The sequence below is a fragment of the Poecile atricapillus genome, chromosome Z (genome assembly GCF_030490865.1).
Source record: "Poecile atricapillus isolate bPoeAtr1 chromosome Z, bPoeAtr1.hap1, whole genome shotgun sequence".
NCBI lineage: Eukaryota > Metazoa > Chordata > Aves > Passeriformes > Paridae > Poecile > Poecile atricapillus.
In genome coordinates, this window is record NC_081289.1 from 22,924,092 (window position 1) to 23,066,924 (window position 142,833).

Sequence of the window (142,833 nt, forward strand, 5' to 3'; positions counted from 1 at the left end):
TCTTCAGAATTCTCCAGTGTTTGTGAGTTGTTTAACAGTGTTGTTACCACCCTGACAGAGATCAGCTTCTGGGGGCTGTTGAAGAGCTGAAATATGTTTCTTGACTGTTCCCTACAGTGTAAAATAGAGGAAAGAGGAGAAATGAGTACTAAATGGATTCCTGGATGCAATAGACATGTGTTCTTGGATTCTAATATGCTGCTTCCTTAGGTTTCAGTCCTCTCTACTGAGCTCTATAATCTGTACATGGAGAAAAACAACCATATTTAAGTCAAGTTGCTTTGACTGCTCATGCTTGATGATCAAGCTAAGTGTGGGTGTTAGCATTTGCTGGACCAAGCTTTAGTGTTCAGCGCAGTCCAGACTGCAGATCTAAGGACAACATGACTGAAATCATTGGAACATACTGGCATGTGAAACTGGAGGACATTCTCTCAATGGAACTGTCTCTTCTGTGTTAAGTACCTGCTGAGAGACAGAGGTTTCTGATCTGATGATGTGAAAGCATGTTAATGTATTCCACTCAAGGATAGGAATTATCCTTTAGAAAGCAGTGCTGGCAGAGACAGCTGGCATCCATCTGGTTGCTGTGGCAGGAATCTGTATATTATCTACCCTGGCAGATCACATCCAATCCTTGTAATTGCATGCTTTATGAAAATTGCAGTTATCGAGAAAGTTTAGAATTAAGACTGTAAAACTCCTGATTTTCTCTGTAGTGAGCCATATAAAAAAACTTTGCCTTGACAAGTAGTGGTCTTTTGAGGTGTGTCTTGTTTGCATCCAGAGATGTCCATTCACTATTAAAACTATACTTCAGTCAAGTAACGATCACTGACAGGGCCCACATTAGGAGGTTATAACATCCACTTAAGTTCATGTGTCTCCTCTTGTTCTTTGATTGATGCTAGGACTCTTAGAGATGTCCATGCAGTAGGAAGAATAAAGACTTAAGTGAAATTAAACCCTCTGAATCTGGATCCTGGACCCATTATAGAGCTTTATGAGCAGTGAAGAAAGTGAGGAATACTTGTAATGCCCTTTTGGAGAGGACTCTAGAATTGAGACTGGGGTTCTTCATAAGACTATAAGACTTTGAATAGGAGAGGAGCTGTATGTCCATAAAATACCTTTTAAAATTCCATTTCCAAGCCTCAAGCTTTTGTTTTTCTGGGTTTCCCTGAGCACTTAGACAGTTAATGTGTTATAATTTTTACCTGTAATACTGTTCCATTTCTTCTGCTGCTTGATATGTTTTATTGGGATATCCATAGCACATAGGATAGCAATCACCTGCTCAATTTACATCTCCAGATTACATGTGCACGTGTGCCTGTATGCTTATGTCACATGATTTTACCCATAAAAAACCTGCTTTTCTACGCTCAACATTTCCTCAAAACTCCCCACTGTTATTGCTAAACTGGGGCCCTCAAAACCAAAGAAGTGAGAAGAAACAACCCAAAAACTGAAATATAGTAGTTGAGGCTCAGCATCTTTTCTGTTGCCCAGCTTTGACAAGGATTGAGCACACACAATACTTTCTTCTGTTGCTTTCCTATTTCTCATTTAGTTTAAATGTTCTTTCAGTAAAACTCTGTGGTGTTGCTTTATATTAATTGTATTAAATATATTAGCAATACAATCCAAATTAGCAGCTCCCTCCCTCTCCCTGCACATTAATCCTTTCAGGATTAAAATTCACATACAAGTTGCAACACTAGAGCAGAGAATTGCATTGGGTAATCGCCAGTGGATTGCACATTCCAACAACACAAACTGCAAAAAAAAGACATTTAAAACATATCTTAGTCATTCAGCAGCACACTTCCCTCCTCTCATCACTTCCCTTCGTTGTCCTCAGTTCCATCCCTTCCGCTGTTTCTGGTTTTTTGCCCTTATTTTGAGAGACTGTCTGAGGGCATCACTTTCCACCATCAGCCCTTTAGGCTGTGTGCAGGCAGCCAGATCTGCACCCAGCCTCTTTTGCCCACCGCCAGCTCCCACAGTGGGAACATCTGCTCTGGGCAAAGCTCGTACACACCAGCTGCTCCAAAGCATCACCACGAATGGTCATCCCCAACCACCATCACTCAATTCCTCCAGCCCCACCTCGCCCGGTGCAACAGTGCAGGCGGGCGAGGTGTCTTCCTGTTGGGTTTTGGGGGTGAAGCCACAGGCCCTTATCCTGTAAACATAGGTGGTGTTCAGTGGTGCTTGCGGGTTGTGGCGGAAAAGGGTGGAGCTGTGCAGTCACTGCTGGTTTGGGGGGGTTTGGGGCAGAGAGAGGGGAGGGAAATGCAGCCGAGGTGGTGACGGAATGGGTGTGATCCTGCTGGGGGCTGCGCCGGGGAGCTGCGTGCCTCAGGGCCTTCGCTCAGAGATGTTTGTGTGGGAACATAATGGGTAAGCATGAACTTTTGCCACTGTGACCCCTTCATCCTGGATGACTCATGGATGAGATGGGGCAGATACATCACTCCAGGACTCTGGGATTTCCTGCCCAGTCTGATTGAATGGAGATATCACAGCCAGTGGGTAGCTCCTACAAGGAGAGAGGTATTAGCCTGAGTTGTGGCTTTTGTGTAGAAAACCAAGAGTATGTTTTGCACAAGATTTTTGTTTTGATGTTGAGGTTTGTTGATCTGTGTATAGATTGTATCGCTCTTTTCATGCTGCTATTTGATGCATAATCAGTTTTATTGGAAATATAAGGTTAAAGCTGCTCTAATAACATAGGAAATAAAAAAGACATAGATAAAAGTTGGGGTTTTTTTCTTAAATATACATCAATTTTAGAGCGAAGAAGATAAAGTGTGAGATGTTTTCTTAAAAGTCACATTGGATATGACACCAGTGAGTTACCGGGTGTTCCTACATTTGGATACACCTGAACAAACCTTTCCATAAGACTATCACTGACTGGCAGATATCAGGGATATTGACAGCAAATGCTGCCCAGTTTCCAAAAACAGACCCCATGACATTACCATGGTATGACTTACAATGAACCCCATCAGACAGAACATCCTTTGTTATATTTAACTTATAACAGGCATCACTTCCCTTGGCAGTGTGGGTGTGAGGTTCAAATCGAGTGGGCAAATGGGCGTTGTTTGCCACCTGAGTCCTGTTGGGAGACAAATCTGTAGGGCTAGACAGCAACATGGCTCTCTATACCCTCTTTGCCTACAGGTGCTACAGGCTGACTGGTAACCTCCTTGCCCTCCACAGACCAAGGGGAAAAAGGACTGAATTATGCCTTCTCCAAAGGCAGTGCTTTCCCCCACTGGAGGTGTTCTAGAAGTCAGGGGACAACTTCACGCTCTTGCCACAGGCTCCATGCTAGGGATACAACCTGACATGGAGAAATCATCTTGTCCTCCCCTCCTCCCTTTAAATTCCCACTGAAATACTGGAGTTCATAGCTGTAAGACTCTCTGTATTTTTCCTTCACTGATCATTAATTTGTCAAAGTCAAAACAATACTAAATTAGAAAATAGATTCAGCACGGAGACTGCCAGCTTCCTTTAGCTTTATTTTGTTTACTTTTCATTTGTCTGCAGCCACTTCCTGGCTTTAGAAAATAGTGTTTTCTATGACTTGTAAAAAAAACTAGGTCAAATAATAAAAAAAATGTTAATGGCAAGATCATAATTTTATGGCAAGTGATTAGAAAGATGTAAACAGAATATTATGCCTTTAGGATGTGTACCAACCATCCAGAATGACTTTCACAGAAAAAGACATACCCAGAATTCTCAGGCAGCGAACTACAAAGGATAGTCAAATGGAAAATGAATCTGTTTGTGTATAGTTGCCCAAGAACCAAATATAATTTTCTATTAGATCTTTTAAAAATCACATTTTTTCATGCCTGTTTGCTCGCAGAGAGGACTCTTTAAATCAGTAGCAAATTGGTTAAGTGACAAACTTGATCAAAGCCTCATTATGCATGAAAATTTCATTTTGCTGGCTAGGGAATTGTGACAGGGAAGGTTTTGTGACTCTCTGTGTTTTCTTTGTGCTTCTCATGCAGCATAAAGGGAACTGCAAATTTCTAAAATCCCCATAGTGGGTATAGGGGAGCAGAGGATGCCAGCACCCTCGTGCATTTTCATCCAAGAGTGACAGCCCCTCTGACTCCAGCACTGTCCTCATTGCTGGGCCCACAGCAGGGTGAGTGTCAGGCCTGGGGTGGAGGGATTTAAGGGTGGGAGAACATGTTTTTGCCATGCTGACAGGTCATTTTCTTTGGAGCTGATGCTAGCTGGTCCACATGACAGCCACTCCCTGGCTTCTCCAGCCTGCATTGAAACCACAGACAGTCACAGTTCAACAACCCCAGAAAGATAACACATAAGCTTAAGATTCAGTCCCAACTCCCCAGGGAGAAGCAAGGCAACACATTGATGCCACCAGCTTGCCTGTGTCAATGCAAAGTGCACAACAATTTGGGCAATGTTAGCAGTAGGAAAGAGCCACCCTCCCCAGCAAATCCACAGAGCTTTGAGGTGCCTCCATCTCCCCCTTGGTCTATGGCCAATCAGAAAATCTGGCCCAGGGCCTAAAAACACTTTTAAACTTGTGTCTCCTTATCTCTCCTAAAGAACTAGAATACTCTTTCCTGCCTCCCAAGAATTATGCAGAAATAAATCTTCTTGGATCTGCAGAATGCTTTGCTGACACTAATTGTATTATAAGAAAGAAACATTTATTTTTAATGGAACAGGACAGTTATTTTCAAAGAGCATGTTTGAAGGTCTGTTACTAAGATGAAAAAAGTACTCAAATTCAGTAAGAGGAGCAACGTGACCTCTGCATACTTACCATTGCTTTAGCAAGACCAAATCCTTCTCACTTTACTTCAGCTCATGCTAATCTCTGTGAGGGCTGCCTTTGCCAGCACTGAAGCTTATGAAGATGAGACCAGTTACACTGCCTAGAATAAGCCAGATGCTGCTGCAAAACAGCTGGAAATTACTCATCTTCTCCCTCCATATCCATCCCCCCTCATCATGATACTGTCTGAAGTCTTCTGTCCCATCCTTCTGTTCCCTGCCCTCAGTTCCCAGCCCACTGTCACTTGTTGGGACAGATGCAGAAGAGGACATTTCCTCCCTTAGAACCTAGACACAAAGCTCAATACCTTTGTTCCATCAGGGTTTTCATCACCTGGCTTGATAAAAAATAAGGGTTTCACCTTTCATCCCTGTGTACCAGCTGGCACCTACAAGTATGCCTGGGGTATTCCAAGGAGATGAAGGAATTGCCCAGCTCTCTCTGGTTTTACACCAAGTGACACACATCCTCTGCTCTGTGGTACTGTGAGCTCTTGGACGTGAAATCTGCTTGATTCCTGCCAGCGTTCATGACAGAGAAAAAGAAAAATTAGAACTGGATGATCAAGAAAAGCAAGCATAGTGTGGGGCACATTCATTTTTAAATGGGTGAATTCTCCCAGGACACCAACTCTGCCAATTTTCAGCTCCATTGGAAATATGTAGATCAAATGTCCAACAGAGGGAAATGAATTGGCTGAGGTTGTAACTTTACACACACATTCTCTGGAGAAATACAATAGCTGGATTTCTAAGATTTCAACCTGACCGTTGCAATAACAGTACTCAAATGAGAAAACAGAAAGGAAGAAAGGTGCTTCTTGCCACAGCTTTATCTCATGTGATCTCTGGTTACTGCTGATGAAAGAGAAGAAACCTGCTTTGCTTTAGAAAGCAAAGCAGACCCTTTCTGTAGCACCACCAAGTGGTTGAGCATCACTGGGAAAAAATCTGTCTGCAAAACCAGCCCCAGCAGTGCCTCACAGCAACATTTTCCAACTACTTTACAGTCTTGTAAGTAGTAAATATTATTTTCTGTCTGTAAAGCTGGATGTAAACTGGGATTGGCATCACTGAAGCTGGCCAGAGTGTGCGTGAAGATGGTATTAGGTATGTTGAACTCAAAGTTGTCAGAAGACTGACAAAACCTTAATGCTTATCTGGTTTTTGTGTGAGTGAGCAGATGTCTTGAGCTGTGAAAACCAGGACTGGGATGTATTAGGAGTGCTACAGGCACAGAGTGAGAGACAGGTCTTTCTTTAAGAGGTTTTTTTTCCACTGGGAAATGGTATCAGGAATCAGTGGTGGGCAAGATCGTGCAGCACCTTTTTTTAGCAGTTTACCTTTCTTCTCCTGAAAAAAAAAAAAATCTATGTGAATTTATAAATCAGATTTGAAAAATTATGAAGGGTGTATGATCACAAATAGATAGGGGGGCTGATTCCTGCTGCCATGAAAGACCCCTGATATAAAATTGCCCTTTGCCAGTGATAAGTGATCAGAGAAACTCTTTCATATGTCTTAAGCTGTTGCTGCTCTACCTTTACGGTTGCTACTAAAGGAGGGTTCCTTTGCCTTGAGTCTTCATATGATGGAAAGAGGCCTATAACAGCTTAGTTGCTCAGGCTCACCCCCACTACAAAGAGACTTCCAGGGAAAGGGATCTCCTGGGATGTCCCTTGTAAAACCTGGCTCCCAACACAGTCCTTAGGAGCAAAGCGTCTGCCTTAGGAGCCCAAGCCACTGGCATTGTCCTGATCACAGTTTTTTTTTAAACCCGCAAATCTGGCTCATGGAAAGACTGAAACTACTGCTCCTGGGGCCAGATTATCAGGCTGTATCTGTGTAAAATAGATTTCAGCAGGTTTGAATGCAGGAGCAAAACTGTTGTCTCTCTGGTGATTAGCCCTAGAAAGGCATGTGGTGTAATTCTCCTCTCAGCTATCATGTCCCCCTTTAATTGCTGCGTTCATCAGTTGTGGGTGTCAGTAGGTCTCAGCCCATGATCCCCACTCATTTTCTGGCCAGAAAGCAGGACACTGAGGCTTGTGTTCATCACTGACCTTTTGCAGTGCCACAGCAGCATTAGCTGCTTCTATCTCCAGGAATGGCAGGGACCAAAGGTATCTCTGCCCTCCACGGGGGCTGCCCAAGTGAAAAGAACCCCAGGAGGAATAAAAAGCAACCTTCTTCTGTACCAGCTAATGCTTCTGTAATTAAAAAAGCAGGTGCTCAGTGGCCATTCAGTTTGCCTGCCTGCAAACTTGCAACCCAGCCAGAGATGCCTGAGGTGCCGCTGTTTGGAAAAGCAGCAGAAGGACTCAGCATTCCTAATGACAGAGATATGTTTTCAAAAATACATTTCTTAGCGTGACAGGATAAGATGAAAGGGACCTGAGGTGAAGCTTTGCACGGTTCCATTTCAAAAACAGCAGCTGGCAGTGGTATGTTATTGGACTCATCCTCCAGTACGATACTGCAGACAAATAATGGGAATATCGTTATTTGAAGAGAAGCACCAACAGACCAGGACTCATCATAAGCAGGCTTGTGAGAGCTCAGTGTGGTTTTCAGAGGAGGTGATTATGCATGGCTGCCAGTGTTCAGGAGCAGTGGCTGTTCAGCACTCCTGAAAAGAAGGGCAGATTGATCCTGAGGGAAGATAGAAAAATTGAGGCAAAACACATGGCAGAATCTAATTTCCGAGGGATTATTATAATCATTAATTACTCTTTGCATTTGTGCATGTGTGTCCATGATACACCTAACAGCAGCATTCATATATGAATGTATAAAAACGACAATATCTACATACCCATCTGTATGTATAAATGCACGCTCACATTGCTTTTACAGCTATAGTAGGGATCCTGTCAACACTAGCCATCAATATTAAAAGCCTTTTTATATTTATCTTGATGCTTGAGGATCTAAAAGTCAAAGTTCACAAGGAGTTGAAATATTGTTCCCATATAACTTTAAAAATATAATCACAGCAGAGCACAGCATTATGTTCAAGCTGAAGTCAAGCTGACAGTTTTAGTACAGAGCTGGACACCCCATTGTAGCTCAGGCCATCTGCATGCACACTACACTTAAAATGGAAAAAGGCCTCTGGGGAAAATAGACCAAATTCACTGTGTGTACAAGCAGGCATGATCCTTTGAGGTCTGTGGAATGCATTTGTTTACACCAGTAATGGATTTAATCCAGAGACTGTTGTTCCTTATGAGACCTCACTTTTCTTTGTTTTTATGCCAGTGTAATTCCACTTTGGTAGGAATAATACTAATTTATATAAGTGGTGAAAATTTTTATTTTTGCTTTTCAGCACAGATGGTGGATGACAACTTTCACAGCCTGTTTCCTTTCCTAGCCTACTGCAATTTTTCTGCAGGTGCTGTTTCTCTGATTTTTTACATGTACTTCAGATTTGCATAGTCTCAAACAGAAGGCAACCAGGTGTTCAGTGCCCACATCCAGTACCTGCTGCTTAGAGTGATTGGTTTTCCCCAGTGCATATCCTATTCCTGATGCTAATGATTGCCATGTTGCCTTCACCAGCATTTCCCTCCTGCCTCTGTCACAACCACCACCATTCCAGACAGGAAGGGCTGCCTCCCCCAGAAGTTTATTAATGCTGCTTGTTAATTGCCTGAAGACTGGAGACAGAGGGGTTTCACATGCATGAGGCATCTCTTCCTTGTGGGTTGGCTGGATAACCTGATTTTCCCTGGAGAAACAGCTTGCAGTTAATAACCTGGGCCGTGTCAATAAAAGTAGGCACAAAACAAAAGAATACAGGGAGCAGACAGCATTGTAGAGCATCAGAGCCAAAGTAAAGGGCTTGATATTTAGCAGCCAGGAGTGTAGACCAGAATGAAAATAATATGGACTCCCCCTATGATGCAGTTAGCAAAAGTACTCATCTCTCACTGCCTCTTTTACTGTCAGATTTTGTGTCTCTGGACTTTGCACCAAGTGCCACCAAAAGCAATTTCCTTTTCTAAAGTTTTTTAGCTTTTGCATTCCTGAGGATCAGTGGCAGAATAGGTGACCAGATCTGCACTGTTGACTTTTATACAGGGTACTTTAAAGAGACCAGGGCAGAAAAGGCTACCTAAGCATCACACCGAGGGTGTGGTAGGAGAGGTTAAAGTACAAGCTGCCTTTCCTAAAAGCCTGTCCTGTCACCAACTGATGTAATTTCCCCTGATAGCTCGAGCATTAGCCCTCTCCTCGGTTTAAAAATGAGTCCCCGAGGAGCCTAAATGAAAGATGCCGGTACAAAAGTGCAGGGCCTGACCTCTCGCAGCTGCAGCGGGGCTAATACTGATTCATTGTGCTGCTCCGTGTTACAGTCCAAGGGCAGAACAAGGGCCAGGGGAGGGCTACGGAGGCATTTCAGGCTCCTGCTTAGCTCATTCATAGACACCTGGTGTCCCGCCTCCTCCTCACGCTTCGGTGCATCCCACCCCTATTGTGTAGAAAATCCACTCCTTTAGAGATCTGAGCTGCTTGGGCTGGACAAAGACCAAAATTAAATCCACAGCTGCCCAGGAAGAGGCTTTCTCTGTCAGGGGTTATTATCGAGGATATGTGATGAGAGAGCAGAGCGGGGAACTCCCTTCGCCTCTGTCAGTTCCAGTTCCAGGTTTGGATGGGTGCGTTTGCACATGTTTTTCTTGCTTCACGTAAACGACGCAGGCCCCTCTGTAGCTGGTGTGGACTGTCGTGCCTCCACTGACCCAGTTTAGCTCCAGAGCTTTAGAAGAGGTATGTGACCTGCTGCACTCACCGCGTTTGGCTGGACAGCACTCCGTCTGCTGCCTGCAGGAAACACTCAGTGTCATGGAGCAGTGAGGCCAAAATACCCTCATGGCAGCTCCTTCACCCTCAATGAAGTTGCATCAAGGGTAAATTTGAATTGACAAAAGCCGGCTCCTATTCTCACTTACACTAGACAGAACCTGGAATGGCACCATTAGTGCCCAGGGAGTTATTTTGAATCTACGAGGGCACAAGCATGAGCAGAATCTGGCACCGAGTTTAAAGGAGCAAAACAAAGAGAGGTTTATGTCAAACTGGAACAGCAGCAGGTGGCACATATAGGCTATACAGTCCCAAGTTCTGAAATTAAAAGAAATATAATAAAAAACCTTTGTGGTTACTAAATATGTTTTATTCTTGAATCCCCTGTAGAACTGATCCGTCCCACAGCTTATAAAAATAGATGCAACAGGTGTTAGTTTGAAGACTTCTGTGCTTCATATTAAGGGCACTCATGAAAAGTTTATGTTCAGTGAAAGTTGGAGGAGAATTACTGTGGAGGAGAATTACTGTGGAGGGGGATTACTGTGGAAAAAATTCTGCCCTGCTACACTGAGAACATCTGGAGCCATTGACCAGGGGAATTTAAATCTACATCTCAAAAGCTTTGCATATCTGATCACCCTTCCTGCTATCTCTGTCTAAATAGCCTCATGCTGGCAACCTGACCTATTTAGTTGGTGGCGGCTCCTTCTGTTTTCTCCATCTCATTTCCTTCTGTTCTCTATGTCTCATTTCTTTCAGGGTAATGAGGATGAGTGTTGTTACCTGATTTTTCTCTTGATTTCCCTCTTTAATCTGATGTGTTTCCTGTGTTTTCTTTGGGCACATCAACCTACATTGCAGACCTGTAATACAGCCAACGATAAGGTGCTGCCTTGGGACTGACTAGCTAGGCTGCAGCATGGGGCTGTGAACATTATGCAAAGAACAAGGCGTGGAGCTGAGAGTGGGATTTCACTGCTGCTGTGAGGAATTGGGTGACTGAATCCCATTAAGGTTGCAGTGAGGTTTGGCAACCTTGCTCTTCCTGGCCACCTTTGAAGAAGGCTCAGCAGAAAGCTGAAGCCTAAATCTTGCATGAAGCAAGAGACAAGGTTACTCCCACAGGAGTAGTGTTCATTGCTATTGCAGTAGCTGAGCTGCATGCTGTGGAAGGATCCCCTGGCACAACTCTTGTTATCCTATATAAGGATATGAGGGAATGTAAGGAAAAATTAGAGCATTTTAGGCGAAGATATTTTCAAAATGTTAAAGATCTGTTCAAATCTGTACAAGCAAATAGCTAGAAAGGTAACTGGACTTGGGAAGGCTAGTATCAATACAAGACTTTGTATTGATATTTATACAGAAAGTTTGGTAGACAGAAGCTAGCTTCCCTAGGTATTGCTAGGGCAGCAGTCAGGAAATTCTGCCCCACTTTGAGAACACTATGGCATTTGGGAAGCAAGAGGGAGTTAATCAACAAGTCCAGCTCAAAGACAGGCGCTGCCACACCTGTTCTACCCAACATCTTCAGCAATAGTTCTTGACTTATTATGGAATTGTTTTACCTTTAAAGTCCATTTACATGTCAGAGTGATGAGAGAGGGCTCTGATCTCAACAAAACAAGCTGCAGAATTAGGGGCTTCAGCGATAGACCTTGTCCTAAGGGTGCCACAGTTTTCCTTTGCCATCTGCTGCAAAGGCAGTGCAGGAGGGTGAGCAGGCACTGATGAAGCTCTGCACTCTGGTGTAACCAGGGCCCTGGGAAGGTGTCCCACACAGCTTTTTACTCACAGGCATTTAACATCTTGACACAATAACAGCATCGTAACAATGTGCTGCTTTCTTCTTGTTTGTAAGTATGCAAGAGTTGCTTTGGTTAGTAAAAACCCTACTTTAAAATGGTTTCATTTTGACTTTGAAAAGAGTAAGTGGAGTTGAACTGCCTTGAAATACAGCATTTGTTTTTGTCAAATGCTCCTATTGAAAGGAGCAGGAGAAGGCTGGGAAAGAGCAAACAGACCCCACAGATCCCTACCAAGAGTTATTATAAGGCAGGGCAGTATTAAGATTCTCCACAAGCCCAGGACTCATATTAAAGAAAACATTTTAAATAAACTTACTCATAGAACCTACATTAGAGATATACCAAAACACCGAACCTTTTCCTTGATAACTGCACAAGAGATGCAAAAATACAGCCAGACAGAGGTTTCATTGTCAGAAATGTGCAAATAAGATCAAAACGAACAAGAAGAATTTCAGCTACACCTAAAATGTTGCTGTTATTTTTGAAAGGAGGTTAATTGGTGGTCTTCAGCCTTTCACTGCACTTTGGATCTTTCCCCAGAGGGAATTTTCTTTAACTGCAAGGATTCACTCTACCACATATACTGGAAACAATGTGAGAAAAGGATTTCTTCCAGCGGTAAAAACATTTCAGCAAGCACACTGATGAGGAATGTCTGGGATTCAAATACAGGGAAACCCATAGCTGATAGCCTGGAACTGAGGGAGATGTAACAAGGCAACTTAAAAAGAAAAAAGAAAGTTAATTACAAACATGTGTAAAGAATAAGGCAAAAAAAAGAAAACAGAGAAAGAATGGCTGGGATCCCATGGCAAAGTGACCGGTGGTGAGCTGTCATGCCCAAAGCCACAGGATGAGGCCCACAGCATTTATTGCTCACTGGAAGTAATTTTTCAAGTCAAGGAGCAATACTTCTCCAACATAAATGAAAAATTCCAGTCAGCAGAGGGTAACTGAAGCCCTCTTAAAACAAAAGTATCATTGAAGAGAGACTAATAAATCACCCAGTGACTAGATTTTTTCATTTGTACTGAAGACCTCCACTCTCAAATCTGGTCCCTGTGTCAAGCCCTTCCCTGTGATATTAACAAAGCACTTCAGGATGTGTTTATCTTTACTCAGTACAAACTTCAGAGGGACCTAAGCACTTTGAATTGGAAGTCAGCACTTTGGCTAGGAGTTTTGACTTGCTGCTGGGAGACTTAGCTGCTAGCCTGAGCCCTCAAGCCTCTCTTTGCCTGTATGAACCCATAGTAATTCCCTGCTTCTGCTTTCTGAAATGCAGACTGGCAGAGAGGGAAAGAAAGAAAGAATCTCCTCTGGGTTTGTCTGCACAAATCTGTAGTTAACCTCACTCCTAAAGCACAGGCTTTTGCCCAAATGCTTTAGAGATAAAGCAAGTTTGGGCTCACACTCAAGGTACAGTGTAGCTGCACCCTCCAAAACTCTCTTCCCTTTTTCAGGCAGCAGTACTGAGGTGAGCAGGATTCACCTGGTGATGGACATTTTCATGTTGTGATCTTGATTTCTTTTTGCAGGAATCAAGTGCTGATCTCTAGATTCAGCCATCATCCCAATACAAATTTACCTCCAGATTTTGTCCAGGAAATGTTAAAATCAGTGCTGCCTCTAAATAGTTCAGGCAAAAATACAAACACTGAACTTCACTCACTACACTACATCTTTTCTCAATTCTCTTTTGCCAATGCAAGAAAGCACACTTAGTCCTGAATGTGGATTGTGCTGTGAAGTCTGTAAGAACTTAGACTTATTTCACTGTTCTTCAGGAGGAGGAGAACTTTTTGTTAAGGTGACATGAAAAAAATTTGAAAGGAAAAATAAACAGCATTCCAAAAACTCTTTTTAATAGATGTGCTTCTTTTTATAGTTCAAATACTTTCACAAACAGGGATTTTGCTCTGTGCAACCATTTGAAACAGAAGCTCTGTTTCTGAATTAATTTTATAGGTAAAGTAGTAAATTATACCAGTTCTAATGAATGTGAAACATTAAACCTAAGGAAACTGAAGAGCTTTGTGAAGGCAAGTGCAAGCAAATCAGGATCTGAACAAAGGACAAAGTGGTAGTGCTCTTGGATAGATTCAGCCTTTACTCCATCTATTTGAGGTTTGGGGCAGACCTGGCTCATAAGCAAGAGAATCAGTACATGTGCTGCATGGGGCAGGTCCCAAAGATGTCATATGAGACCCGTAATTCTCTGCTAAAAGTACTTGCAGATCATCCACAACAACAGCAAAATTACATGTCAGTAGTAATTGCCCAAACCAGAAGAGAATGAAGCTCCTCACCCTACCCTTGGCTGTTCCTGTGGACTTTGGGGAAAATACATTAATTCTAACATGTTCTAACATGGGATTCCTGTTTTGGATTTATGGAGCTACCAGCACTTCTGGAGCACTTAGTTGCAAAGCTTAAAGTCCTTGATCTTACTCCTTGACCTGAATCAAAAACTATTTTTGAGGGTTATATTTAACAAATAACACCACTATCTATTGCCAACTTCATTATAAGTATTCCTTACATACTAAAAGAATGCAGAGAAGAAAGAGAAGATTCTTTGCCTTGGGAAGATTTATAAACTAATAAAGCTCCCCAAACACTGGAAAATATATAACAGGAGGCTGGAAAGCAGCAGGTATCTATTCTGTTTGGTACTTCTTCACCTTCCCCTCTCCCTGTGCCACACACACACTACTCCAATGGCCATAGAAGTCAACAGAGAAGGATCTATCTATGTCCATAGGCCCTGAATCATGTCCCAGGAAAAATTCTACAAAAGAGACAGGAGAGGACGCAGAAACACCTGAAAGTTATAAAAATGTCACAGGTGCCATGGTTGCCACCAGCCACGTGGACTGGTGTCTGTCTCTGCTGTGTGCCTCACTGCTTTAGCACACCTCCTCTGTCCCTCTCTGTTCTTTGGTTGCTCAGCTCCTTTGGTCAGACCTTTGGTCTGCTGTCTGACTGCACAGTGGATGGAAGGAGCAGTGACACAAAGGACAACTGGAGCCTGCACCCTCACTTCCTACAGCACCACAGCTTCTTTTTACCCCATGTTGTTACCAGCTAACCCAAATGTCCTTGTGTGATAATATACTCTGAAAGGTCTACAATGTCTCTCAGCCTGACTTAATCAAAGGAGGTTCTTCTGAACACAAAGGAGACCAGGAGGAGTCAGCCTGCTATCTCTATGGCTGCTGTGGCTTTAAAACTACAGTGACTTAGGGGGTATGGGGCTTTCTCCAGTAGGGTCCCCAAACTGCAGTCACTGAGAGGCTGTGACATTCTTTTGGGATACTGTAATGCAGTTTGATCACTGAATGCATTCAGCTACAGAGGTATTTTGCACGGCTCTAAGAGGTTATTATCACCTCAGTTAATTATACATAAGGATTCAGACTCTGGCAAACCTTAATTATCCTTCCATCAATCTCAAGGTCACAAAAGCTTAGTAGGGCTATTATTAGCAATACAAATATCTCCTTTCTGAATGGAAAAGCTGCTCCTTTTCATGCATATCTTATTTTAAAATGCTAAACACATTAGATAGAACCAAGAAACCACCTTGAGAATGTGCAATCCTCAATGGATGTGCTAAGACCAATACCATCTTTAGACGTGAATGTACAATATTAAAGATCTGGTATAGGGATGAGGCAAAAATTATCAGAATGGGGTGCTTGAAACCCATGTTTAATCCTAAAAAATATGCCCTTGGGAGAGTGGTTTGGTGCCTGGAGCATTCCAGTGGACAGGTGCCTAAATAAATCTTCTCATCCAGCACCTGTTTGAACCTCTGGGCTCTGGTGTTATATGCATGATGTAGAAATAACAACAGTTTCATTCACTCAGGGCACACATTCAGATCAATCAATGTCCCTTTTGTTTCTATCTGAGGGCTGTGATGGCATCTCTGAAGGCATCAGCTGAACATGTACCAGGTAGCTGCTCTGTCTGAAACTCTAGGCAGCTGGAAACAACAGCACGGAGAAGGCTGTCCCTCAGTGAAGAGCCTACTGCTGAGCATTAGGCTATCTACATTGTTAATCTTTTTGAACAGAAATAGTTAATAAACATGCCCTGAGGCCCATCCTGCTTGCCCAGCACCACAAACCATATTTCTTTAATCCATATACCACATAAGCCAGTACTAGCTCCTCTGACAATGTTCTTACAGTGCTTTGTCTAAACTCTGAGAAGGGATCTTGAAAAAGGAGAGCCTCGCTTCAGGATGGGAAGATTTGTTAGCTATTAGGTATTCTGGTAAGTAATTTGATGCACTCATAGGAAAGGAGAGAATTTTTTTTAACTTGAGGTGTTGGAAATTATTGTTGGGTATATTACACATTTACAATGTGGCTTTGGGTGAAGTGCTTTGGCCTAAATCTTGTACCAGGAAAGAAAAGGGGAATGTAGCTACCGACTTGAGTGGGATCTGGATCAGGACCCTTGTCACTCTGTAAAAATTTTCCAGTGGGATGGAAATTTTCTTTTGACCATACCGTTTCAATTTACGGACTTTGCACACTGGCTGAACAGACTAGAGGTAGTCTGCTGCCCTTCCCAGGTCTCTGGCTCACAGGCACACCACCTTGCAGGTTGGACCTCACTCCCTTGCAAAAGCATTTTGAGTTTCCAGGGCAGGGAACTATTTGGTTCAGTAAGGTTTTTTTGGCCTGAGTGACACCAAAGCGTGAACTATTCAAACACACTCTGGCAACTGCAAAGTTTTTGTTTTACCTGCCACTGACAAGGATATGAATTCCTATGTTTAGATCACATCTCTTGCAGTGCTCTCTCTAAACAAGCAGCTCTTCAGTGGCTCTCATCTTAAGGCATGGTTTTGCTTGTGACTTCAGATTTTTACTGTAAATCAATTAAAATCTAAGCATAATAGTCTGTATCCCCGTACTATGTATATACAGTTGAAAAATTTGGTGAAAAGGGAGAAATGAGGGCAAAAGAAAAAATTGTCAGAACTTCAGAAGTCAGAGCAATAAAAAAATTCAGAAGTTTCAAGGTAACCCTGATTATTTCTCCACTTGTTATGTTTTCCATCCTTACTCATAACTCTAGGATTCTATCCCAACCCCAACCTAAGCAGTATTGACAGGAAAGGATTATGCACTGGAATTTGACATATTTACATCTAGAGAGTGCCAAAGCAAAATCTTTCTGAGTGGAACAAAGCCGCCCTTATTTGAACTAGCTTCTTCCTCTAGAATTGCAGATGAACACCAGGGTGAGGCACAGGAGGAGTTAATTGTGTAATAAGTGTTTCCTCAAAACTATATATATATTTTTTTTTTTCAAAACAGGATACACAGTAAAATGAGAAATTGTTTCTTTGGCTTTTGTTTCTCTCACAGTGAAACAGGAATCACTTGAGAAGAGCTTTGTCCCCTTGATGCTAAGCAGAGCATCTAGTAGCATCATCTTGGAAAAGATTTTGAGATGTACTATTTGCAAATCTGTGGCAACCAAGGGAACACCTGCTCCATAAGCAAAAAAAATCAGAGTTCAGGGATGTCTTTGTCTGAGGTCTAGCAGGCTACAACTGTGATGCTGTCTTAACTCTGAATAGCTCTGGGGTTTAGTATTTGCATTATAAATGCAGGAATTATCGAGCTCTGCTCACATAAAAATATTTCCAAGTTCTTTCACTTTCCAAGTGCATGAGCAAGCACTGACTCTGGAGAAATTACATTATATTGGAAGCTTGCAATGGATTGTACACTAGAGACTCTGGAGAGGTTTTCCTGTGTGAGCAAGGACAAAATACACTTTTTGTTTGGGTGTCCAAGGCAGAATTTCCCTTTGAGTATCCCTGGTCAGCGTTAGACTAAATGGGTTCTTGGCAAGGGAATCACTTTTTTTTGCTGTTTGACCTCATGCCAAGATTTACAAATAGCTGTTCAAAAAGTCCTGAATGTAAATATTCTGAACAAGCATGTCTGACATTGGTGAATATCTGCACTTGGCTAGTGGAGGATGACAATGACCAAAATGCATGCAGGAAGGCCAGGGTAGCAGTAATGTACGAGTACTCAGAGGAGCAACAGGGATTAGCATCTCACAGTGCTAAGAATCACATAGCGCTGATATTAAACCCAAAAGAGCTACAGCTTCCCCCTCCCTAAACAGGTATAAACCAAGCAAGTGATGACACGACAAATGGGCCAGGGACCAGTTATTAGCAAAATGGCAAAACTGGGCAGAATAAGCGGCAGTTGCTTCTAGAATCAGCTCTGCAGTGGATGAAGGATTTTTCGGGGCGGTGGAGAGCATTAAACAGGGCACACGGGCCGGTGCCGCGGCGGGACCCGGGGAGGGGAAGCGGGGGGAACCTGGCGCCTGTCCTTTGCCAGCTGGATGTGCCAGGCCGGACATGTTCCCGGCCCCTGTCCCCGGAGTGAATCCCTGCGGCCCGGGCGGACGGGCGGACGGACGGACGGACGGGCTGGCGCAGAGCCCGTGCCGCTGCCGCGCCGCCGCCACCGGGGGGCGCCCGGCGCCGCCGCCTCCCCGCTCCGCGCCCTCAGCCCCGGGGAGCGGAGAGCGCTCGTCCTCCCCTGCCAGCCTGCCTCGCCCTCCGCTTGTCCGCGTCTCAACAGCCCCGTTTGCTCCGGCTCTCCTCCTGCAACATCTCGCCTCCCATCGTCGCCATCGTTCTCCTGGGGAGTCGCTCCAGCCCAGCCGCTCCTTTCCTGCAGGGCTCCAAACTGCACCGAGAGCACCCTTGGCAAGCGGAAGGGCCACGCTGGATGTTTTCTGGCTGCTGGGGTGTTTGTACATCTCAGACAGGCTTTTTTCCCGCAGTCATTTAATCTCTCTGCAGCTTTGTTTAAGGTACCAGCTGAGCTATGTCAAAAAAAGGTAGTAAAAACACTAAATCACTAATCCATGCTTTAATGAAACTTCCAACGCATACATTTAGACCACCAGATGCCCTTCTCAGTAATTTAGCTCAAGGCAGTGGTTGAATTCCCGCTGGGAGAAGTTCCTGCAGCAGCCCAAGATTTATCTCCATCACATTTGCCAGCGTAGCCCTTTCAAGAGCGATCCACAGTGCCTCAGTGAAATGGTTTCTCCATTTATGAGAGCCGAAAATGAAAGCAAGAGTTAATGAACAGGCCCGATCAATACCCCATCAATCAGGTAAGACAATTTATGTTGAAATTTATTACTGTAACAGCATGTTACTGATGAACTCCCAGTAGTATAAAGGAACACTGGCAACAGGCTCTGTCTTGCTAAAGACCTTCTCCACTGCTTCATTACAAAGTTGAAGAATGACAGTAAAGAGCAGCATTACGTCTGTGAGCATTTATGAGGAAATTAGGAAATGTTTTTATTGGATGAAAATGTCAAACAAGACATAAAAGCTGAGCCACCAGCCTGCCAAGGGATCCTTGTCTCTGTGCCTGCCTCCAGACATGTTATTATTTACAGAGAATTATTATTCTCATTTAGTGAAATAAATAATTTCAATAGCTTGCCATAAAAATTCAGTTACTAGAAGTGTAATTAGTAATTCTTTGCTTAATTTTTGATGTCAAATACAGCCCAGCTGCACTGCTGGCTTTAACAGCCCAAGTTCCAACATCATGCAGCTACTATGAAGTCACTGCATGCTGTCAGCCAGCTTGCTGCCAACAGGTTATCTCAAATATCTTTACACAGAAGAGCTTGGGTGCTCACCTGCTTTGTCAAGCACGTGTAGTTTAATTAAAGAGTTATGACCCATTTCTGTGACTTTGGCCTCAAGAATTGCCAGGATTTGATGATGCCCATACTCCTGAAATTACCCTTTCCCAAACTTTTGAAAGGCAGATATCCATCATGAGAATAGTATCAGTTGATGGGCCTAACAATCCAGCATTCCAAGCTAAGCAAAAGGAGCAGCCACTGTGGAAATATCACACAAGTTCTTTCTGCACATTATTTCTGTCCTACAAGCTTTGGGCACTGAGGAAGTCTTACAGAGGCCTTGCTGGCAGTGTCTGGCACAGAACTCACTCATGGCACAGATCAGGTATTTCACACTTTATGATCACCTTCTCGGCCTCCAGAGTCTGCTGGTCAACAGCAACACCTTGATGCGACTCAAACCCTGCTTCCAAGACTTGGTTTGTAACCACAGCAGGCAAAAGTGCCTCGACATTTCCCCATGGAAGCTGAGAGCAAGTACAGGGCTGCAGCACATCTGCTGCGTTTCCCCAAGCCCTTCCCTGTACCCCACTGGAAGCACCCTGGGAAATACAACAATAAGCAAGGAGCAATCAAAAAAAAGGTGCAAAGAATATTCCAAATGTTTATTATGTATTAAAAATACTGCAAATAAGCCATACAGTTCATTTCACAGTAACCTAAACAACATTGTTCAAGAACTTGAGAAGTCAACAAAGAACAGTGCAGTTCCAACAGTGACAACAGTTACCTTAATGCCATGGCTCCCTCTTTCTCTGACAGCAATTCTTTCCCATTTACAGCGGGAACAACACTGGATATGGTTCAGTATCCTATTTACCTAGGAGAACTCCTTTTCACTTGTGCTGTTCCCGTTTCTGGGAGATGCTATTTCTAGTAATTTTTCATCTAACACAGTTGAGGATCTGTCTAGTCCAGGCTGAAGTGGGCATGATGCCCATGGCCTATTTCCAAGGTATCCGTGTGCAGACTTCTTTACCAATTATTTGGATAAAGTTGAAAAGTAAACTCGAAAAGGAGAGATATTAGAAATCCTTTCCAAAAAGATAGAAAACCAAAGAAGCTTCACAAGAAAGCAGTTTTTAGAAGACCATCTACAGAATTATGACACTTTCTCCTCACTCTCCTAGAAGGTTCCTTTGCTACCAATGCCCCAGCCAGACACCTGGTGACAAAAATAGTGACAAGAATCAGGTGCCAAGTCCTGAATACGTAACTAGAGTTCAGGTCACTGTCAGCTGTGTGAAAACTTGGAAATGTATATGCCATAGAAGCAATTCTGCTGATTTCATGGTGATTTTCCCTCTTGTGTGTTTTGGAGTGTATTATTGCTGTTGTTAGCATGCTTGTTATACATGGAACACAACAGGTACAATTTTGGTCCTTCTCTTTCCTCAAATTTGTGATGATTTTTACAGAAAAACTCCTTATCAAAGACCACTTTCCAAGGAAGACACAGCCTAATCATGTAAACAGTCTAAAAATATGGCAAAAATATTACTGTACCCTCTTGAAATTAATCCAGTCCTTCAGATGTCCCTTCTAAGCACTGATCTTCTGCACCAGCAGCTGAAGATGCTGGCAAAGAAGCATGTGATCATGATGAATGAATCTCCTAGGCCTTAGCCCCAGGCAGTGCCACTTACCTCAGACCTTGTTAGTTCCTTGGTACAGATTAAGGTCTCAGAAATACACTACAGCTCAGCTGACCCTTGGTAAACTGACCACACATCTGAGTCCCAAACTGCAGAAACAGATGAGGTGCTCCACACTTGCACCACTCAAGTTCCCTGCAGTAAACAGTTTAAGATAGTTTGTTTCTTAAACCCAAATATACCAGTAAAATCCTCGGTGAGTGCAGCAGTATGCTTTGGGTACCAGAACAGCTGTAGCCCTTCTCCCTTCTGTGTGGGATTTCTAGTGTCAGTGTGAAACACCTTCATGCCATTAAATATGTGCCCATGCTAACGAGGCTGTAGTGCCTCAGTTACACCACTACACTTAACAGTGGTACAACTTCATAGAGAAGATGAGCCCTTAAGAAACTCAACCCCCAACTAAACTTGTGTTTTCTTAAAACAAAACTTAAGGGAAAGAAAAATCCAAACAACAAAAACTCCAAAAACACTACACGGAAATGAAAAAAAGGAAATAAGCAGAACTGTCTCTATTATTAAAGTATTCTTATTCTCTTTGGAGGTATCAAATTGCTTTAAAAAGAGTAAAAAACGGGGCATACAAAAGCTATTTTCCTTAACCCATTATTTGCCCAAGGAGCACCACTGCCTAAACTTTTTCATGTATTTTTTCTACTTTCACAAACAACCTTTCCAGATCATTCCTCAGGTCATCTATTGAGCTCTTCACAGACTCCAAGTTGTTCTCATTATTTTCAATTTTCACCGAATAGGCAACTAAACTATCCACTGCAGTTCTTATCATTTTCAAATCAGAATCAACCTGGCTAACAGAAGATCTCAGTTCATCTACAGAGCCTTCCATAGAAGAAAATTTTTCAAGGTAGCCTTGAGAATGTGCTTGACCTGCCTGATGATTGCCTTGATCCAACAAAGTACTGATTTGCTTCTGGATATCCTGGAGAGCACCAGAGGATGGCAAGCCACTGATGCTTCTCCTTAAGTTTTCCATGTCGTTGTACAGTGAAGTCTGTGCTTCACCAAGGTTTTTCAGAGCATCTGTGACTGAAGTTACATCTGCATTTGAGAGTCCCTGAAGAGTGGTAATGCTTTGTTCTAGGGTATTGAGCTTATTCTCATACTCTGCCTCCTTAGAAAGGAAAGATTCCAACTTTTCACTGTTTTGAGCAGCAACAGACGCTAGAGACTCTAGGCTGTCTTCTATGTGCCTCAATCGAGATTCCAGTCCTCCATTGCTCTTCCCAAAGGTTTCTAATGCTTTCCTGAAGAGTTCATTATCTTCCCATTTGTTGAGGTTGGCTTTAACTTGCAGTAAATCTTCATCAAGTCTTTTAATGTCACTAGGGAGCTGCATAATAGAACCCTCAGCTCTCAAAACTTTCTCTTGTAAAGCTTTTAATGAAAGGTGTTCAGTGTCCGCAGCCTCTTTGAACTTCTCATGTTCTTGTTTGAGGTTGACTAACTCTTTCACTTCAGTGTACACATCAGACTCCATGGAGTCTATTGTACTCTTCAAGGTCTCTATGTCCTTTTCTTTCATTTTCATGGATGCTTGCATTTCATCAAAAGCATCTTTTAGCACCTTAATTTCATGTTTATACACATCTGCCTGTTCTAGTGAACCAACCTTTGCTTTCATATTATTGATTTCATCTTGGCTCCTTTGCTGGACTTCAGTGAATACAGCAATGTTATCATTTATAGACTTGGTCAGCTCTGTTAGTCTCTCTTCCACAGTGTTTTCCAGAGATGTGAAGTCTCGTTCCCTTGCATCCTTCACCATGTGAATGCCATCAGACAAGTCTTTCAAAATTTCATTTTGCAGCTTCTGAAGCACTTCACTGATCCGGTTTATTTCACTCTCCCCTTGTTTAACAGCCTTCTCGCTCACCTCCTGCTTCTGCTGAACAATTTTCATCATGGATTCAAATTCTCCAATTGTGGTTTGAAGAGAACGTACCTAGGCCAGAAACACACATGGTTAATACCAGTTATTTCATCCTTTTTTGTCCAAGATCCTTATAGCCCTTGTTACCAGACGAAACGATTACCTTGCAATCCTTCATGTCCCATACCTGAAGTGACCCAGTGGCATACAGATATAGGAGGCATAAAAGCCCCAGCATCCTGAGCCTTCCAGCTCTATAGTACCTACACCTTCTGTTAAGTGTCCTTGGCCTCACTGACCTGCCACTCATGATCCAGGAAATCTGTGGCAGTGAAAAAGGATCCCTGGTTTCCAGAATTTGCATGCACACCCCCAAACCATCCCTCCCCTATAGGATTCCTGGTTCTAAAGACCACAAGTCTTTAGAAAAAGGAGGGACGGGGGGAAAACCAATCCAAAATAATATCTGGCATCAAGTTCTGAATATAGAAAAGCTGGGATTAGATTTTATCAGTCAAGAATACCGAAGAGCAATTCCTGACCATGGAAAGGAAGTTTCACAGTAGACAACAAAGAGCAACAGGAAAAATTAGGGGGAGAGTAGAGCTGGGATGGGCCAAGGAATGGAAATAGTAATCATGACATTTTGCTGCTCCTAGGGACCAAGAGAAACACAAGAGATTGGGGTTTTTTTGTTAACTATTTTTTTAAAATTAGAAAAAATAAGTAAGTCTTTAATGTTCTAAATAGTTAGCAGCTTGTTTTTCCCACTCCTGCATACACCCACACAGTCACAGTGAGCAGAGCGCATGTATGGACACACAGAGAACAAAAGCACAGCAGCTGCCAAGGGCCTGCCTTGCATCTAGCTCAGGTTAACAGAAAGTTCCTACCACTGCATCAGGTACGCTATTAAACCTCCCAATTACAAAAACTATCTTTACAACTGGTTTTAGTAGCAGCCAGAGGGAAAAGGTCAAGGGGTGAGGGGCTGTCACATTCGTTTACTCTCACATTTATAGGTAAGATCCAGGCCAGGGAAGCACACATTACTTAATTTTGAGGCCAAGCAGAGCATCAGTCTTAAGACTGTGGAGAAATCTTTTTGTGCATGTGTGGGTTGTACTTTCTTAAACTTAGTAAAGCAATGTAAGAACTCCCACTGGCTGCAAGAGGAATCCATCACACAGAAAATACCTCAAGGCTTTGGCAGGATGGCAAGTGCTGAGTAATGCATGTTGCCTTGCCTCACACTACTCCCTGTGTCTGAGGGGTACATTAATCAGCCATGCCACATGGGCTGCCATGTTTACTGATTAGATACACAGCTGGAGGGGTGGTTTTTTCTATAAATAGAAAGAAATATATTTTATATGGTTTTAGAATACAGAGTTGCTTTTTTTTTTATTCTTTTCAACTGAAGCAGGCCCCAGCAGTTCCCTGACTGACTCTGAACCTAGACATTATTTTCAAAATACCAAACAGTCATCCTAATTAGAAATTAAGCTATTTCTATGTATTTTTGAAGATCCCTGGCCAAATCCTCCTTAGTTTTGAAAGTCTACACGGTACAAGGATTGTAGAGTTTGGCCATGAGACTTGCCCTTGCTTTGACAGATCCCTGCAGTTTGAAGAATACCCATTAAGATTACTTCTTCTCTTCCTCTTCAGCAGAAAGGTTTCTAATGTCTTTACTTTCCCTACACTTGTATTCTCTAGTTTCCCATTGGAAATTAGAAATGACCTAAGGGGAAGGGGTGGAGAAGGTAATACTGCCATACACATTGCAGCTGGGCACCCGTCATTAGACTGACTTACCCTCATTTTCATTACATCTTAGCTGTCATTCATTCTGATTATTTCCACAGAGAGCAGAGAGCTTTTTCTGTATCACTATAAATGGAGGTCAGAAATCTAACAGGACAACACAGGAAAATTCTCCTCCCCCTCCTTTTACAGTGACACATTTCAACCAAATCACCAAATTCATATTTGCAAGTAACTATCTTTTTAGTCTAAGCAATCAGAAATAGCCAGAACTCTCCAGAGGGTTGAGCCTCTGCAACTGTATGACTCATAGAGATGGATCCCACCTCACTCCACTGCATTCAGGCAATGCTCATGGTGGAAGTTGAAGCTATTCCCCATCTGGGCCAGCCACTTGAAGATCAGAGAGCTCTGATATAATAAAATGGACTGGGGTCTTCAAATTATACCAGCTTCTAATCTGATTTGTCCTAACCAAAAGCCACCAAGACTCAAAGCAATACCCTTGCACAAATGACCTTGGCCTCTCTGAGAACGGTGCTATGCAAAAGACTAAACCTCCACATCATTTCCTTTCTCTTCGATGTGTAAAGCAGATGGGTTTATATAATGCTTACTCCTGACAGAAGCTCTGCAGTCAGACGAAGGGCAAAGCAACACAGCAGCCTCTGCTGATGGCACTCTACGAGTACAGCACAGGATCCTGCACCTTTGTAAAGCAATGAAATACAGCCTGCTCTCCTCTCCCTCAAGTACCTTTCTGTGCCACCAAACCACAGCAACTGAAATTTCCAAGAGTTACATCGAAACCCTGTGATCTTTCCCCCACCTTTAACAGCCATCTGCTATCACAGCAAGTAAGTTTCAGTTGTCTTTGAAACCAATTATTTATAAACTTCTGTTATATACTCCTCTCCTAGAATACATAACACATACTTCCGATTTTCTGCAATGACATGGAGATGGGAGGCAGTAAATTGTCCCCATCCTTTGATTAGAAGGGCTTATACATTGCATGTACATCTGAGTTCTATACTCATGTACTGTAGTTTTACATCTTGCCATTGCAATTTCTTCCTTCTTACAAGCAGTCCACAAAAATGGCTTAAAACCCAGTAAAAAGCAACAACCTTTGCCAGTTCAAATCACTGTCCTGTCATCACTGAGTAAACCCCTCAGGATTTAAAATTAGCTTCAGACACAGCCCTATAGCCCTGAAGTTTATAACTCTTCTCCCTCACATACATGAATTTTCCTTTTCCTCCTTGTTGTATGGGACAGGAAACACCAAGAGTGACAATATAATCTCCACACATTCAGGCCACTGTGTTTCTGGAAGCACCACTGAACAGCCAGGAGATCTCTGCCAGTGCCTGTCCCCCACTGCCAGCCCAGGTCCAAGCTCGTGGGGAATACAGGGAATCCAAATGGTCTGCCATGCAGAAAGCAGTCAAGCTGAGACAAGAATTTCCTTTTTTTTGATCTGACTCAGTCATAACTTTACATACTGTCTTCCAACCAATTAACCTACTCCTGGGAAACGAGTTGAATTGTATGTTGATGATATGCAATCACAGATGCCATTTTTAAAGGTTTCAGGCACCCTAGGATGTATCCAAGTGGATACTGCTATTTGTAAAACTATAGCTGGGAGGCTAATAAGGGCCAGAGTTAAAAAAAAAAAAGAAAAAAAAAAAGAGAGAAATGAGCATTTGTTTCATTTCATTTGAGCCACATCCTGTGCCAGCAACTTCACCGTTTTTCCATGATCCTGGACCACCTTAGGCACTGCCTTGGACACTGCGAGCCTCACTCCCTTGGCCAGAGAGTGCGGCAGGAACGTGGGAGGCAGGGTACTGCAGCACTGTTTCTGGCACAGGCACTGTTGTTCGGCGAAGCTCACATGGGTTTTGTTTTGTAGAGCGTGGGGACGCTGAGGCAGGATCCTGCCCCATTCTGACGGCGCTGCCACCCCATGTCCCTTGGCGTGCACACCTGCCTACTCAGGCAGCGACGAGCGGCTCGTTCGCCCCGCTAGGTTTAGTGATTTGAAGATGCAGAAGCAGGGGCAGCAGCTCCTTCGGAAAGCAGGGCGCGGGCTGCTTTCCATAAAATGGCTTCAGGCACAGGCCCTGGAAAAGCCAGCTGGGGGCTGCGGCCACCGCCGCGGGGTCCCGGCCCGCCCCGTCCCGCCCAGCTCTACGCTGCCTGGCAGGGATTTCTCGCAGCTCTGGGGCCACGTTTGCAGGCACGGGGAATACCGCGGCCCTGACTCCATCCGCCCCTATGATGCCATGAAAGCATCTCTGAGGGAGCGCGGAAGAGGAGGGGAAGCCAACGGGACACGTTCGCTTTTCCGCAAGCCAGGCCACCCGAGAGCTGCACAGCTCCTTATTTAAGGGGCGAACCCCCGCGCCCGCCCCCCTGCACGGGCGGCTGCTGCCCCCCGGCCCGCCGAGCAGCACCGAGCGCCCCGACGGTCCCCAGCCCGCCCGGCGCCGCGCTACCTTCTGCACCACGGTGTCCAGGGTGGCGGCCAGCTCCTGCCGCTGCCGGCCCGAGGCCTCCACCTCCCGGGCGCTCCGCCCGACCTCCTCCTGCAGCTGCAGCATGTACCAGCCGGCGGGCAGCGCGGCGCCCAGCACCACCGCGGCGCTCAGCAGCATCGCCCAGCTACGGCGGGGGCCGGCGCCGGAGCGGCCCCCCCCGCCGGCCCTGCCGCCCCGGCCGTGCCCCGCCGCCGCCGGCTTCTTTACCGGCAGCTCCTCGGCGCCGCCGGGCTGCGCGCCCTTCTCGTTGGCGGCGGGCGGGCTGCCCCCCTTAGTGCCCCGGTGCTTGGCGGCCGACATGGCGGGACGCCGCCGCCGTACGCAGAGCGGGAGCAGCGGGAGTAGGCGAAGGAGAGAGACAGAGAGGATGGAGGGAAGGCGGAGGCGCCGGCCCGGGCCGCGCCACACTCCCCGCCCCGCCCCGGCGCCCGCCCCGGGGAGCCGCCACGCACACGGGGATGGGCCGCGGCCCTGCCGGGGGGCAGACGTGGCGCGCAGGGCCCAGCCCCATCCCCAGGGGAGCGATGGGACCGGGAAGCGGCGAGCGGGGCCGGGAGGGGAGGAAGCGTCGGCCCAGCTCCGCGATTAGAGACCTTCTCCCGACCCTGTGTGGGGGTCTCGGAGCGGGGAGCGCTCTCCAGCCTCCGGCGCCGGGCGTCCCCCGATCCAGACAAGTCCCTTTGCCAGGTTTTGGCCCCGCGCCTAAAGTTTTCGTTGTTTCTGGATTCTGCCTCACGCACCTTCTGTTTTGCTTGGTTGTGATTTAGGCTGGAATAGCTGCAGCAAGCTCCGGAATGACTGAGAGAAAGTTATTTTCTCCATCGGCAACCCCTCTCCCCAACCCATTTCTAGTGCCTGCAGAGCAGAGATTTGGCATCGGGCTGGTCCCTGGGGACCCAGCAGCTGCTGCCCTGGCTGGCAGGAGCGCTCCAGGCCCCAGGCAAGCCCCTCTCAGGTCACGGACGGCTTTGTCCGAGATGGAGAGGCCAGGAGCTCAGCACCGAGTCTGCCCACAGAGCCTTTCCGCTCCGAGCATGCTTCTTTGCCTCCCCATGCCGACAGGAGCCTGCTGCCTTCATCTTCCCCACGGAGCGAATCCTGGCACAGGACGGGAAAGGAAAGGCTGTGGAGGCCTTCCTTCCCCTGTGCCGCGGGCTCCAGCTGGAGATTGAGGCACTGAATGTATCTGTTTCTCCATTTGATTACAGAAAGAAATTTTGGCTTGGAAGACCTTGTCTTTTTGGTTTTCCTTTGATTACAGTATATTCTTCCTTTACAAATATATATACATAAAAAATAAATTTTATGTTGAGTATTACCTAGAAACAGTGAATCGTAAAGTCAGCAGGATCACAGCCTCTGATGTCAGCCTGTCAAATACAGTTCCACCTCTGCCAAGGCTTAGGATGAACTGAACTGTTAAGTCTGTACATGATGTTCTAGTAACTACTAGAATAGGTGATAAGAGGAGAATTTATAGTGAATTGTCTCAGGCATTTTGTTAGCACAATTCTAGCAAACGCACAGACCTGAGAAGATGTTGGAGTGACTGCAGGTTATGGGCACCACAACAGAACTTATTGACCCTAACAAGTAACAGCTTGCATAGGGTCAGGAGGTTGTCTTAAATATATCCCAGAGGTGGCTGAAGATGGTATGAGGGGGCTTGCACTAAAGCATATGAGGAAATCACAGAATAATCTGTTTTCCTCAATACAATGACAGTAGAAATCTTCAGCAGCAAACAAAGCACCCTGGGAAAGCTACAAAAGCAGTTTCCACTGTGAGCATTTAGCCACAGCCTCACACTTTATGAGAAAGGGATATCAGGTTTCTGTTTAGGAAGGGCCTAGAAAGGCTAGGATTTGTAGCAGTACCCTAAGACCCAGGATTTTAGCTCTGAAGCTGTTTATTTCAGAGTTTACTATAAGAACTGAGCCATATGGACTTCACCAGAGAGAATAATCAAGAGGATCATCAATGTTAAGTATCAAGGGATGTAAATCTGTTTCAGGGGGTAAGGCAGTAAGGTAACTGTCACTATTTCTCCTTCTCTCGCTTGGTACTGACAAGGAAAATGTTAGCAATGTACTACCTAAAGATATTTCTCACCATGGAACCAATTCAAGGTATTTCTGACCAAGAATACCATTCTACAAATAGCTTTTTGTTGTATTTGACACTGGTGGGTCAAACTCCATTTCCTTTGTACAGAAAGACCAGCTACTAGTGCTGAGGGGACTAATTAGGAATTTGCTGAGGTGGTAAAGTTGCTAGACAATGCAGACTGGTGTGTTGGGGAAGCTACTGATGTATCATTTTCTCTCAGAAGTGTCAATGTCCTGCTTTGCCTTTGTGTGAATTTGAAGACAAATACTTCAGTGGGGAGAAGTAGCAACCCTGTTAGCCTCTCACAAGACTTATTTCCCCTTGGAATACAGGAAACTTCACAGAAGAACAAGCTGAGAAAGCATCCTTCCACCTGCCTTGTAGTCTTTCTGTCTTGACCTTGAGCCTATTATCAAATCTGGGCCTGATGATCTCAGTCAACCCAGAGTCTTAACATCCATCTGCTAGCACTAAAGCCAGTCTGCCTGGCTCAGTTATTAGGATTAGGGAAAAATGTCTTGTGACTTTATGTTCTCAACTGAGTTGTCATGGGCCCTGGCATAAACTATAGCATGCCTTGCCCTTTCCCTCTCCTCCCACGCTAACCATGAGTTAGCCACATACTGAGACATTTCTGACCTGTGGGGCCAAATGCAGCTGCACATCCTATCCATTCCATAGCTGCCTTGCTGTTTGCTGGACAAAGCAGAGCACTAATTGAAGGCTTTACTGTCTTTGACAGTTTTACTGGTAACAGTAAGGAAGGTTATGAGCCAACTTGTTGCAAAGAGTGAGCACAAACTAGTCCTTCATTTCAATTAACAGTGCTTCTGTAGTGAAAGGCCAAGAGTTAAAGTCAATTAGAGACACTAGTCAAAATTCCAAATGTGTACCTTTATTGTGGTTTAACTCCATCCAGGAAATAAGCACCACAGTTGCTCTCTCTCACCCCACATGTCCCCAGTGGGATGAGGGAGAGAATCAGAAGGGTAGAAGTGAGAAAACTTGTGGGTTGAGATAAAAGAAGTTTAATAATGGAAAAAAAATAGAATAATATTAAATTGTAATAAAAATGAAAATAACGAAGAGATAAATAAAAGCCAATAAAGACAAGTGATGCAAATGAAAACAATTTCTCACCAGAAACTGACTGGTGGCCAGCCAGTCCCCAGGCTGTGCCCCTGCGCCAACCTTTCCACAGTTTTATTGCTGACCACAATGCCATATGGTATGGAATATCCCTTGGGTCAGTGTGGTCAGCTGTCCTGGCTGTGTCCTCTCCCAACTTCTTGTGCACCCTCCTTCTGGCTGCTGAGGTGGGGTGAGAGGCAGAAAAGGCCTTGACCCAGTGTAAGCACCTAAAGTATCCCAGTGTTATCAACACTGTTTTCAAAACAAATCCAAAACACAGCCCCTTGGAAGCTACTAGGAAGAAAATTAACTCTGTCCCTGCCAAATACAGGACATACATGCATGAGCTTTATAGGACACAAGGACATTGATCTTGTTAATTGAGCAGAACAAATGTAAAGGCTGTACAATCATTTTTCTGGCTGACATTGGGGACACCAGAAAATGAGAAATGAGCAGCATTTCTCTGAGGAGAAGATCTCTCTAGTAAGTAATCTACTTCAAGATCCATATAGTGGCCTACATCTTCAGTGCCTCTGGATCAGAAAGAATTGATACCACAAAGAAGGTGAAGTGCTGAGTACTGCAGTGTCTTATTCTTGGCTTTTGGACCAAAATCTCAAAGCATGTCCTTGGTGCCTCAGCTATACATACAGATGTACATCTCTGATATGGTAGGTAGGTAGGTAGGTAGATAGATAGATAGATAGATAGATAGATAGATAGATAGATTAGATAGATTAGATAGATAGAGCAAGCTATTCACTTAAGGATGGGCTCCAAAACAGCTGTTGTGCTTATGAGAGATGGACACTGCTATAACTGGGGGAAAAAAAATTGTTTTAAAGCCATCCCTTTCTGGAATACCATCCCTTACTCCATGATTTAGGTGGCATCCCTGAGATACTTTTCCCCCTGAAGTTATCTTTCATACCAGTATTTAGAAGCTACTTCACTTGGTGAGGCTGGCCCTGTGCAAGCCAGGCCACTGAGCAGCACAGGTTTCCACAGCTACCAGTCCACAGAGACATAAAATGGACCCTGAATCACTGGCCCTGGTGTTTTTGCAATCTTTGTGCAGTTTTAGTGTGTTAATAAAAAGTGTCAGCAGTCATCACAGCAAAGACTTGTGTTTTTCCCATATTTCAGATTGTGTCTAACCAAAAATGGATGTAAAAAACAATAAATAAATGATGTCCTTGGAAGTTGCAACAGTTCTGTACAAAGCAGTCCATCTGCGTACCATCACAGTCTTCTCCAAAATCCTTTGGAGCCTCTTTTAGACTTGTCATTGCCATGTGACATGCACAAAGTGGGGCAAAGTAGTGCAAATACAGTTATTTAAAACATCGTCTTCTTTGTAGAAGCTATCGGATTAGACTGTTGGACTTAATCCCATTTAATATCTCTGAAGGCCGGGCTGACAGGTGCTCTGCATCGCTGCAAGCAAGCGCTCCCTCTCCAGCCGAGCACTTGGCACTCGCGTAGCCAAACTCGGTTCCCCGCTTCGAGACCCTGATTTTATAGCAGAGGTTACTGGGACCTACAGAGGGCTTTGGTCTACCCGACTACAACACCTATTCTGTGTAGCTCACCACGTGTGCTAAAGGCTATCAGCAGAAGGGGAGCTCTGTCTTCATGATCGGCAAGGCCGGCGTTAGCGAGCTCTTGCCTCAGAGATGACTGCCGGTGTTTTGCCCTCCGTGCTTCCTGGTGGGTGAGGCACCGGTGGCACGTAGCTCCTGTGACAGAAGTGGTGATGACCCTGACAGGTACTGCTGGCCCAGCGGGTGCGTGAAGCTGCCAGTGCATGAGGTCAATACAGCAATAAGCAAAGCATTTGTAATGATAGTGCTGTACGGCCCCATGCTGCGTTCCTCAGTGGGCGCTCAGCAGGCCTCCGGACACCAGAGCCATGAGCGAGACGGGTGATTAAACTCAGCAAGGTCCCGAGTGGCTGCCCTGAAGCTGCGGTGGCGGGGTGGCGGTGGGGGGCCTCATTACCCCCCCAATCGACAGAGTAAGGAAACCAGAGCAGGAACAGTTAAAGCTCCCTTTGCAGCGCAGTGCACAAATGAGGGCACACACGGCCTGAGGAGCTATCCCGTCCCCTGTGGAACACAGCCCCTTTCCCCCCAACACCCGGGCTCGGCGGGGTCGGTGCTCCCGTCCCTGAGGCAGCCCGGGGGCGGGGCGGGGGCGGTGCCGGCCCGGACGGACGGGCCCTTCCGTAAACACCACCCGGCCCGGCCTCCGGCCTACCCCCCGCACGCCGGCACGGCCCATTGCCAGCGCGGGGGAGTCCGCCGAAGTATCCTCCCGTGTCGCCTCATATTTTTCCACGCTTAGTGCCCGGTCGCAGGCAGAATGAAGAGATACAGGCAGTTTCTACGGACATAAGCGGAGGCTGGCCCAAGCGCCTCGGATAACTCGCCGCTGGCAGGCAGGAAAGGATGACGCACCTCCCCCCTTCCACGGCCAGGGATGGACGTGCCCGAGGAAGACACTAATAGTCCGGGCTGGGTCTTTAAATCTGAGGGGGGGCTGTGTGCGCCCCGGCGAGCGCCGCGCAGGACGCCCGGGGCAGCGGTGAGTGACCGGTTGGCGACAGCGGGGTAGGGCAGGGCTGCTCTGGCCGGCCGGCGGAGCTGACACGCGGCGGGGTGTCCGGGCACACTAGGCAATGAGCCGCGGGGTGAGTCCGGGTCAGCGCTGGCTCGGGGGCTGCCACCCTCCTGTGCGGTGTGGGTGGCAGGGAGGTGGTGGGCTGGCCCGTCGCTCTGCTGCCCCGGTGGGGCACTCGCTGCAGCAGGTGGGTTTCGCAGTTCCTGCGCTGAGTCTGTAGTTTTCCCCTTGCCCCGTGTCTCCTGGGCTTTCGCCATCCCTTCGTGTCCGCCGGGACGATCCGCCCCGACGGCCGCAGCCCCTGGTCCCCCCCTGCAGCCCCGGTCAGCAGGACGGGGGCACCCCGCGACCTCTCCGGGGCACGGGGGCTGGGGCCCTTAGGGGCGGGTGCCCGGACTCGCCTTCTCTGGGGCTGAGGGGGAGCGTTCCCTCCTTGCTTCTCCCCCGGACTCCCTCCCCCCGGGCCTGTCCTTGGAAACGCTGTTTGTTTTGGTCGGCGAGTGCCAAACTCCTGCCTTTGCTAACTGTTAAAAACATGGGGCCGGGGGTGGAGACAGGCAGCGAAACAGATGGAGGAAGAGGAGGAGCCGCCGGCTCCCCTCGCGGTCGCTCCCCCTGCGGGGGAGGGGAGCGGGCAGGACGTCCCCGGGCTCCCCTCGGGAGCCGCGGTCCCTCGTCCCGTCACCGACCTGTCCGGGCGGAGGTGACTCCCGCGGGCAACGCTCGGGACACTCGGCCACATCTCACTCTCGCCGATACAGTTTTTTAAGCCTTCACGAAGTGTCTCTTCAAAGGGAAAGAGCTGTGGAAGTAGAAAGCTAAAGGGGAGAAGTGACGGCTGTAAGCTGTGAAAAATGAGGCGGGAGGAAATGCAAGTAACTCTTAACAAAGGTTCTTTTCTGTTCTCATGTCTTGGGTGCTGACAGAGGTGGAGTCAGTGAAAGGGAAACTCGAGACCAAATGAGATTCAGTCGGTGCCAGCTTGAAGATAGTAAGAATGTGAGCCCAGCAGAATAAACAGAGTTAAGACCTTCATAGTGGTAGAACTGGACAGAGCACTTATAAGTTTCTGTGTCCATGTGCACTTCGGCTGAACAAAGCAGGGCTGTGGAAAACCTTTCCTTGAAGATGGTATCTGAGGAAGAAACCAAACGAATGGTGAAACCATCTTCCTCCCTCCTCCCCCCACGTGTTTCGTAAAATAACTTCTAAAGCAAATCTTCCTGAATAAAAAGTGTGCTTGTGTCTTCTAAAACTAACCTGATACTGCAGTCTAGATAAGTTCTAAATGAAGAATCGAGTTGGGTGATGCAGTAACCAATTAGGAGCAAGATGCCTCTAAGCATTTTGTATTCCTTTTCTTTTTACTAAAAAGAATTTATTAATTTATTGTTAAATTAGCTGGAATCTCGGTACATGTGGAACTTGGGGTTGGTACATGTAGGTACTTTTAGCTTGGTCTCCCGAAGAGTTTATCCTTAAAAAACCTTACAGTATGGTACTGATTGAAAGAAAGCAAATGGTGTGATGAAGCCCACTGTGAAGGTGTCTAACCTAATATAAATGTAAAGGTAGGTAGTCTTTAATGCAGCAGAGTAAAGCAGGTTGTAAGCTCAGGCTGACCCTTTAATACAATAGGTGGGATATTAATATGTATATTAAAACAACAGCCTAATATGTAATAATTAATGAACAAAAAAATAGAACAAGATGGTGTTGTTTATCCAAGATGGTGAGTTACAAAGAGAACTTGAAAGGCTGAAGGGCTTTTTGAAATATTTTTATGTGACCCTTATACTAATTGAAACTTAAAGTTCCAAATTAACTTGGCCATTAGTTATTAATGAGAACTTCTGTGCTATATACAAAACGTAAGGAAAATCAGCTCTTCCAGTGTATGCTATAAACCAAAGACTAAGTGAGTCAGTTGTCTATTGTTGTAACTAATTAGAAATGCCATTTTTGGTTTGAACTTACCTTTCATATGCTCAATGATTGTATTTTTGCCTAAGTGTTTTAGATGGCCCTGAGGTTCTGCTTGTGTATTCATGTATGTTCAGTTTGATGTGTTTATCTTTTAAACTTAGAATTTAGCAATAATGTTCTGAATCTGCAGAGTACACCCATTCTTGCTTCCTGCTGTGTTTGAAGCATTCTACTAGGAGATGTATTTAGTGTGGCAAAAGATTACAGTGGTTTTTTTGTGTATCACCTTCCACTGCAGTGTTGAAACTTCTTACTTAAATTAAGTCTTCTGAAGCACTCTACTGACAGCTCTGCTGTCTGCATGTGTGCATATATTGTAGGAGCAGATCTTGATTCATCAAAATGCCATGGGCCTCTTTGAAATGCAACTATTTGTTGCCAAAAGATCCTTTGCTAGGACTAGTGCTTAAGGACTTAATGTATATAGACTCCTAATTCTACCTTTTCTACTTGATCTTCCTGGAAATCAAGATGGGGTGGAAAATGGCAGTGCTGACTCTTCTTCATAGCTGATTTAGTGCTTCTCTCAGAAGCACCTTGCAAAGCTGAATATTTATTAACATTGTCATACCTAGAGGCAAGAGGAAATTCATGAAATGATGATGTGTAAATTGTGTGAGAGTATTTGGGGTTTTAATGGTCATTTACCTTCTTCCATGTTCTTAACACCTGAACTGCCCTGAAGTGCTCATACTCGGCAAGTGATTTGCAAGACTTTGGGCCCCTACACTGCAGATGACGTTAATCAAATATTTTGATGAACCACGTGCTTCAACGTTAATCTTTTGGAGTTTAGTTATTTGTATGGAAATAAAGGGGTGTTATATAAGATTAAAGCCTGGAAATAGTGTTCTTAATTGATCAAAAAATTAGTTGGAAGGTTGTAAAAACTCTGCAGGCTCTGGACAGTGTTACTGTATTTACGTGAGCAGTTCAACATGAAGAACCTCAAGTATGTTCTATAACTAGTTTGTCACAACTGGTTTCTGGTCAGCACTAACTTTGAGTTAGTAACACAGATTTTAACTGAAGAAATAATTTGTTTCTTCTCTAGCATTAACTAGTGATCCATTTCTTAACTTGAAACTAAAATACAATTTCCAAGCCAAAATATCTCTGTGTTTTGGGGTTTTTAGGTTCTCTTGCAACTCTGTCTTGCTTAGCCAATATTGTTTTAAATATTTGCTTGTTAGAAAGCACAGAATTGCTATTCTAGTAAGAGTTATGATGCTTAGGATCACAGGTAATGCTGCAAGTTCTGAATGCATGACCTCTATGTTCTAGTCAAGTGTCTCTTACTGGCTCCTCCAGTACAGTGCTAAATGGATAGCTGTGTTCTTGCTAATGTGTTCTTTTCACAAAAAATCCCAGTGCAAAGTATGACATAAATAAGGTGCTCAAGTGCATCCTCTTTCCTCTTGGGAGAGGAAGAAGAGTAAACATACACTTAAGAAATGTTAATCATCTTAATTAACAGAGGAGTGCTCATTGGTGTAGTAGCTCATCAAATTATAAAGGCCTATTCAGGATGAGTTGGTACCCAAGCTGTAACTAGGTGCCAGCATTAAGAAATATTAATTTTCACTACCTTCTGTCTATCCCAGGACCCCACAATATGTTGATTAAATAAGTACAGACAAAGATCATCCTTTTATTGCCAAAAGTGTCTTTTTTTCCAAGTTCAGCAGTTGCAAAGTGTGGTATCCCCGCCTACTGAAGTTGATGTGGTTTAATAATAAATGAAGTTATATATTGGTTAAATTTGCTGATGGAAACCATTGCTGGTTATGCCTCTTCATAAAGTCCACTACAGAATGCTTCATGGCCATAATCAGAGATGGACAGCTACTTTTGGTATCTGGGCCAAATTCCTTTGGTAGTAATTACAGCTGACTTCCAGCTCCTCATTTTAATATTATTAACATATTTTTCACTTCCTGTCATGCAGTTGTTAATCATCTGTATCACACTGTGCAGCTGTCCACATTTTCTGCAACTGCAGATTATCTGCCTGGGAGGCAGTTTCTTTACATAGGCAGAAAGACTATGAAGCACAACGCTTCTCAGAGGAGGTTGTCCGTGCTAAATAGAATGTTAGAGGCTCAGAGTTGCCATTTCACTTAAACTAGAAAACCTATCCACCTTTACTCCTAGGAGCAGTGTTTTTTGGGTCTGGACCATTGTTGATCTGATTTGAGCACAGACCCAGCTAAAGCAGCAGGCCATACTTTCAGCTACCCCTTGTTAGAAATGTTACATTCTGAATTACTTGCCTCTTCTCCCCCTGCAGCTTCTGTGTTTGCATCACAGTCGTTACACTGAGTACAGCTTGTTAGTGGAAGGAAACTCATTGCTAAACGCCACTTCATGATGAAGTCAGATGGGGGATGGTAACATCACAAGATGCTTTTATGTACATTGAAAACTACCAAAAGTCTTGTAACAAGCAGCTTCAGGGGTTCCTGTGGGTAGTCTTTCATTTTTTAAAATATAACCAGTTTGGGAATGTCTCCAGCATAATTGTTAAAGTATGAAACAGCTGAAGGTACAAACCTCATTGATAACTACATAATTCTGCATGTCAAGCCAGATAATTTCCTTTACTTTTCCTGTTTAGGAAAGGCAGCTGCTTGATCTTCATTCACAATATAATGATCAGTATCATGTTTGAGAAGCAAACAAAAGTAACTGCTGGTTTGTGTCTGTGAATGTGAATGGGAATTGTGTTTGTCTTCCCAGTTCTTGTTTACTGTGTAGATAAGGTAAAGGGAATCAGAATGCCTCTCAATGATGACCAGAACAGTGACTCAGATTCTTCACGCCTCTCGGAAAGCACAGCCTCTTCCAGCGACTCGGAATATTCCAGGCAGAGCTTTAACAGTGATTCTTCAAGCAAACCCAGCTCCCCAGCGTGTAAGCCTATTTCAGCCTTACCTGCATTGTGCATGGACCAATAAGGCTAACTTACCTTGTTTCTCTTTGCTGTCGTGGGTAGAACCTGGGATTCTGAATCTGTTTAAGAGTATTATGAGAGAGGCATGGCTTTCTCTCTGCTGTGAAGCAGTGCATCTCCTGTGTGTGGAACACCACCAGCAGCTGTATCCATGGGCACTCCTTCCCTTCAGAAAGTGTAAGAAAAGTGTGTCACCATGGTCTTCCTAACCTTGACATTGGTAGCAGTCTCCCACTCAATCAGATATGCCTTGTGCAAAGGGTGGGTTTCTTCTGTTTGATCCCTGCACTTAAAAATTAATTCTGTAACTTACAGATCTCTAATACCATATCAAGTTACATGTAATTAATCTTGAATTCACATTTTTCTTTCATAAATATTAGAATCAAACAGAAAACACACATTTGCACAAGGAAGATAATTTGAGTAATGATAAGGAAAGCCTTGGTTAAGATGTGGTTCATGTGTGTCTGTAAGCATTTGCAGACCGTGCTTCTTACATCTACGTAAATAGTCTTACATTATAACAAGCTTGTTAGTAGAGCTGCGGTTGGCACCTGGGTCTTTATCTTTCTTTGTTACCAGTCTTCCAAATACTAAATTAAATTACAGAATTTGAGGATTTAAAAATTTGGGGAATTTGCTCTTGTTTTCCAATGTAGAGTTTGCTTTGTCATTGCTGCTAACTCCTGAAAAAATGAGTATAATTTACATTCCACAGCAGATGAAAGATCTGCTGATCTTAAGTGGGGATGTTTGCAAGTCAATAACTTCAGAACCTTTTCAACAGGCAATACAGCCATCATGTGCTCATAATTATTGTGGACATCTGGTATCTCTCACTGCCCATGCTTTTGGTTGGGTGGCTTTGACAGAACAGTTAGTAGGAAATCTGTGGAATGCCAGATCCCGTTTTAAAGGAAAGAAGATATCTTAGTTCAGATGTGGAAATATGAACATCTCCTCAAAATGTTTTGAGGCTTATGTGGTATTTCCCCACAAACACACACACCCCTGATAAGCTGGGAGTTTCCTGAGTTAGTGTTTTAGGAAGATATAAAGACTTGGTGATCTTGGGTTGCTTCTTCCAGAGTACAGGAGTCCAATTAGCAAGCAGTAAAATTTCTAGGTTTTAGTATATTCCATTGCACTTACCAGCTATAGATATTTGGCTTGAATTGATCTTGTTTGTTCCAGCAGCAAGCCCTCCTAAGGTTATCACATTTGATGAACTGATGGCAGCTACAAGAAATCTGTCAAACTGGACTCTAGCTCATGAAATTGCTGTAAATGCAAATTTTTGCATAAAACATGAAGACTACCCACAAAACAGGTAAGAGCCTGAATTTTGCAAAAAGCAGTGCTGGTGTTGGAAAGAGAGGAGAAATGAATGGAGCAGTCCAGACCATGTGTTGCGAGCTGATGATCACCACCCAAGAACAATGTGGTTGCAGGGCATAATATCTGGGGAGGTGTGTTTCCCAACAAATGATCAGTTTCATCTAAAACAGTTACAAGGATGAAAGCTAGTTGAGAGTTTTTTCCATAACTAATTGACTTATTCCACAGCTTTGCAGGCACAGTGAAACAAATTGTACACAAGGCATTTTGGGATCATTTGGAATCAGAACTGAATGAAGATCCTCCAGAATATGAACATGCTATCAAGCTCTTTGAGGAAATTAAGGAGGTAATGTTCTTCCTTCTTTGTATTGTTTTGTCATCTTTGCTCTAAGAGTCCCTTAGTTCACTGAAGGGTCTCCTTAACTTAGTTGAACCAACATCTTCTAGTTCTTCCTTTTATAGTATGAAGTCATGATTATTCAGAACTGAAAATAGATGTCTATTTGTAGTATATTTATATCAACCAGGAATATGGCCACAAACAAACAGGGGCATGTTCACTCAACTTTCACTGCACAGTTACTGGATGAAAGTCATCTCTTTTCCCAAAGCTTCACATCTCTACTAGCCTGTTTCCAGAATCACACAATGAGCTTAGGGCATGAACAAGAGCATAAACATGACTGCACATGCCCACTTAGACCTCACTGTTTGATTATTGCACAGGTGAGCATACAAACCTTCAATCCTGGCACAATACTAAGTCTTTCAGAATTTTAAGTTAGTAAATGTTTGTTTTACAGGGTAGCCTCCCAGCTTTTGAACAAGTCTAGTTGTTGACTTGCTTTTTGTTTTTTTACCTTTGAGAATTTTTGCAGAACTGTACTGTTTTTTTTCAAAGTCCTTTTTTCTCCACTACCTTTGATAATGTTCAGTCTTAAAACGTCTGCTTATAATCTGTCAGCTATATGCACCTGTTATGAATATTAAAATTTCACTGAAATGTGTTTACTAAGTGCTTTGGTTTTTATTAATAAGTTTTTCCTATTTTTCCCCCTCTAATTTAGATTCTACTTTCCTTCCTGACTCCTGGAGCAAACAGGATTCACAATCAAATTTGTGAAGTCCTAGATACGGATCTCATAAGACAGCAGGCAGAACACAATGCTGTTGATATTCCTGGGCTAGCTAACTATATCATCAACACTATGGGAAAGTTATGTGCTCCAATAAGAGACAACGACATAAAACAGTTAAAAGCCACTGACAATATTGTAGAGTTACTGAGGTTGGTATTTGAGTGTGGTTTTTGGAGGAAAAAAGCTCCTCTCTGAAAGGGTAGTAAACAGTGGAAGGCAGGGTGGTTGGGTAAAGGAAGTCTAAAATTGTGTCAGTTTGCATAACACCTGTTCTCAAACTATAGGAAAACTTCCTGAAGCGTTAAAGGGGAAGAGCTCTGACACATTGACCAGATTGTCTATCTTTGTAATGAAATGGGTAGGATACCTAGATGAAACCAGGCAGCTCTGAATATCTAAGCCAACAACTCTTGCAATAATCTCTGTTTCAGAAACTCTTTTTTTGTTCATTCTTAGAAAATGTAAGCAGCACACTTGTACTGTTTCTCCTTGAAGTGTTAATTGCATGCTTCTTCTGGAAGGCCAAACTTTGGATTTAAAAGCTCTTTAGTTAAGATCTTATTAATTGAACTTTAGTAAAAATTTGCATAACAGGGCAGAAAACAGTGCTCCTTAGGTACACTGAAATATTAAGAATAAATGGTAGTTGTTCCACTGTATATATAGGGATCAAAGCAACTGGGTCAGAAGGTTTGTTTCTCTTAAAGCAATCAGTGACCAAAATGTTAAAATCTGTTAATTTAGGCTAAAACACACCAATTAATGTAGTTTTTGAAAAACTTACAAGGCTGTAGCATTTAGTGATGCTACATTAGTCCTGTTCTCCTTAACTTAGACCAAGCCTTAAATATACTACTACTTCAAGAATTCCAGATGACAGAGTTGAAGAATTCCACTCTGAAATGCCAATGAAGGAGTTCACTTCTCCCAGAATTGAAATTAAAGTGATAATGTACATGTGCTTAGCATGTGCTGGTGAAAATCAATAGACTAAATTAAAGTGTGAAATTTTAAATTCCTCTTTTCAGACAAATATTCCGTGTTTTGGACCTGATGAAAATGGATATGGCAAATTACAGAATTAAAAGCCTTAGACCATACCTCTGGCATAACTTGGTGGACTACGAAAGAACAAAATTCCAGGAAATTCTTGAAGAAACACCGAGTATGTATCATGCTATATTTAAGTTAAACTTTTCTTTGAAAAGAAGACTGTTTAAATATATGCTGTGAAAACTCTATAAGTTGCAGTTAACTTAGAAGAAAACTTCAATTTCTTGTCTGTATCTGAGTAATGGGAAAAATTTTTCATAAGGAAGCTATCACTGGATGATTGCTTAACTTGCTGTCAAGTTTGTCTGTCTGCAACCTGGGGGAGTTACTGACAAACTTACATTTGCCAAATCAGTTGGTGTCTGAAAAACAAGCGGTGACTCTTGCTGTCTGGATGCAGAAGCCCTACATAAGATGAGACTTTTCTCTTTTGTGTGCAGCAGTTCTGTTAGTGTGAAGTAAACATGCAAAACCAGTTTGTGTCCCTGAAAGGTGGAAGGGGTAAGATCAATTTTTTAATAAACAAAAGGCAGGCTCTGAACAAAATTTCTTAGATGATGCAAAGTCAACTTGATCCACTATTGCATGTTTTGTGCAATTTGGTTAAACGGTGCTCAGAAATAGATCCTCCAAGAAGAGTAGGTAAGCTTGCTAACATCTGGAGCAGGGGCTTCTAAAATGGGAGCCCTGAGCCACTGGTAGGACCTGCGGTGTTCATACATGCAGCCTGAGAAAATCTCTACCACAACAAATCAAATGTTTTAATCTTCCTTCACCTCTACTTTTCACTCTTATGCCCTATCTGATAAGTGGCCTCTGCGAAAAAGGGAAAACAATCCTTTGGGAACTCCAAATTTTGAGTTCCCAAATAGAGACTTCCATTATCTAAAAATCTTGACTGAAGTCTTAACAAATTGTGGCTGGGTTTGTACAAACCAGGTAAAAAGGTGACCAGTGGAAGAAAGTGAGTGAGAGAATTATCGTGTATGAAGACTGAGCTGTCCACTATGTTTAAGTCTTCAGAAGTTGAATTCTCTTATATATACAGCTCATGTTTTTCTCAAGGTAGTGCTTTATTTTGATGAAAGCATGCAGTAAATCTGTGCTATTTGCAATGCTTAGGTGCCCTGAATCTCACAACAGAATGGATAAAGGAATCAATAGAAGATGAATTGTCATCTATTTCTGATGAGTCTTCATCATCCCCTGGTGCTGATTGTAGTTCAAAACCAATTATTAGTCCTACACTGGTGCTAAACAATGGCTACTTGAAATTGTTACAGTGGGATTATTGCAAAACAATTCCAGAGGTAAGAAATATATTTTGATGTCTTCAGATTACCAGCTATATGAAATCATTGGTGTGATATAATAATCCTGCTACTGATAACAGTAAGTGAATATTGTCTTGCACTCCTTAAATTTCTGCACAGTGAATTTGAAATTTGGAGATTATATTCTAGTCCAGTTTTTGAAATTCAAGATGGGCAAGTCTTCAACCAGAAAAGAACAAGGTAAAGGTTGTTCTCCCTCTTTCCAATCATAGCTCACCAGCTCCACCCCAAGAGCAATCTTTACAGTGGTCAGGTACAAGGCTGGCCCTTGTATTGACAGTACTTGGCTTTTTCTATCTATAAAAGAACTGACTGTAGCACCCTGTTTTCCTAACAGCACCAGGAATTGGTGGGATTGCTCTGTAAAACAGAATCAGTAAAAACTTGAGGCCTCTAAAGTAGGTATTTACCCTTTCTCAGTGCATGTAAACTATTACTTCAAGACTCAATGTTCAGTTTTTCCTTCAAGTTCCTGATTACTGACCTCTGCAACTTCCCATAAAGCCAGTGTGAAATTTGCCATCAGTAAGGGCTAAAATTTGCATTTCAAGGAAGGGCCTTAGCTACATGTAGGGTGGCCTGGCAGAGAATTTGCTAAATACATGGGGATGCTCTTGGTGTTCTCAGTCAGTGGACAGACGTGAAACCACTTTCTTACTTTGCTGTGACCAGTGTTGAGTAAGAACTACATACAGATGTCCTCTGGTGGATCTTGCTTGCCATATTATTAAATTTGAAATTGCTACCAAGTACAGTTGGATGTTAATGCCCCTGTGCTGCTCAGGATGAACTCTTTGTAACCTAAAATTAACTCCAGCTACATCTTGCTGTAGGGATTACTTATGTTCTTGGTATGATCAGCTGGCTTTTTGCCTGGAATGGGTTATGTATCACTTGTAGAACCTGATCTGGTGGTTGAATTGGTGGTTGTCAAGCACAGTTATTCATTATTATCCATCAGTTACAAATCTTGGCAATTTTTCAAAAGACACCCAAATACAGAAGACTATTATGTCTGTAACTTGGTTATTACAATGTCCTCTGGATCCTCTGAGCATTCCATGTCATGGGCTGAATTGGTTGCAGATTTGTCAGCAGTGATGAGGAATAAGGTGCTATGTCCTCAGTTGCCTCATTACTTTTCTTCCCACCACAGGTTTACTTCTGGTACTTGTACATAATGCCACTTCATGCTATACTACATATTTAGGGTATTTCAGTTGCTGTATTCTCTGGGTTTATGTATTTGTGATTAAAAATAGTAGTGCTTCATGACTATATCCTGGATCTGTCCTTCTCCTGTCTCTCTCCCTCCTTATTCCTAAATTAGTATTGTTGTTTCAATTCTAGACTCTAATAACAGATGAAGTTCGTCTTCAGGAGTTGAGAGAAAAGCTCAATCAATTAAAAGTCATAGCTTGTGTTTCTCTCATAACAAATAACATGGTGGGTGCAGCAATTGTAGATGTGCCTGATTTTGCTGACCAGCTGAAAAGGATCTCCTTTCCTCTTCTTGAAGGCATGAACAAGACGTAAGGCCTTTTCTTTGCTCCTTTTTTTAACTTCTATTTTTTTTACAGGAAACAGTTGGAAAAAAATCTGCTGTCATAGCTGGTGCTTGTTATTAATAGGAAGATACCAAATTTTAGTAATTTATATATTCCCTTTATGATACAAGGCCACTATATGTTAGACACGTGTTTTCAAAGGTAGATTTTAATGAAATCCTGGTTTTGATGTTAATGTACAGATTTTGGAACCTAGTAGTAAAGTTCATTCATATACTCCTAATACTGGAGAGACTGTGGCAATGCATTCATTAAATCCTCTTGGGAGTTGTTGCAAACTTGTTGTAGGTAGTTCAAGTTACTTAGCCGCCTATTTCTTTGTCTGCTTGTACTACAAGCAAGTCTGATGTATGTCCCTGTCTTTTTAAAGAGTTTTCCACTCTGTTTTTCCTCATTAAATGCTATGCACATGATCCAGAAAAACACCTAGGCACAATGATAAAGTGAAGTGGTGTCACTGCTGAACACTTGAAATTACTTTTTCCATTTGAATCACATATAGGTCCTTATTTTATCTTGCACGTAGAGATTTTCCTGTATATCTAGATTTACATAAATCTGCAGCAAAAGATGAAAGCTTTTCAAAATTCTCATTGCAGAGACCAGGTTGAAAATAAAAGGGAGAGGAGACAAATGAGGGCACTTTACAACGTATGCTATAGAAACTGCAGAATTTAATGCTTTTCTGTTTCTTCCAGAAGTTTTGACCTGAAGGAGGCTCTGAATGCTATTGGTGTCCAGATTTGCAGCACAGTGAATAAGTCTCTAAGTGAAAGAGGTCTTCCCACTCTTAGTGAAGAAATGCAGAGTAATTTAATGGGTCAAATCGCTCATATTGTTGAGAAGAATAATCCTGTCTGTTCCTTGATTGGTTAGTAAGATACTACCTAATAGTCATGTTGTATGTGTCTGTTTATAAACTTACTACCAGCAAGCTTAATCAGCTGTCTAATTACCTTCTAAAAGCATTTTCTTGCTGCAGTAAAATACTGGCTCAACTAAGACTGCAGAAATGTTGTTTACTTAGAGATGGTGTTCTTGGTATGCTGCAGAGCGTGGTTAGTCACAGCTAGAAAGAATTGTAAAAGTGCATGTAGGGACAAGCCTAGGCAGCCTAGTATTTTGGAGAAGAATTGAGAAAAAAATAAGTGTTATTTAGTCTTCTTTCTGTCCATTCTGGGTTAAAACCTAGTGGGTTTGTTCTTTTTCCTTTGTGTCTACTTCATGTTAATTAATGTAACTTGTTGCAGTAGGTTTATGCTGTGTCCACCTTGCAGTAGCTAAATCTAAGAAGCTTGCAGTATTGTTCCCCACCCCAGCACGATCCTGGGAAAGACGTGTTGCTTACACTGTTGGATTTTTAGCCGTGCTGATGTGCAGGGTGCTTACAAAGTGACTATGGCATCATCATCTTGGGTTTACACTTGTTCTGAGCATACTTTATATTCCATTTCAGACAAACGAATCCAGCTCTTCATGAGAAGCTTGCTTGCTCTTCCGAGTTTTCAGAAGTGTATGCCTACTATGCCAGGAGGCCTTTCTGTGATTCAGACAGAGATGGAGTTTCTGGGATCTCAGTATGCAAGCATTGTAAACTTCAATAAAAAAGTGTATGGACCATTCTATGCAAACATACTTAGAAAACTGCTTTTTCCTGAGGCAGCAATGGAGAAAACAGAAGCAGAAACATCTAGCAGTTAAAATGTGGACCCTTTTTTTAATCTTCCAAGACAGTGGAGAAGTCACATCTCTAAGAACAGCCTACTCTAGTGACTGTTGATGGGAAAAAGTCTTGTAAAATGTATACAGATAGTTTCTGAAATTCACTGTAAAGAAATTAATGTCAAGGTCATATATATATATATATTTTAATAGAAAAATACTTGTTTAATGGATTGTCACTTGTAATAGCCAGTGAATTAATTTCCATAGCAAGCATTTATTATGACTCACAGTGGGAAAGAGCTGGCAATGTACTTACTGTTTTGCCACCATCAAAACAATGTTTCAGCTGAAATATATTTACATGCAATGCATATTAGGAAATGACAAAACAACTGTAAATAAAATGTACTATGCTTACATTGTATTTTTGTAGAGTAACATCTCAGATGACAATTATGTTTCTGACAATACTTTGAAGAAGAAAGTTACAGCATAACTGATTTAGTAACCAAACCCAGGTTCATACTAGGCCAAGTTCAGGTACTCCTGCAATTGCTGGACCCAGAACTTTGCCTCTGTTACATTAAGGAATGCCAGTGTTATAAGCTGTTTGAAGGATATCAGTTACAGAAGTGGCATTCACTGCTTACAAGCAGGAATCATTCAGAACTTCTCAACTCTTAATTAAGATTTATGATAAACACCTAAGAAACATGATGGGGGGTGGAGTAAATTTCTGTATATAGTCTTTATAAGCATTTTGTTTATTCAGTGGAGGTCATACAGATCTTTAATACATGTATGTACTGATCTTTGATCTTAATGAATGGGTATTAAGTATTTTTAAATTAGGTCCTCCAAACCTTTATTCCCAAAACCACTTAAGACTGACCTTACAGTGTACCACAGAAGAACTACCCCTTTCATGCCCTTATCCAACAGAATGTAAGAATGTACAGAACAGAAGAACAGAATGTAATATTTTTCACAAGATATTCTTAGGCCTGAAAGCAAGAACCCAAGTAATTAGTAATTTTAAAAAATATTATTAGATTCACTTCTTCACGGAGTGTGTGAGAAATGCTCCCATTTTCCTCAAATTTCTTTGGACTGGGCCGCAATACTTAGTTCCCATTTAAGGCATTGGGAGTCCTGCATACTGAAAATGAAATAGACTGAAATTGAGAAATGTGGAAGTGAACTTGTTTAAATTTACACAGGCTGTATTTTGCATATTTCAGATTACTGGGATTAGGTAGTGCTGGAATACATATTATGGACATGTTGTTGTCTATGAAATTGAATAATTTACTTGAAAATTATATTTTAATATATTACCATATAATACTCCTTTTAAGATGCCATATATGGAAGACCTCAGTGTGGTACAAGTTAGAGCTTGTTTTTAATATTTTATATTATAATCTATTTTTTATGAAGAGACAAAACCTGTAAAAGTGTAATGTCTCACACTAATTGTTTATGCACATTATTGTGTCTATTATAAAGGTCTGATAAAACCTGGGCATTTATTAGCACTGTGGTTTTGTAGTCCATTTCTACAGGAATGTATACTCTTTATAGCAAAGGAAATTACTTCAGTTGCTCTTCAGTGTCCAAGGACTTTGGTCACATGTACATGTTAAGGTACATGTATGTGTTACTTTGGTTCATGTACATGTTACTTTATTCAAAATGCCTTTTTAGAGTAATTTCTCTAGTGCACTTCTGTTCTATCCCTTGTAAAAACATTGCACAAAAAATAGATGAACACATATTTTAAAGGGAACTGTTTTCTGGAAAACCTGAGAGAATGGAACTCTTAGACTATAACTGTGCCACTAGGTAAGCCAGGCTTGCTCACGTGAATACAAAATTTTGGTAGGTAATTCAAAATCATTAAGAGAATGCTTTTCAGAAGCAGCTAGGGGGAATGAATCTTAGTGATTTGCTACAACTTTAGATATACCTACATGATTTTGAGCTTCAGCCAAAAGAGGATTTTATGAACATGTGAAGGTGATTGCTAATGTGATTATGAACTTTTTATTTTAGTATTTTATATGCATTCTATTTTACAAACAAGTATCAAATTATAGCTCTTTAATGAACTGGGGAAACTGTCATACTAGTTTTTACCAGTAAGTACTCAAAAGATAGCATTTATTGGGGGGTTTGGTAATTAAGGTGACTTGTAAAGGGCATTTTATAGCATGGCCTGTGTTTCAAGTGATGGTTTAATGTGTTTTAATTTAATGTTTCAAACATGGACATTGCATCTGTTTAATGTCATGTGTTGCATGCTGTTTATGCTACTGTGGCTGCAAAGAACTTGCCTCTACTCTACAGTTGTCCTTGTGAAACAAGATGCCATTCTGTAGTAGCTTTGTTAAAAAACGAGTATTTCAGGGTTTGTATGCATTAAATTTTGTTTGTGATACCATCAGTGGTGAAAAGTCATTTATACAAACGTTATTAAATGCAGCAGATTGTTAAATGCCAAAGATAAATGACTCCACTAATATTCTGTTGTCACCATTTTTTCTGTTACTTCTCAGGAGCAGCTCCAGTGTAGACTAGTGACTTTAACCCAGCTGTACAAATAATATTCAAAACAGTTGCCTGCTTAAATCTGACTCCTTGAACCACGATGTATTGGGTTTGCACGGTGGAGTTGGAGGTGTAGCGGACTGCAGGGGTGGCTTCTGTGAGAAGCTGCTCCAAGCTTCCCCCCGTGTCCGACAGGGGCCTTGCATGGATTAAACATGGATTGCCACGTATTAAACCAAGTCTCCACTGACTGTGCGCTTTAGGCAGGAAACCAAATGGCAGGAGTCTGAAATGTAACTCCTCTTTAGGGTAGGGGCCTTAGTGCCCAGGATGGGTGGAGCCCGGACCCAACCCCATGAACGCTACTCATGTGGAACCCGAGCCAGAGCAGACGCGTATGTGTGCTATTTTCACTCCCTGCTCTTAGAACTTGTTTACCAGTTATTACATTTACATATATATATATTTATATATATGTATTTCTCAAAACCTTACTACCACAGGAATCGGCAGAGATCACTAGTGCTTCTTGTTTCATCTTGAACTGGGGCAGATGAGTAGCTCCGCATCTGACTGCAATTTTGGTGTCATCATAGCACAGGCCCTTGAAAAGGAGAACAAATAAATTTAGAGGTGATTCAGCAAGAGGATGAAAGAAGAATAAACGCTACAAGCTGATGCCCTACGTTGCTTTACATGCTAAAAACTGCAGGAAAGACGTTTCAAGCCCAACTCCTCCCGTGACCCTGCCGCCTCCCGGGATTCAGGCGGGACCCCCAGGCGCCGCCAGGTCCGCAGTGCCTCGGGAGGGGCCTGGCACCGTGAGGGGCGGGCTGAGGGCACCGTGAGGGGCGGGCTGCAGTGCCTCGGGAGGGGCCTGGCACCGTGAGGGGCGGGCTGAGAGCACCGTGAGGGGCGGGCTGCAGTGCCCCGGGAGGGGCCTGGCACCGTGAGGGGCGGGCTGAGGGCACCGTGAGGGGCGGGCTGCAGTGCCTCGGGAGGGGCCTGGCACCGTGAGGGGCGGGCTGAGAGCACCGTGAGGGGCGGGCTGCAGGGCCGTGGCCGTGCTCAGCGCTCGGCGGCGCCCGGGCTGTGCGGGGCCGGAACCTTCGGGCGCCGCGCCGGAGCGCGGGGGGACGCGGTGCGCTGCAGCGCCGCGGTGCGCGGGTGGCGATGGAGGCGCTGGGGCTGGGTGCTCTCACCCCGGAGCAGGCGGCGGCCCCGGTCAACACAGTGGAGGTCAGCGGGGCGAGGGGCGAGCGGCCGGGCGCGCCTCGGGCTCTCCCGGAACGCGGCCGGGCTGAGCTGAGCTGGGCTGGGCTGGGCTAGGCTGGAAGGAGTCGCCTGCCGGCGCACACGTGGAGTCCCCCGGCCTGTGCTGCACCGCTCGGTGTGTGCGGGGGGAGGCTTTGTGTGTTCCGAGCTGCCCCCGCGCAGCTCCTCAGGAACCCGGGCTCGGCCTCCTGAGGTGCCGTCCTGTCCCCCGTCTCTGCCCATCCTGTGTCCCCACGCAGTCACAGGGCGGTCTGGGGTAGAAGGGATCTTACAGCTCTTGTCCTTCCATCCCTCTGCCATGGCAGGGACACCTCCCGCTACACCAGGCTGCCCAGTGCCCCTTCCAGCCTGGCCTTGAAATATTTATTTAAGATTAAAATCATTAGCCTCATCCCTAGGTCATCAGTTTAATTGCGTTACTATTTAACAGATTAAACCCCCTTTTTTAGACATGACATTAAATCATAAAAGCATGAAATCAACTTCTCTTCAGCTTTCCAGACTGTAAATACTACTGCATATAGACCACAAGGGACCGGTAGTAAAAGCCACACCATACTGCATGTGTCTCTTTTTACTGCATTAGCTTTGCCATTATCAGATGTTAAATTGGAATCACAAGCAAGATTAGTAGATTAACAAACAACAGGCTGAAAGCCAAGAGCACCATCAGTGTTTCTGTGGATATAAGAAAGCTAACAACTTTCTACAGGTTCTTTTTGGTTATTAATTTTGTAGTATTTTTAAATAGTAGTAGATGGAGAAGCATATGGGGTCTAGGAACACTCCTCCTAAATAAAAGGATTTTGTCTCCAGCCAAGCTTCTGCCCTGCCATGGTGGGAAAAAAGTGGGGCTGATGTAAAGAGATCTTCCCTGTGATCATCAAAGATTAGAAATTGGGGAAAGTTTGTGGGAACCTTGATATACTTAGCACTTGTCAGTACTTTTGCTCAATCTTTGTAGGCTTTAGGGTCCTGGTAAGTGTTACAGAGACTTGTGTCTACAAGTGCTGGTCCCAGGTCTGAGATTTTTGTGTATATTTTGTAAAGTAAAAGTTGTAGGAAATCTTCCCTTTCTAGGAATATAATCTAGAGTGTTAACAGAACAAAACCAAAAAAAGGTTAGTAGATCTTAAATGAGGACATGGTGTTAAGGAATTTCTAAGAAAAATATATTTTCACATCAGTTGCTCTTAGGAAAGACAGTGTGCCATTGCATCCTTAGTAAATACTGCACTTATGGTTTGCTCAAATGATCCAGGTTATTTTTATCCATCTCTGTTTGCTTTAGAGAGTATGTTTTTTTCTTTTTTTCTCTAAATAGATGTGATTTTAAATAATATTACTGATCAAAAAATAACAAACATGCAGACAAAAAGGCTCAGGCATGTTAGATATTTGTCTGTTCCTTGGAAAGGTGATTCAAACTGGTTTTTGTTTTCAGGAAAAATGGAGACTTCTTCCAGCATTTCTGAAGGTTAGTGCTGTACGCTCATTTCATGGTGTGAATACTTCATCTTCTTTCTCTACATTCCCTTCTCTAGCTTTTACTGTTTCCCAGAATACCTGTCCTCACTTTCATGTGGATTTTGCCTTTCTTTTTAATTCCTTGCAGTTATAAATAGATTCATTCCATAGATTGTTTTCTTGATTATTCTTGTTATTTCTTGATTCAGATTATTTTGTGGAGACATTCTCCTAGAGGTTTGCCTTTTGGTGTGGCTATTCTCAATCCATACTGTATATATGTAATGTTTTCAGATGATTTTCCTGTTTTACTGGCTCTCAGAGACCCTATCCATGCTCTTTATATGACAGCTCCAGTGTAAGCCTGGAAATGTATAGAACCAGAGAGTGAGCATCCAGCCACTTCGCAGGAGTTTGTCAGATGAAAGAATTTAGCACAGTTATCCAAAACGAGTTATAAATGCTTATAGCTTAATTTCTGCCTTGTGTGATTAACGTTATTGAAGCTGATTTTGCTCGCTGTGTCCATGTATTTTTCAGGTGAAAGGACTGGTGAAGCAGCACATAGACTCATTCAACTATTTCATCAATGTTGAGGTAGGTTCTCCTGGTGGGTGGGGAGTGGCTCTTAGTACTCAGGAAAGGCTGTGGTTGCATTTTGTTCTTTTTCTCCTCCAGATAAAGAAAATCATGAAGGCCAATGAAAAAGTGACAAGTGATGCCGACCCAATGTGGTACCTGAAGTAAGCATGAGATGATTTCCATATCGGTAGCAGCATGAGTGCTATCTCATGTGTTTGTTATCAGCTACAAATGTTTATAAGTCCTTGTGTAGGTCTAAATCAAGAGGATGTTTTCCATGACTTATCTCTTACTTTATGCAATAAAAGATGGGAAGATTAAAAGGTTTACTGCACATGCAGGCTATATTTTAACTAATTTGACCACAACTCAAATTAGTTACTTTGGGCAGAATCATTGCTTATTATTAACCAACCTGTGTTCATCAAAGTAATTTAATTTCTCAGTGTGTGTAAAATTTTGCTTCCTTTAGGTTGCATGAAAAATATTTACCTCATTGCTTATTTTGAAACTGTATTACAGGTACCTCAATATCTATGTGGGTACTCCAGATGTGGAAGAAAGCTTCAATGTGACACGACCTGTATCACCTCATGAGGTATTAATGTTTGCATCTGTTCTGTTGGGTTGTTTTTTTTATCTTGGGAATATCTTGGATAATAGCTGCGTGTAATTTTGAGTACATGCATGCTACATTAGGTAGTGCAATGCATTCCACTATCTCTGTAAAAAGAAGCCTCAGAGCTTTAAGCATCATGGAATAAAGCTTTTTAATTTTATTTTAATTTTATTTTTTTTCTGTATTCAGTGTTTTTTGCTAGCTGAATTTGAGTAGGTTTCCTTGAAAGTAGTGAAAGTTCTTCTCTTGCTTAATCCTGTGGCTCTCCTTATGACAGAGCTGAACATGCTATAATGCATAAAGTTCTTTGATATTTTTATTAACTTCTTTTTAATATTAGCCTTGCTGCTGTCTGCACCATACGTCATTTCAGTCTCTGTTTCCCTTCCAGTCTTTGGGAACTTGTATTTGATTTTTTGCTCATATTTTTAAAGTCTGATTCAGAAAGCAAACATGGAAACTTTAAGCAGAAACAGATAGAAACTGTTGAAATTAGAAGAAGTTGCAGAAGAACGTCAGCCTTCTGAAGAGTATATTTAATTTCATGATGGTGCTGTAGGCATGTAGGTTAACAGATGGACTGTGTACTTCTGGAATAAAGATGCATGTTGGAGGACATGCTGCTGTGACTGAAATCAGAAGGTCTCTTGGTTTTGACCAACAGGATATAAGGTGGCTTCCATATGTATGAGAAAGCCATAAGCTAACATAAGCTTTGAACTTTATAGGATTGCTTTCAGGTATCTAGAGCCATTCAGTTCTCTTCAAAGTGCTCAAGAACACAGTATTTCTCTCATGCTACCCTACTTTGAGATTTATACCACTGCAACAGAGGGAGCGACCTCTTTTTGGTCTCTGAAGGGGGAACTGAACTTGGAACTTGTAGTCATTTACTTACATGCAGGCTGTTGTCAACCTCATAACTCAGTTCATGTATCAGTTGCTTTTTTCCTTGCTTATCCATTTGATATTGAAATGTCTTTTTCATCATTTAATCTAGGCAATAATGAAATGCATTATGTGCTTTGAAAAAATTCTATAAGAATCAGCTGTCCAGTGACTGCCACTTGGACGTAGCCACTTTCTGTCTTGAGTGACCTGACTCAAATCTCATTTGGTTTGATGGAAAGCTTTGAAATAAAGCAAATAACTCAGCCAGATGTAATACATGATAATTGCTGCACCTCACAAATGTGTAGATAATACTCAATCAGTAGATGTGAACATGCACAAAATGCAACAGGAAGCACTTCTTTCGTATGAATGAAATAATGAAATTGCATGCAAAAAATTGTTTGTGGCCAAGAACTCATACTCAAGAATTCAGGTATTAATATGCTTGCTTACTGTATAATTCAAGTGACTATACATGCAGAAAGTGGCAAAATAAATGCTTATAGAGCATACTGACCTTGAGTTTAGAATAAGATACTCTTGTATCTCAAGTATATTCTTGTTGATGCTTAATGTTAGTGCATTATTTCTCTTTATTTTCAGTGTGTTGTACACACATGGAGGCCTCAGTTATTCCCTTAAATAGGATGGTGCTCAGGTCAAGCCTGGGTGCCTTCAGGAAAAAAAAAAGGGTTGGATAGTTAGGAGTCTGCTGTTATATTTCTCTGTTGAAGGCTTATAAAATTCCTTCCCAAAATCACCTAAAATCATTAGATTTTTATGAGGGTCGGAGTGTATATCAAGTCATGCCTTTCTTTTACTTTCAGGTGTTTATAGTAAGTTACCTCAAGGAAGGTGATAAAAAATTACACATGCCGGAATATTACACTGTTATTTGTATTTTTTATCTGTGTCTTGTGTTAAAAAAAGCACACACAGAGAATCCCAAGGCATTTTTTTCCCCAAGTAGTATTAAAGAGTCCATCTAACTCTCTTTTTGGGAGAGTCCTTATGGGAGTTTATTGAACTCATACAGATGATGATATTCACACAGAAGAATTTAAAGTAATTAGAATATGGAAATATTCTCAGTTACTTTTAAATTGGATGTAGTTTCTGGGAGCAAAATGGCACCTAGTTTCTTGCAAAGCATGGCTTGAAAGCTGCTGGTGTATATCAGTATTTTATTATTAGAGAATAGGTTAACTTTGTAGTGTGGAGAGGAGAAGCATCCAGTTTGTGATGATTCTTGAGGCATATTTTTCCATAGAGCTGCATCTTCAATACACAGTATAATCTTAATTGCCTTTCATTTGCGCATAAGCAATACACTGAAAGACTGCAGAATCATAGATGTGCAGGTCTGACTACTGTTAAACCTGTGATCCTGGAGATGAAAGGTAAAAGCATGCACAGTGAGGTCACGAATGACCTGCTGTGAGTTGCTCTGTTGTGTTCAGCAGATGCAGTAAGGCCTGTCTTGCATGAAAAGGCACAGTACCTTGAGGGCTGGCAACATCTTAGAGGGAGGCTGGGGAGAGCAGACCAGAAAGATTGGATTAGAAATGTTTGAACCATGAGATATCTAATGTCCTAGATGTGTTTATTTTGCTTCTTTCAATCTCCAAGCAATTTGCAGAAAAATTCAGGGAATCCTTGCAAGAAGTGATTCTCTAGTGAGCCTTCGGTAAGTCATCTTTAGAAATGGTACCATACAGTGAGGTTTGCTCATTCTGCTGATAAGGTAGCTTGGTGTCTCTCTCAATCTTGCGCCTTTCCGTGCTGTCAGACTTCATATGGCAGCACAAGTCTTCAGCTGTTGAGAGTCTGCATATACAAATGTCCCTGAGCTGAGCACTGCTCAGACACACTCTGGTCTTTATGCCAGCTCTGCTGATTAGAACTGTTTGTTTAATTAGACCTGTCTGTTTAATTAGAGATTTTAGAAGCTAAGCTCTGCAGTGCTGTCTTCTGAAGGCACAGATCTGCTGTCTGCTTTTGAAAATCAGAGCAATTGTGTTTGGATTTTCTTGGTCTTTATTTTAAAGCAGGAGAGTCTGTCCAACATACTTCAGCTATCATGAAGATGTTGCTGAAGCTTTGCTTTGCTTGATTTCTTTGTGAGGATTTACAGGATAGGGCAATACAGGCTGTTTTAAGAGAGGTTCTTCAACTTGAAGTCAACACCTGACCATGTGCCTGTTGTCCTTTCAGTGCCGCCTGAGGGACATGACCTATTCTGCGCCGATTACCGTGGATATTGAATATACACGGGGCAGCCAGAGGATCATCCGCAATGCGTTACCCATTGGCAGGTGAGACACCACGTGCTGAGCTTCTGCTGGCATTTTTCCTTTGCTGCCATGCTGGGAAGAGTTTTTACTGCAAAACACATGTAGTCCAACCTTGCTTCCTTGTTAAAAGAAACAATGAGCAGGCAAATCTTCATAAACAGCTGTACATGAATTTTAGGGTCTAAGATAGTGTTTTGCAAAAGCTTCTGATAATGTCTCCTTCCAGAGAAGGATAGATATAAGGATGAATATTGTCTCTGATTCTGTTGGTATAAAACCACAGAAGTAAATGCATGCATGGAGCTGCAAGTTGCATTATTGTAAAATGAAACCAGGCATATTTGCTTTGTAGCCAAATTACTTAGTCTTTCATACATCGTATGTAGAGTAGCATCTGTGGAAGGTGCATGGTAAGACCAGTAAAGCAAGGATTAGTTCTGCTGCACAAGTTAAGGTTTCATTTAAAATTGCTTAAATTACATTATTGGACTAGCTTTAAAAGCATACATGCAAAAAGTTTTTTGCTGTTAAAAACTGTTCATATCCAGTTATGATTTCCATGGGAAATAACATTCCTCATCTGTCCGTATTATATATATTTCCTTTGGCCAGTGCTCTTGTTTGACATGCAGTTTGAACTGGGACAGGTGTTTCACTGGAGTTTGCAGTAATAGCATTGAAGTATTCCATTTTACGTTATGCCAACTGCTTCCTGTTTCTGATATAAACTGCTAATGCATTAAGCTTATATTGTGTGTGATAAAAGATTCTGCTTGTCATATGAAGCTTTTTGTCTCTAGAACGCACTTTTTCAGTGAAATATAGTGACAAGATAGCTTTTTTTAATCTGCAGAAGTACAGAATATGAGTTCATCAGTTTTCTTTTAAGATACAACAATATGAGAACAGCAAAGAAATAAAAATAATTTATAATATTTGAATACAGGAAATATAGTCTAATCTTGTTTTTTATTGAAGTGAAATTGAATGAATAGTCTTAGAGGTTGAAAATATTTGTTTAATAGAACTCATAAATAATTATTGTCAACGTGTGTTTTAGAAAACACTTGGAACACAGTTCTTACAAAGGCTGTCCACCAAGGAGTGAAATTCTATAAGCTGGATCAAAAATCAACTTTTTGGTGGAAGAGGCTAAAGGACATGGAGGTCTTTTGGTAGATGTAGTGGTAAACTTTTTATCTTTTGTGAAATACAGCTTTCTCTTTGGAAGCAAACTGTGCTCTCTTTCCAAAGTTTTAATGAGAAATCTGAGAGTGAAAAGGTATGATATGAAGCTGACTATAAAAGTACACTTTTCAATAATAACTGCAAAGTCATTGCTGGTTTGTTGTTGAATATTCAAATTGTAAAAGTGACCATTCCATGATTTACCATGGGGTGACAGAATAATTCAGGTTGAAAGAGTACAGTCTCCTGCTCAGCCTCTTGCACAGCCTCCCGCTCAAAATGCATCAGCTCAGTGCTTCATCCTGTCAGGTCCTGAAGACCTCCATGAGTGGAGACTGCCCAACTTCCCTGTGCAGCTCTTCCACTGTTTGACTGTCCTCATGGTGAATCTTTAGTTTCTCTTTTATTTACTTAATTAAGCACTGAATTTGTTTTTAATTTCTTGGAATATCTTTCCACCACATGTTGCTTCACAAAATGTTTGCTTGCAGGCTTCTCTGCTAGGACACCAGGGAAATCAGAGCTACTACTGGGGCAGCTTCTTGCTTAGGTTATGAATTAGAGGCACTATCTCTCTGCAGCCAGAAGGTGTCATTCCTGTGTGGGAAATGAGATAGGAACTAACTTTATCTAATGAAAACTGGTAACAGTGGATCTGCAGTGACATGTCCTTCTCTGCAGACCGTTTTGGGGACCAGGAGTCTCTGCACTAATCACTGGCCTTGGTGACCCTGCTTGTCATGATGCCTGATAGCTGCATAACAATTTAATAGGAAGTTTTTGGTTTCTGCTTGTAGGTGTACAGTTTCAGGTCTCTTTTCAGTTACATGTTCAATGAAATAAGGTGGACTTAAATGAAAACTTGTTGGTTACAGCATGTATGAGTTCTGATTACCTTAAATGTGTCTCTCCAGTTTGTTCAGCATAGTTTTTTGTTCTGAATTTGACTATTCATATTTTTCTCTCTGAGTCTGAAGTAAAATTGTAACTGGTTTTCTTGTAGAATGCCTATAATGCTGCGTAGCTCCAATTGTGTACTTACTGGGAAAACTCCTGCAGAATTTGCCAAACTAAATGAGTGTCCATTAGATCCAGGTACATTTTCACTCATGTTCTTTTATTTTCCCCTGTCTGTGCTTTGAGTTTTAAGTCTTCTTCAGCAAAGAAATACCCCTCTGGTGTGTTTCCTGCCACCATTAAGTCTTTGTGGAAACTTCTCAAGTGTGTGCTTGCAACTAAAAGAAATTGTCAGGCTTTTGGTTGAGAACATGAATAGCTGGTATTTGCAGACTGAGTTTTCAACCACAAAAAACAACACACCAAAATTTTGAATATATTATTTTGGATTTTGTATATAGTGTTGTACAGTGATGTGTTGTATGAGAAAAAAAATTGAGTTAATTCATTGAAAATTAAACAGATTAGGGAAGAGTGGAGCATGATATCCTCCAGGGTGGGAACTCTCATTTGTCATTGCCCTTTGTAAAGCAAGAATAAAGTGTTAAAAATTACATGGCATTATTTGATATGTAGGGAGGAGTTGGAGGGTTGTAACAAGCAACTTCTTTGGTTTTTGTCTGTCAAGTTTGTTCATTACTCTTTTAAGGGAGAATTTACTCTCCCATTGTGTACTTATGATTTACTTTCTAATAAGTTATATTCAAAGGCATATTGGATGAGACAAATAAGGTGCAAGGGTACTGACATGTAAAATATTTTTTTCTGTTAACTAGGTGGCTATTTCATTGTTAAAGGTGTAGAGAAAGTCATTCTTATTCAAGAGCAGTTATCCAAAAACAGAATTATTGTTGAAGCTGACAGAAAAGGCACAGTTGGCGCTTCTGTTACCAGGTATAGTAAATTCCTAGCGTTACATAAAGGAGATAAACCCAAAGCTTTAGAACTTCATTGTTGTGGTTGAAATGGCTGTGGAGGTTTCTTCCTAGTATAGTTTAACCAGAAAAAGCTGTAGACATTCAGTGCTCCTGTTTTGCTACTGTCATTTTGTATGCTAAAACTTCAATCCCTAAATAGTGTAGTATTCCCACAAAAATTAGTGAGAGTGGCTCATGTATTTCAGGATTCATCCCAGATTAGGAAAAGCAAGCTCTAATGTAACAAAGTGCACTTTGCACTTCCTAATTGATGGTGTTTGGTCTCAGTTTGCATCAAGTAACATGAAGTTACTGCAGTGGAAATTGGATGTAACCTTTTGTCTGCCTCTCTATATAAAATTGGCATAAAAACTTTTAAAGTTAAAGGCAGCTGAGGAGGAAAGAAATATTTTTGTACAATGCAAATTACTGAAAATGGTAAAGTAGTCTAAATTTGGCCTTTCCTCCTTGATCAAGTTTTGTTTCAATTTTGTTCAGCTTTTGGTTGGTTGTTTTTTATTTTTTAAGCTGCATGCTGGTCTGTTTTATGGTGCTTGTGACTGTTCAGTGTGAGGGCTGTTTTTTCTTCTCCAGAGGCCTCTCACGTCTCTCCTAGCTACTCTGTGGTCTCTCAGTAAGTCTGGATGAAGTTAATGTACCACCAAGTACTGTTATGTTATTACCACTGTTGCTGCAGTACTTGTTCACAGTTTGACCTTGCTGGTTATATCAAAATTGATTGTCAAAGCGTGTAAAGATGATTTTTAAAAGTACTGACTTGTACTTGATTAAGTCAAATATTCCAAATAGTCCTCAGCACAGGTGATAATTCCCTATTACCTTGAAGTTACAGGCTGATCCGTGACTGGTTTGATGGAATTTTTAAAAGAGGAGAAAATGGGATTAATTCAGCTGAAAGATTGTTCAAGCTTGCTAAATTCTATAGAAAAGATTCTAGGAGTCAGTGGAAACACTGTTGGACATGGTATTCTTTTTATTTTAACTTCAGTTCCACTCATGAGAAGAAGAGCAGAACAAATATGGTTGTGAAACAAGGAAGATTTTACCTGAGGCACAACACTTTGTCAGAAGATATTCCCATTGCTATCATATTTAAGGTAATACATCTATTTGTTTGGAAAAAAAAAAAAAAAGAGAGAAAAATGCTGTGCTGTAGCTCTAGAATGAAGATTGACAGCAGCTCTCAAGTTAATATGTACAGAAGGACTTGGCAGGGCTTAGAAACGGCGAGCTTTTTTCCCCTGGGAAGTCATCTTTATTGTACAGCAAAAAGGAGAATAAGTGATTTTCTGCAAGGAGAGCATTGCTGGGCCAAGAGAAATATCTGCCACCCCCTTACTCTGCCCTCTGAGGTTGCTACAAGTCAGAAGGATTTTGCTTTGTTACGAGCTATGTTACAAGTTGTGTTAAGGGTCGTTGTTTCTGGGTTTCTGTCTGTGGAGTCAAATGCATGGACTAAAGCCAGGAGAGGTGGTGGATGGACATGCTCTGTCCAGCTGCTGGAAACGACAGTAGGGCATGGCCAGGCCTTAGGCTGGGACCTGTCCTGCCAACAGCTGGGAGTTCCTTCCTGTCCTGTAATGCTTTGCTGCTGCCTGTGAATTTACAGGCTGTTACGTTGTGTGTGCAGGAGGAAGTTGGGCTGCATTCTTGGAGGCACAAAAAAGCCTCTGACTGGATGGATCTAGGCAAAACTCTCTTTTTGTGTTCTCTGTAGCGGGTTACAGCACGGAAAGTTTGGAGAGGTGGTCACAGGAAATGATGTGCCAGGAGAGGGCAGCACAAGGTTGCAGCATCCGAGCTGGTCGTGCCCGAAGCGCAAATGTTATTTATGGGTTTTTCCGTATTACCACAGTGCTTGGTGTGCCTTGGCACTAGAAAATAGTTTAATCATTGGGTTTAGACTTGAGAGGTAAATAAATGGATATTAGCTCTGATTAAGAAAATCTCTTCAAATAAGGGAGGAGATCATCTGTTTTTAGTGACCAGAGTTAACCGAGTTTGAGAAGGTATTTATGGACAGAAATGCACATAAAAGTGCCAGGATTAAGTTCACAATTCTTGTGTTGCAGGAAAGTGTTAATATGGCTCTTAATCCATTTGCTCCAGTACCAAACTGCTGGATTCCACCTTACCTTACCTTATAGACTTTTATTATGTTTTGTCACCCTGTGCTGGTACAGATAAATACCTGCTCATGTAAACTAACTGCTATGGGTTGTTGTCTGAGGAGTTGGTTGTTGGCTTGTTTTTCTAAGCAAAGCTGTACTGACTACTTTATTACCTTATGGCAATGTTTGCTATAATTATGCCTCTCATCATGAGTGTCTTTTATATTTTAGATAATATTTCTTAATTTTTCATTTATTAATTGAATAAGGGGTTGCAGCTGTTAGAAGTTCTAAGCTGTAGTGCTTTTAAATTCTTTATTTTGATTTAATACGGTAGAAAATTAGCTACACCCACTTTAACTATTCTGAATGTTCCATTCTAGCAGTTCTCATGAGTGGTCATTTCCTTTAACGACATGAAATTCAGGGATCTTCTGTCTGCTTCTGACGAGTCTCCAGCTGGAAATGAAAGCAGTCACCAGTCTGCGATTTTCCTTTCTTGGGCATTGCTCTAATGTGCTGTTGCTTTGTTCTATTTAACTGCTAGGAGCAAGATTACAAATGCAATAGCCCTCAGCCTGGACAATCCCAAACTTAGGAATGCCTGTCTAACTTCAGCTCTCTCACACAGCAGTATTATACAGAGGAGACTTGTTGGAAAAGCAAGGAGAATAATTCCTTTCTGCCAGCACTCAGGCCTTGGGCATGAAGTATGTGTCTTCCTTGTTACTAGTAGCTGTTCTGCTTCTTGTGATGTAGAGATCCACATCTGCAAGGGACTAAATAAAGCTGTATAGACAATCTAAGGTCTGAAGTTTTGACTGCCTTTGAATCCTTAACTTGTACTGAAACAGCCTGATGTATAATTTCTAATTAAAAGCTAAAATGAGAAAGCAATGGCAAAAATCCATTGCTCTGCATTTCCTCTCAGACCGGCATCTAGGCTACAACCAAGTTCCAAAGACCTCTGTGTTTTGACTAAGAAACAAAAAAAATAGGAATTGGTAGAAGGCTGCCATTCAATGCATTGGCCAGCTAGAGGGGGCAGTTTGTCAGGGACTATCTGCGAGACGGGGAGCAATTTTGGATTGTCTTTCTAGTCTCAATAGCTTTAATTGACCTGACATTTTGTATGTGACTTAAGAAATAGATCAGGTGCAGAAAATCATTGTAGCTTTACAGAAGAGAAAGCAAGTATTGCAGATCTATAATCTAATGTGTATTTAAAGCTAATGCATCTGTAAGGTGGAGGTGTACTAATATATCCTCTAGATATCTTTGTCAAAAGCAAGGACTGTGAAATAGAGAACATTACAAACACCACCAACTGACAGAGCTGAGGTCACTCTTATGTTTCAGGTATAAGGTCATGGACAGAGCTGCATGCTAGGGGAAGACCTGAACACAGAGTTCTCCATCCTTGCTTTTGGTGAGGAGTGAAGCCCAGGCACCTGGGCTTTGGGGAGCCATGGGAGTAAAGTAGATCTAAAGGTCCCTTGATCTGGTTAGATTAGATAGGGACTGGATTGTGTGGGTCACCCTAAAGGAGGCATCTGCATTCAGTTCATCCTTCTCCATAACTGCAAGCCAGAATCACCTTGTCCTGTTGCTTTGTTTTTTCTGCCATCCAGACCTGTAGGGATCTTTGGGATAGGCGTGCTCTGATGTTTTACAGCCAGTTGTGCCAAACACATGCAAGCTGTGGTTTTGTGAAATTTAGCACATTGACCACAACTAACTGCAATTTGATAGGCTACAAAAGGGATGTGCCTGGCACTATTCTAGGGCAGACTTGGGGTATCTGCTCTTTAGATGTGGGGGAGCTAGAGCTTTGTAGCTGTGGTAGCTTAAATAGTTTTTCCTGACTTTTTTTCTTATGAGTGACAAAGCATTTGTGCCGTCCCTATATAGGGAAATGCAACTTGACTTTCGAAGAAGTGACATAAAACACAATCTTGCCCCTTAAGTATGTGTTTGTTGCAGTTTTTAAAGGGCTGTTAACTGCCTTTTAATGGGAAACAAGCACAGCTAATTTGCTTCCTGCTTACTTTGTAACACTTCTTCATTAGTTAATACACATATGCAACCACAGGGGTGTTTATAGTGTCTTGAGCTGCCTTGCGGCCCCAAGAGACCTTTGTTTTAGCTGTGTTGGCTGTGGGCATCTCATAGGGCTATGTGAACTGTGCACAGTGCTCTTGAATATGTCAGGCTAGGAGGTGCACATGCTTTACCTGGGGGGCTTGGACAGTTACAGGTAGCAGTGAGCATTGGAGGAGGTGTGGGATGTTTGTGTGCTATGTAAGGGTGTTTCTATCCTGAGAATCATCCGAGTTGGAGGTAAGATGGTGCTGGCTGCTTTTGCAGGATGCTCCCTACATTGCAGGGAGTTAGAACTGCTCAAAGGTAAGAGCTCTTTTTCTTTTGACTTTGTGATCTCAGTTTGGTAGGTATGAATGAGCCCTGGGAGCTGAAGTAAATGAAGGTTGCATGCTGCATCAAAACTAGTTAGGGAAGGAAGAGGATTATAAGTAACCTACAGGGACTTAGAAGTTGAATTTTATGACCTGAATCACTAGATGAGGTATCTTTAGTTTTTGTGGGAGCTATAAGAAACTGTTCTAGGACCTGCGGCAAAAGATTTGAACAGCAAGCTGAATTTCATTTTTATAAACCTGGTTTATCCTTGGAGCTGTTAAGGTGCAGCTCCAGAGGAACAGCTGGATGGTGGTCTGACTGGATCTGCAGGATTATGGGTTCCCATGGCTGTTGTTTCATAGCTCGTATCTTTTGAATTATGAAAGCTCTAGACCAATTCTGTCTGTGATGTCAACCTTGAACTACCCTGACATCTTTTTAATCCAGTCATCTGCCTGTCTCTGTGCTGTAATTTGGCCTGATGGACTGCAGAACTACATTCTAGGGAAGTGCCATGGAAACGCCTAGACATCATCATTAAGACATGAGCTGGGGGAGGAAGAGCTGGGCTCACACTCTCATCTGTACGTGTGTGTGTGCACACAAAGATGGACACAAACACATTTGGGCAGAGGAAGTTCCCCAGTCCTAAGAAGGAGTTGATTCCACTTGGACCACTTTCTCCCACTTGGACTCAGGATGATCTGAAATTCTGAATGCTTGCTTTGCCTTGTCTCTTTTATGTCCATTGACTGCTACCCTTCAACTGTGGTCTTCAGCAGCCTGCTAGTGTCTCCTTCCTCATCCTTTCACTGCCACTGTCAAATTATGCTTTTACAAAGTCTCCTTTCCCCCTCCCCATAAAATTATCCCTTTGTGACCTTGCCTTCCAATCAAAAAGAAACAAGACATCTTACTATTGCTTTGCTTTTTAAGCGTTGGGCCCATTCCTGTATGGCACGTCCTCCCTGTTTCTGTAACACAAGTAACAACCAAGGAATATTTTGTTACTGTCCTAATGATTTTACAGGCTAACTCCGGAGTACTTCTCTTGGTTGGTTTGGTTTATTAGTTGTTTGTTTGGTTTTCCTTGGAAGGATAACATCAGGGCCAAATTTACTGAAAACCAAAGCATTAAGATTACAAATCTGTCTGATCGCAGCATGGGCCTGCTGCTTGTCCTCTCAGTGTTGCATGTAGGTGGATTTGTGTATGCAACTCTGATCAGAATTGTTGAGAGTATAGAGGAGAATAAATAGGTTTACTTTTAGGCTGTTGTATTAGCACATCTTTTTCAGTCATTTGCCTGAATTTTAGTCATTACCCATAAATTAATTTCCTTCAATTTGCACATATTTAACAACATAACATATGTTGTTTGGTGACAGAGCTTAGTCTTTCCCACTCAGAAACTGAGAATTCTCAAGTGATTTTGCTGGTACTAGCTCCAGCTAAAAAATCTATGCAGGCATAGATTTGTCTTACTCTCATCCTTTTGCTGTAACACTTTTGATTAAAGAATTCGTCAAGGCAGAAGAAATCATCAACCCTCTTTAATTTACTATGGCTTTCAGTTTTTAATGGATGAAAAAACGTAATAAAAATTCAGATTGACTTTTTCCCCCCCCCAGTTTTTATATGACCCTTAAGATTTGGTTGCCATCCTAGAATTAACTTGACAAGCAGAAATGGGGTGATATCAGCTTGCAGCTGATGTGCTTTAGATAAATGTATTTGTGGTATACGTGCCTAGAATGGCACAACAATTTTATTCTTCTAAAAAGTTCTAGATTAAGTACAACAGTTGTATGAATCTAGTTGTTCCTGAACTAGTTTCCTGGTCAGTTATTAAATCCTAGACACATGGAAACTTACTGTTGTGAAGCTTTCATGCTTTTACTTACCTTGTGAGTCTGGCTCTTAGGTCAGGAGGGGTTTTGTTAACTTCTCTGCTGAGGTGTTTTTAACTACTGTGTGACCTTATTTAAAAGGGTGAGGAAGTGTAATAATATTTGAGAAACAGAGATCTCAACCACAATAATATCATATGGCTAACTTCTGGTTCTGAAAAGAGCCTTGAGATCAGAGGGGTGACTACTTAATGGGATCAAACTATGATGAAACACTCTTACCTGGTGAAGTAACTATATCTCGAGTTGGCACTCAAGTCTGTCTGAGATGGTGAAATTGCGATCTGGGCTTTGCATTATTAACAGAGGAGAGTCCTCACACTGTTCCAGGTGTGTAATATTTTTCAGCACTTTTAATTTCTAATAAACCACAAGGTGAAAAGACAAGAGTTTGAGTTTAAAGGAACTTCAACCACTTCTTTGTTCAAAAAGAAAGAAATGAAAGAAAAAAAGAAACTGAATACTTCACAATTAGAGCAACAGTTTTACAAGGAAATGGCGTTAGCTAGGTGTTAAGCAAAGTGACACTCCATGAAGGCAATAAGAAGGGAAGGTATTTCTGCATTTTTGAGGAAAATGTGACTTTTTGGGGTACTGCCAGTTTTTAATGAGAACCAGAATACTAGTGTCTACATAGGCCATTATTTACAATGGTCTTTGTGGCAGGCACTTTGGAGAATAATGTGAATGCAAACGTAACTTCCTCACAAAGTTCTGAGAAACATATTATAACTCAGCCAGAAGAGGTTTAGTGAGATTATTCCATTTCTTGATATGGCAGAGCTCCAGGCAAATGTGTGAAGGGGGGGAGCTTTAGCACCATCTGGAATCCACAAAAGCCTTCACTGCTGGGTGCCACCTTGAAACACTTACTGATACAGAGATTTTTCTAAACCTGTTAAGCGCTTTCTTAGTTTATTAAGCTTTTTCTGCAGTATAAAGTCTAACAAGGTGTCCATGGATCAGTGAAATAATAGAATGTCTTTCAAGTGGAATTGTGTAGTGAAGTCATCTTCTAAATGCAGAGAGCTGCAAAGGGGGTAAATTGTAAACATTTCTCAAATATGATGGGCAACATCACAGTCAACAGAGTTTGCAAATTTGCTTGGGGTAAGAGACTGTGAGTACCATTTAAGAAATTTCACCTTCCTTTCTTTATTGTAGAATCTGTCTTGGTTTTCATTGTTAAACATTTTGATTTGTTTTTACTCATTTTTTTTTTTCCATAAGAAAAAACCCCACAGAATTTAACTCCTGTCAGTGAAGAAAAGGAAAAAAAAAAACCCAAAACAGCTCTCCAAAAAGTGTTGTGTGTTCCTGCTGCTTATCAAGATTTCCATTTAACGTTCTTCCATAGCTGGAATATGTGCTGCCAGTGCCAGATGGCACAGTTTCTTAGAGAAGAACTAGCTCTTGCTTAGTAGTAATGCAGACAAACAATACCAAATTAGCATAAGCAAATGTCAGTGAGTTAACATAAAGCCTGTGTTATTTCTGTCTTTTCTTCTCTTCCTAGGCCATGGGTGTTGAGAGTGACCAGGAGATTGTACAGATGATTGGCACAGAGGAACATGTGATGGCTGCATTTGCTCCTAGCCTGGAAGAATGCCAAAAAGCTCAGATTTTTACACAGATGCAGGTGTGTCTTTTCACATGGCCAGAGACCATAAAAATCAAGACAGTGGGTATTGACCACTTTGCTGTGTCAGCAGTGGACATAGACTTTGTGTTTTAAGGTTTGTTTTGGGGGTTTATTTCAAGCTGGGGCTTTTTAAAGCATCAGGACTTGTCAAACGTGAGACTTTTTCTCATAACCTAACTGGAGAATAAAAAAATCAAAGTCAAGCAATGCTTTGTTTTCAGAAGCCCAAGGTTGTGTTTTAATGACATAATCCTGTATATAAAATCAGGGATTGAAGACTTTTTTTGAAAAGGAGTTGCATACCCCATTTTGCAGATGCCCTGTTGATGTGGGTATGACCATTTCACCAGGAGTAGATGTGCTCCCATTCTAATCTCTGGTATGAAGCCTACAGTAGCAGCTACCCTCTGTCCTGCTAAAGACTCTGCAGAATTCTCTTGGTTCATGTACTTTTTTTAGTTAGCCACAACTTAGGCAGTTTTGCTGGGAGGAAATGAGAATATATTATTCTGCTAGAAGAAGCCTTTGGAGATTAATCTTATTTCTGCTATTTCATTGTAAACTTTGTCAAATCATTCTCTGTGTGATGTTTAGTGTTTTAAAGTGAATACCTTTCTGGTTTTCATATTTGGAGGCTTTTGAGGGTTCCAGCTAGCTTAAAGAGCTCCTAATTCTGAGTCAGATGAGTAAGATGGTGAGCTGGAGCAACACAGAGGAATGTGAAGTATCCAGGAAGTTGGAAAAACAGAAATGCAGAAGTTATTCTGTGCAAGAAATGTCAAATGAAGTTAATAGAGAGATAGCTCTTTGTGGGAAAGGGTAGCAGATGGAAAGGATAACCTGCCATTTAGTGGAGAGGGTGATTCTTTCACATACCTTCATGGCTTCATTTCCAGGCAGGAACTTCTTGTGTGGACTTGGATAGCTTCCTGACAAATCTAACTAGGAATTCTGCAGATTGATTGACAACTGGTAGGAGAGTAAGAGTCCACTGCAAGGCACTCCTGGAGACAGACATGGATGCCACACAGTAGCTTTTGGGGATATTAAACAGTGAGTGTCACCTCATGGTTTAATATCTGAATGAAATAGAGCAAGTACACAAAAGAACTGAAGGTGAAAATTCTAAATAAATGAACTAGATATCTTTGGAATTTATAGAATCCTTTTTTCTATATATCTGCCATATACTTTCTTTCAGTATCATAGTAAAGAATTTTCACCCCTTTCCGTTCCAAATGTTACCAACCTGTGATAAACATGTTGTATGCATAGTCAGTTGTGTCAATTTTCAGGATTTTTTTTCTTAGTATCACTTACATCTTTGTTATTTTGCAGTTTCTTTGGTGTTTGTATCATCCATGGCTGGTGAGATTGCACTGGTTGAGGAATACACACATAACTCCACATATGTGTATATTTGTATAGGTTGAAACTCTGATATTAACTCAGGTTAATTCCCTCCTTCACAGGCATTGAAGTACATTGGAAACAAAGTACGAAGGCAAAGGATGTGGGGAGGCCCAAAGAAAACAAAGATGGAAGAAGCCCGAGAGCTGCTGGCATCAACCATTCTGACCCATGTGCTTGTATGTGACGTTCTGGGAGTTTATTAAACAGGAATAATCTTGTATGGTTATTTATGGTGTGAGCTTTGTTGGCAGGGAAAAATGTCTTTGATGGCTTTGTAGCTGAGATAAAGTAAATCAACCTCAAAATAAAGGGGAAGACTTGGATTGAGTCAAAAGAAATCTTTGTGAAATACTGTACCGTTGAACTAATCAAACTATACTTTTCTGCATAGCCAGGCAGTATCAGGTGTTAATTCAGAACTTTCATCTCATGACCTATACCTTTATTCTGATTTACTTTCGTTTGCTATCTGCTTCAAAGTAACTAATATATATTTTTTTACATTTTTAAGGAAAGTGAAACACTGAAACCCCTTTTGTAGCTCAGTCAGCCCAGATTACCAGTGATTTAAATGGATGTGTTTGTCTGAATGAGAACTAAGTTGCTGATCCTGAAACACTGGTGTGTTTTTGTTTTGATTAGTTTTTTTGGGTTTTTTGTTCACAGGTGAAGGAATTCAATTTTCGTGCTAAGTGCATATACACAGCAGTGATGGTACGCAGAGTGATTTTGGCTCAAGGAGAAAATAAAGTAGATGACAGAGACTATTATGGAAATAAACGTTTGGAGCTGGCAGGGCAGGTGAGTTTTTACTTCAGAGACAAATGTTTCTGGGTTTTGTAACTGTCTCCTATGAAAAAATGTAGAATAAGGAGTATCCCTGTCTTCTCAACTGAAGTGTTTTCCCTCTCAATTTATTTTTATTGGCTTTTCTGTGTTGACTCATAGATCTCTTCCATGACTGAGACTAATACATTATATCCTCACTTCTGTATTGCCTCTTTATACCAGACAAAGGGACAGAGAAGTGCAAATACAGCATCAGTTCCAGTTGTGGCATAACACTGTTAGTGTCGAGAAGGCAGCAGTAAGAGCTGTCCCCCAGTGTTCCCCTCTAAGCAGCTGGGTAAAGGAATAAACTGGGACAAAGAAGGTTCCTGCATGTCAGGTTCAGGCTGTCCCACTGTGAAGAGTCCAGCTTGTGTAACAGCTCACAGAACAGCCGCTCAAGCCTCCCATAATTTGTTGTCATCTGCCTGTCTGGCCTCTAGAGTAGCATGAGTTAACAAAATGAATGTCTCAAAGTTAACTTGAGCAACTAATGAAAGTCAATTTTATGGAGTTCTCTGCTTGCAGAATCTTGACACTGGAGGCAGAGGCAGTATCAAAGGGCTGTAAAAGAGGGAATGGTTTGAGGTATCTGCCTGGAAGCATCCTTTTGCAGAGAGTGGCAGTTCACAGCTGTTGGCCAAACTGCATCCTCCTAATGCAAGAGGAATTGGCCTGTCGGGTGAAAGAACTGCTTGGCTAATATGGATTGGATTTTTCCTTGCCTTGTGTGCTTATTTGGTTAAACAGTTTATATTAAAATGGCTTTGCTGTGTTCAGTACTAATGTAAGTTGGAGTTTCAGTAGTTGGTGTCACCTGTGGTTATTGGTCATGTGTCAGAAATTCAAACAAGTACACAAAATACACTGAATGGCAGAAACTGCATCTCTGCTGCTCACAGCATTTGTGTTGGGATTTCTGTCTCCACACACAAAACAGTGTTTGTTCCTTTTTGTTCCTGTCCAGTGGACATTCTCATTTTATTACACTTTTTAAGATGTGTGCTTGCATATTGTTTCATACTCCTCCTTTCCACCCTGCCCTCTATGTACATATGTGAACACATACACACACAGTGCTATTATTTTAGAGTAAAAAACACAGGCTTTGCTTCTTAGTTTCTGAAATTTCTGAAGTTTAGTCTAGTCCTTAGTTTCTGAAGAAACTAAGAGGGTACTCTTGAACACATTTGAGGCAAAAATGCAATGAAAAAAATGTTTTTAATTTGTTAGTATAAGAAAATTCTCTCTTCAAATTAATATCTTCACTGTTCATCAAATTTTTACCCTGGTGCTGAGACAGAATGTGTTTCTAAAGTGTAAGGAGTAGTAAATGTACAGTAGTGCAATGCTCTAATGGGATAAATATTTTAAGCTGTGATTGATTTCTGCTGTAATATTGCTGTAGTTCAGTATGGATTATAATCAGTAAAATTAGTTTTTGCTTGGTCATCAGATTGTTCTTATTTAACTTTGAAGGATTAGTTTGTTTTTTCCCAATAGTTTTAAAAGCAGAAAGTAGAACAGGTAAAGAATTTTCTACAAGCTGTAAGAATAAAGCCTCTGCTCACACAGATGTTAACAACCAAAGTTGTTTTAAATTATGTGGGAAAAGGTTTTAAATGTAGAGGATCATCACAACAAAGCCAATTCATATTTTTTCTACATCAAGGAGAACTAGGTATGGGGGTTTTAACACTTGTTTAAGAATAGTTCTTTCTCTCTTGTGGTATTTTAAATGGTCATTTCAAGCTGAATGGTTGAATTCCCCTCTGCCATTTTTTTTGGTGAAATACTATTTTTGTTGGATTGCAGACTAAATAGTGTAGAGTTTTTCCAGTTTCTAGATATTTGTGTTTAGCTAAAATTTGTGTGGATAAAGTGGTTGGTGGTAGTTTGTTTTCATTTTTGTTTTTTTAATGCCAGCATGTTCCTGGAATAAAAATCCTGTTGATTTAAAATCTGAATAAATGAAAAAAAAAAAAAGAAAAGATTCCCATGTGAGGAGAAAAACACAGTGGTCTAAACAGTGTAAAGACATAAATGGCATTGTGTTTATAAAAATGTGTGAAAACAATAGCTGCTAATTTCACACCCCATGGGACAAGAGAGTACGAAATGTGCTTTAGCTTTAGATAACAGAGTTGTATCCACTAGCCAAGCTGGTTTACAGAGCTTTCTCTTAGTCTGTCTGCCACTAGAGGCTCGGTAGGCCAGGTGCCAGCTGAGGTGTTAGCAAAACCTACCGATTTCAGGCTTAATCTTTTCACCTACCTTTTCTCTTCCCTTAATGTGTTCATTATTTGCTAAGCATTACTCTGTTCTTTGTCCTCTTTTTTTTTTTTTTTTTTTGTTTTTTTTTTTTTGTTTCTAATGCAGCTTGCTTTGTATGGGTGAGATATGGAACAGCACCAAAATCCGGCACCCTGGAAAGCAAGGGATTTCTACCCTGTGACAAAAGAATACCGCCTTGACTTCAGAGATTGCCTAATCCCAGCTGTTCTGATAATATAATTAAGGCTGCCTAATGTCTTTAATTTTGCAACCAGTTTGTGTGAAAGGGAGAATTTGGCACTCTAAAGGCTTAAACGCTAAATAGCAATCTCAAGGCGCCTAATTAGAATTCTCTGACATTAAGCTAATTGCTGAAACTGTATTTCAGCAGCTTAACTTCTTTATTAATTTTTCTTAGGATTTTCAATGAAAATCAATTGATGAGCTGTCAGTATTTTTTTTTCCTTAAATATAATTTGCTCCTTAGTGCTCCTCTCTGAAGAAGGCTGAAAGGCTCTGGACTAACTATGAAATCCATTGAATATTATCAGTGGCATTCCATCCTTTTTCTTTAATCTCTTGCTCTTGACCTAAATAATGTGGTTATTGTGAGATTCTTCTTTGCCAGATAGTCAGAGCTCTTAGAGTCTGTGAGTGAAATTAGCGAAGTGTGAGGCTTTCCAGACTGGCAAACAGTAACAAGTTGGTGTACTTGGGGTGTAACTGACTTTATTAGTTAGAGAAGAGGAAGGATGGTATGGCTTTACAAACCCCATGCATGGCATATGGAATTCAGAGATTCTTGCAGCTTTTTGATCAAGGAATCAAATATGAAAATGTATTCTGAGTATTTAATGTATTTAAAGTGTTTAGTTAAGTGTTTAAATTCTGCTCAAAGCTCTTGAGATCAAATGTTTACTGTAGTTAATTTCAAAAAAGTTTAGTTCTTAACATGATTGTCATATCAGCCATCTTAAAATGACACATTTCCTCCACTTTACTTTTCCCCTACTTTTGAAATTCTTCCCTTATAATCTTATTTTTGGGGGCTCCAGTGGGTTCTCCTTCCTAAGACAATGCTTCATAAAAGTTCCTTTAATTTCTTGTGGAAATCTAATTTCAACTAAAAGTGAAATCACGGGTGAGTTGGAGGTGACTTGCAGGTGACTGGATTTCTTGTGACAGTGGTGAGAGGGTAGAATTTTGTGTCTGTTAATGGTATTACAAACATCAGGTAGGGAAAAAGGGTCTGCATCACCTTCCTCTCATTCCAAGGTCAGGTCTAAAAAACCTGTCTGTCCAGACTGGCAATAGAATTCCACTTTTGTCAAGGGTTAGCATACAGTGTGTGTTGTCACCAGCTTTACAGTGTCATTTGCCAAATGCTTTGGTCAGCCCAGCTGGAGCACAGAGGTAGAGGAAAGGAGATGAAAACTATTGGTCCATCCTAGGAGAGAGGAATGAGTGTGGTTTACTTTCTTCTTTCCAGAAGGTGGGGACTATGTCTCATGGAGACAGTTAAAATACAGTTTAATTCTGCATATACAAAAATTGTATGGTACAAATTACTCCAGAGTGTCTTAGCTTGTGATGGATGAGCACATAGCTTGTTCTACAATGAGTGCTTTGTAGACTGGGAACTACCATTTCTGGCAGCTGCATTTTTGGTTCTTCTGAAACTTGAAGCTGTTTTAGACTCAAGTCCCAGGACTGGATTGTCAGGCTTTAGAGTTTACATTGCTTACTTGCAAAGCTACTCATTGTGAGCATGAGGTGCGGGTTTAAATGTTTTGGAAAACTGTTGCTGTTGCAAGAAGAGGCTGAGCACACTGAAGAAACAAAGCAGATTGGAGAAAAAAGTCAGATTACAACTTTGGTAGATTTTTTTCTTTTTATGGCTTTTTAAAGAAATAATTAATATACAAGAAATAATTGTCTTTAAAATGCAACACTTTTGACCAGTTCTGTTGCTGGGTTCATTTTGGGTTGATTGTTTGGGGTTTTTTTTTTAATTCAGCTGAGTTATGTAGCTTTATTGCCTAAACTGAAGACTTTTTGGGTTGTTGGTTTTTATTTTTTAAGGGAGAGATTTGAAGAGTATTGCACTTTCCAGATAGTAGCAGTTCTAGAAAACAGTGACAGATGTTGAACCAGGTGACCTCTGTGGGTGTAATTAGTTTTCCACAGATTGTGATTGGCAGAAAGTAGCAGGATAAAAGTGTGTATGAGTAAGGAAGCTGCCTATGAAACCTGAGGTATGTATTAGAGTAAAAACCAGTGTTGCCTCCAAATCTTGTGTGTAATTCAGGGTTGTACATTTAGGGTATTATATCTCTAAAAGAGTTTGTAACTTTAGGGAGGAAGAAGTAAATTAGCTGCATTATAATGTAGCAGATTAGGGAAAATAGTTGGATAGCATAGAGAAGTATGGCTACAATAAAATACTGTGAAGGAAGGATTAAAGCAAAGCAAAAAGGAGTAAGTGCATAAACTTAGACCATTGTACTTAATTTCTATTATGAGATAAGTTCTCTAATACTGTAACAAGGCAAAAAACTTGGGTTAAAATTATCATTTGTGAAACAGAAAAGTTATTTCTACCTGTTAACTGACAATTAGAAAGGTAGAAATATTAAACTTGTGTCTCCCCTCTCCTTCCCCATTTCCTAGACTTGAAGAAGTATAATTTTTCCCTTAACTGTTTTGTATTTCCAGCTTCTTTCTCTTCTGTTTGAAGATTTGTTCAAAAAATTTAACTCAGAGCTGAAGAAGATTGCTGACCAGGTCATCCCCAAGCAGCGTGCAGCTCAGTTTGATGTCGTGAAGCACATGCGGCAGGACCAGATCACCAACGGCATGGTCAATGCCATCTCCACAGTAAGTATTTCTGTTCTCATTCTAGGATGCAAAGCTTTTCCACCACAGTGAATGATGGAAGTGAATACATTTATTTTTGGTGAACCTTCTGGTTTTGGTTTAAAAAGCAGATCTATTTCATGTTCTTTTATAGATTAAAATTGCAAAATTCCGTCACGGGCAGGGTGTTTGGAATTCAGTGAAGAATCAATAATGATCAAGCATCTTTTATTTCAAACTGATGTTTTAGTTTTTGAGAAGGAATGGTAGAAACAGGCAAATTTAAAATAAAAGTGGTCATGGTTGTATTTATCCAACTGACTGTCTTCTAGGTTCTACTTGACTCTGTGGTTTTTTATTATCTGGATTTAGCTGGGGTCAGGTTACATCATTTGTACAAAAGATTTTTGAAAAACAGCAGGAAAACATCATGAACAAGAGGGGAAAAAAATCCCCTCAACCTCAATTTTGAGCTCTTTGAGGGCAATGCCTTTTTATTTTGAAGCTGCTGGAATGAACAAATTTGCAGCATAGAAGTTAGTACTTCTGTGCTAATGGTGCTGATCTATCTAACAGGGAAATCTGTTGCATGCCATAATATCCATGCCATGTTATCCTTTTTAAAAAAAAACCCTTATAATTGCCCTTTAAATTTTGTCTTGGTTGGGTTTTAGTCTGTTTCCATCTTCTGCTGGAACAGATACTCTCATTCACACCAGTGGACAAGAACAATAATAGATACTAACTTTTTCTTTCACCTCAGACATCTGCAAGAGCAATTTGTGAGATTGCTCCTGAAATCCAGCTAGTAGCTTGTAAAAGACTTTGAAATGCATGATTGTTAAAAGAAATTAGATTAGACTTAAGTATTGTAGGAGCTGGTAAAAATTGTGAAACTTAATTTTTAATCTCTGGTGCTCTTGAGAGGGCTTTTCTGCCTAGCATGAAACTGAGGTTTTTCTTTGGTTGTTGTAAACAAATTAACTCCACATACTGCATCCAAAACCGCCAACAGCCTGTAACTTACAAATCCCAGTGTTAAAGCTTATCACTGTTTAATTTTATGAGTGCCCCAAATGTAGTTAAATCTCTACAGTGCACATAACCAAAACAATTGACAGATTTGTTGCTCTAAATGCTAGTGCTTTCTTCTAGCTTGTGCCAGTTTTTCCATTTGGACTGACAGAGATAAATCTGCAAATATTCAGTCCATATTCAGTGAAGTCTTCGTTCTTCCTCTGTCTTTGGACTTTTTTTTACTGCCACATAAGCAGTTAAACACCATCTGCTCTTAAGCATTGAAAAATAATTTCTCAGGAACAATGCCCAGTGCACACCATTCAAGAGATTAAGCAAATACCATAAAAACCATTCTTGGAAATGACAATCTCCAATCTCACCAGAATGCTTCAATGATAGTCTCAAAGAGCATGAAATAACTGAGCAGATTCATAATTACACCAGTAGCATGCAAAAGAATTCATAGCCCTACTGCATCAGCTGTACAGTGGTACTCAGTGATATTTGCTACGGGTCCTCTCCTTACCCTGGAAAAGCCCAGGAAAGAAGGTAGGACAGGCAGTAGTGCCACAAGTCTCATGGACATTCCAGCATCCTAAGAACCACCTGATGCCACTGAGGGGGAAAATTCCCATTCATAAGAGTTCTCAATAGGATGTTCTCAATGGGGGTGGTTTCACAACTGCCCTGGCCCCTTTTGGATTTCTTTTTTTGTGGACAACTTTTGAAAGATCTAGTCTGTCCCTTCCAAAGCATAAAGAATATTTTGTATGACTTCTTCAGGCAGTATTTTTATTTTTTCCTAGTCTTTTTGATTTTAGACTCTTCTGGGCAGCAAAGGAGAAACCACATATTTGTTTAACGTACAGACGCAATACTTTCTAGTGTGAAGAAAAACTACTGATTTATTGTATTGTTCCACTTACAGTCTCATAACTCCCAGTCTTTAGAGAATGAAATGGTCAGTGAGAGAACCCTTCCCAAAGATGCTGAACAAATGAAAAGATTTCTTTTGACTGACTTGCCATTGGGCATGATGTCTTCCCATTTGCTATTACAAATTTGAGATACTTGATAGTCTCCAGTGGAAGCAAATAACAGAGTCATTTGTATGGGTGGTGTTTTCTTCCTGTTGATTACTGAATGGGATTGTGCTGTTAAAAGTGTAAATAAAAAACCCAAGAAAATCTCACCAAAGCCTCTAAAAGGGCTTTGGTGTAGTACAGCAAGCGAGCTTCATATTATTTGTTATTACTGGTGAGCTGAGTTTGGCCAAAATGGTTCAAGAATTAGCAGAATTCTTAGCAGTTCTTGGGACAATGTTATCTTTAGACTGACCAGTAACATGGTGCCTGGAGTAAATAGTATTTCAGACAGAAAATTTCTGTATCCATTGACTCAAGTTCAGAGAACTGGATATGGAATCAATGTCACAAAGGCAAAAATTGTAGCACCAAATTTCAAGATAGCCGTAGGGATTATTCATCTGCTCAGCATAGAATATGTGTCCTGGAATATGCTCTGAGCTCCTCTGTTCTCCTGATTAAAACCACAAGTGATAGTGCCAGTGACAGTCCTGAAACACAAACACTCTGAGATGTGCATGGATCTTGCATTTCATATTTGGTGTAATCCAAATGGAGGTTGGGTAGACCTACTCCTCCCACACCCACACACCCACCCAACCACCCACCCACCCACATACACTCTCTTTTCTGGGAAAACACATCAATGAGTCTTTTTCCTCTGGATTCCAAAAACACTAGGCTTCAAAAAAGTAGAGGGCTTTGATGTCAGACTTCTCCAGCATAAATTTCTGTTTTCTACAAAAGTAACTAATCATGGAAAAGGCAAAACTGAAAGCTCGTGGGATCTATTGTAAAAGTGTTAATATCACTCCAAAGGCCTTCCTTTCTTTTTTAAATACTAAAAAAAAGATCTGTAAAACAAAACCGAAATAATTTGATTTGGCTGAATTTGAGTAATGATTTACCTGTGAGGGACAGATGAAAAAGAATATTTGTGTGATTGAATATGTAATAGCAAAAGTATCCTCTCATGTGAAAGAGCAGTCCTTTTGTTTCAACTTCTATTTAATACTTAGCACAGAAATGCTATAATTAGGAGTTTATAGGCAGATAGTTAAAAACTTTATTTCTATAAATGGGCAACATTTGTTTTGCAAAGCTCCTCAGATACCATTCTGTCTAGACACTGGGCAAAGTTAAGACACAGACAAGCTACACAAATTCTTTTGAAACATAAATTTTATTCTACAGGGAAATTGGTCTCTAAAGAGATTCAAGATGGATCGCCAAGGTGTGACACAAGTCTTGTCCCGCTTGTCCTACATATCTGCTCTGGGAATGATGACCAGGATCTCTTCTCAGTTTGAAAAGACAAGGAAAGTGAGTGGTCCTCGATCACTACAGCCATCTCAATGGGGGATGCTCTGCCCTTCTGACACTCCTGAAGGAGAGGTGAGGAGTTTCTATTTTGCTTTCTGTGTTTCTTGTCCTGAGGAATAGAGACACTTGAATTTGAAGCAAGTAGTCCTCATCAGAGGAATAGTTCTGATGAGGAGGTTTCTGGAGAAATAAACTATTCTCAGCCTGATAACACAACTTGCTTCTTACATGCCACCTGTTTACATCCTGGTCCTCCTTACTATATTGCCTTTTTTCTCCTGCATAGACTGTCTGGAAGCAGTTCTGAAAGTATTTGGCTATATGAGAATGACATGAATAGGTCCTATTTTTGCAGTGGAACTACTTGTTCTCTTCTGATGAGAGCAGAAAAAGAGGAGTCCTAAACCCCTCTCCCTTTGTTGTGTAATAAACATTCTGTTTTGAAGTTGCAGCATCAACCTGCAATGTTTCTGGAAATATGTACCAGTATTTCTTTAGCCGTTAGCTTGAGGAAGAAAACCATCTTTGTACATATTTAAACCAAAAAATTGATTCTGACAGTTTTTTTTGTTTTGCTTTGCTTTGCTTTCCTTTTATTTCTTTTTTTTTTTTTTTCTGAATAGAAGATACTCTTGGGGGAGGAACTCTGAACAATTCAATATGAGCTAGTCTCATTAAGTAGTTGAAATAAAGTTACACTGTATAAGAAGATACTTTTTCATTTAAAAATGTTAATGTTTTTGTTTTACAGGATACGTGGAAAATTGATAAATGGACTGATTTTGTATTTCCATTATGTTGCTGAGTAGCTGAGGAGAGAAATATAGGGTTATACATGGTTGGTTAATTTAAAATATATTTTAGTGCCTGGATTTTTTATTAGCTTGTAAATGCTAAAACATTACATTTCAATGTGATATAGAAAAGCTAACCATTTTTTTCCTCCAAAATTTCAGGGTCATTAATTTGTTTAATTTCTTTCACTTTGTACTTTGCCATCTTTTTGTTTTTGTCGGTCATAAGTACAGTTTGGAGAGGAAAATGCGAGTACGGTATTAACACATAGAAAGAGAAGGAATAAAATTAGTGGGTTTTGGTTTTGTTTTTTCCTAGGCCTGTGGTTTGGTTAAAAACCTTGCCCTCATGACTCATATTACTACGGATATGGAAGATGGCCCAATTATTAAATTAGCCAGTAATCTTGGAGTTGAAGATGTCAACTTGCTCTGCGGTGAAGAACTTTCATACCCAAACGTGTTCCTGGTTTTTCTTAATGGTACGTTACTTTTCAGCAGTCTTGACTCTGATTTGTTGCTGATGGAGAGTTAGGCTTCAGAAACCCTCCAGTAGTTCTTGGAGCACAGTCAACTGCAGATGCTGCTTTCCATGTGCAAATAATTTCCTCTGTAAATATTTTGATAGGGTTGGGCAAAGTAGATGGGCCAGATGATGACACTTAGTTGCATGAAGTTGTGTCTTCAGAACTCTGACTGCAGATGTGTGTAGTTGGGAAATTGAAGCTTTCTCAAATTTCAGCCCTGTTTTTAAGCCCACTTGCATAAAGAGGCACAAAAATATGCACATTCAGCTAGAGGTCTGTTTGTTTTTTCAGATATTGTCAAAGGAGGTACTACTTGTAAAGTACTTTTAAAAGAAAATAACTTCAATTTGTAATATTGTAATAAATTTACAAATTCAGATCTTCCTTTACAGAAAGTATTTAGTTTTCTGTAATCTTTATATATTTTATATATATATATATATTCATGCATTTTAAAGTGCCTTTAAAAACAAAAAGGAAACATCAAAATATTGTTTGGGAAGTTCAGCAGTGCTATTCTCTTTAAAAACTATCTTTGAAGGAGCATCTTGCTTTGTGTGTGATTAGAAAAATTAGGCCATGGAAAACAAGCCTCTCTTGTTAAAGGGATGGATTGGCACACGTGCTTTGCATCTGCACGTTCATATTTCTTTTACAACTGATCTGTTAACATTTCTAAAACAACAGGTACTATGGTATCAGATTTCAAAATACTGACATTTTTATAACTATAACTCTGACTTCAAAGTAGCCTTTTGTCAGCAGCATCCGCTTCCAGGGACCAGTGTGTAACGTCTGCCACCATGAATAAGTTCTTAATTTACCCTTGAATTAAACAGCAGTTGTTCTTCAACCCTGTCTTTTCCCAGTAACATTAGAGCAAGACTTGACCGAACTGCATTCCTTTGCTTTGCTTTTCTGTAGCAGTGTGTTGAAGATAAGGTTCAGTGAAACCACATGCACTCTCTTCTGTCTTGTTTTATGGTCCAAAGACGAGTGCAGAGCCAAAATATTGGACTGTTCCTTCACAAGCTCAGTTTGCAATACGGAAAAAGATAGTACGTTCCCAAATGTGGATGAATTAGTACTAAGTGAGGCAAGCCAAGTTGCTGTTCAGTCCAGTGGTTTGTGGGTTTAATCCATAAAAAATTCAAACTTGTGGACTTGGTCCTGATTTAAACTTATGACTTAAGAGGGCAGATAATCTGTTAAGTACAAGATCTTATAAATTCCCTAAACTATCATCCTTGGTCTTCTCCTTTAAAATTTGTAAAATGTGACCATAGATGTTTATTTTATATATTAAGATTGCTTTTGGCAGGTGACTCTTTAAATGAATTTTGCTCTCTTGTTTGTTCATCATGCATCAGAAGATATAAGTAGGAGCTGAAGTGCCCTGCCAGGATAGCTGAGTTGAGCTAAGTACCTGAAAGAGAAATTCTGGAGCTGATGTGAGTGATCACATATATCAAAATATCAGGACTTTAAAATTTCTGACAAGGCAGCAGGGCCGTTCCTTAGTCTGTTCTTGGAAACCTTGAATCCATTTCAGTACAGGTGAAATTGCAGACTTCAGAGTTGCCAACTTGTGCACCAACTGATGAATGGGCACCTGAGCAGAAACATGCTTGAAGAAAGCTGGAAGAAACATATCATTTGGTTTCTCAGGCTCTTTGGAAGCGTCCAGGTAGATGACTTGTGAAATTCTGACAATTTTGAATCAAAAGGAAAAAAGAGCCAATTCTTACTCACCTTAGTGAAGGGAGATTTTACAAGAACTCATTATTTGCAAGAAGCAGGAAGTACTATGCATGCCACACATGATCAGAATTTGTAAATTGTTTTGGATGTGCTAAGGATGCACCAGGTATTTATTCTCTCTCTGAACAGGTAACATTCTTGGAGTCATACGTGATCACCAGAAATTAGTCAACACCTTTCGGATCTTGCGTCGAGCGGGTTATATCAATGAATTCGTTTCCATCTCTACAAATCTGTCTGACAGATGTGTCTACATTTCCTCTGATGGAGGAAGATTGTGCAGGTAAACTTCTTATCAGAATTACCTCACTACTGAACTGGCTATAAACACTGTTCTATGCTGGGCTAAGACTTTCATGGGAACAGATTTAAACAAATTTAAACAAGTTTAGTACGACTTGAGCATCTCTTTTCTCCTTAAATAGCCGTCATTCAAAACAGGCAGAGGTTGGAAGAGACAGAACGGGTTAATGAATATATACATATTTTAGCATTAACTGGCTGTGTGCATATTCTGTGTGCACTTGAAAAAAGCAGCAGTCACAACTACTGGTGGTATTTCACATTATTCATTAATTGAATCTCAGAGTTGAATGTAGTTTGTGGCATGTCAGAGGCTCCAAAATAGTAAATGTACAAACCATCAATTAATCATACCTGGTCAAGAGATCCAGAGTAGTGGCATATTCAGTGAAATCACTTTTCCAGTCAGGGCTAATATGTGTAGTTGGGGAGATGGGAGTAAAGCTTTAAACTTTTAAAATAAAAGCAAGGGAAATCATGTGGATTTGCAAGGCTTTACCAAGTTTGCTTTGTAGCACCCCTCACCCTGCAATTGTTCAGATATCCCTATTAACCATTTAAAAGTGCTTATTAGTCTTCTAACAGTTATTTAGACTTCAGAGGGGACTCCACAAGTATCTTGTAGCTATTTGCTGCTCTTTTTCAAAGCAACTTGTCCAAATAGCAACAGCCCTTGACGTTGCCTTCTTGCATGCCATCTTTTGTGTCAGTGTTTTTGTGTGGTAGGGAAGCCTTCAGAGATCCATGTGCTGTTGAAATTTATGGATTCGTCAGAGATCACCCACAGTAAATGCCTGTACTTTACAGCATGTAGGCAATTGCAAAATGCAACTTTGCATGTGGACACGTGAGCACAAACTGTTCACTTAGGTTCCTATAAAATCCTTGCAGTAACCACGGTACTAAATGCTGTTCTTAGCTTTGTAGTTGGGGAAATCTCAAATCTTTTAAAGCCAACATCAAAATCTGTAGGAAAAACTTAAAAAAATTTAGTTGAATGATTTAAAGGGGAAAAAATGGCTTTCACCTCAAAATATAAGTCTTGATTTTTTTGATACACATTTTAAATGAATAGTTACTGATTTTATTTATGTGGTTTTATCTGTTAAAGGCAAATACATTTTAAGAACAGTTTATAGAATAAGTTGTGCATAGGCAGGGTTCTTAGTGTAAGTATAAATTAAGTTACCTGTTTAAGTATTTGCTATGGCAATCTTTTTTTTGATATATATATATATATATATATATATATTTCAGGCCTTACATAATTGTCAAGAAGCAGAAACCTGCAGTTACAAACAAGCATATGGAAGAACTGGCTCAAGGATACAGGTACGCAATTCAAGTAGACCATACTAATTTTCACCAAGTAAATACTGTGAAGGTGCTTCAGTCAGTCAGTATTTCACAGTCTTGGTTTAGCTAATTAGAGAAGTCTGCTCTCCTATATAAATTCATAATCTCTGTACTGGAGATTTTCTGTTTAAAGTCAAATTAAGGCTGGTGTTCTTATTTTGTTACTGCTGTGAGCTTTGGTGAGTATACAGAACAAATACATCTCACAGCTTCATCTTTCTGCAAGTGGAAGGTTTGAGGCAGTATCATCCTTCTCCTGATTGAAAAATCAAATACCTCACAGGAGTATCAACTTAACCACCCTAAACTAGGCACATTCAGAGTTTTTTAAAAAGTTTTCAAAGTTTCTGCAAATTCTTAGTTTATATATTTTTTAAAAATGCCACACTCACACAAAGGCATTTAAATTTAGCTCTAATTAAATTTCACAAAACTATCACAAAAACGTACATGATTATCCGTATATTTGCTTACATTTACAGTGATGATGAGTACATATGGGAAGATTTTATTTAGTTGTTCAAGTAAGTAACATTCATCTGTCAGACTGTGAAGCAGTGAGTGGGCAACAGGATTATTTAAAAAAACATTTTTTATCAGTATGTAATATGCACTGAACTTTACATGTAAAAGTATTTATCTGGTTTAACTTTACATATTACAGTCCTTTAATATATACACTAAGTACTTTATGTTTGCAGAAATATAAGACAGTACTTCTTGTGTAATTTTTAATTTATCTGTAGGAATTTTGAAGACTTCTTGCATGAAGGCCTTGTTGAATATTTGGATGTGAATGAAGAAAATGACTGTAACATTGCCCTGTATGAAAATACAATCAATAAGTAAGTATGCATTCAGTAACTAATATGGGAAAATATTTCATAGGGTGACTCTCTGAAATGCAAACATATAAATAATGTTACTATTTTCACATGTACACACTGCTCCCTTGCTAATGGTTGAAACTACTCCAAATGAAAGCTAAAGAAAGAAATCTGTCTGCACACATCCTAAATTATGCATGGGAAGTTACAAAAAATGGTTTAGATTTTGGGAGATCTGTTCTTGCTACTGACTCTCAAAAATACTAACTATTTAAAGGTATATCCTTTCTTTCTCTGGATGTGGCTCTTTTTTTTTTGTTTTGATCATTGGGCTGCTCATCATAAATAATTTTACCCAACAGATGTCCAGAAGGCAAATGGTTCCACATGTTGTTTGATTATCTTAGCATATCATGATTATTTAGAAATTTATTTTCTGGCTATAAAGAGACTCTAGACACCTACCTTACAGTAAACAGAGTGCTGGGATGAGACCTTCCCTTTGACTTTTGGATGTATAATAGGTCCTTATAAAAATGTCTGCATCATTATGTGTACTTTTTACCACACATCTTAAAACCATTTTTGATATGTGATTTTAATTCAGAAATATTTCCAGATCTGTTATGTTTTCCACATATTTGAAGGACCTGCTGCAATTTTTTTTACCCTTGTCTTCTGACTGTGATTAAAGAGCCCACATTAAACGAAGGAGTCTTTTAAATTTTTAAGTCCTCCTATCTTTTTACTGGTTTTTAATGTTTCTCTGACAATATCCTGTGAACTGAAGGCTGAATATGAAATGCTAGAAGTTATCTCTGTGAAATGTTTGATCAGTAGATTTATGCAGAAAATTCTTTTTCCAAATAATCTGTCCTGGTCAAGTATTCCTGCAAGCTAATAGAAATACATCATTGATTTCAGTGGAGCTGGGTGAGCCCTTCAATTATCTTTAACCTTTGCTAAATGTAATGCATTAACTATGCTAATTAAATTGCATTGCTCCTACCCAGGCTTTTGAAGACTTTATCACTTTAAGAAATTACTCTTGCATGCTCTTGACTGAGTTCTGTATACATGAGCAAAGAAGAGCGCACACAATTGCTGTAATTTGTGCCAAAATTAAGTAACTTCCACAAAGCACCGGAGCTGAAAATTTAAGTTACAGGACAACTGACTCAGCTAGGAAGGTTAATGGGAATGTATCACATGAAATCATTGTTTAGTCCAAAAGAGGAGGAGAAAGTGAACTTCCAATGGACCAGTGTGAGGAAAGGACTCCACAACAACTGCCAGGAAGCTCAGAAGATTCTTGTATTGTCCATCAATTGTTCTGAGTTTGGCTTCAATGCTAACAGTGGCTAACAGTGCCATAAGTATCTGAGCTTGCATTCTATGAGCACATTGCTCCTTGTGTTTGGTAATGATACTCCCTACATCCTGAATAGCTGAGTTGTGTCCCCCCTTTCCCCAGATGATCATCTTGCATTTTAAATGGTGTGACCATGTTGGTACAGTTTGTTCTGGTAATGCAACTGATACAACCCACTATCTGAAATATCTCACTAACATTCCTACTTTCGTAATAGAGGCTTCTTTTAGCTACAGTATCCTCTCTTTATCTTTCCAATCCTATTAGAGGGGTTTTCTTTGGAGTATTTGCCTCTAATGTGTTCAGTTTCTTCCTTAAACATTTGTAACTCTGCTTTTCAAACTCACAAGTTGCCTTTCCTTTCTTGGGCCTGGTTCTGGCAGTGGCATTTTTGACCTGCAGAAACTGTAAGGTTTGAAGGTCTCCCATTAGCACTCTGGAATACTTCATAAGGTAGTAGAACCTGTGTAGGTTGCATCATCTTTGTTTGAAATAGGATTCACCTCACTGGAAGAAGACATTTTGTTGAATACCCTATATGCAAACGTTTATCTACTTCTAAGCACTTGTACCCTCTGAAGAAATTTGCAATCAGTAAGTCTCAAGCCTCTGGTTTTATTGTTTGAAAAGTGTCAGCAGTTCTGTGAAGCTTGGCAGAATGGAGGAGGAGCCTCTGCTTTAAGTTTGATTCTGGCTCTTGAGACCATTTTGCAATTACTTGACTGCAGTTTGGATTCACCTATTAGTATTTTCTTAAGACAGGCTTTAGACAACATAGCTGCTTTTTTATCAAGTGGAGAAAAATAGTGGCTGTGCTTTGGTCAGCAGGTAATTTTTAGGTTGTTCAGGTGTATTTGTGATTTATAAAGATTTCTAGGACTGATAGATAGTTTCATTGGCTTAATCCTCAGGATTTCCAGGTCTATTTTTTTTCAGCTTTCAGATTTCATTATTCTTCCAGTAGTACATATATCGTTTATCTAAGTTTCTGCTGGCACTTGTCTTCAGTCTGTATGTGCTTGTGGGTAACTCCTTAGCCTTTTTTAGCTTATGGTGCTTGGCTGTCTTTTGAGTGTTGCCATAATAAAGACTTTTCTGTCATTTCCTTGGCAAGATCCTGAAGTTTAGTAATCAAATTAATTTATTTCAAAAATTAAAGTCTTCCAAAAGACTTCCAAGAGAAGTCAAACATGAGATGAGATTTTCAGAATGCATTGGGTTTAGATGTCTGGGAGAAGCAATGTATGCATAAACCCAAGCTCTCTGTAATAAATACAGGAAAGATAGGCTTTGAATAGGTTTAGTTATAATCATCTGTATTTCATAATTCCCCACTTCCTAATTACTTATCTTGATTTAAATTCCTATCTGCTCCAGCCAAGCATTATTGTACACTTCGTTCTTAGTTATTAGTCTCTCCACTTGCATCCCAAAATGTGCTATGATTTGTCTTTGTTGAGCATGGACTTTCTCTTCTGAAGCTCATGCCAGATAGAACAAATTGTCTCTCTGTCTTTACTCCTTTTCCCTGGCTTTTTACTTCTCATGAGTACTATCTTTTAACAACATAATCACTTCCAAAATATTTGCAGAGCTTTTCAAATAGTGTTGTATTATGTCATGTACCTATGACATTGGATCTGGTTTGGAGACAGATGTTTTCTCTTTAACTGATACAGCTGACCCTGGAAAACTAAAACAGGTTTTTTAATACCTGAATCTGTTGTGCTCTTCCTTCTTCCATCTCCCCAGTGGATTTCTGGATCTCTGAGATTAGTGATTTGATGAGGAGGGCTCTCATTACGTGAGAAGACTTTCCTTAAGGCATTTTGGGTCTTACTGTATAAACTGATGTTTTATTGTCTTACTGAGCTCCCTCAGGTTGTCATTATCTGGAGGCTGTTCCTCCGTTACGGAATTTCATAAACCCTGACTTATTTCTCCTTCGTTTCTTCTCATGTGGAAACAAAGCCAAAATAAAGTTGTTGGGTTTTAGTAATAAAAATAAAAATCCTGTAGTGAATCCATGTTTTGAGGTCCTACTGACTTACATTCTCCTGAACAAAATTGAATGTAAAGTGTTATGAGATACTGCTAAATTAAATAAATTCTACTGAAGTTGTTTGTTCACAAGCCTGCCATAATTTGTACTCTTTCTTTTAAGAGATACAACCCATTTGGAGATAGAGCCTTTCACGCTTCTGGGTGTCTGTGCTGGGCTGATTCCATATCCTCACCACAACCAGTCCCCAAGAAACACTTACCAGTGTGCCATGGGGAAACAAGCCATGGGTAAGACTTCACTTTTTATTCCTCTTTGAAGTGTTATTTAGTTTTTGAAGCTATGTAGCAAAAGTGACAAAGAAAAATTCTTTCTTTCCAGGTTCACATAAAAGCTTTGCTAGGAAATGTAACAGAGCACTTCTTTAGCTTTGAGAAAAAAAAGAATTTATCTCTGAAACTTGGAAAGATTAATGTGAAAAAAGTACCAGTCAGTTTTATTTAAGACTATATCTGCAGTTCTTAACACTTAAAAGAAAATTTTAATAAACTGGGACATTTTCACATTTTCTATTGTGTTTTATTGGAAATCATCATAACTTTCAAATTTTCAGCATATCTGCAGGATTGGCAGAGTGGGGTTTTTTTTCTCTGTATGCTGCCATGTGCTGTGTGTTTCCAGACAAAAAAGAGTTAAAAGTGTTCTCACAAAGAGAGACAGAGCACAGATTGAGGAGTGTTTCCTTGACTGGTTGAGTAATTGTTGTAAAAATAAATATATCAATAGTTTACATTTACATGAGAGAGTAAGAAGGATCAAGTGTGAAAGAGAGTGGTTAGTTATTTGAACACTTTCCACAGCCATGGTTTAGATTTTGTGCTTTTGTTGTTTTGGATGAAGAGGGTGAGTACTGAAACAAAATCAATTTTCTGATTACTTACTATTTCATTTGACAGTGTCATATCTGGTCATTAAAACCCAACTGTTTTGTAAATTTGCTGCTGGGGGTAATTGACAGCAGTGAAGTTCTAATCCTTTCTTTAATACTCAGAGAAACCAGCATTAAAGTGTCCAAGTCTATGGCCTGTGTTTGAGGCAGAGGAGCCTGAGCAGTCATACATCAATTCAGACAGCTGCATTCAGACTGGTGCTTTACAGGCTGGTTTCATGGCTTGTATTGATGGCTTGCTTGCAAGTTGGGAGCTACAGTAGCACAACTCTGTCTCATGAAGAAACTGCCACTTCAGTTAGGTTTACCAAAGCATTTATTTTGTGCTGTGTGTTCAAAGCTGAAACACTGCACCTTTTGTGAGACTTCTTCAGCAGAATTAATAGCAAAGGAACTGCCTTATGCTGAACCGTCATGTTGAGCACATGAAAACAGAAAATAGCAAGATGCATGTTCTCTATTTAAATTTTTAAAAAGAGAAAGGGTGGGTGGGTGGAAAGAGGAGCAATGCAATCTTTTTCCTTACAGTTCTCCCCCATCCCATTATCTTTCCCCCACCCCTGAGTCTCTATTTTATGACTATTAGTCTCAGAAGGTTTGGTTAGTTACCACACACAGTTAAGCAGGATCAGTGTGTACAGAAAGCCAATTCAGTATCTGTGGAGTTCTTTTGTAGTTTTCTGTGTGAAGGTTTTTTTCCCCGTTTTGTTTTGAGTGTCATTTGCAATTCATTGTCTGTGTTTTCTGAGGTTGGTGTATTCAGCTGCTTTGACCCTAGGTCTTGCACATTTAGCTCCTTGGATACAATCCTCTGACGTTCCTGCTGACGCTAGGAACACAAAAGCCATTGAATATCTTGAGCAATAAAAAAAAGCCTTTGTTTCAGTTTGTTATGACAAAACACCTGACTCAAAGAAAAAGCAGCTAGATAAAAGTAAATTTTAAAAGTTGGCACATGACTTGAGCTATATTTTGCTCTTCTGAAGTACCTGCAAACACCTGAAGCTTTTTGTAATAACTGCTTAGAAAGAAGCCACCATAAGTGGCAATATGTGGAGCAGAGATATTTCTCTATGTTTATTGATCAGATGAGACCTAGAGGGTATTCCCCCCATTACATTCCATTGCACATACTTTTTTCTGTTTATTTTTGTGGAGAGATGTGATGTAGTGCTTCAAGCCCCAACCTTTAAGTAACCATTCACCTTTAGTGCTTTCTTTCTCCATGCTGAAATTGCAGAGCAACTTCTCATCCAGCACTGCCATGTGGAAAGTCTCATGTCCAAGTTCCCTGTGTCACTCCCTTGACTGTCAAAACCTGGGGCAGTGAAGGGAGCTCAGGGTTCAGACTGGGAGAGGAAAGCCTTGTGCTTGTCAACACTGACCCACCCCCTCTGACCATATCACAGCTGCTGTGCCACAGCTTTGGACAGTCTTCTCTTTTTTAAGTCTCTTTTTTAAGCAATATCAAGCTGAGGAAAGGCACGAAAGCACAAGTAAGCGGAGAGTGGACATCAGAGATTGCAATGAGGTCTGTAATCCAGTGTCCCTGACAAGTGTTAGGTCCTAAAATAGTAATGTTTCTTCTGGAAAGCATTACATGCCCTGAAAAATACCTCCCTTTCAGGGGTAGATGAGTCATCTTGTTGGAGGACTAGAGCTGCACTTAATGACCAAACTGGATTTCAGCAAAATTAAATTGAAATTAAGCCGCTCACTTTCGGCACAGATTATTTACCATATGTTGCAGGTTGAACTGTAAGACTGAAATGAAGTTAGGTGGTAAATACAACAGCGGCTGCAAAGACCTCAGCTGAATGTTGACACTTAAGTGCAAGGTTGACAGTTGTACCTTAAAATCTCAGAAGCACTTAAGATGAAAATACAAAAGTCTGTACTGTTTGCATTTCATGTGTTGGTAAAATAATGCTTAAGAGGATCAAAGGCTTCTACAGTTAAAGAAATAGCTCTAAACTGGACTTTTTAATTCCATTAAGACATAAAAAAACAGTCAGTTTTACACATTGTACATCTGTGACTGTGTAAAAGCCTAATAAGAGGAATGAAAACATACAGTTTTCCTGCCAGTAATCCCCATATTGCACATGCCCATGTGCTACTGTGTAAGTGATGGTGTGGGTACACAAAGCAAGCTGTACAATCACAGCCCAACTGTGCACTGCAGTTTCAACCCAAATGAACTCAAGTGCTGAGTAAGGAAATGAAGGTTTGGGTGTTGACTGTTACTTTAACCTCTGAAAGAAAAGGAAGGGCACAGATGTTGGTGGCTGAGAGCTTTGATGTAGAAGCTTATCATGAAGCAAAAACTTTAATATTACAAAAAAAGCTTCTTGCTGTATGATGTACTTTCTGCTTTGCTTCTGTGAAGTACCAAAGCCCTTTATCTACTGCTCTGTCTTGTACTATAGCCAGCTGAATGTGTTAAAATTGAGTTAAGAGGATAAATATGCTTCAAGGAACTGAGTGCTGGGGGGTTTTGACAGTTGTGAAAGCTCTTCGGTGGACTGAGAGCTGGAGTCCTCCCAAATTTTGTACAGCTAGCCTAGGGGCACAGAATCTAAACAAACCTCAAAGCAAAACCAGCTTTTGCTGGTCATCACAGCTGGATCTGGATGTGCTGTGGCTGCAGCTCTGTTCTGCCACTGCTCTTTGAGGAGTGTTTGTGCTCTGCGACACGACCTCATTTTGACACCTCTCCTCTTGTTGGTAGTAGGCACAGAAGTGCTGAGGCAGAAATGAGCTCTCCCCCCCGACGCCCCCACTGCCAATTTAGTCATAATCTTTTAACCCACTCCTTAATCTTTCTACTGTGAAAAGAGTATTTCTAATACTTAACATCCAGATCACTTAATGTGCATACTGTGACAATCTGCCTGAGTTGAGTTGGAGCCCCCTTCGCAAGGCTTATCACAGCTTTTAAAAAATATACTTCTTGCTCTCTTGCTTTGTGCTCATATAAAAGGACAGAATCATAGAAAATCCATGGTGAAAACAGGGGAAATAGAGAATTACAGCAATTCTTTTCTTGGCATGTGCAGTAATAGCCCTTTTGGCTCAAGCAGATTGATTTCTGTATCCTTATTAATTTTGATTGTACAGTTTAATGTTGTTGTAAGTGATACACCAGAGAATTGGATTAATGCTTATTTTAGCTGGCTGTGTTCTGGTGAATTCTCAAAACTTTCAGCATCAGAATAACAATGCCTCATTTATGGTAAATATCAGTAGGTAGTGTTTTTATAGTGATTATTTCACACTAAAGGATACTCAAATGATACTTAAAAAGAAAAAAAACAAACCTGTCAGGAAACAGAAAAAAAAAGAAAGAATGCACACGTGCATTCACAATATATCAAGTACTGAGAAAAGCAAGAAAATGATCTTTGTTGTATCCAGGTCAACCTTGTGTGTTTTGCTTTAACCAGGGCTAATTACCAATGAAAAAAATTGGTTCTTGCTGTTGGGGTAATTATAAATGCGAGTCATTGTGAGCAGGGTTTGTTATGGTGAACTTTAATTATACTTTACTTTTGCTTGGTTGTTTGGCTAGAGCAAACAAGGGCTCTGTTCTTTCAGAGAGAAAACAGAAATAAAGCTAGTGACTTCTTTCATTTCAGCACCCACACAGAGGGCACGTCCCAACACACCAGTCCTCTGCAGAGAGCTGCTGCTTTATTTTAAATAAGCAGATTGTGGTTTCAGGCTGTGGTTTGTTAGCCCAGTTTAGAGAAAGCATTATTTGTATAACCATTAATTCCTAGCAATTAGGAATAATATTGCTGATATTATGGCATGTTTTTTGGCTAATTTATTTCATTTGTGCTCTGGAATCACTCTCTAGTCAGTTTCTTTCCTGCCCTATAGCATATCTGTCATGGATATATATGTATATGTTTTCAATTTGATACAGCATTCATCTCCTGAAGAATAGCCTGAATATAGTTTATTATTGAGGCTCAGAATCTCAGTAATGTCAGTTGCTTCTGGCTCCCAGACAGTAGCAGTTCTGTTAGGCGTATCTGAACCTCTGATAAAAATGCCAGTTTTGGAATATGTAAAACATCTGAAGAGAAATCATTTGCATTACCTGTAATATGTAAAAATGTCATCTGAAATCCTTGATATATAGAGGACTTCCACAGATTGTCACTGGGGTTTAAAGGACACCCTTACAGTGTAAAAGATAAAATTGGTGCTCCAGACTTTATCCTGTCTAACCAGTGAACCATAGCAGGTATAGCATATAAAGATATCAGAGAAGAAGAAAATTGCAAGCAGTTTGAAAGTTAAGTTTGGCATGATTTTCCCTTGGAAAGATTTCTCTCAACATCAGGAAAATGTACCTAAAACATTTAAACTGTGCTTCACTGCAACGTATTCTGAAAGCACACAAATTCTAGATGCAGAGGGGAATAATGGTCTAAACCTGTTGAGTTTTTAATTTGGAAGTATATTTTCCTATCTGTAGACTGGGAAAACCAAGGGGGTTGAGTCAAAAGTACAATGGGAACAATGTCTAACTAAATTCTCAAGAGTATGTCAGGAATATTTAGGTAGGGCCAAGTAGGGCTTTGCAGGGTGGGACTGCAAAGGTCTTCAGTCTTGAGGAATCCAGGCCCTACCAGTTTGTGTCTTACCTGAGACAAAAAATTCTATTCAGAGATGATTCATTTCATTATACAAGAAAAAGACAGAAAAAGAACTGCTTAAAAGCAAGAGACAAGTTAAGCCTGTCAACTCTACCAGATTTTTCTTGTCATTTGAGAAGAAATTCTACTTTGTAGAACCTAGGAAAGTCCAGGCTGTAACAGTTCATTTTCAGACAGTAGCTGTTGGGCTATCTCACCATTCTTGTCCATGGGAAGGGTAGACCTGTTGTGGTTTAGGAAAGTGAACCTAGTGCCAAGGACAGGATAGGTCTTTGGAAATGCCTGATTTTGGAGTTTGATTTTCTAGACATTTAATGTAGATGGGAACTGCAAGTAGATGCATGTAAAATGGGAAGCTGACCTCCCCAGTGAGCAGGTTGGTGTTCAGATATCCTTCCTGGCCATGTGAAATCTTCCTGATACACTGACTGCCTTGATATTTCCAAGAAAGCAGCCAGGTTCTGAAACTGCAGGAGAAAATGGAAAGGTTTTGAAAGACTTATACCCTAAGGACAAAGTACTGCAGAATATTTAACACTTAAAACTTTAAAATGTTAACTTTCAGAGTGTAATTTCTTAATTGCTTAGAGACATAGCATAGTCCTGGTACAGCAAACTCCAATAACATATGATTGCCTTAACCTTTGTTCTGCTACACAACGGTTTATGTTTCCCTGCTGGGTGTTAATTATTTTTTCCTCAGATTTCAGGAGACGCTTTGGCATTCTGATGGGACAGGGCCAAAAATTTCAGTCTCAAGCTGGGAGGTGTATACAAAGGGTTGAATTCTGAACTGTAAATTTAAAATTAATTTCATGTAAAAAGACAAATATAGACGTGGACTTCTACTGTAGTCTTTCTATTAATGCTGCTTCTAATTTCAGAAAGTAAATCACTCTTGGCTACTGCTAGTGGTGTGCTTTGTTAATACTTTGTCCCACTCTAACACAGGCTGCTGTTGAACTAATTATTGCCCAAAAAAGGAAGGAAATATGAGGTTGAAGATGAAGAGCTTGATCCACAGTTTCTCTTGGACTCAGTGATAGTCTTTTCTGTTGATTCTCATGAAACTTTGGATCAAGTCTCTGACACACAGGTTGAACTCCACAAAAAAACCCAAACCCAGTAGCTGTGAGAACAATAAAAGCAAACTTCATACTTGCAGGATTCAGTGTTGTGATTGAAAAAGAACATCTTATCTGTATTTAGTCAAATGGCTTTTATTTCTTTTGTTGTTGTTCTTTTTATATTGATGCTTAGGTTTTCTCTGTTCAAAAGAAAATAATTATTTCTGGGAGCTTAAATTAAGAAACTACTTATGTATTTATTACAGTATAATAATGTGAAATTGTTTTGGCTTCGATTATTTTTTTTTCGTCTTTTCTTGAAGAATTTCTATATGATTTTAATTAATTTGCATTTTGGTAATTTTCTAGCCAAACATTTCTAGAAAACTCACTAATGTTCACTGCTTTTGTTTTATTTTTGCATGCAGGTACAATTGGATACAATCAAAGAAACAGGATAGATACTCTGATGTATCTCCTTGCTTATCCACAAAAGCCAATGGTCAAAACAAAAACAATAGAACTGATAGATTTTGAGAAACTTCCTGCTGGACAGAATGCCACAGTTGCTGTGATGAGCTACAGTGGCTATGATATTGAAGATGCTCTTGTCTTAAATAAGGCCTCTTTGGACAGAGGTAAGATCCATCAGCTCTTTCCCACTTCTCCAGTGTGTCTTCCAATATATATTCTAATAAACTTGTTTTCTCATAGTGGTATCCTGTAATAACTTTTATTGCAGTTATGAGCATTAGATCTCCAGTTAAGAAATTGAATTCCCAAGCTGCTTTGAATGCTTTTGTTGGTTTTCTGTATAATTAGTGATTGTAGCTTCATGCATACAGTAGTGTGGTGAAGCTACCAACATGCATATAAACTTCTGAGTCTGAATATTATAAGAAAAAATTGGCTAACTTCTGACCTCAAATAAAAAAGTGGAAATACTTGGTTTACAGAAAACATAAGGCATGAGTTAATCTGTTCTGTTGGGCTTGCTTTTTAGATGTTTACCTGAACCTTTGTTCATTACTAACAGAGAGGTCTCATTATTTCCACCAGTAACAAAAGCAGTAGATGAAATTAGATTTGTGAATGTATTTAGGGAACGAATAGAACCTGAGGCAGTCTGTGTCTTTGTAAACTTGGTGTTCTGAGGGAGCAGTAGCAGTATTGCCTACTTTCCAGGACAAAATAATAGTATTGTGTAAAGCAAAGTAATTTAGTGTTTATTAAGGGCTAAATTAATTACCTGCTTCCTTAAAAATAAATACCAAATCTGTGGTGGAGTGTATTTTAAGTAAAAGTACATAAACACCAAAGGGAAGGCTGACTAACAGAGGCCCATGTTTGTGCATGTCTAGCCTGTCTCATTCTCTCCACACTTCTTCAGCACTTCATGTTAATGCTGCTGAGGGCTGGAGGAGAGTTGCCTGATACCTTAGTCACTCTTCTCTCCCTTTTCTAAATAAATTCCTTTGAGAGCAGGCATAGTGTAATGATCAAATTGGTTTTAGTTTCAGGTGGCCAAAATCAGATTTGTCCATCACTTTATTCCCGTCCCCCAACTCCCTTCTTCCTAGTTGCTAGGCAGCAATAATAGTATTCCTAGACATGTATCTTTGGCATTAATGTCTGCTGCATTTAATTTATGCCTCCTTTTCTAAAACAACAACAGGCATGATTTAAAACTGAATGTTTTCTTTTCTGGTAGACTGGTAGCATTTAGAGGGAGAGCTGTGGTGCCTGTCAGGAATTACTTGACATAATCTGAAGATATAGATGTACTGTATGTGGCCACAGCCATCTTTCAAACGAACTAAAGTAATGCAAGATTATTAGCAAGCCTTGCTCTTGGCTCTCTGTAATTCTAAATGTGATTAAAGTCTTTAGTATCATGGTTGGTTGCTGTACTTGGAGAGAAATTCCACAAATGATACTTTTCTCATCCAAAACCCACTTGTTTTGTAACAGTACGTATAATTTCAGGTGAGGGGAAAAAAGAATAATGGGTTGATCATACTAAACACTCAGTTAGCACTTTCCTGGTAGACTAGCTTATGCCAGCCACAAACATCAGTAAAGTTCAAGTTTCTTAGAAATCATGAAAAGAATAAGTGCTCCTCTCACCCTATTGCAGTCTCTTCTCCCATATTACATCTTCCTGGAAATCACCAAAATCATTCAAAAGATTTAGTGATTTCAAGAGAAATGATATGTGCATGTGTGTGCAGAGATACAGAAGCAGATCAGCACAGTTCAGAATTGGACTGTAGCCCAGTGTCTAAAAAAAAGTAGCGTACATGATCTGATGTTTAAGTTGTGCACCCCTAGGTATCCGTGTACAATGTTATGTGTATTCAAGCCAATGAATAATCTAACAAAAAATACTTTATATTCCATAGCTCAGATTTTAAATTGATCAGAAAGCATCTTTGAATTCCTAGGCAGATGAGTTTGTGTTCCATTTTAGGTTTTGGAAGGTGTCTTGTTTACAAGAATGCCAAGTGCACACTGAAGCGTTACACAAATCAGACATTTGATAAAGTGATGGGGCCGATGCTGGATGCAGCTACCCGTAAACCAATCTGGCGCCATGAGATTTTAGATGCTGATGGTATCTGTTCTCCAGGTAGGTCAAACTGCATGTTCACTCATGGCATGTTCATAGCCAAAGTGGAAATTATTGTTCTGTTGGTATTTTTTGCACACCTTGTTTTATACTTAGTGTTTTGGGAGTTTTTTTGTCTTGAAATCAACAGTAATGTGATGGAAAATTTTAAAAAGTTAGTTCCTGAAAGCAGCATATTCCCAGTCATTGGAGGGACTTCTGTACTTGAAATGAGTAGTTTTATATTTAAGTAAAAGGGTGAGGTTTTTAATAAGGTGAATCTAATGAAGCATTATAATTTGTATTCTTATGTTCCCAAACTGGCAAGCTTTTAATACTGTAGTTTTTCCCTGTTTGTCTGTCATGTACTGTTGTTTTCTTCAGGATAGACTCCTTATTTTTTTTATTTCATGCATCAAAATCCCCTAGCAAGATGTCAGTTAATGCAGTTTGAGGAAATAAAACCTTATGGTTTTAACACTTTAGAAAGATGTTTGCAGAGAGATAAGAAAAATAAATAGAAACGTAAAGAGAGGTGTATAACTTTCCGATGGTAATAGATTTGAGAAAGAATCCTCCCATACTGTCATACTTCAGTTAGAAAATGTCCTCATAGATCTGCTAGGATCTAGTAAGAAAGGTGTTTTAAAGGGCACCAAACTTAATTCCATTCTAGTAACACAATTGGGTCAGTTTTGCTCTTTAACACATCACAATGGTGCTTTCAGAGTTAATTAAGGAAAAAAAAGGTGAGAATTTTCTGAAGTATTAGGATAGATAGGACCAGGCTGGACGCCAGACTGAGACTGTTCTCAGCTTGTAGGTAAAAACCTGTTTGAGATAGTTCATGTGGACAGAAGAGACACAGGCTGAAGTTCAGTGTAATTTAGTGGAGGAGGTGGGAGGTAGATACTTGGTGTGCAGTTGTATCATTTGGCATCCTCCTGATCTGGTTTTCAATGTAAAGGGCAGGATAAGGGAATGGAGCAGGGAAAAGCTATATGTGACATCAGTGTCAATAGAAATATCTAAATACAAGGTGAGATTGACAGTAGTCTTGCACAGCTCATTGTGGAATGATGGGCTGTCCCAAATTTAGGTGTGAATTTTTAAATTTTGTCAGTTCAATCATGGCAAAGTGTTCTCTGTTAATTTTCTCCATGCTTAGAGCAGATGACTTCAGATGCTTTTGTGCAGACTTCTGACACAGGGTATGTTGAATAGCTGTTCTCATAGTGCACCCAGCACTGTGTTCTGCTATAGTTTACCAAAGAAAACTGGTTTAGTGATTCCCTTAACATTCAATATTTAGTAAAACAACAGAGAATACTTCTTGGGCATGTTCCCCCCAGTTTGTCTTCCATTTTACTCTTTTTTTTGAAAAGCTTAAAATGTATTTCTAACACAGTCAGATACATTTTCATGGTGCTTTTTCTTCTTGCTCTCTGTAGGTGAAAAAGTAGAAAATAAGCAAGTTCTTGTGAACAAATCTATGCCAACTGTGACCCAGACACCTCTGGAAGGAAGCAGTGTGCCTCAGCAGCCACAGTACAAAGATGTGCCAGTAACGTATGTTGCAATATAACTTTAGAGCTAGGCAAATTACATGAAGGAAAGGTGTTTGAGAAAATACTCAATTCTAGAAAATTCCCTTCTTCAACTATAACTGTATTTGGGTGTTGTTTGTTTAAGTGAAGATCAAGAAATTGGTAATATATGATGAAGCTTTTGCTGTCAAGAAGAGCCCGTGTGAAAAAAAAACATACCTTGTCTTTTACAAGTTCAACTTAATTCTCCCTTAGTTTCTATTGCAGCTCTTGAAACTTTTTCAGAAACATACTGTACTCTGCAACTTGTATGTAAATATGTATTTAAATATAAAATCCTTTTTCCTCATATACAAGTTCCATAAAGATTATTGTTTGGTCAGGAGCTTACCAAGACAGAGATTGTTGTCTGTAACTTGTGTTTGGTTCACAGAAGTAAAACCAATGTTTTGGCTTCTTTTACTAGCTACAAAGGTGCCACTGATTCATACATTGAAAAAGTAATGATTTCATCAAATGCAGAGGATGCTTTCTTGATTAAAATGTTGCTGAGGCAAACCAGACGTCCAGAAATTGGAGATAAATTTAGCAGTCGTCATGGACAGAAAGGTAAAGGACACATTTAATGAAAATAAATTCATGTTGTATATGCCTTCTATATGTACATAATGTATGTTTCCATTGATTGGTTAAGATATTTTATGAATACAGTGATAGAAGGCCATGTCAGGTTTTTTTTTGGTTAAGTTCACCTAATTTAGCAATGATCAACAACTCTCAGTTGATATATGACTCTGGAAAATTCAGTAGTTGCCCATTTTAAACAGGTACAGTGTTTTTGAGGTTTGATTGGGTCTTTTTTAAGTTACAGTTTGGATTTAGGTGATAGATTTGTCAGTGGGTTGTCAATAGAGAGACTGGAGAGGTTCTGAACGCACAGAAAAGATGAGAGATGAAATGGGATGTTTGCAGGTCTGTGCAGACATTCTGCTCTAAAGACAAGACTGCAGGTAGATAACTCAGAACCATGGTGTAAAAGGGAATCAAATCAGGAACACAACTAGGAGTGTACCAGCAGAGAGCAGAAAGAAAGGGAATGTTTTTAAAAAGACACCTGGGACATGATCTGGGAGCACCTCTGGATCTTAAGACCAAAACCTGAAAATGAGTACCTACTAGGAAACTGCTTGGTGGCATATAGTTCTCAAGTTTTAATGTTACTAGGAAAATGAAAATCAGGAACCTATTTCCATGTCTGCTGAAAAACAGCAGTGAACTCCCTTGACCTGAATGTGAAAAAATACAAGTGTCAGATCATCCTCTGAATCTCACCGTTGGAAGGTGCAGAAAAAGGGTATCAAGAAAGAAGTGACCGAAAACAATCTGACTGTACCAACTTAAAGGCATGTTTTGTTCCCATTGGTGTCAGTGTGGGACAGGTTTTGACATGTTCTGGTCATCCTGTACACTTGGGAGATGGAGATTTGTAATATTTGAAGCATGACCTTCTGTGTTAGTGTATGTGCCATGTTATTACCTGAGTGTTGTAATCTCGTTACATTTTTTAAGTCTTATTTTGGCTTGAGAGGATTACTTGGTCTCTTGTCAGATGTGATGGAAAGATGAAGAGGTTGATATTACCAAATCTTTCCCATTACAGCCCATACACCCCTTGTGATCCTGTCCTAATAAATACTGGCCAGGTATAAAAGCTGTGTCCCTGTCATGAGATGCAGAACTAACCACAGTAATCCACCTTGTTGTGGTGTCCAGGTTAGGACATTAGGACATCTACCTACAGCAGCCCTGTCAATCAGAGGAGGTAAAATGGGTGCAGAAGGCAGTAGTTGATCACAGTGACAGCTGTTTTCAGATACTGCCTCAAGTTTGTGTGTTATCTATAAGAATAGTCTGCACAGCCTTTCCCAGTACATCCAGCTCTCTGCAAGATCACCTGTAATTCCACAGTGTCTCTCCACGCACCCACAAAACTGGCTTTCGAAACTCTGTATTCTCAGGAAATATTTCCATTGTTTCTATTGTTATTAAGGAAGAGAAACTCTTCTGATAAGCATTGAAATGTTTTTCTTGATTGTATTTTCAAGATGGTTTTTGATCTAAAAATACAAAGCTGTTCCCACTGAGTTCCCCAATGATCTGGGAATTGCTATTGTTGAGGGTTTCAAAAAAGTAAAGAAGCAGCATTACATACTTTACTGTCCTTATAAAACTGAGTCTAGTTCTTGTGCTGCAGCCTTATAGGATAGTTAAGGTACGTGAGGGGAGGAAGACTGTTAGCTTCAGAGGCAACCCAAAGGAGTTGAGCAATTGGAATGTTTAACTGCCCCATTCTTCCTTTTTTCAGGGGGGATCCTCCTTCATGAAGATTTTGTGTAGATTCTCTTTCAAATATTTTTCCAGTCTCATACACAATGAAGTTGTGCAGTGCTTAAAAAGTTAGGAGCACTGTTAGACCAAAGCCTATTTCTTGAAACAGTTTCAGCTTTGTCTAGTTAAACCCTTCTCCTTATAAGTGGTATGCAGTATTTTAGCAGCAAGTTATTGTATAACAATACAATCAGTACTGTGCAAGACAAATTTTCTTATTAGAATGAAAAAAAAAACCCTCCAAATTATATTGAAGAAGCTTCTTTTTTAATCATGATAAATATTTATAGGGATTTGCCTGAAAAATATACATGGGTTAGTTTTTTCTCCTAGTTTGGGCTATTAATGTGTACCTATGAGAATAGTTGAACAGAATGTAAATGAACTTTTTTTTTTCATATCCCTCCAAAAATTAAATTAAATTATTTATTTAATTTAATAAAAACATATATAAATATATATGTTTTTATATATTCCACGAATATAGAACCATGAGTGGCAGTGGAAGAATGACAGAAAGAAACAGAATTTTGTCAGGCAGGCTGTAGTATGGCTTTAGGGTGCTAAGGACCTTTCATATGACAAAATGCACCTAAGACATCTCACAATGTAAAGCAAGCAACCACCTGTGGAAATCCCATGGTAATGAAAAGCAATATTCAGAATTACTCAGAATGCTGTAGGAAACTTTGAGGGCACCCATAATTATACCTTGCATTACATCAGGTTAACAATGCCTGATCACCCTGCATCTGTTCTTGGGATACTGCTACTACTACTACTAATAATAATAATAAAAACCCAAGCCCTTCACTTACTTAGAATGTGACTTTCAACTTGATTTTGGAGATATGAGTGGGAACATTGCAACAGTTGTGCTACAGAGTTTGCAGGCATGTTGCATATGTTGCTGTCACATACATCAATCTGTAGTAATGCTTTGTGATCAGGGGAGTGATCATATTCCAAATTATTAGATCTTACTAGAACTCCTAGCCCTCCTGGCAGTAAACCTCTCAGTTCCTGTAGTGCATTATAGAAAAAGATGCTACAGTAAACATGAGAAAGGAGGAATATGGAGAAGATACATTTGATAGATACTAAGAAAAAAAATACTGAGAACAGAGCAGTTCACTGTTTTGCAGTTTAACTATACAATGAAGCAGCCAATACTGTCAACAGCAGAACTGGAGAAAAGACATGAAAAGGAAAATCTCCTTTGATAGCTTTTTAAAGTTACATCTGGTATCGTCCTCTGACATCAAACTGGGGAAGGATCAATCATATCAGAAGAATATAGACAATCGTGAAGCAGAAATCATAGTACTGACAGTTTAATTTTTTCTATTGAGAGAATTTTTAATTATCTTTGAATTTTTTCTCTCATCTTGGTCTGAATGTAGGCAATTATGACTTCAAGTTTAATTTGTGACTATTAGCTTTAAGCCTGCTATAGGGCCATTTAAACATATAATGAGCTTAAACTACCAAGTACCTTGGTTCAGTGAGAAGGAGAAAAAGCATATGTCTGTCTCCATTGTCAGTCTTTTTTGTGAAATAGTTATTTTCAAGAAGGGATACATGAACATGAGATTTGATTCCGTGGAGTCACTGTAGTAGTGGGTTTTAAATAATTAAATATGTGTAAAATAAGAGAATGCACAAACCATGTCTCAAACTTTTTGATGGTCTTTTTCCTGTATTCCAAATTGATTTGTATTTCAAAGCTGTGCTTTGTCACTGGAGCAGAAGGAAGCAGAGTAAAGGAATTAGAAAGCGTCTGGGATACAACAGATTAAATCTCACAAACCAGCTTTAGCCTTTTGTTACAGAAAAGCCTTTCGTTAAATATGTAGGTAGATTTTGTAGGCCTCTGTAATAATACAGATCTATGTCACTGCCTCTGTATTTGCTGCCTTCTTTGTGTCCTCTCACATGTCAACACGGTATTGGCAAGGGTCACCACTTCTGGCCTGTCCACCACACCCTCTTTTCACGCGAGTCCGTGTTTTAAGTACACTCCTTCCAAGCTGCCTGTAAAAGGTTCCCTGTCCTTCAAGGCTTCTCAAAAAGAAGTATATGGGGAGAAGGAAAAAAAACACCAAACAAATGAGGCCACCATGTTGTGTTCTGAAATGCAAATATTTTTCTTTATTTTAATATTCATCTTCAAACTGGATGTTGCAGTAAGATCTTTGAGACTGGCATTGTCTCTATGGTCTGTAATGTCATTAAGCACCTAGTGGCTCACAAATAAATCCTCTCTGGTAGTTATATGTTTATCCTGAACTGCAGAACTTTGTTTTCACTGTATTGCATCATATATTTTCCAGAAGGATAAAAAAATCTCTTTTTGGGGTAATTATTTTGTTGTTTTAATCATGTATTCTTCAAGCAAAGTCACTTTTCAAAGCACAGAAGGCAAAGGGATTGTTAAGCTAAAGAAGCTTCATCTGAGTTCCATACAAAGTAAATTATTATATTTCCAGATTTCCTCTTGCTTTGCTACAAGTCACAATGAGGAAAAAGTTGGGCTCCTTTGATGTGAAAAAAAGCAATATAACACTTCTCTGAAAGAACATTTCTCAGTCTCTCATGTGAAAAAGGATTAACACCTCCAACAAAGGTCCTGTAGATCACAGAACTAAGCAGCAATACTGAACAGTATTCCTGAGGAGTGGAAAAACTGTATTTAAGCAAGAGATTGTTTGAACTGGCAAACAGAAGCTTTTTAATAGCTGAAGATCTAAGATAAAGGATTAAACCTTTCTGAAGTATCTGCACTTAAACAACTCTAAAGACAAGGAAGCAAGTTTAAATTCATGAAAGATCGTCTTTGTTTTCCTAAATGAACCATGTTCTTTAGTGTCAAAACAAAATCCATTCACTGCATTATCAACTACATAAACTTCATGACAATACCACTCATCTACCTAAGCCTGACCTTGCTTACTTTTTGAAATTTTTATTAGTTTGAGCATCTGCCATCTGCTTTCCTAACTTCATAGTGAGATCAACTTATCTTTTTCCTTTTAATGGGCACTTGTACAGTACAGATAAGCAGAACATTTAAAATAAAATGCTAGTTTTAAATGGCTACTTGTGTAATTTCCCCCCATGTTACAAGTCAGAATTAGTACTTTATCTCTAATAGAACATCAGTGGGTTTATAGTAATTAAATGGTTGAAGTGGCATTAAAAAGAATTCGCTCTTAATCGACTGCAGGAATGTGGGATGATTAGTAGTTATTAGGCATCAGGGAAGGTAGGGATTTCTTGCCATATTTTTATCTTCAGAAGTTGTATTTGAGAAAATGTCAGAATGCCATTAAAACTTCCCATTCTGTTTTTTCTATTTATTTTTAACAAAACTGCTGCTTAGTTCGCTGTCTTAAGAAGAAAATAACAGCATTTTTTATCTCAAGCAGCAAACAGGTAACCTTCTGACCTTTTCAGTAAATCCTCAACTGAACCTCTGAAATTAGGGTGATTTAGCATTTTATGGCACAGAATAAAAATCTCTAATTCTGTTTCCAAATAGTGTATCCTGAACACACATTTTATTAAGCTCTTGACTCATTCAGCCATGTGTATTTTGTAAAGTTCCTATGGTTATTGTTTTACAATAGCTGCTTCCAGAAGCATTGTAAGGGTTTCAATTAATCAGCTCTTTGTGTGCTTCAGACTATGCAAATTTATCACATCAGACCATTCAGCAGCTCATGGGAAAGCAGTGTACAAACTGTATTGTCTTCTAGCACCTCCTCTCATTTAGAGTGATGTTTTTAATAAGAAAACTAATCAAGTTTACTTATGCATTATTTATCTGTTAATTTTAATTCTGTTCTTTACCTCTTATGTCAAATGGGATGTAGCGAGTGATATGATAGATCAGTGAATGATTCAATATTGAACAAAGCTTATGTGATGCAGCACTTTTTTCTTCTAGACTTCTTTTATGCTTAGTTAGCCAACACAGTATGTAATTAGAGAGTTTTGAAGCAGCTGTACATTTTTTGTTCAGCCTTACTAATTTTTGCAAATGTGTCACTTGTCCGTAACATACAGCGATGTGTTACAGCTACAACTTTGCTTAATTATGTGATGTTGTCTTATTTCTCAAGAGTATTTCCAAATTCTGCTAAATCTGGCGAAGCTAAAATAGATGCCTTTCAAGTCAGTTTTAGCTCTTTTACCACCGTATCATTAGAATGAGTAAACAAGCTCGTTTAGTAATGTGCTTCTTTTTATCTTGCTGATAGAAACTGGTACTGCTGCTGCTTCTATTCACGTCGTCTCCTTTGCTCTCTAATGTCCCTCCTGCTGGTAGTAATTAGTTTTCTATATTAGGTTGTTTTGACTTATTTGATGATTTTTTTTTTTTTTTCCATTTGGCATGTGTGTGTATAGAAGGCACCTTATCGTAGCCTGGTGAAAAACTTTCCCATACTGTTGTGTTCTGTCCCTGCCCCCTCCCGGCCGCCCCCCTTCCCCCTCTGCACAGAACCGAGCTTTTACAAGTCTGGCTGTGCTCGTGTTTGTCAGCAAACTGTAAAAGCAACCACACGAAAGGTACCAGCTCTGGAAACCTGAGTTTCTCCTGATTAGGAAAAGAAACTCAGACAAAAGTACAGGGGCAAGGGGCTCTTTATGCTGTCAGTGCCTTGTGGAGGTACATGGGTTTGAGATGCTGTCAGCATTGATGCTGATAGCGTGTGTGGGGCTGGGGGCTATTGTGCATAGTCAGGGGGCTGTCATTTATTGGCTGCCATACAATAGCATTGAAAAACACTGCCTATGGCTGTTTTATACTTGCATGTTAAACCACTGTGGATGTCTGATTTAAGGTTATTCTAATTTAAACTGTTATCCTTGCATTAAGCTTCCATGCTTATTAATCCACTTTTTTTTCTTTTCTGATATTGTAAAATAATTTCTTAGAATTTTCTCTGATTTTCCTTCTAAGGTGACATTGCAAAATTGATACACAGAAAGTTTTTTTCTAGAATTTAATTTGTTTTCAATTGAAAAGAAATTACATGTAGCAAGTTACCAGATGCTTTCTTGCTCAAGCACATAACCATCTTGTTAATCCACATTAAAAAACACTTCTTGTTTTTTGTTTTGTCTGCAGCCTTTTCTGGTTGTTAATACTTGATTCTGGTCCCAGATGAGGCACCAGAATGCATAGGTGAAAGCCATTCAGGCCTACTGCAGTATGGAATTTAGTCTCAAGTTGAATTGCTCAATTCCAGATGCAGCATATAAAAATTGCGAGAGGAAGGGAAGTGGATGAAACCAAATTATTTCATGTGTCCTTTATGAATGCTGGGGATCAATTTTCATGTGATGTCTAAATCAGTAGAAATTAAGAAATACTAACTTCTAGTAAGAGCCACAGAGCAAAACAGCCTCCTAGTTTGAGTGTGCCTTACTTATGAATGCTGTATGGGGTGCAGTTGCTCAGTTATGAGATGCAGTTCGTACTTGAACGGGGTTTGGAACTTGAGGCTGTTTTAAATCCAGCCTCCTCTCCACTGTTTTATTAGCCAGTTGCAAATGATAATTCCACTCACGTGAATTAATTCAACTGGTCACTTTTTCGCAGCTGTTGCCTTGCCTGGTACTGCTCTGCTGAAAAAAAAAAAAAAAAGAGTAGAAAATTCAGGAGCTTAAAGTGTAGATCTGCAAGCATTAGTCTCCTAAAGAGCTTCTGAAAGCAAGCGATTGCAAAATGAAATCAAGTTTATATTTTTGAATGAATTGCAGTTGCTTACTTTTAGAAGTAGCATTGTATATAGGAAAAGTATCTTTCAGCTTTTTTAACAGTTGAATGAACTTTCTTAAAACATAGGGTAGGATAGCTTCTCTGTCCTATTAAATACACACAGACATGCTATAGATCTGCTACAGGCTCAGCAACTTCTTAAAATACAGAAGCTTAGAACTGTGGCTTTATAGCTTTCCCTTTTTTTTTTCTTCCCTTTTTTCTTTCCCTCTGTAAAATAGAAACTTTATAAATGGCCTAGTGAGCTTCACATTTCTGGATTCTGTCTAAATATTTTGTTTTTAACTTCTAAGCTCATTATGCTGTCTTTGTGTTAACTTGTATTAAAATCTGTCAGCTATGACTGGTCTCATAACCACAGTCAGCGGACCAGAATAAGTTAATTATTTACTTGTGTCACTAGTGCTCTTCATCTAATGAAATGCACAGCTGTGTTAGATCTGCAGTTGGGTGTGTAGGTCCTATTGTTACACAAGTCAGCAGAGGGTAGAAGCCGCTATGATGGAGAGCCCTCAGTTCTTTCTGCTGTTCTGCCTTTCTGTGTCGATTTCATGGATCTTTTATCATTCACTTTCACACAAAACAAACAACACAGTGGCTGTCTGCTATGGGAACCAGCTTGGCATATAAAAGGTTTTCAGAGCCTAAAGTAATTTTAAGTTAGCTAAGATTTAATTCTTGGCTTACAGGTGCCGTGAAGTCCAGATGCAACCTAATGCTTTCTTAGATGTAAATGCAAATAAGGCAGATTGTATACACGATAATACACATATAACAGAGTATTTATGTATAAAATTTTAGGACAAAAAAAAAGCTGTGCAAGGAAGAGATAGTGGGTTGGTTTGGTTTTTTTGTTTTTTTTATTTTCAGCAAATGATTGCTGCTTGGCAGGGAGGGCTAGAAGGATGTTATTGATTTATCACAGTAGAACAATGAAAATTAGTTTCAATAGGTTTAAAAACTAAATGCAACAGCACACACCCCCTTGCCCCAGACAGTTTTTTTTTCTGCTCCCTTCCCCCATACTTACCATTCTCATTCTATTAACTACTGTCCCATACACCTATCCCTGTCTTGCTTGGACAGTGGAAGAGGAGCTCCCTCCTGAGCAGACGCCGATATCCCCCTGTGAACTGGCTGGTCGGGGATGCCTTTTTAGGGATGTAACCAGTACCCTCAGTCTTCCAGGAGCCCCCTCCACTCCAGGACTGTTCCCAAAGCATGCTCTGGCACAGTTGCAGCAGGCTGATCTCAAATAGCTTGCAGACTTTTTCAGCTCTAAGGGCCTCTGGAAGAAATTGTCCAGCTGAAACAGTAGCTTTGGTTCAAAGGAGTATGGGCTTAAGCAGCTGCATTTTAGCACCTGAATTTGAATGTTAGATCTCTTGATCATTTATAGCTGCAGTATGTTGATTTGCAGAATTCACTATAGAAAATTGTAAGAGTTGGAAGGAAAATTTTGAGATGCATGATGGACATTTAAAATGAGTTTTCATGGTTTTGTTTATTCTTTCTGCAATATTTTTAGACTTTGGAGGGTTTTCTTTGTTTTCTATCTGTTACTGATAGAGACTGACAAAAGCTTCCAAAACTTTTAAAGGGACAGTTTGTGTTCATGGACTGACAAAATTAAAGCAGTCTGTGGAGTGGATTGCACTTTGTAATTCATTGATAGCAGTCTTTGCTCAGCAAACTGATGTTACCTGAAAAAAATCTTTGCTGCTTTTTATTTATTTTCTCCTACTTCTCTTTTCAGTCCCTGTCAAAGTCCAATTTGATATGTTTCTGTTGACAATATTTAGCAAAGATACATATGATAAATAAATTTCAAATCAATAATAATTCTGTATGTCCAGCGATATAAGCTAAGAGGCCAAATTTCTGAATGTTTTTCTTTCAGGAAATTATAGCATCATCTTTAAAAACGGTGTCTCTCTTGAGATATTCAGTCTGATTGGACAGAAGTTTCCAGTTGCTTCTGAAAATAGGATCAGCTGAAAATAGCTTTATCCCCTAATTTGCTAACACACAAATCACTGGGAGCATTATGCTAATATATTAGCTATTGTATTAGTTATATGCTAATTTTGCCAGTCCTGTCACAAGGGCTGTCTTCTAGTGTGCAGGTTGGGAGTACTGGTCATGGTAATGAATCTGGGTGAAAAGTGATCCATGAGAAAGAGAGGAGGAGGAAAACACTAAAGAAAATCTGGTGATGAGCATCAGCCCTGCTGGTGGTTTGCTCTTTTGTGAATTGAAATGTTTTCTCTTCTGCAGGGGTGTGTGGACTGATTGTTCCTCAGGAGGACATGCCATTTTGTGATACAGGGATCTGCCCAGATATCATAATGAACCCTCATGGCTTCCCATCGCGTATGACGGTGAGTGCTGCTGCCCAATTCACAAGACACTGTCCCCCAAGAGGGAAAGAGAAGGGATCACTCAGTAGGGACAATAAAAGCTTGAAGCATGATTTCACTGGGAATATTCTCCAGTCATCATGCCATGCACTTGCTCTGCTCTGAGTAGCCAGCCCTCTGTTTCACTGTTTTGAAACATCCTACTGTGAAAGAAGTAAGGTTGCAGGCTCTTCATGCATCACTCTCGTTTTCTTCTGTTTCAAGCTAAGAGGGATGCAACTGAATACTTCACTTGCACCCTTAGTGTTTGGAAATTTCTTGCTCTTCCTTCCCTATTGCCTGTGCCCATTAATCTGGCTGAGGCAGACTGTAAGGTGAAGGTTGAAGAGGAGCTTCAATTATAGATCCAGACCTATAAAACTTTTTAAATTATGCACACCTCCCTGGAACTGAGGTGAGTCTTGCAACTGTGCTGCAGGGTCACTGCCTGCTAAATACCTCACTGCTGCCCTTTATATGGGACCTCAGTGCTTCCTTCACACAACCTCTGATCTTTCTTCCTTTGTTAACATCTTCCCTTCTGTTCCCCTGGCTGCAGTGCAGCGAGTCAATCTCCAAGGCTGTTTCCTCCAGCAGAAGGCCACACAGATCATGCCCACTTTTCAGACAACTGGAAGAAGTGGAACTGCCTTGGGACATTAAAGGTGTTCCCAGACCTTGTGATGAGTCCAGTTTTCCCCCTTTACACAGGAGCACTCTCAGTTGGTTCTTGGGCTTCTTCCACTCTTCCTGTTGCATGCAACAGGCTGCCATCTGCCTAGCTTGTGCTGTGACCAATCCAGCAATGTGCCTGTCCTAATGACCAGGCTGCTAACTCTGCTTTTCTTCCACAGGTAGGAAAGTTGATTGAACTCCTGGCTGGAAAGGCTGGGGTGCTCGATGGCAGATTTCATTATGGAACGGCTTTTGGCGGCAGTAAAGTTAAGGATGTGTGTGAAGATCTTATTCGCCATGGTTATAACTACCTCGGGAAGGACTATGTAACATCTGGGATCACTGGGTAAGAATCTGCTCTTTAGATTTAGGTGTTTCAGGAGAGTGGGGAAATCCCGTTGAGACACATCTGAAAAAATTTTCTCATGTCTCAGAGCTTGGGAACTTTCTCTTGTTTGCAAACTGCTGTGAGATTGAGAAACGAGGCTGAAGAGTAGTGTGCATTTTTTTATTTCTTAGAAGTGTATTGTGGATCCACATTTTAAAAATTGCTGGTGTATGTGTGGCTGTAATGGGAATGAACCTTGTGGTACATATGAAAATTTCCCAAGTTTTACTGCCTGGCAAAAAAGCTAAAATCAAGACTTTCTTGCTGAGAGATAGAAAAAAATTCAGATTTCTGTCAGCAGAAAGTCTTACATATGCTTGGAATCAGATAAGCATTTTCATGTTGACTTTAATGGTACTGTAAATATGGATTTGGAGGCAAGCGTCTGTTCCTTGGGAATATTCTGTGTGTGCTCTTTTTTCCTTTTTTTTTTCTTTCGATTACACAATGTTTCAGTCTGGCATAATACTCTAATCTGCAAACTTCCTGCTGTGTTGATCTGACTGGCTTCTGAGACACGGAGTTCAAAGAACATAAGATAGTTTAGGAACAGGAAAAGGCCATATGGCTTCACATGCCTGCCCTTCCAAAATGTATCTTAATCCTACCTTCCTGCTATTTTTATTATCCTTCCAGTCCCCTTCTTCTCAAGGAGCAAGTTTAGGTCTCTTTTGCAAGTTTTTTTATATACTTTTTATTTTAATTGCCTTTCCTACCAACTTATTCCATATGTTGCTTCTCTTTTTGTTTTAGAGATACGATTTTGTTTTCTTTATTCGCTGCATATTCCATAAATTGTATATCATGTATCCTGGTCCTTGAAACACTTCCTGTTGGTATATTATGGTAGCTTTTAAAAAATCTGACTAATCATGTTTCCTAGGGAGAATATAATCATGTATCTAGCTCTAAAATCCCCCATCCTCAAACTTCAACTTTGTAGTGCCCTATTTAGAGACTTTGTTTAAGGACACTGATACTTTTTTCCAAGCAAATTACACAGGCTTAATCTGTTTGTTGTGAAATTTGAAGGCAGATTTCATAAGAATGTGAAAGTTTGCAGATTTCAAATGTCTAATGAAGTTTTATTATTTTCTTCACTAGTCAACTTTTGGAATAACACTGCATAATGTCAGTAATGACTGAAGTATAACACTTTCGTCTCTTGCTTGTTTTACATTGCACATACCTTTTTTGTATTTTTTTCAAACCAATTAGTGGCCATGCTGAGTCTGTCAGTGTTAAAACTGGTCATTTTTAATGCTGAAGGTGGTAGCTGGGTGAAGGTGGCAGCTAGGAAATGACTGAGTGCTTTTCACTGGTTGCTTTCTGATCTTCAGGCGCTTACGCTCTTCTTACAGTTGGGGGTGTTTTAAACACAGAAATCTTTAGCCATACTCCAGCTCATAGAATGGAGTAACGAGTAACACCCTCTGTATTGCTCACAGATGTTCTCAAGCTGATGAAAGTGCCTAAATACTGTTCTCAAGAGCCTTTTCCCAGCTCATCTGAGCCCCCAGTGCCAGCCAGGGCAGCAGTCTTGTCCCCTGGATGCAGCTGCTGGGCAGTGCTGCCAGGCAGCTGCGCTGATGCACAGCCACTCAAGGAGGGATTTCACCCTTCTGGGCCTTGGGTGTTGCCTCAGGGTACTGTGCAGGGAGAATTAGTGGATGAGGACATTGTCAGGCTCCTAGTGTTCCAGTGCTAAGCAGTTCTTGCAAATGGAAATTTCTTAAAGTGCTCCTACAAAAAGGATCTTCTGAGCATTTTTGCTATAGATATTTGCTTACATATATGCTTACCTTTATGAAGGAATATAAAGAGAAGTACCTTAAGTCACTCTTCAGGGTCTGACATATTTACAGTCCTTCCCGGCTACTGATGACACTGTTGAAACATTCCTGTAGATAGAGGAGGGACTTACCATGGTACAGCTGAAACAGGTACCTGCAGCTATAGGAGCATGTCTGCACAACGTGAGACCAGAGTTCAGGAGCTTGTTCCTTGCTGCAATGGAGACAGCAGCATGTGGTGCTGGCAGTGTACTGTCCCTGTGTTCAGAAGATTTCCCTGGAAAGGGTTTCAAACCGTTTGCCCAGAAAGCCCAAACACATTTTTCTAGGACTCATCATTTCCAAATTATTTCACATTTCTTCTGTACATGACACCTTTGCCTCTTTTAAGGTAGATGTGTGCTAACTGGAGGTTGGTTTTGCTTTGTTTTTCATTCTTTCAGGGAGCCTTTGGAGGCATATATCTATTTTGGTCCCGTGTATTACCAGAAACTGAAGCACATGGTGCTGGATAAAATGCATGCAAGAGCTCGAGGACCCAGAGCAGTGCTCACCAGGTATTACAGGCTAAGCACAAAATTCTTGTGTACATGCAGAAGTGTGCCCAGTTGACCCATTGCTATAAAAGAAAGTTTTTTACCTTGTGATGTTTGGTACAAAGTGCTATGAACTGTTATTACATTGTTGCAAACTAAAAACTCTGACAGTAAACTGTGGCAGGAGGTTGTTCTGAGGGTTCAGGTGTGCCCTGTGTGGTTCAAAACTTGAGTTTGCTTCTCAAACTTCTGCTAGCAGCTGGTAAAAACACCATCTATGATTCACAGTACATGCTGTGGGTCGTTCATGTCAAATAACTCATATCATAGGTATTTTAAGAGGTTTGTTTATTCTTTAACATTTTTACTTTTACAAAATCAGTTCTGAGTAGAAGGAAAAAATTTTAAATTACGGTCTAATATTTCAACACTTTGAGAAAACCTTTGGGGAAATTGAAGCTTCCTGCTTTTACTGGTGCTACTTACTTTTTCTCCTTAAAGCCAAGGGCTGTGTCTGCTTGCACTCATGTTCAAAGTTTCTGATATTCTTTGCTCACAAAAAAGAGTTTAGTGGCACAGGCTTTGCTTTGGGGATGCTTCTGAGGGGTCATTTAGTTCACTTCTCTCCATCACAATAATATTGTTTACTGAAACTTGCCAGAAAATTAAATTCCAGCTAATCTTGTATATTCTAGTGAAGATTATTTCAAACGTCCTTTTGCCAGTTTTTCTGGGTTATTATGTAGACCGTTATACCTCACCTCCTGCATGGTGGTATTCTTCTTTTTGAAGAATCAGTCAAACCTTGTACTGATTCTGACCATAGAAATCTTTGTACTGTTTTTAAGATGTAAGCACAGTCGTGTCTATCCCACCCTTACTCTTCCCTATAACAAGCATGATTTGTATTCTTTAATTCTTCATTTATTTTTATGCCTCTGATCATGTGAGGATGCACCACTCTTGCTTTGCCTGGCTGCACAACAGCTTTTACTAAGTGCAGCTTCTACCTATTGATGTGCTGTTAGAGAAAGGAGGGGCAGGTGTCTGCTGTAGAGGTGTCTTCCTCTTCGGCTTTTCATTGCTTATTTCCTTTCCAACCTCACACTGGCTATAGGACAAACTTATGCTTTCCATGGAAATAAATACCAGTGGTTGAACTGGAAAGGAAATCAAGAAAAGATTTTGTAATTTGTCTGAACTTTTTCATCAACCACATTGAGAAAAGGAGGTGTAGCACAACCACAGCTGCTTGCCTATATGAACATAAATTATATGCCCAAATAATATGCTGTCTGCCCCATTTTCAGTGTGTTAAGCATTATATTGGTCCTTCACATGAAAGTGAAAACACTCTGTCTTAGCTAACAGTACACAGGATTTACTAGAACTCCTGGCTTACCTAAATCCCTTGATCTGCCTTTGTGTTGCCTCCTCAACTTCTCAGCTGTTTAGAGATACTGAATTTAAATGAAGCCTAAATACCAAGTCAATGTAATGTTTATATGTAAAGGTGAAGGTTGTGTGATTTCCCCCATCCCTTACTTTCTGCAAATTCTTTGTTCAATCAGTAGCATCATATTGTGTAATTAGGGCTCCTTATTTGACTTTCAGGAAAGCTAGTGGATGTTCAATTTATGCTGCCTCTTGACTATTCTTTCAGGATTTTTTTTTGTCCTCAAATAATTAAACATTTGTTACTGCCATTGCCTCTGTTGAGAGAGTCGGCATTGCCAGCTTTCATATTCGCTATTGTTTTATCATCCATTGCACTTCCTGGAGAGTAGATTGCATCTAACATTCTTTTTTGATTTTAAAAGTAATCCTGTAACAGTTTCCAACGTGGAATTTGGCCGTCATTGTCTTGAAATGCATTTTATTATATATCAAATGTACCCTAAGTGACAGAGCAAAGCTGTATTTCCATCTGGAATAAGGCAGAATACTTGAGCTTCTTGATCATTACTGATTCTAGCTATTGTTCTGATTAAAACAAGACTTTGCAGAATTGCAAAGCAGCACTCTTTGTCAACATGGTCAAAAGCCACCAGGATGTTGCCCTCTGGAGTGGTACTCGAAATGAAATACAATCCTTAATTTCAATGCCATGGGTAGTTGACGATCTGTAACACAGTTCTATATGTGGTGCTGCCCAGATACCAGTCCTGCTGAATCTTTTTAGTAGATAAGCTGCTTTTAATTCTCCTTATAAGTGAGCAATGTGAGCTTTCTGCGTGTGTATTTGTTTTGATGGACATGGTCAGAGCTGCTACCTGTGTGTCTTTGTGCATGTCAGATGTGCCAGGTCCTGTTGTGGTGCAGGGGAGCAATGGGACAGACACCACTCAGGGCTCTCCTCTGTGCTCTAGGGCTTTGGGAGCAGGGGATGCCCCCCTCCTCCTTCTTCAGGCAGTGTTTTTTAGGTAATGTTCCACTTCTTGGAGATCAGTGCTTCAGCAAACAACTCCATTCAAACTAATCACTAGTTTTCCTTATCAGGCACAAGGGAGATCTGCTGAGACCATGGAGGTAGACTTATTTCTCCCTCTGAAGTGAAAACAAGGAATCACCATTCAGCTGAACCCACTGTTCTTGCAGAAAATGCAGAATTAGTGCCAATAAATTCTTAATGTGCTTAAAAACACTGAAGTTAATTGGTTTATGATTTTTTTTTTCTAAAGGCAACAGTTAAATAGAATGAAGATCACTTTTTTTATTATTATTTAAAGCATCACTGCATTTTATTTAGCATTTGAGGATTTTAAGAACTTAGGTTTTTCCTTAATATTAAAAATACCTCTTTTTAATGATATTCCCAATCTTATTTTCAAGAGTCTGCTTTGTTTTCTGATGTTATATTTAGAATAAAGAAAGAAGTTAGTTGCCCAGGGCAACAGCTGCAGTGTACATGTGTATAGTGGGAAAGGGGAAGAACAAATGCTTTATAAGTACTGTTTTAACATTTTAAACAACTTTTTGTATGAGGAGTTTTAAAACTCATGTGAGCTGGAAGAAGAATCTGATAATCTTAGGAAGCAGAAGATAGACTCCTTTCAAAGGTTCAATCTCAATATTGAAATTTTTGGCACTTTAGAAAACTACTTTTTTGGGTAGGCAGGATTTTGATTTGTTTTCTTTCAATGAGATCATACTGCCAGTGTGAGTGAAACTTAACAGCTAAATGTTCTAGTTGGGTTTTTTTTTGTTTGGGGAGCTTTTTGTGTTTTTTTATAATGGAATTTCACATGCCGTAAAAATCTTCACCCTGTATCTGTTGGAAGACCCATGGCATATCTATGTATGGAGTTGAGGTCCTGTACTATACTTTCTCCAGAGGTTTTATCCTGTCAGAATTGGGGTGAGATTATTTAGGCTCAAATTTGTAAAACTATTTTGTCATTTTGTCCTGTAGAACAGCACCAGGTGAAACCTCTGAAAGCAGTCTTGAGTATTAAATAGTATTACAGAAGTCAGTTCATAAAAACAGCTTTGGCACTTCTAGCACTGCAGCAAATGCCTGATTCCTTGGAGGTCCAAACTGCTTTTAAAATCTGCCTCCTGACACTTCAGAAGAGAAACTGCATTCACCACAGGGTTAGTCCTTTAAAACAGCAGTGGTGGTGCCATCGTCTGGGGAGGGGGCCCTGGGGAGTTTAATCAGGATGTAAACAACTTCTATCCATTCTTCCAACACTGGGAAAACCAGAAGGTTATATGAATGAAAAGGACAATTTGAATTACAAGCAGATTAGTTTTAAGGTTCCAGTGTGGTCAGAGTAGGAGAAACTACTTCCCCCTAAAAACAAATACAATTTGCATCTTTAGAAGATATTTTGGTCTGGTAATTAGACTAAGTTTTTACATGTTACAAAGGATTATTAGCTGTTGAAGGCTTTCAGAAATTCTTTCCTGTGGTTTGCAGCAAGTTGGCAAAATCTTAATTTTTACTATCTTTAGTAAGCTTAACAAATTCAGTTGTTGGAAATAATAGAAACAAAATATTCTCCAAAAGTAATGGCCCAGATCTGTAATTGAATATTTTAGGTGGATTACACTGCTACAAGTGTCAGAAACAGCACATAAATGTGAGGTTTCAGGGAGCAGTGAAGCTCAGTAACTTCTTTTAAATTCCTTCTCTTTGCTGTCATGTTTCAGGAATACTAAGATGTAAATATTCATTTAAATGCATGCAGTATATTAGTGCTGTAGGAATTCATGATTGTTTTTGCTTCATAGTTTGCTCTGATATTTGCAACCTAAGTACTACATCATTGTGCTGGTACATGAGTGTAGAACTGATACTATGAAATTGCAGAATGACAAACAAGTTTAAAAGTTTTGATTGTGTTCAACAGAAAAATTGGCTTAAGCAGTCTTAATGTTAGATAATATACAGTACCTTATTTTTTTACCTCAAAATCTTCAGTGTATACTTGATTGCTTTATTAAAATTTTTCTCTAGCATGATAAGGACAGGGAATCTCCCCAGACAATAAAATAGGAGTTTGACTTGTGTAGAGGAACCTATAGAATGACTCTATTAACCATCATACATGAAAAAAATAAACTAGATAAATGTTACTTTAAAAAAAATAGCATTTCAATCATGAGTTAGCAATATGTGTACTACTTGTTTGCTGACTTATTTTGGTATTCTCTCACAGATCAAAACCATCTTTATTTTTGAAATCAGCTGTAGTTCAGCTGAAACATTAGGTTGATGATTGATTCATTAGCTGCTGAATATTGTTTCATTTTGTTAGCTACGCATGATAGTGTCTCATCAAGAAAGACTGCCAAATCTGTGTCCAGATTGTCTTGGATTCTCTTTGAAATCTTTTTGTTTTCACTTATTTAGCTGCATTCTGTGAGGTAAAAAGCTGTGGCCTGATGCTGTAGTTGCCACTTACAGAACTGCGTCATATTGTGGGTACAGGAGCAACACATTTGTGAGATCAGCAGCTCTGGTTTCTAAAGTCCATCAACCCCTGTGTTGTTCCTACAGTTTGAAGACAGGCTGGAGTCATAGAATGTATGTTTTGGAATACTTACGACATTTCCCAAATATTTATTTCTAAGGCAACCCACTGAAGGTCGATCCCGTGATGGTGGTTTACGTCTTGGAGAGATGGAACGGGATTGTTTGATAGGTTATGGAGCCAGCATGCTTTTATTGGAGAGACTGATGATTTCAAGTGATGCCTTCGAAGTGGATGTTTGTGGGCAGTGTGGCTTGCTGGGGTACTCTGGATGGTAAGTTGTCAAGTGCCTCTGTGTAACAGAACTGCCCTTGGTTACAGTGCTTTGAGTTTTCAAGAGCTGACAGGCATCAATTAACAGTCCCATGCACTTCAATCAAAAAGTTAAAAATTGGTATTTGGAAAAATGGTGACAGGGGATGGTTCTTTATTGTGGTCTGATTGAAGTTAGGACTGAATTGAGTGTGTAGTCAATGAGCCAGGGATCTCTCCTGTTGTGGGGGCAGAGGTGTTCTCTTCCACAGCCAGGCTGTTCCCTTCAATCTGTCTGCTGACCTTCCATCCCACCCTTGCAAGGAATTATCAAGCACCCAATCCCAGATATTGTCTATATTTCGAAAGGGGAGAACAGCAGTGTCAATGTACTTGATGCTTCTGCCAGCAGAAATGAGGATACTGGCTGGGCTAGTCACACATACTCCTGCTACAATCCCATGTTGACCCTCACAAGGCTGAAGAGTGAAAGTGGGTACAGAAGAATAGGAGAAAAAAGCAATATCCCCTGCTTTCTTGTTCTCTAGCTATGGGGTTCATAATCCCATGCATTTGGTTTTCTTTGACTGTGCCCCTCTGTGCTGGTTTTACCTTTGCAAGGCATTTTGCCTAAAATTTTTTTTTTTTGCTTTTGCTTTGTAGTCTTGTAAAACAAGGAGTTCCTCCTAAAAGCATTAGGCAAATGCATTGATCCCATATTGGAGCCTGAGAGACAAGCAGCTGTCTGTTTGGAAATTCAGCTGGCTTCTGCCTGAATGCCTTCTCCCTAGGAAACTTCCCTCTAGGCTGGCTAATGGTCTTGCTGTCTTACTCTGAGACCAGACTCTGAAACATTACTGACTTGGTCTCCAGAAAACAAACTGGTTTTTCATGTAGGGGAAGCATAAAACTGGACATCAAAGTTGTATGGAGCTCATCACCTGTAACACACTGGGTTTTCTCTCCGGCAGTTTTGAGATGTTAGATTTAAATTTGTCCCGTAGCAGGCTGAAAACGCTATTATTAGAAGATAAACAAACTTCTGTTTATAGAAGGGACTATAGATAGTCTTAGAGGCGAGGGAGATGTTTTGCTTTGACCTGGCAAGCAGAAAACAGACATGTGAAACCAATAGGAATTTGAGATACAAGATTATTGCAAGCTTTGCAAAAAACAGGTGACCTGAAATCCCATGACTAAGGGAAGAAAAAATAAATGGTGCACGTTCAAATTACAATTTACTCCAATATTTATATTGGGGAAAGATGGAGAGTTAGAAGGAGGAGGAGAAAGATAAATTTCTAAACCTCAAAAGACCACAGTTGGAAACTTGCTGCATCTTGGATATCAGCATCAATCTATTGGGAAAGGCAGGAAATTGGACTTTATTCACTTCAGTACCTCAAGACTGATTTTTCCATGATACACTGAAGTAGGAAGGTATATTCTCAGTTTGTTGATGTGTAAAGGTGACAGCTACTGTTTTTGCCCCTGGTCAGACCTTTCTTCTGAAGTCTTTCTGGCCAGAAACCAAGCACCACCTTTGTTTGCTCACAGCAGCAGCAGCTCTGCTCCTGGGGGAGCAGATGTTCGGACAGAGGTGGGTAAACACATGTAATCCAGAGGAGAGATGAGCCCTTCTCTGAGCATCCTGCTGTGATTGGTGATTTTCAGCTGGGCATGGTCCTGCTGGCTCTTGTGCCATAACTCTTTTTGAGACTCCTGTTTTTCTTGAGGGTGTGTTCAGTGTATGTAAGAAGGGAAGTTTTTTTCAGACCCAGGTCTTAAAACTACTGCAGTGCAAATAACAATCATAGGAAGTAGTGTGAAAGGAAGGACATGCCAGAAGTCAAAGAACCAACCACTTCTAACTGTGTAAAGCATTGCCTTTAAAAAACCTCACATGCAGATGTAGCTCAATTATATTTTCAATAAGACCATGACTTTCAGAGCAGTCCTTTAAGATTTTTCAGAATCCACAGGAAGTAAAAGGACCTTGAAGAAAATCAGGAATTTGAACTTTAGAAGTAATACTACATTTTATTTTTAAGGTGTTGCTAATACGTTTCATTTTTTGAAGTTCCTAGCGAAGTTTAGTAACTCCTTAAATAATTGTGAAAGAAACTACTGTCTCAGACAGAGCCAGACATTCTTGCAATCTGATTCTGTGAAAAGCTGTCTGATGTGTGAGGGTAATCAATAAGAGAGCTTCTACTAAATTTTATACTGAGTCTACCAGTATCTGAAGTAAGTGGCCCTATAATGAGCATCACAGTAGAGACGAAGTCATTAAGAGAAACTTCCAAATGGGCCTTTTCAGTGACTCAGGCATTAATAAGACATTGCTGCAAGAAACCTTTTAGAAACATTGTTTGTGGCTAGCATTAAGGGCACTTGTCTTATGGAAGATGAGCCGTTCCTCTCAGACAAGGACTAACCCCCTGGGTACGTTTTCTGCAAGATAGTAACAGCAGATCAGTGTTGGGCCTGAACTGGTATTTTCACAGGGGAAAGGGGCTCCTGTGGCAGTGACAGAATTTGTCCCTGTAAAAAATTTGGTTGAAACTTACTATGATTTACTGGGTTTATGCAGATTTTCAAAGTTAGCTGTTGCACGGGTGCTTAGGAACAGAACACCACTGAATGTAATGAGCAAAATTTGGTCCTTTTTTGATGATAAGTTGAGTTAGTCTGATCTCTCTAGCCTTTCAAAATATACATGAAGAAAAACTTGGTTTCTGGTCCATTGATTCAGCCTTGGATGGTAAAAGTTGCCTTTTTTTTGACCTGTTTAATGTCAATTCTAATACCAAATGGTCTTTCAAGTATTTGTTTCTGTGACCTCTGTGTGATGCAGTTTTGTGCTTACTGCACCTTTCTGGGTGGTCCCCCTCAAGTACAAAGCAGGCCCAGAATGGTGTAGCTTTGAGCCTGGGTGCAGTGAGTGGTCTCTGCTCCTCAGTCCCTAGGAGATGTAATCAGATGCCAGACATGTGCTCACAGCAGAGAAGTTGTGTCTCATCAGGCTTCCAGGGCCTGCAAGGAATTCTATCTCTCCTATTGAGAGCAATTGCTTGCTTGCCATCGCTGGAGAACAGCTCCCATTTAGGTCACTTCCTCCCACCATAAAATGTACCTATCCCTATAAATGCTGACTAGGGGAGTAGTTATAAACCTGCAATTGACTGTGAGCCTAATTCTGTACCACAGAAGCCTTCAGTTTTGCTAGTTCTTCCTTAATTGGATCTTCAGACTTTATGCCAGAAATATAAATTTGAAACACAGGAACAAAAAAAGGAGCTTTGTTAGACCATTATGAAGTGCTTAGTCACTCTGTGTTCCCAAAGGAGTGGCTTTCTCAACTCTCCAAAAACAGAAAACGGAATATGCAGGAGAATGAAGAAATAGGGAGGTTGGAAATGGATATTTATTAGAAGTGTTTTCTACCACCACTGAATTTGAGTCCCAATACTGCAAAGATGGCTGACTAGCCTATTATATATTATATAGTCAAGGCTATATCTATATGACAAAAAATCAGTTTCCTTCTGAATTTTAAGATCACTAGAGCAAAGAGCACAAAGAATATGTGTTTAAAGCAGTTTTACTGAATTTCTATGCTGACTAATATTTAAAGATGTAAGATGAGAAGTGCCTCTTTTCTGGAAAGTGTAATGGTTTGAGACATTATAGGGTGAAATTGCATATAAAAAACTTTCTTTCTTCCTGACTCTTCTTTTTGTGACATATATATAACACAGAAATTGGACCATTAACCACTTTTTCAGAAACACTTAGCTTTGTTCACCTCCTTTCTGTCACTGTGCAGTGCTGAATTTGTTGACACTGTGAGTGCTGAAAAAGCAGAAGTCGGTGCTGTTAGCTCCTGAGCATTGTGATTGCCCTCCTACAAAAGTGCAGATTTAACATTAAACTCCTATTGATTTCAGTCAGATTATTTAAAGACTTAAAGCTATGACTTAAGCACTAAAATGTGTCTCAAGCATTTGGTGCTTCTAGGACTGTGGCCAATGTTTAAATGCAGATGGACAAAACAACAGTGGCTAGTGGCAATTGGGTTTTTTCAGCAGAAGTTATGGACCAACTCTAACTTTCTTTCTGTTTGTTTCCCTAGGTGCCACTACTGCAAATCATCATGTCATGTGTCTTCTCTGCGCATACCTTATGCCTGTAAACTCTTATTCCAAGAACTGCAGTCCATGAACATCATACCTAGGCTAAAACTAGCTAAGTACAATGAATGAACAAGATTAAAAAGACCCAAAAAAAGTACCTTAAGGAATTGAAATCCAGCATATCTAACTCAGAGTTTTTTTGGTGAACAGGAATAAACTCTAAAACTGGAGTGAGGGGAGGTTCAAGACAGTAGGAAATTTTTCTTACATATCCTCCTTGTTTTTAAGCTGACATGGAAGAGTCTGTCAGTGAAACACACTAGGAGCAGTTGTGAAGCATTGATTAGTCATGAACGGGACACGTGGGAATTGTGGAATAAGGCCTTGGTCCAGCAAAGCACTTGGATCACTTCAAAAAATCCCATGCTTGTGTTTGAAAAGGTCTTTGCTGGACTAGGTCTTAAGCACAGCTAAATATACATCTTATTCATAGAGGTTAAAAATGTTTTCCAAACAATTATAATAAATGTTTTAAGTAATACTGGCTGAATGTTGATAGTTGTGTAAGGATGGTAAGGCCTTATAATGTCTAAACCATTTTCTGTTCCTAAAGCAGTTTGCTAAAGCATTAAAGTTTTCTAAAGAAGTGTCAGTGTTAGAGAAATGAAACTTCTTTCTCAAGAGCTTGAGATTTTGAGTGCAATTTCAGCATGCAGATGCATTTGTGTGCCAGTGATGATGTGCTTGTACAGGTAATGTGCTCTCAACTGAATGTACGCAGTTTCCATGAAGTTCAGGGGAGGAGGTGACTGCATATGTAGCAAATGCATGATACAGCACACAGATACCCATTCCATTCCTACTGAGGGTAGCAGGTCTGATAATACACTGGCTCAAAGTCCTGAAAAGACAGGCTGCAAACACTAAGGAGTGATCATTACCTGGTGTGCTGTCAAAGGGCTCTAGAGCGTTTTTAAAAATATGAAGATAGACAAAACACTTTAAGAACAAAACAAAACCAAGCCTATGAAGAAGAACAAATCCTTCACTGACAGTGAAGCAGGTTTGAGTAACCTGAGAGGATTTAGAAAGGGAACAACTGGATTTTTTCATGAGGTCTTAAGGCCTAGAATTAAAGCAGTGGATGAACTAAGAACCATTTAGTTCCCTAAACTAATGAGCCCTTACTCAGCAAAACACGCAGTTAACTTTTTAAGCAGAGGACATTGACATGTACAGACTTCATCTGTCCTACAGTGAAAAGCAGCACTCTGGGTCAGCAAGGATACAGAACATTGCCTATGATGTAAAAGTCTTGAGATGCACTTCTCATATGACTTTGTGTGCTGATCCTGACAATCCTGACACTGCTCATGCAGTCACGTTGTTGCTGTTCTCTTAGCTTTGAGCACAGATGAGTATCAGCCTGAGTAGATTTCTTTTTAGCCTTCCACAAAATGCTTAAACTAGTACTTTTGTGTTTGGGCTTAAAAACCAAACCTGAAGAAATAGATTCTACTTTCCTTCTCTTTTTCCCTCCCACCCTTTTTCTTGCAGTTTGACTGGTGACAACACAGATGTCAACACAACAAACCTGGATTGGAAAAGCTCTTGAAGCACCTCTTCCAGGATCCAAACAGCTCAGGGTTATTTACAAAAGAGTTTTAAGAGAGAGTGACATCCTCCTCACTGGAGGAAGAGGTTAAGCAAAAGCCTCAACCAAATGAACATCCTCTGCTTTGGTGCCTGAGAAGGCCCAGCTGCAGCTCGGGAGCACCAGCAGAGGGAGTGAGCCTCTAAGGCTACAGCTGCTGGGGGGCACCACGGGAACCCGCTGAGGATAAGGGTCCTTGCTCCCTAGTCCTCTCCCAGCTGGTCTCCTAGGTTGGGTGGTCAGAGGACATGAAAGACTAAGCAATGTGTAAATTGTACACATGGAAATTGAAGCAGTTACAGCAGAGATGGCGGAGGAACAACGAATGTGCTCATGAGTAACCTCGTTGAGAGAAAAGGTCTGTGTGCAGCCCTGAGGAGCAACCTTGCAGCTTGTTCACCTCAAGCTGATGAAAGCATGGGGATGAATGGGTTTTTGAGATTGAAGAATATCCTGTGATAGCTGAGCTTTAGGAAGAAAAGAACAGCCTTAAGAATGATGGATCCTGTAAAGCATAGAAACTAGACGTGTCTGGAAGTAAGTGAGGGTCACCCACTATCAGTTACTGTGGTGATACCTACATCAGCTGCATTTACACCTCACTGCTGCCTGACCTAAGCCTGTGCCTACACTGGAGGCTTATTTGAGTGCAGATCTGGGTTAAAACTCTGATGCTTACTTCTTACATCTCCCTAAGAGGCTGCTTATGTTCCATCATAATTGACACCTGGAAGTAATCTCTTGGGAATGGAATAAGCATTACAGAACCAGCAGCAGAAACAGAGCAAATGGCTATGGATTCCTGGAATATGGTTGATCAAAGTGGCAATTCATGGAAGGAATCTTACTGCAGTCAGGAGAAATAATTGTTCTGCATGGACTGATGAGGTAAATTACAGAACCCCAGAGCTGTCAGATTACTTTCCTCTGGTGAGCCTCATCCTTGCAGCCGTTTGAATTATCTTCCCAGACAGCCTTCCCTCCCCCCCTTTTTATACTATGAATGCCTTCAGAAAGAAGGTCGTATGTCAGCTCATGGCTACTGCTGGAGCTGGTCTTTCCCAGATCAACCCTCCCATCACTTTCTAACTGCTGAATTAGATACCATGTTCTGAACAACACCTGACAAAATCTGAAGGCTTTAGCGCTAGAAGCTGTGGCTAGAAAAGTACCATAAGGTTTTCATTCCATTGCAACTTCTTTATTCCTTGCATATAGTGGCCAGGAGAAGCTTTCTAGAATTGCTGTTCTGCTGGAAGATCTTGAGCATCAGTCCCAGCTGAAATGCCAGATGCAATCCATTTTCTGATAGGAGCTAGAGGTGTGTGCTGCTGTTGGAAAAGATACCTAACTCCATGTAGTATAAGCTGTCACTCTGTGTAGATAAAAGGTTAAATGCTATGTATCCTAGTGAATACTGGATATGTCCAGCCCTGCTGTTTGGTTGTGAGAAACAGAATGAAGCCAGGGCTGACCTACAGAATGCTATGAGGAGGTGAGCAAGGCACAGGGCTTCTGGCCAGTTCTGGAGCTGAAAGCAACACAGGTCACTAGTTTGGAGTTCAGAAAAACAGCTTCAAATCATTTACATAACCCTTACAGGTATTTAACTTCTTTTTTTTAAAAAAAAGGTAAATTTATCTAAACATAGAAATAAGAAAAAAAAAAAAACTATAAAAAAAAATGAAACCAGACTGGCCAATTTTGGCATTCAAAGAGGATATATTATGAAATAAAGGCATACTGAGATGCAATAATTTTAAGATGAAAGTAAAGGAAGGGCTCCCACTAAGCACAATTGGTTTTGTTTGTAATGCCCATATCTCATTAAGAGTTTTCCTTATAAAGAAGCTTCAATATGTAGCAAAAAGAGCTTTTTACTTTGTTGGACTCCTTATTTCTTGCTTATACAGGGAGGAAAAAAATTAAAAACATAGATTCATGATGATGAGAAATTACCATGTCTTTTCTCATGTTTTCTAATGGTAAATAGAAAAGTATCTATGGTTTATAGCAAAATGGGAGTATGTCATATTTAAAAACCTATAAAGACTGAAGAATATTTCAATGGTTGGTGGTAACAAATGGCAAACTAATGAAAAATGCTGACAATGCATTTGCAAGCCCTGCTCAGACCACCTGTAAAGCCTGACAGTAACTGGTGTCACACAGCTGCAAAACCAAACTAGAGGGGCTAAAAATGTGTCTGTACTTTGCCCCAAGGCTCTTGAGGATGAGGATGGCCCTAGTGAGAGGGAGCCTAAGCTTTGGGCTTGCAGGCCTCCCACAGTGACCCACAGGAGCCCTCCTCAGCTGTGTCTCAGCACATGCACCTCTGGAGCTGTGGCAGGGAGCTGGCTTAGCGCTGCTGAAGCCCCTCCAGCCGGCCTCTCCTCCCGTTGGAGCTGTGGATTGTTTTACAGCCCTTTGCCATTTCAGCAGGGCCGTGGGGCACTTGATGAATTCCCTCCTCTGAAGAGGACGTGACTTGCCCAGGGCCACAGAAAGACTGTGCCAGAACTGGGATCAGGGCTCCACAGTCCCCAGGTGCCAGACACGTGCTTGCCTTAAAACTGAGCACTTCATCAAACCGTAAAATCCAGCCAGATGGTGACTCTTTGCTATTATCCGGACCAGTGCTGGGAGGCTTAACGTGTGCAAGGCACGGTGAGGATCCAGATTCCAGTTTCTGTGTCTAAGGCTCAGAAGCCCAGAAATGGATCCATGTTTTAGACCTAAATGCTGCTAGAAACTTGAGCATATTTGAACCAAAATCTGACTTCAGTCCATCCTTGTCATGAAATATTTCCATCTCAGCATGGGCCCACCAATTTCAGTGGAGGAGTTCTTTCTTTGGGAAGGGGTAGAAAGGTGCAAGAGTAAGGACAGCTACTTCTGTCAATCTTACTCTGCCCTGGTTATGTAGCCGCAGTCAGACTGTGCTTTCAGGTAGCTAAGACTGCATGAATTTGCCTTTCTGCAATCATTTAAGAGCTTTTAAGAATATGAACCTAGGAGTTCAAATACAGTCCCTCCGCCTTCCTTACATATGAACATAGATCCTAAAACAATGGAACTCTCATTTAAATTCTCCAAACCCAGGTTAGAGCTAATAGAGAGAAATTTTGAAGTTGGCTTTTTTTAAAAAAAAAGTCTATATGGCTTTATTCTCTTTCTGTCTCAAAATCAGCAGCAAAGATTTTTGTTCTCTACCCAGAACCTGGTCTTAGGCCTTTGTTCCATCTTCCAAGGTCATGAACTGCCCATTGCTCTTTGCATCTTGCTGCTGGAAAAAAAAAACCAAACCATCAACTGTGTCTTTCTCCTAACTGCAGTTACTCCTTTATTTGTGTGGTTCCTGGGGCAGGTAACTGAGGTGATTCCGGTGACCTTGTATTTTTTCCAATAACTTCGTTGTGCACGTCCTTGTCCCCTCCTCCCAGTCAGTATATAAACAGCATGTTAGATCCAAATCAAAAGCAATTCCCTGCTGCTAACTGCAGCAGAGCCTTTGTCTTCCAGTAGCCTGAGTTTTGGGGAGCTCCTTGACCTATGCATATGCTTTACCATTCCAGACAGTGCGTGGTAGTTATAGTCTACTTGACAATAAAACATTTTAAACTGAGAAATAGCTCAAGAACAAAGAAAAAAATTGGTGTGCTTAACAGCAAAGTTCTAATTTCTCACTAAAATTATATTCTAATAATGGAAACCGTTTTCCCTTGAACTCCTGGTGAATTGGAAATTTAAACTCTGCATTCAAGCCTCCCCCTGCCAGTCAGAGGCAGGCACTGAAGGTAATTCTCTCTGCTCCAGGCAGATCAAAAGAAGCTCATTATCAGTCGATCATCTAAAAGGATATGACAGCTTCACATCCAGTTGTTCGGCAGCTGAGATGCAGTCTGGAATGGATCTTTTCTGTGTCTGTTGTCTATAATAGCTTTTAGGGCTGGCTCTTCTTCCAACACACAGTACAAATCCTCTGGTAACTAGTACCAGCCACACACAACAAAAGCCAGCTAAATCTGGTGTAAGCTCGGAAATCGATGACTGCTTGCCCTTTTCTCAAACTCAAGTCAACAAGTGTCTCCCAGGCTGAGTTCTGGGCAGCAGCCCTGGCTGCAGTGGTTCTTCTCAACTCCTATGGATGCTGATACTACCCAGGAGAGTGAATTCCCTTCCTCCTTGCAGACTGACCAGTGACCAGTGTGAACCAGGTATTTCCACTGATCTCTTCTGGCAACACTGTCACTGCACTACTTTATAAACAGAAGACAGCTTGGGCTGAGCAAAATTCCTTTCACAGACGTTAATAAGAGAAGATCATCTAAGGCTGACTGCTCATCTTCAGCAGAACTTGGCTTCAGAAATATCTACAGTTAGAGAGTGCCAGCTGCAATTCATGTTACTGTTCTTTCCAGCTAAAAGGAAGGTGCCCCCTGCCCTGTGCATGTGCAATCCATCTTTTGCATGCCTCTGCTCTTCTGCTGTTTTCTGCCAGATACCTGCATATGTGTCTGCCTTAGCCACTTTCTCGTGGTGCTTGTGTCAATTAAAGGCTTTTGAAGGAATTGGGGCACTTGTGTACCTAGGCAGCCTTTTGATGTTCCTTTCCCAGTTCCTGCATCTGTCAGCATCATGTTCCCCAAGCACAGACACAGAGTTGATTCCAGAAGTCATCTGTCAGCTTACTCCATATCCTGTCCTTCACCTGTACGTATAGCTTCCTCAGGGGTGTTAATATATGTAAAATAAAGTTAACATTTCCTGTTCTGGTAATAAAGATGAGTAAGTGGGAAAGAGAAGCCAGTACAGAAACAAGATCCATCTCTGTTTCTTCCATGGGATTTGCCCAGTAGATGAAGATAGCAGAAACAGGAACAGAGCTGGGAAGGAGGGTTGACAGAAGCATGGGTTCATACTGAGAGGAGGAGGTTGCTGGCTCAGGCACGAAAATATGGAACCACTCAAAGACTGCAGGCCACTGCTAAAATAATGAAGTGTCACTGTGTGTTTGGCTGTTGCCAGCAATCTTACAGCCTGCACAGAGATACATCGGATCCAGAAGGATCCCCTGAGTCACTGAACTCAGATCCCTGGTATTGCAAAGAGCCATCTTATGTAACTACTTTCACAAGCAATTCCCATCCATTCCTAAAACTAATGAAGGCTGGTGTCCCTGATAATCTATGGGAAAACTTCTATACAACTTCAGCCTAAAGTTGCCTTTAAGTAGAATTGACTAAATTAATAGATAACCTTTTTTTTTTTTTTTTTTGTTCCTGTATCAGAAGTTTTGTTGAAAACGTTTTTTCTTGGGGTTTTCCCCCAAAATATTTGAGTTCAGTACAGATACTCAGTGTAGTACCAGTGTAAGGAGCTTTTTATGTCAAAAATGTCACAGCCTACTGGCACAGACAGCTGCAGAGTAAAAGACAGTCCTAGAAATGTGTTTTTCTGAAAGATCTAAAAATACGTGGATGATAAGTTGATTCAAACTATCATACTTCCACTCTGCCTCTGTTTTGCTAAACCATCAAAAGAAACTCATTATCTGTTGGTCACCTAAAATGGTATGTCAGCTTTGCATCCAATTGTTCAGCAGTCTGGAATATGTCTTTTATTCTCTTGATCCTGCTCTCCCTTCCTGCACCAACAAAAAAGTTTGTAGTCTTTCTTGAATAAAGGTGGTATTCTTTTCAGAATTCTCTACTAAAAATGCCTCATCTGATGCAGTGTAAGGTTAATCTCCATCTATTTTATGGGTTGTAGATGAGCTGCATAGGCAAGAGCTTGGAGTGAAAATTCCCAGTTGTATACTTTTTGTGTATTTGCTGAGACCTGCCTGTTGTATCAAATCAAAAACTGCAGCTAGTGACTTGCCGTGCTTCCATCTGAAAACTGCCAGCCTGCAGCACAGGAGATGCTCTGTGCTTTCAGAAGAGTAAAGTACTTCAATAAAGTGTCCAATGGGATGGCCAGAAGCACAAGGCTGTTTAAATAGGTAAGCAAAATCCAAACAAGAAACAATAATGGAGTGATGAAGCACATTGGGGTGATCTGAGATACATGAGGGACTAGGTAAGTGGGAAGGCAACAGCATTGACATATTCCACAAGAATGTGGGGACAGGAGCTAACCTGGAGAGGCAGAGAGTAAACACATTGCAGCAGGTACCTCTGGTCTAACAAAAGTGCTGCTGCTGATCCTGCCCACACATCGTCCTCCACAGAGAACGTACACCTTTGCATCCCCTCAGAGAACAGCCCAAGCCTCTAGACATCCAGGCTGTGCTAAATCCCATCCCTCTCATCGACCCCAGAAAGAGCATATCCCCGTGTTCACAAATCCTGTATTGTCATTTTGCTCATCTCTGGAATATCAGCAACACGAGAGCATCTCTTAAACTTTACACCGGTGAAGGTGAAATTCCTACAAGCTCAGGGTGCCCGTGATGGATCCCTGCGGCTGCAGGTGTTCCACACTTCCAGAAGCCAGGCCCCTGCCTGCGGGCACCTCCCCGCGCCACGGAGCGATGGATGGCGAGTGCCCGCGGCCTTGTGCCGGCCCGGGGCTGCCGGGGGCCGTGACCACCCGCTGGAAGCCATGCGGACACCAGGTAACCCCGCGAACAGGCGGCGCCGGCGGCATCTCCTGGCTTTTAGTTAACGCGGGTTTCAAAACCCCTAGAAGAACGAGCCCTGCTCAGAGACAAAAATGTCCCTGGGGTTTTTTTGGGGGGCTTCTGCCCCCCCACTGGGTCCGGGGCTCTCCCGAAAATAGCAGGCTGGCCCCCAGGGGCACTCACCCGCGGCCTTCCCTCAGGATCCCCTCAGGGCTTGCATCATCCGCGGTAAAGCCCTAGAGGAAAAGAAAGTCGGAAAAAACCATAAAAAGGTGGGGAAATGTCACCGTTTTGGTGGTGAAAATCAAAACGCACCCGCACGGCCCGCAGGGGCGTTTAGCGGCGGGGCTGAGCGTGTCCCCTCGCTGTGGGAGCGGGATACGGCTGGTGTGGGGGAAGAGGCCGGGCCCGAGCCCCGGGGGGCGGCAGCCGCTGGCCGGGCAGCCCCGAGGAGGCCGGGGCAGGGGCGATCGGTCCTGCCGGCCGAGGCCGGGGCAGCCGCGCCGTCGAGGGGAGGCGGCGGCACAGAGCCGGCCGTGCCCGCCCCGTCGGGCCCCGGTGCGGAGCCGCCTGGAGCAGAGCCAGCCCGGCGGCCCCGGCTGGTGCGGGGAACGGAGAGATGGAAGCTCCCCGTCGGGATTGCCATGGCCGTCGGGAAAGAGCAGAGCCCTTGCGCTGGGTTGGAGTTGTTTTTTGGTGGGGTGGAGGGCAGAGGGAGAAGCATCAGCCTACCCAGGCCTTGCTGCCGCCTCGCCCGACACGTCCCCGCGGCGGGCAGAGCCGGCCGGCGTCCCTGCCGCCACCGCGAGGGCTTCTCTGCCGGCTGCAGACTCGGTTTTTGTACTGTGTCTCTCCGGTATTATTTTTACTTCGTGCGCACTGGGGGCTCCCCACGCCAAAACCAGGCCTGTGGGGGTGCGCAGCGGCTGCCCCGGTGCCCGCCCGGCCCGGCCCGCAGGGCCCGAGGTGCCCCGCCGGCTCCCCCGCCGCCGGCCCGCCTGGGGATGCGAAGGCACCGCGGAGCTTCCTCTTTAGCAACCTCGCCGCTTGTTTTGCTGTGTGGGGCTGGTGGTTTTGTTGTTTTTTTCCCGACGGGGAGAGGGAAGGGGGGTAGTCTGGGTGCAGGGAGGGGAGAGGGGGAGAAGAGTGGAAAACGTTGGCTCTGTCCATGGTCAAAGTAATTCAGCCATAATCCCCCTTTCTCTTCCTCTCCTGGAGCTCTATTCATATTCTAATCACAGCTTTTCCTTCCCTAAACCAGCCACTTTTATCAGAGCCCTAGCTTTGCACTTTTACTTCCACTTCCAACACATACAACCGCATGCAGAATAAGCAACTTTTTCCAGCCTCTGTCCTGCCCCACTCTCCCCCCGCAATCCTCTAACCCGAAAAGGGATCCTCGCATCCTCGGACTAAAGCTGGGAAGCAACGCTAGCTCGAAAATGCACCCGCTTGGTCCTTCATTTCTCTGGGCCATCGGGATCTCCCACCCCCCTGCTTTCCGCCCGGTCCCATGGAAAGCTCTCCGGGTCAGCCGCTCTCCACTGCCAGACAAGCCGGTGGCGAGCGGCCCCCACCCCGCCTTGCACGGGAGTCCCTGCCGCAGGTCTGCAGTGCCAGCATCGCTTGCCGAGATACTGGCAACTTCTCTCTATCCTCACACCCCTTTCCTACCCACACACATCGCTCTTCTTTTTTCTTTTTTCTTTTTTTCCTTTCTTTTTTTTTTTTTTTCTCCTCTCCAATAAACTAAGCTTACAAGAAATTTGGGGGAACCTTGCAGCTTCCAATGCCATGTGCCCGCGAAGGATCCCAACCCAGAGCCCACCGGGAGGAGGAGAAAGAGGAGGAGGAGGAGGGGAGCTCGGCCGCGCTGCACGCACACCCGGCAGCCCCAAAGAGCACAACCCCAAACCTACTGCCCGTTTGAAGATCTAAGCCAATTTTGATCTCGGTCTGTAATGAGCCAAGGACCTTGGGTGGGGGCTGGGGGGGGAGAAGGGAGGAGTGGAAAGACCGCTGGAACTTTAAATAAGAAAAACGTTTCTAATGCTCTAATAGAAGAGGGAAGTCGAAGTGTTGGGATTGCGTAGATCTAAGGCCCCCCTTTTTGGAGGAAAGCTTTTCTTATTCAAAACAGCATCACAATGGGCTTCACATTGAGCCTTGCCACATCCCCATCTGAGTAGCAGCCATTCATCAGGCTGGCTGGCCTATCAATGACATTTCTCCCATCAGGGCTTCTATAAAATGATGCTTTTTCCCATGAAACATCCGCAAACATTTTGACGGGTCTGGCTTTGCCCTGCTGGATTACGGAGTGTCCCTCTCTCCCGCGCTACATCCCCCTCCCCAACTATCTGCCTCTGTCCTCTCTCCCCACCCCCTCGCCACCACCCTGCTCCCTCTCCCCCGCGCATCTCTGAGATAGGGGCTCTGCACACCCCGGGACCTTGGGGCTCCCGTCCCGTCCATGGGAAGAGCATGCATTGCGGGTTGCTGGAGGAACCCGATATGGACTCCACAGGTAAGTCCCCCCCCGCAGGCAGCGGGCTCCTTTCGCCCGTCAGGGAGGACTTTTCAACTTGACCGTGGCGGCGGGGGCAGCCCGGGCGGCAGCGGGGGGAGCCGCCCGCCGCACCGGCCTCGCAGGCAAATGAGCCCGGGCGTGTGCGGGGGAGCGGGGTGCGGGGGCCGCGGAGGGGGAGCTCTCGCTCCCGGGCTGCAGGAGCCCTACGGTTCCACTTGCAGATACGACGGAGCAGAGGGTGTTTTTCTGTGTTTTGTTTGTTTGCTTGCTTTTTTGTTTTGTTTTGTTTTGTTTTGTTTTGTTTTCTACCCTTCATCATAGGCTGCCGGCCAGCAAACTAGTTGCCTCTCCGCTTCTAGTTCTAGGCGCTCACTAAGGTTAGAGCAGCAACGAGGGGAGGAAACGGTTTGGGCAAGAAAACTGGATTTACTAGGGGAGATGGTTGGTGGGTTAGAGAAAACCCAGCACCGAGGTCATCCTGTCCCGCGGGCCAAGTCGGGGCTGGGCCGATTCGGACAGAAGGAAGTTTGGGGAAGGACAAGGTTGGGTCTCTCTCTCCCTGTACCACCAAAAGATGCTCTGGTCGGTCCCGTAACCGGGCAGGAGAACGGCGGCCGCAGTACCACCAGCGGGCGCCGCCAGCGGGGAGAAGCCCCGGCGGGAGGGGACAGGTTCGGCCGCAGAGGCGAGCCCGCCCGCCCCGAGGGCCGCAGCCCGAGCCCCGCCATCCGACGGCCGCCTCTGCCGCCCGGCCCGGCCCGGGGGTGGCGGCGAGGGACGTGGGGCAGGGCCCAGGCCTAGGTCTTCCCGCTGTCAGCCGGCAGCCTCTCGGAACTGCTCTCCCGCTCCCTCCCGCCGCCCTGCCCGCGCTCCCGCGGTTTCCACAGCTCGGAGCGGAGCGCAGCCCCCGGGCTCCCGCGTGCAAAGGAGGGCAGGCAGCCGCCACAGTCACCTCTGAAAACTTCATGTATTTTATAGCACAGGAAAACACCCCCTCCTTCTCCCCTCCCTCCCTGCCTGCCCGCCCAGGCGCTCCCCAGGCAGGCAGCTCGCAGGTTAGGTAGGGCTCAGCCCGGGGACGGCCCTCCCGCCGCCCGCTCCTCATCTGTCCCGTCCCCTCCGGCAGCCGCTGTGCCGGCTGTGACCGCCGTGCCCTGAGGCGAGATGGCCGCGGAGCTGAGCTGCCCCAGCCCCGCCGCGGGATCGCGTCCCCGCCGCGCCTCCCCGACGGCCTCGGAGGGCCACGTTCCGCCGCTCCCTCGGGGCCTCGCAGCCCCGGAGAAGCTCCGTCCCGGCTCCTCCGGGGTTGCCGGAGCTGTGCCGGTGTAGCTGGTGCGGGTGCAGACGGGGCAAGGGGGAGAGGGAGAGACAGTCCTGCCTCGGAACCGCTTCGCTCCGTGTCGCCACAAACGCGCGAAGGTCTTTCTCATCCCTCGTTCCCAACGCGGCCGATAGGCGTTTTGTAAACTTGAAATATTGATTGAAAACAAGGAGGGAAAGAGAGAAGGGGAAGGGTGTTGCCCGACCCGGCTCGGCTGCTCCTGCGGCGGTCCCGGCGCGGGGCGCTCGATGCACCGGGGAGGCTCGGCCCCTCGCCTGCCACCGGCCACACCAGCCGGGTTTGGGCCACATTTACTGCCGGGTCCCCGGGACAAAACCCAGGCGGGCTGCTCCGGGGACAAAGTGTTCGGCGAGGAAGGAATCGTTGAGTTCGGGTCAGAGCGGGTGCTGGAGCTAAGAGTGTGTTAGAGAAAGTTGTCTTCCTGTCCGGAGGCACTGCCGAGGCGGGGTTAAGGGGACTGCTGGCAACATCTCGTTGTCGAGAGGAATGGGTCTTTAGGGAAAGAAAAAAACCAAACCCAACAAAAAAAGCCCCGCGTTTTCTGTCCCTCCTTTAGTAATTGTCCATTCTCGGGTTCAGCCTTCGTACTATTCGTTTCTTAATTTCAGTAAGGCTGTAATAAGTGGCAGCATGATTGATTAAGATAATATTAATCAGAAAACACTTTAGTCTTGCTAAGCAGATGGCAAGAAAAGTGGAGCTTTGCAGTTGTCTCATTCAAACACCTTAACCTCCCTTTCACAGGACTTAATCCAATTAGCTTTTCTCCTGAGTTTCAGTTGTTATGTAAAGATCCTTTTGCATTGTGGAGAAATATGGCTTCATTGAAAAAAATCAGTCATGTTTTAATTCATCTTCAACAGATTTTCCCTAAACCTAAATTAAAAATAAATAAATAAGATTCACCCGCGAATCTAATTTTAAGGTAGGGGAACAGTTTGGATCCTTCACCTTCCCCCAGCAGAGTCGTGTGCTTCCATCGGGTTTAGTTCTCGTTCCTCTAACCCGTGGAGTGACCCGTGGGGGCTGTCACCAAGGCCAAAGGGCTTTCTGTCCGCCTGCCCTCCTGGAGAGGCCCCAGCCGCGGGTGTCCGGCGGGACAGCGGCAGCGCGCCCGCAGCAGCGCCCGGCCCCGACGGCCCAGCCCAGGCACGGCGCGGAGGCGCTTGGCGAGGAGCTGCCCTCGGGGCTCTTCTGCTGCCCTCGGAGTTCTTCTGCTGCCCTCGGGGCTCTTCTGCTGCCCTCGGGGCTCTTCTGCTGCCCTCGGGGTTCTCCCGCTGCGCTCAGAGTTCTCTCGCTGCTCTCGGGGTTCTCCCGCTGCCCTAGGGGGTTCTCCTGCTGCTCTTCGGGGTTCTCCCGCTGCCCTCGGGGTTCTCCCGCGGCCGCGGAGTGGGGCACCCACACAGTAGGGCCACACGTCCTTCTCGCTGGGTTTGGGGTATGTTTCATCTCATCGCTTTGCCGCCGCCTTTAACCCCGCCAGGCGGTCGCCTGCCCCCGGGTGTAGTTTCTCGAGCCGAGCCGGGAGCCGTCGAGCTGCCGGGGAAGTGTGCAGCCTCCGCCGGGCTCCCCCGCCCCTTCGCTGTGGGGCACCAAGGGGTCATTCCGGGGGGCTGTATCTGGCTTTTGGAGCTTGCCCTGCGCTCGGCTCTGCCCTCACCGCCCAGCCCCGCCGGCACCCTACAGCTCCGTGCCCGCCAGCTGCCGGGGAACCGGGGGCAGCGGCACCGCGCCCCGTCTCACCCCGGAGGAGTCGGGGCTAGCAAGCGGGCGGGGGCGGGCTGGGTGCTCGGGGCCAGCGGCCGGGGCTCCCCGAGGGGCGGCCGGGGCTGGCGGGGGAAGCTTTGCGGGCGACCCCGAGCGCCCGTAGCGGCTTTCCTCGGCCGCAGCCCCCCCTAGTGACATCGGCACGGTGCGTGCGGGGCGCTGCCGGAGGGACACAGCCCTCGCCGCGCTGCCCCGCAGGAGCCGTCCCACGCAGGAGAGCGGCGTGCGGGGACGCGGGGAGCCGTGGATTTCCCGGCGGGCTGCCACGCTCCCTGCCCCGCGGCACTCCCGGGGAAGCCCCCGCCGCGCCGCTCAGGGAGCAGGAGACCGAGGAAACAGAGGCGCGTTCTTGGAGCGCAACTTTCCCGCACAACTCAGTAAATATCCCTCGTGATTTCAGTGCTGGGCAAAACCTCTGCTGTCTTTCAGGCGCTGGATGGATGAGATCCTTGGGACTTGAAGCTGAGACTTAGGAGCTGATCCAAAGCCCATTAAAATGAGCAGAAAGCCTTTCAGTGCTGTCAAGGACGTTGGGACTAGGCCCTTAAAGCAGTTTGTTTGAACCACGAAAAGCTGCTCCCACCGCCTGGGTTGAAAACTTTGTGGCACTGGCCAGATTTCAGTCTATCTTCTTATCAACATAGACAGGTGTTGCGGCAGTGGTGGGTGACCTTTGCTACGAGCTTGACATTTAAGAAGGACCTAGCATATTAAGCATTGATTGAAGAAAATTAATGGCTTTCATATCCTGGTTCAATTAATGAAATTATCAGTATTGATAATAAATACTTGAATGCTAGTTGGGAATGGAGCTGTGACATTTCAGAATGTATATAAGATGCTAAAGTGAGCGATCCTAGGTCCTGATCTGTTTAATCCAAACGAATGGTTGATTTTGCTTCTGAAAACTGTTTGTTTTGCTTATTGCAACGCAGTAAACAGGGAACTTGCTATTGGCTTTTTTCCCCGTACTTTCCTGGAGCACTTTTCATACTTTTTTATTCCAATAAGGAGAAAAAACCCCCATGTTCTTTATCGTTTTAGAATTTGTGTTTATAAAGGCTCTAACCTGCTGAGCAGTTAGGATAATCCAGTGATTCTTTTGAATCCTAAATTTGATATGATATGGAGATGCGGAAGAAATACCACTGGTCCTTTATATAGTTGAACCTGAATATTTGTCCTATGTGATTTTGTATCTTACAAGATTTTGCAAATGAAAGAAATGGAATAGGAAAAAAACCCAAAACAACAAACCAATAAAAAAAATGTTTTCCTTCCTGCAAGCTGCAGCGTTTGTGTGGGCAATGTTTGTGCAGCAGGGCTCGATTCCTGGCAGCTCCCTCTGCCCTCAGCAGCAGCAGAACAAGGATCTAAACCCAGGTCCTGTCACTGGATCAGGTCTTCATTCCTGAGGAGGTTTTTAATAACTTTGTAAAATCTGTCGGGTTTTCTTAGAGGTTTTGAAATGTGGTGAAATTGCCTTGACCGAAGAAGTTCATCTTTTGAGCCTGACTCAGAGAGAAGAATGATTTTATGATTTATTTGTCTGCTAATGAATTAATTTTAAAATTCTTAGGGAGAGGCAATTGTAGTATTTTTCACTGCTCTGAAATATTTATCTTCACTAAAGATCTTTAAGAGGGTGTAAAGAAAAAAGAAATAAAATAAGGTTTTACATAAGACTAGCCATAGAACTGTAGGAAACTATTTCACTTATTTAAGTTGCAGTTTACAGTTCACAGTCCTCAAGATTTTATTTGAGTGTAAGCCTCATTACAAAAGGGACTCTGGATTCTGACAAATAAAACTTTTGGGTGAGGACTGTAAAGAAACCTGTAGCCTCAACTGGTCTATTTCAGGTGCACCTTTACTATAGTAAACATATATTGAGCAAAAAACCTTCTCAAAATTAGAAGTGATAATTTTGTGCTAAGATACCTATGATGCTGCTACAGCTGTCCCACAGAAAGTCATCAGAAGAGTATCCTGCTTCCATCAGGGTAGCTGGCTTGCTTGCCTTTAGAAAATAAGTTTGGTTTTCAGCTGGCAATGCAGTGAGTGTGCAGGCAAGGAAGAAGGTTAGCGTAGCTGTAAAATTTGCAGTGTCTATGAACGTAAACACCTTTGCATTTTGTTAGCTTAATTTGCAGCTGGTTTGCAAGTTAGGGCAGTCATAAAGAGGTTCATCCTCTGGAATACTATTTCCATTCATAGGATTTTAGCACAGCAAACTGAAGATCAAACTGTGGGATCACTGAAATCTGTGCCGTGAGGAAATGTTAGTACCTCTTCAGATGAAGACTTTTGAAGATGTGGCCTTAAATACAGCTGGGGTTTGATGGTTCAAAACGGTGCCTTGACAGCAGTGGTGGGCTGTCATGTAGCTAATACAAATATAAGGTCAGTCCTTTGGGGATACTTGATGTGACACTGGAGTCCAAATAATTAGCTTACAATTCTGTGAGTGCTGAGTTTTGTGAATTTCCTGAGTTCACCCTCTTGTCTGTTTCCCTGCATCTGCGCTGGATTTTCTGTTTGTTCTGGTGAGTGAGAATGAGTACCCGGTACGATCCGACCCTGCTGGAGCCCAGCGTCCCGGGAGCCGAGGGGATTTCATTGCTGACATGCTGGTTAGGAAGACAGATAGCCTAAAGGATATTTGATGGCTGAGCGATCCTATAGATAACAAGTGTAAGAAGGAAGAGTATGTGTGATGATTAAGCCAGTGGAGGCCTGTGGGGGATTTTTAGGATATCTGGACCACTGGCATGTTTACACACATCGTTTAGATCCCATAGAATTGTACATATGTGCCAGGGAGCTTCTGGGGACTTTTAAAACTAATAGAATTTTCTGTTAGAGATGGGTCTTGATCCTGCAGAGGCTCCACAAGGGAAACATCTGTTGAAGTCCATGTGTGTGCCTGAGAGAGGGCAGATGCCCAGGGTTAACATGTAATGATCCCTCCCCACAGCTAGGAATGTGTAATAACTTAATTGTAGCTATTTTACACGCATAACTAGCAGTACTGGCCTGTCTTCATTTATATTTATTTTCTCTCAGGAGATTTGAAAGAGTAGTTTATTAGCTATAAAATACTAGCCAGTGTTAGAAATGGTGCATAAAGTCGGCGTCAGAATCTTTCTTGCTTGCTGCAAGAGCTGTGGTTTCATTCTCTGCATATAAATACATATTGGATTAAATGCTTTCTACCATTCTTCCCTTTCTGATAAATTTGAAATCAGGAAAAAGTGGAGAGGGTTAAACAGAGCCTTGGTTCTCAACACACCCAGTAAGAGAAAGTTCATTTGCAGCTTAATTTGCCTCAAGACTGAGATGTGAAATGCGGGGCTCAGTGCTGTCTTGTTTCCTTCACTTCAGCTACAGTTAAGCACTTTGTTTTCCTTTATTGGTAATTTAACTTAATTTCTCTGGGATGGAAGTTGTTACAGGAACCAAGGAGTTGATTCACAGCTATGAACGATGTGTTCACAATTAACTAGCAGCTTATGCCAAGAATTTTTGTGCAGAACACCAAATATTATCATAAGAGCAAACAATATATTTCAGATAGCTGGCACATTCTCTGAATGACTGATTCCCATGAAACTTACAGCCCTGGGAATTGGAAGCATTCATTTCAGAGTGGTAGGCTGGAGACAAGTGCTGGGATTTCATCTGTTCTCTAGGCTGGCTGTAGGCACAGTCTGATGCTGCGATCATCACTCGGACCGACTTCACGCTGGAGCTTGGGTGCTCATGAACCCCATGGCAGCGACTGAGACGATTAGAACCACAAAATCCTCTTCTCTAGGGGCTTTAATTTCCTTGCTGAGATTGTACCTGGAAAAAAAAAACAAACCCTGGTATTTGTCTGGAAGGACTACAAGTTTCAAGTGTTAGAAATTACTGCATTTAAAAAAAAAAAAAAAAAAAAAAAGACTACTGTTACTAGAAGTAGAAATACTTGACATTCACCTTCTCTTTCCTCTCTTTTTGAACTTCCACTCCTTTGAATTATACTATCAGACTCCTATTTCCTCAGCTGGTTTGGCTACTTGGGGCAAGACTTACAGATGCTCATATTAAGTCAGGTAAAATTCATTATATGAAAAATATCTTATACACAAATGTAAGTTTGCAAATGAGATCTACAAGCCAACAAAGAAAAAAAAAAAAGACAGGAGCTTTCCATTCTTGTATAGGTCTGTATGTTCAGATCTAGCTTGTGCTATACATGTAAAGCAATAAAATACCAGAAATGCAATGACAAAATTTAAAAGTAGTGAAAAAAGCAAAAAGTAGAGGTTAGAAGGGGTAACACACTTTTTTTTTTTTCTTTCTCCCTTCTAGAACCCTCTTAATTTCTAAACTATTTCAGTAGTGCTTGAACTACCTCAGCTACAACTCAGGGAAAGAAATATGGAGGGAGAGCCAAATTCCTTAGAGGGGTCTCATTCATGAGTGGTCATCCAGTGCCGGAGGGAATCACCTGTGTTTCAGAGCTGGCTCCCCCATGGTGACAGCAATGCACACCTGATTCAAAAGACCCCACAGAACATCCTTTTGACAACTAAGAACACTTCAACACCCTATGACAAAGGTGCAATCTGCTGCAAAAGACCAACATCTGTGTCAGAGGCTAAGCAGGGAAGGCTGTATGTTTTCCTAATATTCTAGGATCTGGCTGAAAAACAGACCATTTGTTGATTAAAATTCATGGTTGTAGGAAGTAGACAAAGCCCTACCCTTCAAAGGGGAAAAAAATCCTCAACAATCTGACTTCTGTGGTTCCCACCCTCATCTGACACTCAGTTTAACCATGACCATGTGGCAGGATGCCCTAATTAAGCAAATGAGTACTTAGTGCCATTAGCTTTTAGTACCCTACTCCTGGGTGTTGCTATCTCTGATGCTCAGAGGAAAGTAAAATACTTGCTGCTCCTTTACTCTTTAAAAATCTTAAGCAGCATGGGGAAACAAAACTTCCTGGTTGATCCTTAAGGTGACAGTGGCCTGATAGACACTGTAAAAAAATATGGTGCAAGGCAGTATAAAAGCAGAGTCCTGGTCCCCAAATGCTTTGTGTCAGGACAAAGCAGATGTGTGCTGTTATTATGAGAGATGCCCATTCCTGCAGTGGGTGTTCCTGGGTGCATGGGCTCCTGTGGTGGTGGAGGGACTCACCCACCCCTCAGCACAGCCCTGCAGCTCCAGGTCTCTCTCTGCCAGAGCAGGCTAAGCAGCAGGACAGAGATCTGCTGGCTAACAAGCTTGGCACCTCAGGGCCAGCAGGAAAGGAGCTGTGCCCAGTGCTGCATGTGAGACAGAGGTCTCACTGGGGGCAACGTGATGCAAGAGCCAGAGCAGGAATTCTCAGCATGACAGGTCTGAAATGTGTGCCTTGTGTAAGTAGGAGGCTGTTTCTTTTGGGCCTCTTGGGGTTAAGGGTAGAATGAGCTATGTTTTTGTTATCAAGGGAAATTCAGCCTTATGAGAGGCAGGATGCAAATGACACATTTGCTAAATGGTGTGCTGTGTTTGCACACCAGTCTCTGTCCCAGCTTGGCCTCTTGGGTGTTGACTGTGTATACACCAAAGTGTCCTACCTCAGAGGAGTGCTTAAGAGACTTCCACAGTCCATGGCAGAACAAGGCAGCTGCTAGGTGAGATTTACTCCATGCCTCGTGCAGGCAGAAAGCAGGGACTGTTCCCAGCTGGGTGCTCTGCTCCTCTGTAAAATGTACCCGTGCTTCCCTTATCCCAAGCAGTGGCAGTAACACATCCTGCTGGTTGGACTGCCTGGCTAGCACAGATTTTTCCAGAGCTGGAACTCACATTCCTATCCTAAATGTAGAGTCATGGGGACAATGCTGATGTAGGGGCCCCTCTAATGCAAACATTTTTTGAAAATGAGTCGTGGTAGGGGCAGCAAATGGGGCTCCATTGTAATGGGGTGGGGAGAAGTGAGGAGGATTGCATTTACAGAGCAGTTTAATCACATGGATGGAGCAGCTTGTTCACCTCTCCTCCTTGCTGGGTCATTTCCACTTTGAGCTCTGCAAACAGACTGTCTATTGAGCAGTTAGTATTCAGTGCTGAATATTCAATACTAGACTCTTGTTTTGGTGAGTCTTGGGCAAAAAAAGAAGGAGGAAAGAAGACTTCTCTTTTTTCTCATGTTCCCTCCCTGAGTTTGCTTTGCATATTGTTCAGAGGAGACTGGAGTCTTCTCAGAAGAGCCAGGCTCCTAGTTTTAAAAGCACTGGTCTACTTTCATAGTACTTTCTAAAGGAAGGGAAGACAGTTTGGAAGGAACTAAATTCATACAAGTTTTACAAATCTGTAAGTCTAGGCACATCAAGACTTAGCAAAGTCTTTTTGTCAACCATATTTACACTGTAAAGTTAACAGCATGAAATGCTAGTTCTGTATACACAAATTAGTTCTTTGTGTGTGTGGGGAATGTTACAATGACTTATTAATGTCTTCTCTGCTGGTTTTGGTAGGCAGATATTCTCTGTGTTTATTCTGAGAGCCTAGAGAAACTGTGTTCATTTGTTTCTGTCTTGTATGCCATATTTACCCACAAAATGGTTGTGAATGATGTGATGGCTGCATCCTTTGACAGTAGGGAGCAACAGCTAGATAAGGAGTAGATATGCATAAAGAGAGGAAAAGGGGCCACCATTTGAGTAGATGTAATATCTCCTCTGGTTCATACTCTTTTTCAGTCAAGTGATTGTCTCTTTCCTACTACTACAATTATGTCCTAACACCTGAGTCATGTATTCTGTGCACATTTGGGTCTTTCTTCTCATGTTCTTTCAGTCTGCTTGACTGGATGCTGTTTCTAATGAGAAATATTTACAGTAGACTCATTCCTTTGGGAATCTCTTTTGGGATCTCTTTTCTCCTGATGAAAAAAAATAAAATTAAGAGTCTCTATAGTTACTTTCTTTTCTCCTATCCTTTATTTCTGACTGTGCCCTTTTCTTTCTCATTCATTCCTTTGTTTCCTTTCCCTTTCTTTCTCACCTCCTTTCCAACAACCAGCCTTGTCCCTCCTCTCTCTCCCCCCTCAGCCCCACAACCAGTGTTTTCTGTATCCCCCACCCATATCTCACATCTTTTCATTTTGTCATCTTTGTGGGCCTGTCTTACTGATCTACTACCATCTCTGTGCCAAATTGGCCTGTCTGCTGGATTCATCAGCTCTTGAGGCAGAGGGAAGCATTTCATGAGTGCTTGATGCAAATTCTGTTTCTTGAGCCGCAGCTCTCCTGTTCAGCCAAATGATTCCAGCCCGGTGTAATAATGAAGCAGAGCTGAATTAAGGATTTGAGGACTCCATGTCTTCTCATGCACACTGGTGAGCTGAGGGACCATGGCAGCAGCTGGGAATGTCTAACCCAGAAGCTAGGGAGCAGAGACTGCTGCAGAGTGTAAGAGACTGCAGAGGTACAGAATTTAAGGCCCTATGAGCTGACCTGTGTGTCTCATGTTAATCCTACAGCATAAGAAATTAGTGGAATCTGGGGCAAGAAGGGCACCAATAGATTCTGAGCTTTATTCTGGGGAAGAATAGATCTGACAGTGCTCAAGAGGCATGTGTGCATTTTCTTGGAAAGAAGTGGTTAAACTGGAGACAATGATAACCTTTCCACAGAGTCATGCAGCAGACCCTGAAGGCCTGAGGAGCCATAACACATCCCGTTGTGGAAGCATGAGGGCACACTTTGCTGCCTGCAGGAAAAGATTGGCTGCACATTGCACAGCCATGTAAGTTAAATTTCAGCCCTGGGAGAGCTGAATTGGTCAAATACTGGTGTCACTAAGGGAATGTGAGGAAATGTCACTGCACTGAAATCGGACCGAGTGACGTTTGCTTTGCTGCTGAATGAGGGATGGCCCTGGTGAGACAAAAACCAAGCAGCCATTTACTGGTCTGGTGAAACTTACTTTTCAAAATGAAACAATAGATAGCATCTGTGTGTGACTGGGAGAGGGAAAGGGCTACTCCTAATTAACATGCATATTGAGTTGGAAATGCAATAGCAGTATGTTATGTGATTCCAGAGAAGGGGGCAGATAGGAGTTCCTTGTTTGATCCAGGGTAGAGGCTGCCCTAAACACCAGAATCAATTTGAAGAGGCATCTTGTATTATAGGGCTTCTGAGAGT

At 41.5% G+C, this 142,833-nt stretch overlaps 3 protein-coding genes across 10 annotated transcripts; 2 read left to right on the plus strand and 1 right to left on the minus strand.

The window, feature by feature from the left end:
• Window positions 1–19,783: 19,783 nt before the first annotated feature.
• On the minus strand, window positions 19,784–27,521 carry LOC131573480 (cytoskeleton-associated protein 4-like). The gene is made up of 2 exons (XM_058827476.1): window positions 27,020–27,521; window positions 19,784–22,817 (listed from the first exon to the last, which is right to left on the minus strand). Exons 1-2 carry the CDS (start codon window positions 27,359–27,361, stop codon window positions 21,486–21,488), a joined length of 1,674 nt encoding a protein of 557 aa, XP_058683459.1. The 5' UTR covers window positions 27,362–27,521; the 3' UTR covers window positions 19,784–21,485.
• A 5,114-nt stretch (window positions 27,522–32,635) lies between these two features.
• Window positions 32,636–48,462, plus strand: LOC131593078 (T-complex protein 11-like protein 2). Of its 8 annotated transcripts, none has more exons than XM_058865278.1 (10): window positions 32,636–32,890; window positions 37,652–37,825; window positions 39,063–39,198; window positions 39,435–39,555; window positions 40,277–40,497; window positions 41,377–41,513; window positions 42,524–42,711; window positions 44,086–44,267; window positions 45,005–45,174; window positions 45,760–48,462. In XM_058865278.1, exons 2-10 carry the CDS (start codon window positions 37,690–37,692, stop codon window positions 46,002–46,004), a joined length of 1,536 nt encoding a protein of 511 aa, XP_058721261.1. In that variant the 5' UTR covers window positions 32,636–32,890; window positions 37,652–37,689; the 3' UTR covers window positions 46,005–48,462. The 8 variants fall into 8 exon arrangements, with proteins under 8 accessions (XP_058721261.1, XP_058721258.1, XP_058721262.1 ...); XM_058865275.1 differs by having other exon boundaries at window positions 32,638–32,890; window positions 45,002–45,174; XM_058865279.1 differs by having other exon boundaries at window positions 32,638–32,890; window positions 39,066–39,198.
• A 1,057-nt stretch (window positions 48,463–49,519) lies between these two features.
• LOC131573462 (DNA-directed RNA polymerase III subunit RPC2) lies at window positions 49,520–121,343 on the plus strand. The gene is made up of 28 exons (XM_058827442.1): window positions 49,520–49,757; window positions 51,238–51,270; window positions 51,801–51,857; window positions 51,939–52,003; window positions 52,365–52,440; window positions 55,570–55,670; window positions 57,841–57,932; window positions 58,571–58,688; window positions 59,721–59,829; window positions 66,688–66,810; window positions 68,286–68,402; window positions 68,893–69,027; window positions 74,044–74,205; window positions 77,484–77,684; window positions 78,726–78,888; window positions 80,824–80,977; window positions 82,255–82,329; window positions 83,100–83,198; window positions 86,717–86,844; window positions 93,669–93,878; window positions 95,711–95,869; window positions 97,300–97,417; window positions 97,862–98,004; window positions 107,849–107,952; window positions 108,825–108,991; window positions 111,270–111,383; window positions 116,442–116,615; window positions 120,729–121,343. The coding sequence occupies exons 1-28, from the start codon at window positions 49,692–49,694 to the stop codon at window positions 120,856–120,858; spliced, it is 3,393 nt and encodes a 1,130-aa protein (XP_058683425.1). The 5' UTR covers window positions 49,520–49,691; the 3' UTR covers window positions 120,859–121,343.
• Window positions 121,344–142,833: the final 21,490 nt, after the last annotated feature.

Bases quoted from the DNA above. Each gene is read 5' to 3' on its own strand.
- LOC131573480 (XM_058827476.1), bottom strand. From the start codon at position 27,361: ATGTCGGCCGCCAAGCACCGGGGCACTAAGGGGGGCAGCCCGCCCGCC. The intron at 22,818-27,019 runs GTAGCGCGGCGC...TTTCTGGCCTAG, and splicing joins TGGACACCGTGGTGCAGAAG to GTACGTTCTCTTCAAACCAC.
- LOC131593078 (XM_058865275.1), top strand. From the start codon at position 37,690: ATGCCTCTCAATGATGACCAGAACAGTGACTCAGATTCTTCACGCCTC. The intron at 39,199-39,434 runs GTAAGAGCCTGA...CTTATTCCACAG, and splicing joins GAAGACTACCCACAAAACAG to CTTTGCAGGCACAGTGAAAC. The intron at 39,556-40,276 runs GTAATGTTCTTC...CCTCTAATTTAG, and splicing joins TCTTTGAGGAAATTAAGGAG to ATTCTACTTTCCTTCCTGAC.
- LOC131573462 (XM_058827442.1), top strand. From the start codon at position 49,692: ATGGAGGCGCTGGGGCTGGGTGCTCTCACCCCGGAGCAGGCGGCGGCC. The intron at 49,758-51,237 runs GTCAGCGGGGCG...TTTTGTTTTCAG, and splicing joins CCCCGGTCAACACAGTGGAG to GAAAAATGGAGACTTCTTCC. The intron at 58,689-59,720 runs GTATAGTAAATT...TTTTAACTTCAG, and splicing joins GTTGGCGCTTCTGTTACCAG to TTCCACTCATGAGAAGAAGA.